General features: G+C 34.7%; 1 pseudogene; it reads right to left on the bottom strand.

Annotated features, from left to right (window-relative positions):
- Positions 1-35806: 35806 nt before the first annotated feature.
- LOC118008971 lies at positions 35807-115179 on the bottom strand (annotated as a pseudogene).
- Between the last annotated feature and the right edge of the window lie 29000 nt (positions 115180-144179).

Genomic DNA, 144179 nt, shown 5'->3' with positions numbered 1-144179 from the left:
AAATAAAATCTTGGGAAAAAAGGAAAAAAAGAAAATATTTTGATGTACAAAAATTTTTTTTGAAAATAGACTTAGCAAAATTAATTATTTTCTTAATTTAACAGTTGTCAATTGATCAATGAATCCTGATTCTCTAATGGTGGTTATAAGTGAAATGACCATATGCTGCAGATCTTCAATTGAGTAGTTCCATTTGTTGGAAAACATATAGACTCACATAGCTTATTTTTTTCTTCCAGATCCACAGCCCCAGCCCAGCCCACAGAAGATGAACATAAATGAGTGGTACATGACTTTACCCAGGTCCATAAAGGTAATATGGACTCTCAGGTATTTTCCAGAAAAAGAGAAATGCCAATTTATGCTACAAAAAAATCTTACAAAATCTTAGATTAATATAATTCTACAGAAAGGAAGGCAGATTTTATAGCTACAAAAACATTTTTTAACATTAATGATGACATCTGCTTTTCTCTTATAGACATATTTAGTAAAACTATGAATATTTTTGTAAAGCACTTTGAGTTTCTTGGAGAAAAAAAATCCGTCATGTTATCCATCTTTATTGCTTAGTCACAAAGCAGGAATTCCAGAATCTAGCTTGGGATTTGGGAAATCTTCCTGGAGATGAACAGGTAAAAAGTTGGGAATTGCTAACTAAAAAAGAGTAACCATCCTCTATGTGGAAAGAATAGTTTACCACCAAAGAAGAGAAAAAAAGTGGATATATTTTGAAAGCAAGAAAACACATGATGTTTCCTAAAAACAAAAGATTTCTTCCTACTAGAGTATGAAGGTGATAGGCAGGAAAACAGTATAGTCAGGAATCTGTCATGAAAGCTTTAAGAGAAATGTTAACGAATTTGGATCCAATTCTGTAGGCAAAGCGGAGTTTGTACCAAGGTGATGTAACAGATAATGAGGGCTTAAAGGACCACAATTGAAACAGGAAGAGAGAGAGAGCAAGAGAGTCAAGAAAAGAGTGAGATCGAATTGACATGATTTTATTTTTAAACATAGAAGTTGAGAGAAAGATAAAAATCAAGATTGCTGTTTAGATTTCTAGGTTTGGTGATTAAAAGGATGGTCCTGATATTTTCTGAGCGATTAAAAAAAATGAGGAGGGGGACACATTTGAAATGGGGTGAAATAGAAAAGAAGGGATAGGCCTAGTTTCATATTCTAAGAATGGGGAATTTGTTGCTGTCGCATATTTATAGTCAATAAGGTAGTGCATAATAAAACTATAAGAGTAATTACAGAGAGGAAAGAGCTAAAGTAAGGACTCCAGGAAATTTCAGAATTTAAGTAATAGAAAAAGAGGAACCAAGGAAAATGAGAGAATAGAAATGTCTAAATGGAAGAGAATGCAGGATGAGTGGTATCACATTATTCATGAGGCATATTTAAGGAGAGAAATATGGTTAACAATATTGAATGAAGTGAATCAGAATATGATATGTCTATTGTTCTTAGAAATATAGAATTTACCAGTGAATTGCTTTTCCAGAGAAATTTTAGTAGAGTCAGGAGGACATATATAGATGTTACGGGTTAAGACACTATACCAAAAGACTGAAGGAATTTAGTTGCAAAATGGAGAGTTGGGGGGGAAACAGCACATGTGTGAGAGAGTGAGCAAGCAAGCTGTAGCTAGAGAGGAAAGTCTAGGTGAGTATGCGTGTGTGTATTATCCCAAAAAAGACTTGAGCACATTTATATTCTAGGTAAAAAGAGCAAGTATCATGAATAAGGTTGCAGATGCAGAAGAGATGGCAGATCCCTGGCTAAAAGGGAGGGGCCTGAGGGACACTTCCCTTCCTGGGACTTTGGAAAATTGATTAGCTCTGTGTGTAGGTAGATAAGTGTGTTAGTTGAAGATGATATGGAGGGCTGACAGAGAACTGCAGAAACCATACTTTATAATTTTATTATCTTTGTTATAAATCTGAGGTGATATTGTCAGGTTAGACATTTAACTCTGCCAATTTCTAACAGTGTTTGTACTAAGGTAAATGTTTATCTACAATCTTTACAAAAGCTCATGATTCACAGGTGGTCTGTCATTCTGAAAACAAATTTTTAAAAATAACAAAAAATAAATAAACAAACTTGTGTCCTCTTGTGTAGTATACTGAAAATAAATCCTGTATTGTTTGAAACTTTATGAACCATTTGGATATTTACCTCAGGTAAAACTATGACCACATGTGAAATTCTTAGTGTGAAAAGATAGAAAATAAGATAGGCTTGCATATTTGCTTCCCTGTTTTTTTATCTGCTCCATTTTCCTTTCTGCATCTTTACTAGGCTCAGGTAAAGGGCAGCAGCTGCTCTGGAAGTGTCACACCAGCTTGTGCACAGGCACTTCTTACCCATTGTGAGTGAAATTGACTAGAATCACACAATCTTCATCAATTTCCCACTCAGTAGAAATCAGTTTTCTATGCAAGGGGGCTATACAACATTTGCTCTGCAGCTGGCGGTCCCATGGAGCTAAGCTAGAGGGAGAAAAAGAGATGACCTGCTGCTAGTGAATGATGTGCTCTGTATGGGTGTGCTCACCTGATTTTGCAACTGGAATCAGCCCTCTATATAAGGAGAGCAATAGAGGCTCTGGCTGAATTGAAGGAAATGAAGAGTGTCTGTTTCAATCCTCAAGTTCCATCTAACTCATAACTAATGAACTAGCATTCTGCACAGCGGTACCATCTTCCACAGGCAGCAATTACGTAAGAATAGCATTCCAAACTTGGTAGTTCTGTGACTGGCTGGCATACAAGCTGCTAGAGTGGGAAGGAGCTTTTCACACAGATGTTAGCTAGAAAATAGACGGATGGAAGTGACTACAGCTTACTGGGATCACAATAGGAAAGGACAAAGATTTAAATTTAAAATGTCTAATGCACAAGATGATTCATGCTAAAGACATATTTTTTTTCTTTGTGTGATTTATGAAACTTCTAAATGTGTAGATTTCAACTAAAAGTACAACTGGGGTGATATCAGTAACCAGTCTCTGTGATCTCCCAATAACTTGAATTGGAATTTCCTATGGAACTTATTACAAAGTGAATTCCTAGACAATGCCTTATGATTCTAATCAGTAATTATGAATGAAGCACAAGAATTAGTCATACATAACAACTCCCTAGGTAATTATTGTACACAGTAAAGCTTAGGAACTACCAGTATATACTGACGTTGGTAAGGGACAGAGACAACACAATTAGGAAAAGAGAATTCAAAGGCACCTTTAGTTTTAAATTTTACATTTTAAACTAGTTCCAGTTAAATAATCCTTAATGTGACAAAAAATAGGAAATGAAAATTATATGGATAAAGAACAATTATCTGAGTAGTTTCAGTTATCATTTGAATAGCATAAATTGATGTTTCTACAGAGAAAACAATTGGGCTAAGAATTTGCAGATATTTAGTAATTACTACTGACTTCTTCAAATGTCTTAGAGATAGATGGCAAACATATCTACTAGAAAAGAAGGCTCAAGTGTCTTGTTGAAACAATGAGATAACCCTACTTGTTATGGAACTCAACTTGTACAGCATCACTTCAGCACACAAATGCAAATATATGGCACAGTAAATGCCTCTCCTCTTTTTTGAATAAATGGTATTGTTCTTTAACTACAGCAATCCTACTCCTGTCTCTACTCCCAAGTTCTGACTGTGCCTCAAAATCCATGACAGCAAGGCTCACCATTTTCCTAATCTCCAAATTACAACTGATGAATAAATTATCTCATGGAAAACAATTTTCTTTTAGTTTAGGAACATGCATTAGATTTAAAAAAATATAAAACACTAGTTTAATCTTCCAAAGAATTTTATAAAACATGTATACATATATTAATTAATAAGCTTTTATTGGCTTAATTTTTAAAAGTCAGATATAGATAATATCTTACTCTACCTAACAATGGAAATTACCCTGTTTTTTTTATTATGGTCTTGGAAATAGAAATTCCCAGTTTCATAAGCAATTTACTTATATAAAAATATGCAATCAAGGAAGTAAAGATGCTATCCAAAATATCGCCACTGCTTCAATTAGTTCCTAGGGAATTAATTCACTGAAAAAATATTATTCAGCAAAACTGAGCATAAAATTTATAATCTAATCAGTTTAAGAAACAGTCTTTGAAATTCAATTAACATAGCTAGAACAAAGAATAGTATGCATTAGCAGAATCTACCTTTAAAACGTTCAGATGTCTGTTGCCTTAAAATCAAACATTTTTGGCGAGTGTACCCCCACCTCTGCTACACACACCACCAAAGGGAGTTTAGACATGGAAATAAACTTTGTACTGCTTATTCTGAACTTTCTGTATCAGTGAACAAGAAAAAAGTGTAGCTAACCAATTAGTAATCACCCTTTCTCTTTAGAGGGACATTTTATTGGTATCTGGCTTTCCAAATATTAGCATGTCATCTGCTAAAGGTAGTTTCACTGTGGAAACGAAATGGTAGGGAGTGATTTTTATGTACTGTTTTTGTGTCTTGTATAACTTCTAGCATAATCTGTGCATCTCTAAAGGCAGTAGAAACAGAACACATGAAGTCTAATGAAAAGGAGTGACAAAGAAAGAAATTATTTTAAATCTTTTTACCCTTAAACATGTAAACTCTCCAAAAACAAAAAAAACTGTACTTCATGATAATATGCCAAATCCCAGGTTCTATAATGATCCCCGGTGACATCTTTCCTTCAATCCCAACTATACCTAGGTCAACTTCATCACTTTTTTGCCCCTCCTCCATCTTGTGTTCATAATCTTTCAGCATTTACAAATTACTTTGTGATTACTCATTCTCTACTACTAGTCTCTTAATTCCTTGAGAATATGGACCAAAATTTGTCCATTTGATATCCCCAGAATCTAAAGTATATTTTGTATGTATCAAGCAGTTAATAAAATTTTGAAGGAATAATAAAAATCATTTGAAAAGAGTCCTGAATATTAACATGACACATGGTATCTTTTGAAAAACAGAGATTATCTCCTCACAAATCTTTCTTTCCTCTCCAAGCTTTATAAAACAGAACAATATTCAGGGATTAGGAGTACAGAGATAACTCATACTGCTTATGTTTCATACTGCTTATGTTTCAATCATAAGACAAGTAACCTTTATTCAAACTATACTCTGTGTGGATTATGTTGAATTTATTTACATCTGGAACAGCTACATTTACCATCAGACTTTCAATTGCTTGTCATTCACTGTAGAACTGGAAGGAATTAAAGAATGAATATTTTTAATTAAAAACAAATACTACCTAAGTAATTGTAGTTTATTAACTTCGTAGACATATTCCAAGGCTTAGTATTTATTTGTCAATTACTAAGAATAGGAGACAAGAATACACTAAAATAAAATAATAAATTTAGAAAAAAATCTTGGACGCATATTTTTACTATATGTGATATAGTCCACTGGTGTTATCTATGTCTCACAACAAAGTACTTGTTATAAGCTCCAAAGGTAACCTTGAGTTCTTTGAATTCAAGATACAAACAATAGAAAAGATAAAAATACATTTAAATTGATGGTAATTGACCTTAGCTTTGCAGTCTATTCCATATTAGCTTGTAAAATGCAGAGTGTTTTCTATTCTTGCACTATGTACCTTTTATTAATACTGAGAGCCAACAATTATACACCTAAAAATAAATACATCAAATTTTCTAATCTGTATTTCTTTTCACCCCAACTCATCTTTGTATCATTTGAAATGTTTATAATCCTTTTGTCTTTTTGAGATATCTAACCATTCTTCAGGCTTGTATTTCCACCTTTCCAATCTTACCTGTCACACATTAAAATTATAGAAAAGAATAGAAACTATAGTGATAAAAGAAATCAACCATGCATTTCCCAAGATAACCTAGAGCAGAAAAAAAAAAAAAAAAAAAGAATGTGGTGTGTCTTTGGGGAGAATATCCTAATTTAGAAAATTCACTTGTGATATACCACTTCCAAATACTCCAATTTTTTCCTCTCTCATAGATTACTATCAAAGACTGAGAAACAGAAATAAGTATATATACATGTATTCTACTGAAAGAATAATTCATAAAGGGACAATTTACCTTCAAAGAGAAAAATGTATCAAGGTCTAAAATGACCACTTCATCATGAAAGAATGAAAATAAATGATATGACAAACTTGTCAAGATGGGAGACACAAGTCTCTCATTTATTTATTTGGGGATATACATTTATTTGGGGGGAATTTTTAAAACAGAACTCACACAAACCTCTGCTTTATCTCTGTAATCGGTATAAAATGGCATGTCACAGGCAAGGTGGTTGTGGATTGGGACTGAAAAAAGATCCTATTAAAAAAAGGAGAAAATGTTTCTTAACCATACCATATTTTGAAGCAATGACTGTCACATATTACATAAATTCTAATTAAGTGCATCTCCTTAAATAGAGAAAAGCAGAGTCATATGAGGACTGAAATAAAAGTTATTATCTCTTATTAAGTAACATAAATCTATAAAAAAGCAGCAAAAATTGGTAACAGTTAATACAATACATAATATCTTAACTAATATTGCCTTAGAAATCCCTAGGGCTTGCAAAACACCAAAAATGTATTCCCTCTTTTTCGTTTTCATTTTCTCTCTGATTTTCAAAGAAATCTATAGTCAAGGAAGAATTCTAGAATTTGAAGCTATCAAGGCTAACTAAGGCAAGGAGTATCAAAGTTATGAGGTGAATAACAGATTTTTAGGAATGCCATGAGATTTGTACATTGTGATATTAACAAATTAGAATGTTGTTAGATCAAATTATCAGAGTCATATTTTCTGAATTGCATAAAACTGGGGCTCCTGGGTGGTTCAGTTGGTTAAGCATCCGATTCTTGGTTTTGGCTCGGATCATGATATAGGGGTCATGAGATCGAGCCCTGCTTTGGGCTCTGCGCTCAGCACAGAGTCTGCTTCAGATTCTCTCTCTCTCTTCCTCTCCTTCCTGCTCACACACTCTCTCTCTCTCAAATAAACAAATTTTTTTAAAAATTGCATAAAACTTTATTTAGAAGTATATATGTATATGTAGAAGTATATATGCATAAAATACACAATAAAGTATACACAGTGATAACAAAGTATATATACATTGTATATATAATGCAAGCATTATACTACATATATGTAAATACCAAATTAGTATATTAAAATAAGTTACACTTTCTATACATTAAATGAACATAACTCTGTTACATCATTCATTCATTTGATCAACTGTGTGTATTTGAAATTTTAAAGAGTGGCATATAAGCCATTTCAAAACTGTTTAGATATATATTCAATAGAAAGTTAACTAACCTGTGATATTGTTCTGTGAAACATCTGTTAAAAGATAATGTATTTTACCAAGATACATTTATATAGAAAATAATAATAGAAGTTAAGAGCTACATGCATTTATGCCTTCCTCTATTACACCTAACATAGTGTCTGGCACACAACCAATGTACATAATATATTTGGAAAACAAATGAAAAAATACTAATAATAATTCTACTAAGATTTTAAAAGAAGGATTTCTGATTTCTGATCTAGCATGTAAGGAGCTCGTAAGTCCTCACTACGTACTAACAAGTAAAAAACTGAAATATCAACAACTCTTCCTGGATCTGACAAAGAAGTGAATTCACTGGGCAAACAACTGCTCCCCAAATTGGAGAGACAGGCAAATACAGGGATAGAGCATAAACGTTTGCATGATCAGAAACCTCTCAGAACCCGCGCTGGGTTTAGGAAAACCTAAACTGTAACTGACAAATAGCTGAGGGTTCAGAGTGGACAAGTCTGAGAGTTTAAAACTCCAGGGGAAACTAGTCATAGAGTGGTTCCACAATTTCATGTTTTGCCTCCAAGAGCTGGACCAAGTTCTTACAATGAATGTCACACAAAAATGCCATCACCAGTCTGAGAGGGGAAGAGGAAAGTAACTATTTTTAAAAATACCAGAGTATTCTGTTCTTCTTAACAAGATCTGCCCTCAAGAGAAACTTTTCTTTTTAAGAGTAATTGACCTGGAGGAAGGGAACTATCCAATTCCAACCAGCTTTAGGACATGGGAAAGGCAAAGGCAAATACCCAACTCTGGCCATGTCTAGCCATCCTGTCCCACTCAAGTGGGGCACAGGAGAGGACAGAGAAGCAATTGTGAAGTTCATAGTCCAGCAGCACAGGCTCACTAAAAGACTGAGACCAAATCATAGGACTATAGAACAATTCCCTTCCTCCATACCTTCACATTACTAAAACCTGATTTCCTATAGTTCCTTTTACCCAGTCCTTCATGTCCAGCTATCAAGAAAAAAATTACAAGGCATACCATATAACAAAAATACAATTTGAAGAGACATAGCAAGTATAAGAACCAGATATGGCAAGGACATTGGAATTATCAAACCAGGAGTTTAAAACAACTATGACAAATATGCTAAAGGCCCTAGTGGGTAAAGTAAACAACATGCAAGAACAGATGGGCAATGTAAGAAGAGAGGAAATTCTAAGAAAAAAAATAAAACATAAATGCTAGAGATTAAAAAAAATAACTATAACAGAAATGAAGAATGCCTTTGATGGGCTCATTAGTAGACTGGATCCATTGAGGGAAAAACCTCTGAGATTGAGGATATGTCCATACAAACGTTCAAAACAAAACAAAACAAAGGAAAGGAAGAAGAAAGAGAAAGAGAGAAAGAAAGAAAGAGAGAGAGAGAGAGAGAGAGAGAGAAAGGGGTGCCTGGGTGGCTCAGTCAGTTAAACATCTGCCTTCAGCTCAGGTCATGATCCCAGGGTCCTGGGATCAAGTCCTAGACTCCCTGCTCAGTGGGGAACCTGCTTCTCCCACTCGCTCTACTGTCCCCCCTGCTTGTGCTCTCTGGCTCTTTCTCTCTCTCTGTCAAATAAATAAAATCTTAAAAAAAAAAAAAGGAAAAGAAGGAAAGAAGGAAGGAAGACTGACAAAAAAAAAAAAAAAAAGACAAAAAATCCAAGAACTCTGGCACAATTACAAAAGATGTAATATATGCGTAATGGCAATATTAGAAGAAAGAGAGAAAGGAATGGAAGAAATATTTGAAACAAGAATAGCTGAAAATTTCCTCAAATTAGTGCCACAAACCAAATCACAATTCTGAAAGCTCAGAAAACACCCACTAAAATAAATGCCAAAATAAAAACAGGCATTTTATATGCAAACTAGGCATATTATATTTAAACTGAAAAAATCAAAAATAAAGAAAAGATCTTGAAAGAAGCCAGAGAGAAAAAATAAAATAGAATTTTACCCATGGAGGAGCAAAGATAAGAATTACATCTGACCTTTCTCAGAAACCACACAAGCATGAAGAGAATGGATTGAAATATTTGAAATGTTGAGAGAAAAAGATCAAAATCTAGAATTCTGCACCTTACCAAAGTATCCTTCAAAAGTGAAGGAGAAATAGTTTCCCATACAAAAAATTGAGGGAATTTATGGCTAGTAAGCCTGCCTTTCAAGAAATGTTAAAAATTCTTCAGAAAGAAGAAAAAGGATATAGGTCAGAAACTCAAATCATTAAGACAGTTAAGACTGTATTTCAAAACACTTGAAAACTTTCTAAATATTAAATAGGTTCATCAAGGAATTATTATGAAAAGTGAAAACCATTTAGAACTCAAGTAGAAATTAAAATATTTGTAATAATGGTGTTTTAAAAGTAATTCTTATTTAAGAAAAACATCAAAGTTTGAATATAACTGAGCTAAGTGATCAACTCTAGAATCTCAAGAAAAAAGCAGATAATCAATTTGAATTGAAACATAAAAAAGGGGCACCTAAGTGGCTCAGTCAGTTAAGTGTCCCACTCTTGGTTTCAGCTTAAATCATGATCTCAGGGTCGTGAGATCATGCTCCACATCGGGATCTATGCTCAGTGTGGAGTCTGCTTCAGATTCTCTCTCTCTCTCCCTCTGCTACTCCCCCCCCACTCACATTCTCCTTCTCTCTCAAATAAATAAAAATCTTGAAAAAAAAAAAAAACACAGAAAAAAAAGCTACACGAAAAAGAGGCAAAAGACCTCAATGGAAGCCTAATGAAAAATAAAACTTACATTTCCAGTAACAAATGAAAAGATGTTTCATCTCATTCACTTCAGCTAAACACAAATGAAAATCTCAAGGAGATATCCTGACAAACCAAATAGATAAGCAAAAATTTTTTAAAAGCTTGATAACCCACAGATGATTTGGGTGTGGGTATGGACGACTTTCATTCTATATATGCTGGAACAGAGGCATTAAGGTCTTACCTCACAGTGACAAATGTCAGGGAATGGATGAAAATAGGCTGGTTCGCAAACTCAAACTCTTGACCTCAATACTTGACTGCCTCCCAAGAACAGACAAAAAAATTCTACAAAGGAAAACAGTGGGAGCCCCTCCCTCCAGACTTCCTGGAGCTCCTGTATCTTGTATATCATACTAGTTGGCTGTAAATTAATATTAAACTGCAAAAACAAAAGATTTTGCTCAACTGACTTTACCTATGATAAAGCCTCAAGGTCACCAAGGTTCTTGGTTTTACCCTGAATTAAAGAATTCTACTTAGCAAGTATTCCTGGGAATATTTATGCTATTGCCATTCAAAATTAAAAAAAAAAAAAAATACTACCACAGAAATGAGATTTAGTTTACCTGTCCTCAGAAGACCTACCATCCTATTTAACCAACTTCCCTTCCTCCCTTTCTCATTCCTTTTCCTTATGTCTTCTTTCCTTTCAGTATTTTGTCCACAAGTTATGCTGTGCTACACCAAATATTGTACTAAATGCTGGAAATACAAAAGTGAATTAAAAAAATCATCCCTTTTTGGATAAAGTTCACAGTCCAGTACAAAGATTTCTTGATGGAAAAATTATATATTTGTATTCTTTAATGCACTACCACTCCATAAATAAACAGCACCCTAGCTTTCTTCATAGAGGTGATTCTTGGTATCTGCTCTTGAGAGACTTTGATATCTTCAGCTGGTATTCCTAACTAACCATATATGTAAAAACCGTTAATTTGAAAAATAAGTAATTAATGAACTAATCATATTCTTACAGTTAACCATATTCTCCTTTCGGATGACAATAAAGATGATCAACCTATAGTTAGAATCAAATACAGAATTGTGGGAGGTTGTCAGATTTGATAAATTTTTTTGAAACGTGAAGTGATAATTGCAATGTTATTTGTAGGCTCATGGGATTCCCAGTTATACATGAATTACATCAATTATCTCTAATAGGGATGGCAGAGGAAGAAGCATGGAGTGGCTTAGAAGTAATTTATATTGCATGAATAAACTATTTCTTTGGCTCACGTCAACAGGTTTTATGATTATGTAACTAGTTACAAAATGAATTGAAAATAGGAAATGCCACTTACAGGAAGTTTTTCTATGCAAAACTTTTAAAATGTTCACAAGTTTAAAACTTATTTTTGCCTGAAAAACACTCTTGGATTACTTGGATTTTGACCATGTGTAAAAATAGTTATCTAAACTAAATGTGGTAATATAATTTATATTTTAAGTTAAACATTTACTCCTTATTATGTGCTTATGAAATAAGTAAATTAATTTCTTACTCCTTGTTGAATGTAAACTTACATTTTTTGCTCAAATATGCAGGTTAATCCTGTAATAGTACCTTATGTTACGCTAAGTGAACTTGTAGTCAGAGAAACTTCCCAATTTCCCTACTAACACTTCACATTTTCCCCCTTTCCCCTTTTTTGTCAAAATAGAATGATATGAATTTTAAATGAAGCACTACTCTCGTTTTGCTCCTACAATATTCTGGGATATGTCTAAACATCAGGACTACTGGTGGCAAGAAAAAGATAGGCCAGTGTCAAGCAAACCCCAGAAATAGACCTTTCTCCACCTTTCCATAATTCTGGCCAAGGTGCTTCTCACCTACACAGTGCCTTTACCATGCATTTTTAACTCGCCTTTTTTTTATTCCTCACTTCAGGGAAATCTCCTGGAAAAAATTAGATCTCTCCATTCCTTTTTGCCTAATTCTACAGGGTTGTGAGTTGGAACGCTGGCTTTATTTTGAGGTAACACTTTGTATTTAGTTTTAAACTCCTTGATATAATTTTAAACTGCCAAAAGGTACAAAAATAATACAAGGAACTCTCCTAAACTCTTTACTCAGAACTTCCAATTGTTTATATTTTTCCCCATTTGCTTTAATGGTGTATAAAGCATTTTATGTTGATATTTGTTTTTCTTTCAACACTGTATTTTACTATACTCTCTTCTAGCTTACGTGGTTTGACAAGTCCACTATTATTTTTATCTATTTTCCTCTATACTTAAGTTTCCTCTCATCTCTGGCTTCATTCAAGATTTTTCTCTGTCATTGGTTTTGTTTGTTTGAATAAGATAAGTCAAGATATTTTGGGTGGGTCGGAGGGAGAGTCAGTATTTGTCCTACTTGGTATTCTCTCAGAATCCTAGATCTGTGGTTTAGTGTTGGTCATTAATTTTGAAAAGTTCTTGACCATTATTACTTCAAATGATTTTTTTGATTTTTTCAAATGTTTTTTCTCTTTCCTTCCTTCCTGGTAATCCAATTTAGGTTGTTTCCAATGATCAATCTATAAGTTTACTGATCCTCTTCTCAGCCACATTAGGTTTACTGAAGAACATCACATCATAAGCATTTTTTATTGTTTTTGACTTCCAGTGTTTTATTTTCATCCTTCTTAAATTTGTCATCTGTTCTTACATATTTACTTTTCTATTAAAACTCTTAGCAAATTAATCACAGTTGTTTAAAATTCTCTACCTATGGGGCGCCTGAGTGGCTCAGTCGTTAAGCATCTGCCTTCGGCTCAGGTCATGATCCCAGGGTCCTGGGATTGAGCCCCGCATCGGGCTCCCTGCTCTGCAGAAAGCCTGCTTCTCCCTCTCCCACTCCCCCTGCTTGTGTTCCCTCTCTCGCTGTGTCTCTGTCAAATAAATAAATAAAATCTTTAAAAAAATAATAAAATTCTCTACCTAATAATTTCAAAATCTGTGCCGTATCTGATTTTGCTTCTGATAACTGTTTTGTTTCTTCAGATGGGGCTTTTTTTCTTGTGTCATGGCCTATCTACTTTGTCATTTTTTGTTGAAAGGCAATGTATCCATTGATAGGGAACTGAGGCAAACAGACCTGGTATATGAAGATGTATGTTAATCTCATTAGGAGTGGGCTCCATTAATATTTGTTCAACCTACAGATGCTAGAGGCTTCAAATTATTCTATTGTCCATGTTTATGTCTCTCCTCTTGATTTTGGGTTTCCCTAAATATCTTCATCAGAGAGAATAAATACCTTGCTACTTTTCTACTTATAATCCACTGTTACTATACTAAGGCCATATTGTGGTGGTAAGAAGAGAATAGAGAGCATTCTACATAGTCTTCTAATTAAATCTCCATCCTTGAGACAGTGGGCCTTGTTGTGGCGAAGACTCTGGGTTTATTTCAGTAATTATTCTCCCGCTCCCTCTGCCACGTTCAGAAGGGTATTTTTCCTGGATGTTGTGAGAATCTAGTGAGATTTCTGAAGGTAAAGCAAATGAATGCGATAGGTCCTCCTTAAAACTCCAGCCTCCAGGAATTTCTCACTCTCATGTTCATCCATACTAAGCCTCCAGCAATTTACCAAAAATACCATTTCTTCTGAGATCCTACCAGTTATTGGCTTCTGCTGCAATTAAGCAGATCTTAGCTGTGTCTGCTTGGATTTGACTGTCTCTCCAGATTTTGGGGTAGAAGTATGCCCTGCCATGTCAGTTTTCTGATACGTCCAAGAAAAAAAATGTTTATTTTCAGTTTTTCAGGTTTATCTTGTTGTAAAGATGAAAATGACAACTTTCAAACTTTCTACATGTCACAGATGAAACTAGAAGTATCATCAGCAAAATTTATCTATTATTTTTAGTACCTACTGATATTTTCTAACTCCTTTATTCCTTCTACATATTTCTTCTGTTATTGTTTTGGGAGGAAATCCCTTCTCTTCTTTGTATTTATTCATTTACATGTTCATTTATTTTTATGTCAGTTTGATAAGTATTTTCCTTTCATTTAATAAGACATAGTTCAGTAAATATTTATTTTCGTGCTCAAGTTGTTCCAGATTGGCCAGTGTGAACCCCATCATGCTGATTCCTGAAACCTCTGACAAGTCTCCATGATTCTTAATACTTCATTTCTTTCTGACACAACATGATGTCCCTGGCTCAACTTCTATTTCCCTGTCCTAGTGTAGGAATCATCCATTCCTCCAAGGAATCTTAGTTTCTTTTAGTGGAGACTGGTGTTTAAAAACTGAGATCTGGACTCAAATTGCTCAATTCTGCTCTTCTCCATTTCCATCTTTATAACAGATGTCTTTTGGTACTGAAAGTGTAGGTAGGATCTGAGGAAACATCCTGGGATTACGGAAATGTTCTTTATTTTAACAGCTATGTAGGTTACATGGGAGTATAAATTTATAAAAATTCACAGAACTATATCTTTATGTACATTTTACCATATGTAAATTTTACCTAAAAGAATAAAACCTGCAAACAAATACTGAACTCTAATTAGTGTATTTGTTATTGCAGACATATGGGTTAAAAAAAACTAAAAATGACTTATGTATATTCTATTATTGAACAAACTGAATATATTGAGGATATTTAGGGCCAGGTATTTCACTATTGAGGAATGGAACTATGGTTCCATTGTGGTGGTAGGACAACTGAATAACCATATGCAAAAGAATGAGGTTGAGCTTCAACCTCATACCACATAAAAAATGAACTTGAAATGTATTATAGACCTAATAGCTAAAACTATAAAATTCTTAGAAGAAAAAATAGGCATAAATCTCTGTACCTTTAGATTAGGCAATAGATTCCTAGCTATAATAACAAAAAGCACAAACAATAATAATTAAAAAGATAAATCAGACTCATCAAATTCAAAATGTCTCTCCTTCAAAAGATACCATCAAAAAATAAAATGACACTAAAAAAAAAATAAAAGACAATAAAAAGAAAATAAAAAAATGATAATAGGAAAAAACATTTACAAACTATATTATTGATATGAGACTTACATCCAGAGTATATAAAAACTTTCACAATTCAACAATAAAAAGGTAAATAGCCAACTTAAAATATTGAAAAGGACTTTATTATTTACTTTATATTTTAAAAGGATTTTATTTATTTATTTGAGAGAGAGCACGAGCAGTAGGAAGGGGAGAGGGAAAAGCAGACTCCCCGCTGAGCAGGGAGTCCAATGCGGGACTTGATCCCAGGACCCCGGGAACATGACCTGAGCTGAAGGCAGACGTTTAACCGAGTGAGCCACCCAGGGACACCGAAAAGGATTTTAATAGACATTTCTCTAAAGAGGGTGTGTGTGTGTGTGTGTGTGTGTGTATACACACACACACACACATACCTACATGAAAAGATTCTGAACATCATAAGTCATTAGGGAAATGCAAATTTTAACCACAAAGAGATACTATTTCACATGCATTACAATGCTAAAATAAAGGATAGTAATAATGTGTTCATGGGGAGGTGGAAAAATTTGAAACTTCCTTCCATGCTGGTAGGAATGTTAAATGGTGCGACCACAATGGAAAATAGACTGGCAGTTCCTCAAAATGGTAATTGTAGAGTTCCCATATGACCCAGCAATTTCAAACTCTAGATATATTTTGAAGAGAAATGAATATATATTTCCAAAAAAATGGTACATGAATGTTCACAGCACCATTATTATTTATAGTTAAAAAGCAGAAATCCGTAAATATTCATCACCTGATAAATGGAAAAACAAAATGTAGTATAACCATACATTTGGATATTTAGCAACGAAAAAGAATGGAGCACTTACACATACTACAACATGTGTGTACCTTTAAATATTTTGCAAATTGAAAGAGGATTTTTACAAAGGACCACATATTGTATGACCACACTTAATGTGAAATGTCCAGAAGAGGCAAATCCATAGAGACAGAGAGTAGATTATGTGTTGCCAGAGCCTGTGGGTGGGAAGATATGGCTGCTATTTGGTATAAGGTTTCCTTTCCAGGTGAAGATGTTCTAAAATTATGTTGTGTGAATAGCTGCCAACACTAAGACTATAGTAAGAACCCCAGAACTGCATACTCAGAGGAGGGATTTTATTGTATGTGAATTATATTTCAATAAAGCACAATGGAAAAAAAATTGCACTGAATCTATAAATTGATTTGCTGTGAATGGACATCTTTACAATATCAAATCTTCCCATTCCTGAACATGTATAGCACTTTATTTGGTCGTCATTAATTTCTCTCAACAGTTTCATTGTTTTTGATGTAGAGGATATGCAATGTGTTGTAGTTTCTTCCTAAACATTATTTTATTTTAGGTGTTTTCAAGTGGCTTTTTTTTTTTATTTCTAATTTTCTCATTTTTGGGCTAGTATATAGAATTACAATTGATTGTTGAATCACTTTCTATCACTTAACTATGCTAATTTGTATATAAGCTTTAGTAGTGGTTTTACAGATTTTGCAGAACTTTCCACAAAAACAATTATGTCCAAAATTAGGGACAATTTTGCTACTTATTTTCCAGTCTTTAAGGTTTTTTTCTTTCATCTTGCCTCAATGCACAGTCATATCGGTTACACAGGTAGACAGACATAGTAGACTTTAGATCAATAGGTAGATAGACAGATACAGAGTAGATGGGTAGACAGAAAGAGAGATAGATTTAATATATCCAAGTCATGTTATTTTCTCTGGAGGGAAGTTAATTAATTTTCCTCACCTTTCCTGCTATTAGACCAAATGCTAGCTCATGTCTTTCTGATATCTTGGTTTATGCTATCTTGATTTAACTTATCATCTACTAAATAATAATAAAGTTGAACCAGTAAAGTATGAAAAATGAAGAGATTAAATGTTATCAGTCCCAAAAAATGTATAATTGAGTTCCTCTTTCTTACTTCCCCAATTTAATATATTATCATTTACAAATAATTCAGCCAAAATTTTAGTAATTGAAATCCTATTTCACTTTGACTATGGAGGGGAAGATTTTAGTGTCTACAAAGCAGGCTGTGTAACTGTAAAACTTTATGGACTACCTTGCTTTAGAAATCTGAAATCTACTTTTTGGACAAATCCTTAAGTTACATGATTCAGTTTTTTAAAAAAACAGAAATATTCCAACTGGTGATGATACTGTCGTAACTAAAAACTCAGTTGCATACAGACCTAAAAAAAATAGGCTGTCATATCATACGACTGTCTGAATATTTCAAATAATCAAAAAATTGAACATAGAACCAACCTAGAACAGTATGTTTAAATACTGCAATGTTTGATACATGCACAGAAATTAATGAGATAATATTTTATATTATTAACTAAGATATTTTATCACATTAGAAGTACACACCTAAGAATTAGAAAAAATATGAAAATCTAAGTAAAATTATTTAAAATAAGCACATAACTTTGCTGTTTTCATACTGAATTTATCAATTTGTTTTGACATTGGGTTGACACAGCCTTAGGCTGTTTTCTTACTTTTTCTTATAAAAGAGACAATGCTGCAATAGCAAATACAGCTGGTATTTTAGTTTTACATACAAAGATAAAGTATTTTACATAGTTGGATGCATTTCCCTTCTACTATTTATACATGCCTACAATCTACCCCATGGTAATTATATTGTAAATCAAGAAGTTAAAATGTAATTGAGCTGGGTGATAGACACTGGGGAGGGTATGTGCTATGGTGAGAGCTGTGAATTGTGTAAGACTGTTGAATCATAGACCTGTACCTCTGAAACAAATAATACATTATATGTAAAAAAAAAAAAAAAAAGAAGAAGAAGAAGAAGAAGACAGCAGGAAGGGAGAAATGAAGGGAGGGAATCAGTGGGGGAGACGAACCATGAGAGACTATGGACTCTGAGAAACAAACAGGGTTCTGGGGGGGGGGCAGGGATGGGTTAGCCCGGTGATGGGTATTAAGGAGGGCACGTTCTGCATGGAGCACTGGGTGTTATACGCAAACAATGAATCATGGAACACTACATCAAAAACTAATGATGTAATGTATGGTGATTAACATAGCATAATAAAATTTAAAAAAAAATAAAATAAATACAAGAAAGAGAAAAAAAAATGTAATTGAGAGCTGGGTGTTCACAGGATATGCCCACAGCAACTTGATGAAAAATTCATTTGTTTAGAATGACTTACTTAGACACTTAGTAATCTAAGATGAAGATATTTTGAATCTATATCCTCTAGCATCATCCCATATTTCAGCAAATCCTTATTGCTAGGGAAAAATGCAATTAGCTATAAAATATAGGAACCTACTTAATCTTACAAATTTGCTCTATTTTCTTCATTTAGTCTTTCAGAATCCTTATCTAATTTTACATCATCATCATGCATTTCTCTAAAAATAACCCCAGATTTACAACCATAGCCTTTATCACTAACCTGTTACTTGTCTATATAGAAAGCTTTGATTGTCACCTCAAACTCACCAAATGAAAAATTTAACTCCTCCATATCATCCTCCAACATATATTTGCTTTCCAGCTAACCCAGTTCTGTCAATAGGCTTTTCCAGATGACTTTCTAGATTCCTCATCTAGAAAATTTGGTCAAATTTGATATATTCTTCTTTCAAAAAAAGCTTTTTATGTTCTTTATGTCACTGAATCCTCCTAATTCTTTCTTTAAAATAAGCTCAAGTATGCTCCTTCTCCATGACTATCAGAGGTTCCAAGAACATAGTCACCACTGCCTTCTATTAGATAACTGCAAACAACCTACAGTTTAACTCCTTTTTTCTATTAAACATATTAATATTAATAATATTAATATTATTTACTCTACCAAGCTCTTAGGAAAATAATTTTTTAAAAAGCTTTACAAAACTTTAATTATTAATTATTTAATTAATATTATTTAATTAATTATTAAATATTTATTCTCTTACAAAATTTAGGAAGACATTTAGTGTTTTTATTAAAACTTAAAATAATTGCAAATGATATATACTTCATTGTGATAGTCCTTACAGCACTATTAAATGTATCCACAAAATTCAAATATTACAATTTGATAAAACCACTATCTATTAATATATATAAATAACTTCTTCATTAATTGTAGGAAATTTTGCATCCTATATATCTAAAGGAAAACTCATGGAAACAAAAATCTTCCTGAGTTTTTCTATGATCCTAAAGTTACCTCTGACCGGTTTGAGTGAATTCAAGATATTGGCTTAATTTTCCTTGCTCGAATATTTTAAATACATTATTATTGTTCAAAAGTCATGATGAACAAACTGATTTTCTTTCTCCTATATATTGTATAACCAGTCTGCCTAAACACCCAAATAGATTTTTCTTTTTCTTTCTATTCAAAGCCAATACTTTGCTAGTATATGTCAATCTGTGGGTATTCCTATGTTGATTTTCTCATGTATAAACTGCAAATACTGTGCTTCTAAATTTTTTTTGATTTTTTTTAAAAATTTATTTCTGTTGAATTACTTGGGTTTTCAGTATGGGGATTCCTATTTTACTTATGTTGGTTTGCTCTGGCCTATCTTCTGTATCTAATGCTTTTGTTCAAATCCATTTGATTTTTCATTTATTTAAAAAAATGTATCAATTTTTCTGTATATCATATTTCAGATGGCATTATTCATAATTATTTCTGTGTTGTGTGTTTCTTCCAATTCAGACTATTTCTGAGATGACTTCTTAAACATTTTTTAATTAAATCCTGTTATATATTTTTCATACATTTTTTTCAACTTCATTTCTTGGTTTTTGTCTATTTCTTATTTAAGATGTTCTTTCAGAGCTTCAATTATTTTTGGATTAATTTTAGCTCAATTAGAAACATTAGGTTATATTTCTAACTTTTTTGTGTGTGAATAGATCTTTCTGTTACACCTTCACTTTTTCAGGGATGTAATTCTGCTATTTATTCTTTTATTTCTCTATACTAATTTCTATGGAATTCAACCACAATTCTTTATTGGTTGCTCATTTTTAAGGGAGGCTAGTGTTTTTGTATTTTTTAGAAGGTAATTATGGGCCTTTGTATTGTTGCTAACTCTATTACTCTAGAGCTATTTCTTATTTTGTTCATAAAATGATCAAGCATACATTCACTTGTATTCTTCGATATTGCTCCCTTTTTTTTCTACCCTTTGTTTCAGTCCTGCTACTTTTGATCATAATCCCACACTTTCTTCTCAATATAGGGTCTTCTCCTTGATGTGAGTGTTGGTTTCTTAGATGTCATAGAGCTCATACTACTTCTATCTTTTCTTTTTAGAGTCTCCTCTCATTCACCCATAAATTTAGGCCTGAAATTCCCTCTCGGTTTTAAATGCTCTGCTCAGTTTGAACTGGGATACTTGACAGTGAATATCCTTGGTGACAGTTAATATCTTTGGTGACCTGAATTTCTCAGGTCCTAGGGCGGTCAGAGGTAAGTTGCTTCCCCTCTACTTTCCTTCGGGCAGTTTTTGATTCCATGTGGGTCTTGCAGGTCTGACTACAGACTTATCTTTTATGCCATGAAACCATTATGTCACTTGATTTTATGTATTTTTTGTGGGACTTTTGGTTCTGCTATCTTATCTGCCAGTTTTAATTAGGAAATTGGAGTACATTCACAAACTATTGAACCATTGTGTCCATCTTTCCAGAAACCCAACCTGACCTATTTTTGATAGTATATTCTCAGAGACAGTGGACTATTTGTATGTTGCCATCTTTTTGTTGCTTTTGGAAACAATAACCTTCAAATTTTATTTATAGTGTAAATTATATTAATTAGGCTATTTCTATCACCTTATAATAACACAAATACAACAAGATTCTATGCATATAAAATTGCCAAAAATATTTAAAGGATGAATTCTTTATGTTTTTAATTTTTGTTTAACATTTGACTTCCTGTAAATCTAATTTAATTTCTAAAGCCCATAATGTATACATATACACAAAAATACTCAGTTTAAAATTAGCAGTGATTGTTATTATAAATATATCACTCAGGATGCATAAAGTAGGGGCTAAGACAAATGTTTCTGTTCAGAAATACCTTTGAGAGTAAAACGCATGCCTTCCTTCAAACGATATAATCTCTAAAAATCTTTTCATATATGATTATCTTAAGTTTGTGATTACTTTCAATGACAAGTCATATGTCCTATTCATTAGATGTTTTTAACTGTACACTCAACATTACAGAAACAGTTAAGATCTAATAATATGAGATTTCCATTTCTGGAAGTTTATACTAAATACAATGCCATCCCTTATGTCATCCCCTTTTTTTTTTTTTAAGATTTTTTTTTGTTTATTTATTTGAGACAGAGAGAATGAGAGACAGAGAGCATGAGAGGGAGGAGGGTCAGAGGGAGAAGCAGACTCCCTGCCAAGCAGGGAGCCCGATGCGGGACTCGATCCCGGGACTCCAGGATCATGACCTGAGCCGAAGACAGTCGCTCAACCGACTGAGCCACCCAGGCGCCCTGTCATCCCCTTTTCTATAACTAACTTCATTTTTATCTTTTACAATAAGTTTATATAAAATCAAATAGTTCTCTTTTAATTTGAACCAGTCTTCTTAATATACATTTATACCAGTACATATACATTCATTCACAATTAAGTTAAAACTATTAAATTCATTGCAAAGAAATATCTGTTTTCTTAAAGTATTATCATCCAACCCAAACAATTATTAGTTATTAATGCAACATTTCCCTGCTTCTACCCTTGCCAATCTATATTCTATTCTCAAAAAAGTAACATGAGATCTTTTTTTATAAATTGTAAGTCAAAACATGTCACTCTTTTCCTCAAAACCACTAAGTAGCTTCCCATTTTGCTCAGAGTAAAGCAAAAGCCACCTCTATGCCACAAACTGTAGTACAAGATCTGGTCTCTCTTCTTCTTTCTAATCCCTTTTATTCACTCACTCTGCCACCAACTTCATGGATGTGCAACATATGCCATCATCAAGGCTTTTTGCTCAAATGGACCCCCCATCTTGTTTAATTCTCCCTAGTCACCATCTTTTGATAATATTTTTAACTTTTTTACTTTATATAAATTACATAATTAGTCCTGCTGGCCATTTTGGTACTTCTTGAATATGCTGGTCATCCCTACATTAAAACCTCTGTTGGTTGTTCCTATTTCAGGGAATGTTATTCCCCCAGAAATAACTACCTTTCTCACCTCTTTACAATTTTTGCTCAAATGTCAGACCTAAACTGAAGACTCTGTTAAAAACTACAGCCATTCCACCAACATCAACCACACTGAATTTCAGATCCCTTATTACCATACTTCATACTTCCTTGTTTCTACAGTTTCTACTGACTAACAATTTTCTTATTTACTGTGGGTTTGTTTATATTTGTTTGTTTTTGTTTTTGCTTTGTTTTATCTTTCCATTAGCTAATCTGTAGACTGCACAAGGGAGGATCTTTTTTTCTAATGACATAGCCTAACCACTTAGGACAGTGCTTGGTGAGCACTACTCAGTAAATCTTTGTTAAACAAATGAATCAGTTCAGTCCTTTTAACTAGGATTTAGCCTTTTTAGTTTTACTCATACATAATGTACATCCACAAATACTTGCTCTACCACTGCAGAAATTTGTTCCTATTTGGGTCCTAATATCCCAAAAGGTATTTTCTTGGTCAAAAGAATGATACCCAGCAGAAATTAAACCATTTTTTTGGATCTGAAAAAAACACTGATCTGATTTTTACTAAGAACTTTGCAATATGCTCATTAAGCTTTGTAATCTCTCTCATAAATTAGAATCAGAAGGCTCTAGAACAGACTCATTATATTAATGCTTATGTAACAATGTGAAAAAAATCACCCTTTCATGAAGTCCTAATTTCCTTATTTGTGCTGTGAGAGTCAGCACAATATAAAGACTATAATGGACATCTACAGAGCCAGCTGCCTGGTTGTATTCTGGTTCTACCATTCTAGCTGTGGAATATTGAGATTTCCTCATTAATTGTAAAGGGGAATAATAATAGAATGTCCTCTTAGAGCTGAAGCTGTGAAGATAAAATGAATTTATCAACATAACATACTGTGAACAGGCACATACTAAACACATACTAAATAAGAACATGTCAAACACTGTATAAATTTGCTAATATTATATGTAAAATGGGAATATCAGTGTTTGTGTACTGTGTATTTCTTTGGTCTTTATGAGACTCAAAGATAATACAGTTAAAAAAGTCAAGTTGAAAATTAAAAATAACTGTGTAAAAATATATTACACTGATTGAGCTTAATGACTATCATGAGATTTCCATACCCAGGAGTCTACAATGAATACAATGTCATCCCGTCCAGCATATAATCTTCATTTGTAACTAACTTTATTTTTCTCTCTTACAATCGATTTAAATAAAGCCTAAAAGTTCTCCTGAGAAAAAATAATTTAGGGATAAAAGGAAGTCTTTATTATATTTTACCTTCTCTATGTCCACCATGCTTATCTCTAAGATGATAGGTGCATCTTGCAGATTATTGTCTGGACATTAGAAGGTTAAGAAATTATCAAGCCTATAAGATTCATGTGAAGTGCATGGTAGTGGATACAGTCTCTCTGAGAAACATGGGTGAGGGAAAGGAGAATACTGTTTGGGGACTGAGATTTGTAAATAAACGAACTGTACAGATAACCTTTGGCTCCATGTTCATAGAGCAATGCCATTTCCTAGAGTAAACATATAAAAGGGGCAGAGGAGTTTGTTAAGACTGTTAATGAAAAGAGTCATTTTAGTTTTTGTTATACAATGATGTTTATTAATACAATTTAATTTCAAAAAATATTGCACTTTGATCTCCCAGTTCTTTCTGTGCATTTCAAATACACATCATCCAGCATTTAATTGCAATTCAGTGACATGCTTTCTTTGGATCTAGAGACTAATGATTTTTTTTTTTTTTTTTACTAGATCAGAGTCCTTTGAGAACACTGACTAATAATTGAGCATAGAATTAAGAGAAAAACTATCCAATTTACTCTATTCAACAAAAACATCTTTTGTAATTCTGGAAGACTATGCACTGTTATGTTAAGTAACAGAGTAAAGAGCCAAAATGAAGTTTTATCAAGAACTAACATTTCCAAATCATTTTGATAACAGAGACATCCTTGCATTTCCTAGAAAACAAGAAATGTCCTAGTTTTCTAAACAACAATCCGGTAAGTATAAGAGTACTAGAGAAATCTGATTCCAACCCTAAGGCCAGCTCAATTCACAGCTAAGGAAGAGTTGATATCTGATTGGTCCTTAGCAGATACCTACTTGGAAACTAAGATATGAATGTGTTCAGATGCACTTGAATAGATCCACATTCACAAATGAAGAATAAACAGATTCGAAGTGTAAATAAAACCAGAACAAATGATACAGTTCTTTGATGGTATCAGGACTTGGCATCTCCTTGGAGATCAAAGAACATACATTTCCCTTAAATTTAACACCACTCAATGAACACTTAACATACAGCCTAGTGTTAACATATTTTGTCTTTGCCATAAACTAGATAAATACCACTGGAAAAGTTATTACATTTTTTTCAGATTTCTGTTAATCTATAAAATAATGGTGATTTTTTTCTCTATACGAAGTAGACTAGAGGTCTCATTCTAAATCTTTCATAAAGAATTCTATTTAGGGGCGCCTGGGTGGCTCAGTTGGTTAAGCGACTGCTTTCGGCTCAGGTCATGATCCTGGAGTCCCTGGATCGAGTCCCGCATCGGGCTCCCTGCTCGGCAGGGAGCCTGCTTCTCTCTCTGACCCTCCCCCCTCTCATGTGCTCTCTCTCTCATTCTCTCTGTCTCAAATAAATAAATAAAATCTTTAAAAAAAAAAAGAATTCTATTTAGGAAAAATTAATTTTTTGAGAAAAAAGAAAAATATTGAAATGATTTTGCAAAAAAAGTTAAGATTTATATACTCAGATTTTTGAAAATGTAATATATTTTGACAAGAAGAAAATGATGCAATAGCCTGACAGCAATCATCAATAAACCAATAAAACCTCCCATAAAAAAAAAAAAAAAAAGAAAGAGCCAAATGGTTAAAGAAACAAAACAAAGCAAAGCAAAAAACCAATATGCTAAAGGTCTGGGGGTAAGCAGGAAAAAATGTTAGAAGATACATAAGATAGGCATAAATAAAGAGTACAAGAAGTGATTTTCATTATTGTAGTCAAGGTTTTGGGCCACAAACACCAAAGGAATAATTCTACTCAAAAATCATCCTACCCAAGACACCATGACTATATGTTTACATTGGAGTTTGAGGCCAAAGCCTTGTACTAATTGTCTGGGGGAATAAAACAAAAAACACACACAAAAAACAAAAACTACTACATGAGCTTTGGTTAGGGCGGAAAACAAGTTAAGGATTCAGGATCCCAGTAAATCTCAGAACATACATATAAAATATAGCATAGCATGATTTAGCCTGACTTAACAATCATAGAAGTTTAGAGAGGAGAAGGTCATTACAGAATGCTGTGCTTTACTCTAAACGATTAACCTACTTATGGGAAATCGTTTCATACCAGAACAATCTCATTTATTATAAATACTGAATCTTGGAAATGCCACTTATTACTTCTATGATATAAATGAGTCGTATGTAATATCGGGCTGAATATTTAAATATATCATTTAAGGATGATTATCCATTATGACTTACTGGTGAACTTTCTTATTATGGAAGGAAGCTAACTAAAGACATAATCATTGAAGTATTAATCAAACATGATAATCATTCAATAGGTGGGACAGAAAGATGTTGATGAGAGAGAAGCCATTTACCACTAACTGTAGTGCAGTTTCATGGCATTTTTTAACCTCTTTTGTGATTTTTTAAAAGATTTTATATTTCACTTAAACTCAAGTACCTAAATGCTACTATGTGGATTATGACAGTTTAGAGGTTTATAAAATCCCTAAATAGTTTATATGGCTACCCAAAAGGGCTTTGGGGCCAAGATGTACTTCAGGTTGACATTCTATGTAGTCATTTATATTATAATGAAATGGGTGTACAAAGTCCAGGAAAAAAATGATTTTTTTTTAGAGTAACATCTTTTATTTCTTCTTATGCCCTTACCCTTTCAGGTTACCCAGCCTGTCACAGCAATAAATAGCTTCTACCTCCTGCTATGCCATGCCCAGTGGATGCTTAGTAAGGTCAGAAAGCTAAACAAACAAGAACAAAAGAATGAAAAGGGAACATTTTTATAAAAAGGCAGAAATATTAGGAAGAAATGGAAAGATAGATATGGTTAGTTTACGGTAGTATTTTGCAAGGCATGCTTCATGTAACATTAATTCTATAAAATTCTTTTATCTTGAGAATCCATGGGAAAAAGTACCATGTTCAAATACATGTGGAAAATCTGCATATGCTAACAGTTTCTAAGGCATATTTGCATACCTAACGCTCTAACTCAGAAAGAGAAGCAATGTATTTAACTTTGCTTAGCTATTTATTTCTCAGATGTGTTTGATCATAGAAGTCTTTCTATCATTCAATTCCTTTTAAGCAGCTGCTTTTGGGTTCTGCAAATCAAACTTTTGGAAAACATGGTGCAGGTTACACAGTCAAGTGTGGACTATTCCCTTTCAAAATGAAAATTAAAAGGTTATATATTCAAAAGATAAACATTTTATATTTGGTTTCTCATTTATATATTCTTTACTTAGAAAATCAAAAGGAAACAACTCCATGGGTTCATGTCAGTCAAATTGGGGCTCCTGCCACTCAGTGGGCTAGATAGTACTTGCATCCTTTCATCAAATTAAAAAATAATTGTAAGACACCAAAAGACCCTATTTCCTTTTTCTCTACCAAATATAATGCCAAGTATGGTACAGCTACTACTCATCGCTCCCATCTTCTTAAGTATCCCACTGGTCTTATGACCAAGAAAAGGAAGCATGGCTCACTTAGGTAAGAATGAGGCTGACAGGATTTTCTACTGCTAAAGCCAAATATCTGTGATTTTAATCAGTCATCCTTACTAAATGTGTGAGGAAGTGTTCTGACACTCCTATTAATTTTTCAGAGCACAAATTGTGAATAAGTGTGATCTCAAGTCTTAAATTTCAGATCTAATTTGGAATAAGAAAAGAATGGTTTCTCTCAATTCATTATATAAAAATAAAAGCAGGGGCGCCTGGGTGGCTCAGTTGGTTAGGCGACTGCCTTCGGCTCAGGTCATGATCCTGGAGTCCCGGGATCGAGTCCCGCATCGGGCTCCCTGCTCGGCAGGGAGTCTGCTTCTCCCTCTGACCCTCCTCCCTTTCATGCTCTCTGTCTCTCCTTCTCTCTCTCAAATAAATAAATAAAATCTTTAATAAATAAATAAATAAATAAAAATAAATAAATAAATAAATAAATAAAAATAAATAAATAAAAATAAAAATAAAAGCAACCTAGCAACCTGATTTCTAAACAAAAGAGGTCTTGAATTTTGTAGACATGTTCTCTCTTAATTCAGATATGTGGTCTGTTTTCAGAAGGGGCACACTGATTTTGGTGTGTGATGAATAGTACTAAAGAGTTTTTAATACCATCTTCTTCATATGAGAGGGCTCCATGTATGGGATAGTCTTGATGGGAAGAGTCTAGATGCATAGTCCATACAGTTATAGTCTAATAGAAAAAATAGGTAAATTAAATACATAGTTATAATATAATTAGCTAAATGGAAATAGGTGTAACATGCACAGAGTATAAGAAAGGGTATGAGGATGAGCTGCTTCTAAAAATTGATTTAAAGGGGCGCCTGGGTGGCTCAGTAAGTTAAGCGGCTGCCTTCGGCTCAGGTCATGATCCCAGGGTCCTGGGATTGAGTCCTGCATCAGGCTCCCTACTCAGTGGGGAGCCTGCTTCTCCCTCTGCCTGTCTCTCTGCCTACTAGTGCTTCTATCTCTCTGTCAAATAAATAAATAAAAAATCTTAAAAAAATAAAAATAAAAATTGATTTAAAAATAGTAATAATCAGAGAGAAAAGAAAACACAGTTTGCTGGGGCGCCTGGGTGGCTCAGTTGGTTAAGCGACTGCCTTCGGCTCAGGTCATGATCCTGGAGTCCCGGGATCGAGTCCCACATTGGGCTCCCTGCTCGGCGGGGGTTCTGCTTCTCCCTCTGACCCTCTTCCCTCTCGTGCTCTCTGTCTCTCATTCTCTCTCTCAAATAAATAAATAAAATCTGAAAAAAAAGAAAACACAGTTTGTTGTGTTTAGAGAACTATTAAGCATATAATCCAAGATATAAAGGGAATGGAAGTGGGCAATTATAAAATTCAAGAGATCAAATATGACATAATATCCTTAGCTGGGTGAGTGGGTTAACTGTGGCACTATAATATAATGCTGAGAATGCAAAATTAGGTTTAGAGAAAAGGATAATGAGCTTATCATAGGATATTTTGTTCTGGAAGTATCCATTAAATGTCCAAATAGTAAAGGGGGAGCAGAGGAGAAGGCTGCCTTAATACTGATAATTTTCAGCATATAGGAGATAACTAAAAATGTGAGAAGATTAGATAACCCATATGAGCAATGGGTTGGGAAAGACTCAGAGAGAACACCTTAATTTGAGGGGAATATTATATTTAGTTGCATCAGTATTAGATATTATTTTAATATCTTATTTCCCTATATATGATAGTTACCTTTTACAATATGTTTACACTAAAAATTTAGTCTTTTGGTGTTAACAAAGCAATTTATATATTTGTTGGAAAAAAAAGCCCTACTTTTTGAATAGTTTATTACTATTGAGTCCGCATCTATGAGGATAACAAAAGTCCTACTCTTTTACTTTCTATTCAATATGAGTAGAGAAATTACAATTTTTTTAATCATAAGTGGTCCTCCATTTAAAGTGATATTTTATGCGGAACATCTAGTGAATTACATTGAATTGTTGCCCCTATATTAGTATTCTTTCTTCAGTGTTCTTAATCAGAATAAATTCTCTTCCACATTCTAGGGCCACTGAGCTATAGAATTAGATCTAGATGGCACTATTTATTTTAGGAGGGCAATATGACATAATGGAGATTACCATGGACTCTGAAATTTGAAAACTTCAAGTTCAAATAATGAGCGACTTAACTTTCAGTTAGAAAACATACTTAAGCCAGTTAAACGCAACTGCACCTGTTCAAAAAACTTAAGTGTAGAACTTAAAGACTATTTACATATATAATGCCCAATATCAGATACCAGATCTATAAATTTCAATCATTCTCCTTTCTAATACCCTCAGAATTTCTTAATTATTCTGACTTTTATAATCATTGATAAGTGTTGCTGGTTCTTAAAATTCATATAAGTGCATTTATATATTTTCATTTGTGTCTGCTTTTTTTGCTCAATATAATATCCATATTATTCTGCATATCAGAGTTCCATCCTTTTTTCTACATGTATAGTATTCTGTTATTTGAATAGAACATCTCATCCATTTTCCTGTAGAAAGAGTTTGGAAATATTATGAATAAAGCTATTGCAAACATTCTTTTGTTTATGATTTTGAGAACATATAAATACATGCCTTTTGGGTGTATAGCAGAAGTGGATTTGCTGAGTCATAATGTAGGCATATGTTTAGCTTTAGTAAATACAGACAGTTTTCCAAAGTCTTATACTCAATTTAAACAACCACCAACAATGAATGAGAGTTCCAGATCCTTCATATCCTTATCAATAATTAATGTAAATCTATTTAATTTTAGCTATCTTGGTAGGTGCAACATAGTACATCACAGAGGAGTTAATTTGTATTTATCTGCTGATAGATGCTGTTAAATATGTTCCATATGCTTTTTGGAGATTCGGATATTTTCTTTTATCAATTCCTATTCATTGTAGTTTCTTTCTTCTAAGATGTCTTGATTTCCCCCTCATTCCTGAAGAATATTTTCCCTCGATATAGGATTCTGGGCTGACAGTTCTTTTCTTTCTGACCTTCATGGTTTCTATGGGAAACCTGTTGTCATGAGAATTATTTTTGCCTGACAGTTAAAATGTTGTTTCTCATTAGAACTTTCAAGATTTTTCTTTGCTATTAGTTTTTAGATGTTTGACGATGATGTTTCTTGGTGTTGATATCTTTGGGTTTATCTTGAAATTTGCTCAGCTTCTTAAAATTGTGGGTTTCTCTCTTTTGTCAAATTAGAGGATTTTTCAGCCATTGTTTCTTCAAGTACTCTTTTAGCCTTATTCCCTGCCCCCCATTTTTTAATTTCCTTCCTGGACTCCAATTACACCAATATGATCTTTTTCTTTCAACCCTGCCAGTGCCTATGCTTCTGTTCATTTCTTTTTTCAGTTTATGTTCTCTCTGTTTTCTCATTGGATAATTTTTATTGTTGAGTCTTTAAGTTCACTGATTGTTTCCTTTGTTCCATCCATTCTGCTATTGAGCCCATCTACTGAGTTGTTTCGGTTACCATATTTTTCAGTTCCATAATTTCCCTTTGGTTCTTCTTTATAGCTTCAATTTCTTTGCTGAGAATTTCTATATCCTTGCCATAACTTTCTATTTTTCATTTGTTTCAAATATGTTCATAATTGCTCATTTATTTTTTTTTAAGATTTTATTTATTTATTTGACAGAGAGAGACACAGCGAGAGAGGGAACACAAGCAGGGGGAGTGGGAGAGGGAGAAGCAGGCTCCCCGCAGAGCAGGGAGCCCGATGTGGGACTCGATCCCAGGACCCTGGGATCATGACCTGAGCTGAAGGCATTCGCTTAACCAACTGAGCCACCCAGGCGCCCAATAATTGCTCATTTAAACACCGTTGTGATGATTGCTTTAAAGTCTTTGTCAGATAATTCCAACCCCTGTTATTTTAGTGTTGGCGTCTATTGATTGTCTTTTTTATTCAGTTTGAGATCTTTCTGATTCTTGGTAGAATGAATAATTTGTTACTGAAACTTAGATATTTTGAGATTATGAAACTCTGGATCTCATTTAAACCTGTTTTAGCTGGCTTGTTCTGACACTGCTCTGGCAAGGAAAGGGCAAAGTGCCACGTCATTATTGCCAGAAAAGCAGAAGTCCAGCTTCTCCACTTGGCCTCTGTTGATACCCAAGATCAGGAGGTAGTCATTATTATTGTGAGATGGTAGTTCTGGGTCCCTGCTAGTCCTCTACTAATATCTCCCTGTCTAGGAGGCATAAGCTCTACCTTTTTTTAGCATCTTATATGTTTTCCATTTACACCAAGTTGGGGAGGATGTCCTTGTTACTGCTGGCAAGAGGGAAAGTCTTGACTCTCCCAAGAGCCCTCTTCTAATGCTTTCCCAGGAGGAGTGGAGGAGGAACACTGCCTCTTTACTTCAGGCTCACCATATGGTCTCCATCAACACCATGTTGGGTCCTTGTTACCACCTAGAAGAAATGAATTGCTTTGGCTCCCAAATCAGCCTTCTCTGACACCACTCCTATGTGGTATTGGAAGGAAGCTGCTGCACCTTGCTACAACCTGCAGACAGTGAAAATCTAGGCTCTCCACTCTGCTTTTGCTGGCTGGGTTGGGGCTGACGCCATGGTTTTCCCTATAGTGTTTTGTTTTTTTGTTTTGTTTTGTTTTACAATAGAGTACTTGTTATATAAAAGTTCTGTCTTGCTCTACAGCCAATTTCCTGTCTTTTGGTTGGAAACATCAGGGATTTTCAATGATGGTATATTAGTTCTAGCATATTAAGAGTTTTATATATTTTTAAATAAATGTATGCTTTAATCAGTTTATCAAAGATTTTTTAAAACTATGAAGATGATCACTGATAATATAAATCTAATGATATTAAATATGTATTGCCTTTTCAGGATTAAATGTTACTTTGGTCATGACTTTTTTCCCATTTAAACAGTGGTAAATTGTATTTGTGAATACTTTATTTAGGATTTTATTGTACTGGGATTTTAAAATTTGGATATGTCATGTGTTTATATAATTGATGACTTACAATAAGCTGAAAAGTTTTACAACTTTTCTTATGCTCTCAAATAATTCAAATAACATGGAAATTGAGATGTCTTATTGTTTACTGTATGTGTATAAATAGTTGCATTTCTCTTCTAAGTGCAATATAAAAGAATACTCATTTTACCACTCCTCTTTTTCAGCAAGTATTCAGTTTTAACCAAGGAGGCAGCCCCTGGTTCCTAACCTTGAAAAAGAATGGTTGTATTTGATGGGACAATAATTGAGTTCTCAGCTGATCATGTTTACTGAGACATATAAAATCAACTCCTCAATCTCTCCCAGGCATGTTTCTCTCTGTAATTGAGGCAACCTCTGAGATTCCAGATACCAATCCCCAATTCTCCTTCCTTCTTGATTTATTTAACTTTATGGTCACTTTCAGCCTGATTTCCTAATTTTTTTAGGTATATTTGTTGCATACATCAATATCACCATCAACTGCATGGCCAGAGCATACTGTGAATTAGCAGCACTCGGTTTTTGAAAAATTTGTGACACCGTGACTCAGAATAAAACTGATGGAACCCTAAGGTAAGAAAAAATCTGTAGGCCTGTTTATTCCATCTGTCTCTGATGTCCTTTCTTGGTGGCACTCCAGAAAATCAAAGTCAGACTTGGGATTTCAATTGAGGGATCAGAAGTCAGAGGTAACAGAAACAAGAAGAGAGTAGTGTATCCACTTAGTCAACCTCTCAGCAGAGAAAGGCTTGCCTGACATATAGGAAAACAAAACAAAAGCAAAAAACTTCTCAACAAAGTATATTTTTGGTGAAATGTTATAAATCTTCCTTAAGGAAAAAAAACAGCCAATTTGGACTGCTTGTTTTTGTTATTGTCATTATTTTGAAAATTCCAGCCTTTAGGTCTCATTAAAGACCTCTCATATTGACTCAGGCCAAGATCATCAACTCAATTACAGTCTGTCTTTCAATGTGAGCTAAAGTTCCCTAATCCTTGTTCAGTAATTCAGCTTCTGGTGACAGATTCTCCTGGGCTGGTCAAAAAGTTTCTACAGACTCTTTGAGGTAGAAGGCCACACTACTTTGCCTCCAAGGAACTTGGATGCTGACTTTGAAATCACATTATCAGAGAACCATCAATGACTGTCAGGAATCCATTCTGAAGGTTAATGCTACAGTTGGTGTGATACCTGCTCCCACACTGTTTTGCTTATTGAGTGGTGAAGGATCTTCCATCCCTGGAGTCTTTTAGAGTCAAATTCCCATCCATTGTTCTGCTTTCCATTACAGCATGAACATAACTTCCATGACCCCTGTTGTTTACCTGATGGAAAAACTGCTTCTAACAAAATTGCCTCACTCGTTCCTAATGTCAGGTTTGCCTGGTCAAGTCAGGTCGATCATTCTTCTCAGTAAATGCTAAAAATGTAGTTTGAGAATGTAGTTAACTTGACCCAAAGTCACATAAAGTAAGTATGCAGCTGATCCTTTACCTCTGTTACCCAAATTATGTTTAGAAGAAATTTCAATCTGTATCACTTCACTGATAGAATTAACTTCTAAAAACTCCTCATATTTAAACACCGTGATTGTGATTGTTTCTTTAAAACAAATTAACCAGAACACAGCAGTACTTTTTAGACAAATGGCAACAGTGATGTTTTTCTGTAGAATGTTAAACCTTAATTTTTAGTATGCACTGAATATCAAGAACCACACTGTGGTTATTCTGATTTAAAAATAGTAACCAAACCCTTTGACATCTATATAAATGAGACTTGCTGGACTTGTGACAGTTGTCTGAATCACCTTCCCCTTCTTTCAGAAATATGTTATAGAAGGACAGAGAAATTTCTGCAGTTTGGCCACTGGTTATCTGAATACACACACCACAGAAGCTAGTTTTCAACTACACTTTTTTTTTTTTTTTTCACTTCTCCCCTGAGAATTGTATCCTGAAGTTGTTTAGTTGAAAGCTTAAATGGTAAAGGGACTGGAAATGGTATTTAGGATTCTGTAAGGGAATAAGGAATTGAGGGCAGGCCCCTGAGAATAGTCTGTGGTGACATACGAACACAATTATGGTCTCAAACTGACCGCTAAGAATCCATGAGCCAAGGAGTAGGCTGCAAAAAGAGTTGGTGCCCTTTTGCTGAGAGAGCCTTGGTTCCTCTGCTACATTTCACAGACAGCTCAAATAGAACAAAGAAAGACAAACATGCACACTGAATGTGTAACCAGTTCAGAGGAAGAAAGGTTAATTAATAGCAGAGATGGTAAGGTTACACTGAAATCCAAGAATAAAACCTTCTTAAGGACACCACTGAAAAGCAGAGCATGAAAGGATCATAAAGGGCAACGGGGCACACATAGAGGAGAAAAAGTTAGATTTTGTTATGTTGTAGAGTCTAAATTTTTAAAGAGCTACTAAGATGTGACCACAAAAATGTACACATATATCTTGAACCCCAGAATTCATATCTTCCCTGTAGGAATGTATTAGGGAATTAGAAATGAAAATTTTCTGTTAAAATGTAATTTTATCAGCTGCTTCGTGTTCAGATGGGTTTTGAATATTTGTGGCAAATATCATAATTGTTTTTTCTGAATTGTCAATTCTAAGTGTACATTTATCTATCATCACATTAGTATTCCCTTATCTATTCGCCTGAAGCATTTAAACTGTAATGCTTTAAACGAAGTTTAATTTATTTTAATATTGTGATCCATAGCTATTTGTCTTTTAATTGTGGTTTTCTTATATTGAGGAGTTGTGGTATTTTGTGATTAAAATCTACTGACATTCTTCTTTGGGAGTTCTTCCATTACCTTTAAATTCAGAAAATTCCCCTGTCCTGAATATTTTATTTTATAGTATCTTTATAATATAAACATATATTAGATATATTATAAACATATATTAGATAAATACATACCTTTATAAGTTATTATTAATATAGTTAGAACCTTACTATAAAATCATTAGAAAATCATCTTCAATATGTTTGTTTCTTTCTTAATTTGAAAATAGATTCTATTTATAAAAGAGTTTATTCACATGCTCATTTTCTTATGAAACAAGTACAAAGGGATGGAGGAAAATGATAGAGGAAATGATATTGCCTATTTTAGTGAGGATGTTTGAAAAGTACCTATTGAGTAACATATTAATAATATAGCAGAATTCTTAAGGGCAATAATTTCTTCAAAGTAATTTTAAAGTACCATATCTTTTAAAATTATGCATGTGGCAAAAATAACAGAAGAAATGATGGCATCTGCACTGTTATGCAATAACCTGAGAATAGGAAATTGTTAAAATGATATTTTTTTCTATATAACATACATGGTAATACATGATCAGAACACAGAAAACCAAAGGAAATCTGTAAGTTTATTTGGCATTATTACCTACGTATTATGTAATTGAAAACTATAGTATGTGTTATATGAAATGTGTACAGTGAAATCCCCTAAAATAGCTATAATTTATAATATGTAAATATTATAAGTAGAAATGATATTAGACTAATAGGGGACTTTATTTCAATTTCTTTTTTGTTGTTATTGCTATGTTGTTTTCCAAGGTTACTGAAGGTATTATAGAATGGCAGAAGGATTCAAGTGGCTCCACATGGCGTTTTGAAATTCATCCCAACTGTAGGCTAAGTGACCTGCAGGTTGGACAAAGCCCAAGAGTTTCAACATTTCCTTAGTGTCAGGATCTACTTCAGTGATCTCCCGATCCAGGGCTGAGACCTCAGGAACAAAATTCTCTCTCCTTTCTCTCTCCTCCTGAAGCTTGATTGAGATACCTCTCACGGGGCCTCTCTGCATCGGCTTCATCAGATGTGTGACATAGCCTGCTATCTTGTTGCAGAGCTTCTTGCTGGGAATAATGGCAATCTCCTCACACACACACTTGGTGTGGAAGTTGTTGCCCGACATGCATAGTACTTCTCAGTGATGACCCGGACCGCTTTCTTCATAGTTTTGGTACAAACACAACCTATGTTGGCAAGTCCCTGGTAAAAGAGGATTCCAATTTCTTCATAGAAGGAAAGTACTAAGTGGGAGTTGGAATAGACTGTAAATTATTGAAATGTTTTAAAAGTCATGAAAGGGTCAGCACAAGCATGTTTCACTTTATAAAATACTAAAGTAGGATGTGGTATGTTTGGACAAGAATAGAGTCTGTTCTGATGTCACTGTTCTTGGTGCTCTGTTTATTTTGACTATCTATAGGAGCATGAGGGTACTGACTATTAAAATGATATAGAATTATGTGCTACATGCTTCTCTTCTTAATAATCATTGAAGAAACACTTTAAAAGAGTAACATGTATGGCAGCAAAAATTATTTAAGAACAAAATCAAGGCTCTGGATTGAACCATGTTGATTGACTAGTTATTAAATCATAAATAAGAATTATGCATATAATATTATTTGTGGGGCGCCTGGGTGGCTCAGTCGTTAAGCGACTGCCTTCAGCTCAGGTCATGATCCCAGGGTCCTGGGATCGAGCCCCACATCGGGCTCCCTGCTTGCCGGGAAGCCTGCTTCTCCCTCTCCCACTCCCCCTGCTTGTGTTCCCTCTCTCGCTGTGTCTCTCTCTGTCAAATAAATAAATAAAATCTTTAAAAAATATATATTATTCGGGCGCCTCGGTGGCTCAGTCGTTAAGCGTCTGCCTTCGGCTCAGGTCATGATCTCAGGGTCCTGGGATCGAGCCCCACATCGGGCTCCCTGCTCGGCAGGAGGCCTGCTTCTCCCTCTCCACTCCCCCTGCTTGTGTTCCCTCTCTCGCTGTATCTCTCTCTGTCAAATAAATAATCTTAAAAATATATATATATATATATATATATATTATTTGCAATCTTCTGCTTAAGTTGGGTGATAGTTTCATGGGTATTTTTTCTATACTTATTACCAAAATGTGAAAATTATTATTCATCTATATATATATAATTATATTATTTTATACATATAGCAAATAATAAATAATAAAACTATTTCCAAAGTTTCTACAAAATTTTCTTAATTTAAAAACCCATTTAGATAATATAAAGTCTGATTGGGCCCACCTAGAACTTTGTGTTCAAATTCTGTATTTATAGAGAGAGAGAGAGCAAATGAGATAAGTAATATTCTTTTCAGAAAGTTGGCTTAGTTAGGGTTATGTAAGACCTTATTGGAATATATTATGTCATGATGAACAAACCCAATAGAAAGTGTATGATTTAATTTTTATTCTCTTCATACACAATGCAAAAAAAGTCTTTGCCCATAACATCTTACTTTCTCCATGAGCACTTAGGTTTTTTTTTAAGATTTATTTATTTTAGAGAGCAAGAGAGAGCACAAGCACACAAGCTTGCGTGAGCAGGGTGAGGGTCAGAGGGAGAGAATCTTCAAGCAAACTCCCCGCTGAGCATGGAGCCTGACACAGGACCCGATCACATGAACCATGAGATCATGACCTGAGCCTAAACCAAGAGTCAGACACTTAACTGAGTCACCAGGTGCCCCATGAATGCTTAGTATTGAAATTGCCATTGAATTAACAGAAAACAATATTCCCCCTTCACTAGCCTTCAAATAGATTATTTTATAATGCAGACACACAGATACACACAAACACACACACACAAATGGCAGCACTGGACAGCAGCAGCAAACGACAAAAGGAGATACTGGTGCATAAGGGAAATGTAATTGATATTTTACATCATAGTGGATTTACTCCATAACTCTTGCTAACTAGTTCTGGAGACAAATATTTTAATATGTAGTGAAATACACAACACTGGCCTACAGGAAAACCCTTTCCCAAATGACATACTCACATGTATGATATGTATGATAAAATATTTAGTTCTTTATCTTCAATATCTTTTAGTGAACTTACAAAGTTCATGACTAAAAATTTTATTAAATTTTTTTATTAAATTATATTTAATATAAATGTACATTAGAGGATAACTTCTAGAAAACAAAAAAAAAGTCCTTACACATCACTATTAGCTAGACTCATCTCAGATATTTATGTCTATAATTTTAAACATAAAAAACACTGATTTTTTTTAGCAATCTTAAACTCATTGGTAATTACTTAAATGTGAAATGAAGCAAAAATTTATAAATATAACTTCACTAAAGAAGTTTAAATTCCCTACTACATAAATAAGAACTTCACAGGTTATTTTCTGTACACATCTTAGCATAATTATAAAATGTTACATGTATTCATATTAATATAATTTTTCAGAAAGTCTTCAAGAAAGCAGAATAATTTAACAGCTACACTGTGATTTTATGTTTACTTCCAATAATCCTTTGCTAAATTTATGATGTTGAAGGAAAATAAAACTGTAATCTCAATAAAAGTACTGAATTCTAATTATCAGCTTCAGATTTATGTGCTAATTGAAAAACAGAATCCCCCTTTCCATGACTTGTGCTTTCTACCTGACTTTGTTGTATAACAGATAGGGTTTTCAGACAACTCAAAGAGAGAACATACTGCCTTATATTTATGATTAAAATTTCACTTTTCATGTACTTGCATCTTGTGAATTTTCAGATTCTGGGATATAAGCCCCCTTATAATATCTATAAAAAGACTGATATTGTAAAATCATTAATCATAATCTTTTACTTTCCTTTATCCTGTTTGTATCAGTAAATTTTGTGGCCCATTGTTTCTAACTTTCTAAGTAATCAATATATATTTTGAGCTTTAACTGCCATTTTCCCACTTTTAATTTGTTCTTACAAATATAAAACAGAAGTTTCCACATGTCTGTAACTGCCATGAAAATGCGTATACTTTTTTTCTCTAAAATGTTTCTTCACATAACACTTCACAAAATAAAACTGACTTTTCCTATAGAATCCCACTCTCCGATGGTATCCACAAGCTATAGTAACTCCTTAAATTTCATTTTAAGTTAGGTAAAATTAAATGAAAGTTAAAATTTAGTTCCTCAGTGCACTAGGCACATTTTAAGTGCTCAAAAGCAACACACAGCTTGTGACTACCATATCGGAAAGCACAGAAACATTTTCACAGATTTGTTAAAACAAAAAAAAGGGAAAGATGTTAATAAATATATGCATACATACATATATGTATGTATTTCTTTTGGTTTCTTCTGAGGGAATTAGGATTCTGTGTATCTCTTGAAATTTTGAGACTATGCCAGAAGGAGTAAGTGATGTGAATGTCTAGAAAGGTTGGAATTGTCATAATCAACAAAGCCATCCATTGGGAGATTAAAGAAACAAGAGTCCTTGGAGAACCATAGACCTTTAAGTGACAAAATGAGAAGATGCTACAGTCACTGTTAGTCAAGTGAATTAAGTATATTCAAAAGACTGGAATGAGTGTAGGGAAACTAGGGAATTTAACTTTTTAATACATATTATGTTTATATTCTGCCCAACAACTTCTCTCCACTAACACACAAGAAAACCCTCTCTGCCCCTTTACCCAGGAAATAAAGAAATCCAGAATTCAAGGACACAAAAACATAGCTCCCTGCTACAAAAGGAGGGTGGAACAGAAAAACATTTTATCCATTTTGTTGTGCTATGGCAGAAAAAAAATAAAATCAAACTAGACAGTTAATTTCTCAGTAGGTTATTCTGCCACTTTAAATTCTTAATAATCTGCCATGTTATGTAATAATTTTTGTTTAACCCTCCATTGCATGCATATGAGGTATATGCTTGGTTGAGGGCAGGAAAAAAACTGTCTTGTTCAATGAAATACCTATTGATAGCCATCCCCACATGTATTATAAAATAAGTGAAGTGAAATATTTATAAAAGGTTACGGGAAGTGAGGTTTCACTCAGAGCCTATATAATGACCATCAAAGCTTAGTGTTTATTCATAGTCACACAAAATAGATCCTCAATTTTATATTTATATTAGCACACCCTTTTGTGACTATATGTTCACAGAATATAATTTTTATACACATTAAAGGATTTTTTTTTCCCTTTTGTGATTTTTGTAGTGTTTGTTCTTCACAACTCTCACCCCCTTTCATTCTTGTATTACAGGAAAGTTCTAGTTACATCAGTGGACTAGCTGAGATACATTACAATATGTAAAATCGGTCTTTTTTCAATTTTGAGGAAATAGACAAGTCCATTAATATTATAAAACAGTTATGAAGCTGCCAGAGTTTACCCTGAACCTACCCTGGACTCCACCTACTTGTTCAGAGGATTTCCAAACTAGTGTTTCAACCTTAATTCCCACCAATCCAGCCATATAGGCAGAAAATGGAGAACTTAGAGGGAGAAAATGAGTCTGTTAGTGCTGAGGTGTAGCTCACTAAAATAACTGAAGGGAGCTCATTCTCAGAGAGACTGGAGATTTTTATCAAAGGGAGAGCTGACATCAATTGTTTCTGGTTAGATGTTTCAAAAACTGTGAAAACTCTTGGGCCCACCCCAGAACTGCCACTGGAGGGGAATCACCTTGAGAAATTGACAGTGGTCCTCAGTAGTTTGGGAATATACATCTACGTGGAGCTTCGTGCCTGTTTCCTTTCTGAGGAATTTTGAAGACTGGTGGTTTACTGAATGAACCACAAGCAGTGTGGTGAGGAGAGAGGAAAATGAAATCAGCCCCGGTATTCAAGTTTCTACTTCTTAACCTAGTGGCACTGCCAAGTCACGATATGGACTGTGTACTATGTATATCTTAAGGAGGGCAGCTTCAAAATAGGCCACAATATGCCCCCATGAGAAAGCCAACATTCTGATGCTAACTGAAATAGAATGCTGATGGACAGGCATTAGCATTCTCCCTTTGCCTACCCCAGAAAAGATCTCATCAGAGGCTAGGCCCTCATGAAATCATTTTACAATACAGTGTAAATTCTGAGACACAATAAAACAGCAAGAATCTACAAACATCCCAAACACTTTCAGAAATCTAAAGAAACGATTTTCTAGATATATTTGGTACTGTTACAGGATTTTGTGACTCCTTAGTGCCTGCGGCTCTTGGTCACACCACTTCGAAGAATGAAGAGGTAGACCAGACGAAGAGTGGTGGGCAGCAAAGCAAGGTTTATTGAGCAAGAGTACAAAGCTCCTAGGGAGGGAGGGGGACCTGAGTGGGTTGCCCTCGTTATTTCTAAGTTTAAGGGTTTTTATGAGGTCTTTTGCAGGACTTTCTTAAGCAAGCAGGGTGTGCTGAGTCGTGCCAGTCAGGGCTTCGGTCACATATCTGCCTACCAATTAGGTTAATGTCCACTGCTGGTGGTCCTTTTTTTGCTGACATGTGGGGGCTTAGGTCTTAACTGCCCCTTGCCCATGATATTGACAGATGCTCTTGTGGTTAATTGTCTTATTTTAGGACGTTTTGCAGAAGTCATTTCTGCAAAGGCTGCAAAGCAGAATGTCAGTGTGGTCCTGTCTAAGCTGCAAAATAGGATGTCAGTGCTATTTTCTTTTAGATGTCCTGACTCCGTATTTTCTTGTTGGGGACCCTCACCCTGACTACCTAACTGTTTAACTAACTCCTAACAGTATAGAAGAGCTTGAACAATTTTTTTTCAAGTAAAAATTAGTTTCATATTAAAATAACATGTACATCATTATTATAAACACAAGTAAGCATTAAATCGGTTATTTTAATAAACTATTATTTCCTGAATATACAACTAGCTTTTTTGCCCCATTTTCTTATTGATTTTAAAGCTGTGCCTATATATAGTAGAGAATTTACAAAAAATTATCCCAACAATCAGGCAAAAATGTTTGCCATTAAAAATATTTAAGGGGCTTGGTTGAGTGTCTGCCTTGGGCTCAGGTAATGATCTCAGGGTCCTGGGATCAAGCCCCGCATCGGGCTCTCTGCACAGTGGGGAGCCTGCTTCTCCCTCTCCGTCTGCCTGCTTTTTCCCCCACTTGTGCGTGTGCACTCTCTCTGTCAAATAAATAAAATCTTTTTAAAAATGCTTAAAAATGGGGTGCCTGAGTGGCTCAGAATAAAGAGAATTCTTTATTTTAGATGCAAGGAAAATATAGTACCATATATAAAACAAGTAAAGAAGGGAACTTAAATTGTGGGGATATTTTGATATTTATCAAAGCATTCTCATTTTTATTATATTTACTACTGATTCCTATTAGAATTATTATATAGAACCCCATTCAGTAACCTGATCTCAGCTCAGGTTAATCAGGTGTTTCTGAAGACACTGCTGAACTTGAAAGACAGATTATTCTTAAATTAAACATTTCACTTAAGAAAGTGTCCAACTCTTGATCTCAGCTCAGGTCTTGATCTCAAGGTCATGAGTTCAAACCCCATGTAAGGCTCCACACTGGGTCCACGTGGAGCCTACTTAAAAAAAAAAAAATGCTTAAAAATTTGGAAATGATCATGGAAGTTTTTTGGTTTAATTTTAGTTATCTAGATTATTGCCTCTATTGTCCAATTCACACTTTAATGTTTAAAGCATAGTTCTAGTTTTCTTTTCATTTGAATTTTACATTTTTCCCTGATTAGCAATTCTGATAATGTGTAAATGAAAAGTTTCTTAACATTTATAATACTATTTCTGTAGTTTTATATAGTGAATTTTTTATTATCAAATTAAACACCTATTTTATAAAATAAATAATTTATTTTTGTTGTTGTTAGTGCTTAGGATCTGTGAATGTTTTAAACATCTTGAAAAACGTGAAAGTTGTTTTTTTTCCTCTAAGTTGTTCAATACCTAATTTCGTATGTAATCCATAAACTCCTTGAATCAAACACAATTTACAGCTATTTAAGAATATTAGCAAGAAATGATATGCATACAATACAGGAAGAAGCAAACAATAGACCCAGAGAACATTAGCTTCTTGAAAGCTAAGTTTTTAAGGAAGCAGAAATGTCAATCCAACTTAAAATACCTTTACAGGTCTCTGTAGATTCTATATAGAAATGGAAATTTGGTCTGTGACATTTCAGAGTATTTCCAGGTTCAGTAGTCATGTACTGTAACAAGGCTTCCTGATGTAACTAATAATACAATGGCTGTGGTGGGTCTCTGGCATCTGTAGGGAATCATTCCTACATTCAGATTTACTACAAAGCCTGTTGCGTTCTGAAGTATTATTTAGGAGTAACTCAATGTATATCTACTATTATTTGAAATTTTATTTTTAGAGTTCATTGAGCTAAACTACAGGAGGGGAATGGGATGAGGTTTCCTAGCAGAAAATCTTAGATTTGTCACTACTGCAGAATAAATTGTTTAAATTAAATGTTATTCTTGAAGATCAATAAATAGACCAAAGTTATTTGTCAAGCCAAAAGAGTTTGAAAATTATTTTCCTACACAAGGGTTTTTTGCTGTATTTATAAAAAAAAAAAAAATATGGTGATTCAATGTGTATACCTCAGGAGGAAAAAAAAATCTCTTTCTGATACATGGCATGAGAAAATATTTGCTGACAAAATTAAAATAAATTAGACATATGTGGAATGTTTGTCAAAGGAACTTAATAACCTTATCTGTTGACATAGCTCCCAAACAAGATGGGTATGATTCAATTTGTTTTGGAGGTATTACTTTAAGAATGCTCTAAATTAGAAAAAAAAAAAAAAAATGCTCTAAATTAGAATAAAAGTGGGAATCTATATATTTATTTTCTATAGAAATTGGCTAAATCAAATCACTTTTCGATTTTGTACCTACGCTTTTATTTTATTAAACTTCCATAGCTTTAGAACCTTTTATTCTTTTGGTCAATCGTGTCTTTTATGTTCTTCCTTCCTGTCTTATTCCACTTTGTTGATTAGGAATTGCTGTTTTTGGGGCGCCTGGGTGGCTCAGTTGGTTAAGCGACTGCCTTCGGCTCAGGTCATGATCCTGGAGTCCCTGGATCGAGTCCCGCATCGGGCTCCCTGCTCAGCAGGGAGTCTGCTTCTCCCTCTCCCACTCCCCGTTTGTGTTCCCTCTCTCGCTGTGTCTTTCTCTGTCAGATAAATAAATAAAATCTTAAAAAAAAAAAAAATCTAAGTTAGATAAAAAAAAAAAAAGGAATTGCTGTTTTTATAAGTCAGTCTTTCTGTGTACTTGGTATGTTAGCATATAATCCTAATTCTACAAGTGAAGACACTAAATCCTAGAACTGACTTAGCCCCAGAATCTACTGTACACTGTGCATCACCTAGAATCCCTTGAAACATTTTTATTTAATTATCCACATACATTTAACAACAACAACAAAAAAGAATGGAAAAGTACTTTTTAGATTAAATGAATAGCTCATAACAATCTGCTGGATGTTAATCAGGAGTTTCTGAAGACACTGTTGAACTTGAAAGACAGGTTATTCTTAAATTAAACATTTCACTTATGAACAACTGTATATGAATTATTAGTGTTACATTTAAACAAACCACAGTGTATTTGGGAAGACCACTGCAGGGGGGATTTATTTTATAACAGAAAAAACAAATATGAACTGGGCATATACCTCAGGGGGCAAGGAGAAAAAAAAGATTAAAATATTTTTTATTGTATGAATAAAGAGAATTCTTTATTTTAGATGCAATGAAAAAATAGTATCATATATAAAACAAGTAAAGAAGGGAACTTAAATTGTGGGGATATTTTGATATTTATCAAAGCATTCTCACTTTTATTATGTTTACTACTGATTCCTATTAGAATTATTATATAGAACCCCATTCAGTAATAATGCAAGTACAAATTCAGGTTTTCAAATTATAGACTTTCTAAAGCTTTCCAAAACAATATTAAAAAACGGGCAGTCATGTGGTTTTTAAAGAAACATGACTAATTTAAAATTTCTCTAAACATTTATGATAAAATAGTAAATGCTCTATACATATTTAAGTGGTCTTTTAAAATTTGACAATGCACATCACCTAATCTTTAGGTAAACTAATTAGCATTTTTTTTGTTGGGTGCTACACATAGAAACACAAACATTAACTCCATATCTGAAAGTTCACAGCCTCAATTGGAAAGTTGATATGTGTTAAGTACTGAATATGTCCCTCCAAAATTCATATGTTGAATCCCTGGCCCTCCCTTCCCCCCAAAAGGGCTGATTTGGGAATGGGAACTCTAAGAAAGTAATTATGGTTACATGAGGTCCTAGAAGTTGAACCTCTTATTAGGTTAGTGCCCTAACAAGAAGAAGCATCAGAGAACTTGTCTCTGTCTCTCTTCATATGCATGCATTAAGTAAAGGCCTTTGAGGGCATAGTGAGAAGGTGGCTGTCAACAAGCAAGGAGGAGTCATCACCAGAAACAGAACTGGAACCTTGATCTTGGACTTCTAGCCTTCAACACTGTAAGAAAATAAATTTCTATTAAGCCAACCTGCCTATGTTTTTGTTGTTGTTGTTGTTGTTGTTGTTGTTAATGGCAGCCCAAGCAGACTAACACAATATCCAAAGAAAGGATTCAATTCAACCCAATTAAATTAATCAAATATTTACTGCAGGTCTATTATTCACCAGCTATTGTTCTAGGTTATTAGGTTTTAGGTTTATCACTGAACTATTGGGGAGGGAGAGAAGTAATCACTCCCACAGTGATTACTTTCTCATGATGTAAGACAAAGTACCCGTAAAGTCAATTATGTATGCTATTGGGAAAACTAAAGCAAGGAAAGAAGATAAGGAGTGCTGCAAGTTAAAATAGGGCAGCCATGAGGAACCTCTTTATTTAGAAAGTTGTATTTGAGTGAAGGTCTAAAGTTGATGAGGGAGCTAGCCTGTGGATATGTGAATGAGGAACATCATGGGCAGACAGAAGAGCAAGTGCAAGGATCCTGGGGTAAAAGCCTAACTGGCAAGCTCAACATTCAAAAAGGAAGCCATTGGCTTTGGTGGACATCAAAGAAGTAAGGAAAAGATTTGTGGAAATTTTTAGGACATTCTAAATACACTTGGGTTTTTTTGTGCTAAATGATATGGAGAGGCATTGCAAATTTTTTGAGAAAAGGAGGAACATGATCTAAGTATGTTCTATGAAGGATCATTCAGGCATCTGTATTAAAAAGCTACTCCAGAGGAACAGATAATGGAATCAAGGAGCTTTTTATTATAATCCAGACTTGGAACAGAAATAGAGTACACGACAGGTAAGAAAATGTCTAATTCTATATACTATATATTTTAAAGTTTAGCCAATGAATGGATTTGATGTGGTATGTGAGAAAAAGAGAGAAACAAAGAAGACACCTGAGTTTGGGACTATGCAAATAGGATAGAGCTGCCATCATCGGAGATGTGTGGAAGAATAAGACTAGAGCAGGTTGGGATGGGGGAACTGGTGCAAAGGAGCTCAAGTTTGAAATGTTTCTTAGATATCTAAATGGATACATTAAGTAGACCATTGTATAGACAAATACTGCATTCATAGTAGATGCAAATATAAGAGCCTTCAGCACATGGGCTGCATGAGATTATCATGGGAGTGGGTATGGAGCAGAAAGGCTCATGGGCCTTGGGTCTCTCCATCTTTAAGAGACTGAGGATATGAGGAATCAGCAAATGGGACTGAGAAGGAGTGGCCAGTGATTGAAGAGGAAAAAAACAGTGATGGGGAGTGGCCCTGGAAGCCAAATATTAAAATATTCTCCTGGGGAGGTAGTGATCAATTGATTTAGTCCAACAGTGCTGCAATTTGATGAGAATTAAGAAATAACATCAGATTTACTGCCATGGGTGTTGGTCATTGATTTTCAGTGTTTTGGATGCAGAATAATTACATCAGAGTGAATTTAGGGAAAAATCAGAGAATAAGGGCCAGAGAGCAGAAGCATTTATAGTACAACATGAAAATATTATACAACATGTAAAAATTCTAAGCTCTTTACATATACAAGTTCATTAAATCCTCATAGAAATTCCTGAGGCAGGGACACTTATCTCTCTCTGTCCCCTTAGGATAGAATAGTAACTTTAAATTTGCAAAGTAAGGAGTGCAAAGGTTAGACACAAATTAGGTTTATCTGATGACAGATTTCAAGTATATAACCTGACTCTTATCTCACATTCTGGGAGAAAAGAAAAGAAAGATTATTGAGAAAATGCCATCTGAGTTCAGTTCTAATGAACAAAAGTGGAAGAAGAATATGCCAAGTATAGATAGTGATGAGACAGGAAAGAGTAATGAAAACAGTTTTTTATAGGCATCATTTTTGCTGCAATCCTTATTTTTTTTTTGTTTTGCTTGATTTTCTTTAGTTCTGTTAAATGTTCTATAGATTTCTGACTATGTGCTTACAATAATTTATACAGTCTGTGCTACCATTCTAAGACATGTAAAAAAGGGGGGAAAAAGGTCAGAGAGGAAGTATTTCATTACACTAAGAAACAGAAGACTCATGGAAAATAAGGCTATTTTTTAAATTACGATGAATTAAAAAACAGAAAATTTTAACTCTCCTATTTTTAAGTATTTACTGAATTACTTGTTTTGTTTATTCAGGAATTTAATATTAACATCGGTGCAAGAATGAGCCTGAAATAAGTAAAAGACTTATAAAATTGTATGTACTCTAAGAGTCTCACATTCATATACACCATACATCATACTGCAAATATGTGGAACAACTTTCTGTCTAGTAATTTACTCATCAAATTTTCTTTTGAAGAATAATACTTTTTAAAGCTAATCTGTTTGCTAAAACCACATTCTATTGACCAAACTAAAACTCCTCTGGTAATTTTCATACGTTCTAAGTACAGGAGCATTTTAAGAATTCTCTTTAATTATAGTTCTTTTATAGTCAATTAGCATTGACTTGCAATCCATGCCTTATAATTATATCTTTAAGTGCCTTATAAGCATATCTTTAAATCACATCTTTAAATCATATCTTTAATACTGAAAAAAGTTAAATTGAAAAGTTTTGTTTCCTTCTTGTTTTGTTAATTTCCCTACTTGTCTGTATCTTTCCTTATAGGATATCGCATAAACATCAGATCTAATGCTTAAGAAATCGTACCTTAAAATGAACAATTTATTTTAAATGTCAGACAGTTACAACTGAATTCCTTAAGAGAAGTCTTAAAGCAAGATTTTATTTATTTCTATTTCTATTAGGATAATTAAAAATTATTGGGTTGGACCTATAAATAATGATTGTCCATTTGATGAAAGACAGTGAAATGACATATAAATTGAAAGGTACACTCAGTTTGGTCTAAACTAGCTGTCCTGCTGAGTCACCCAGCGCTCCACTTGCTATGCCTGCTCCTCTCACAGGGAGGGGCCTATGTATTTTGTCCAGCCTCTCGGACCTCCTCTTGCTGGTTTTTGAAGCACCTAATCATTTCTCTCCTATGCCTCCTTGTTCAAATCCTAATTACCCGAAACGCCCAGTTCTGTAGTCACCTCCTGTCTCAGATATCCCTAATCTTTTGCTATGGAAAAAATTTTCAATTTCCTATACCAAATTGAACTTTATTTGTATATCATTTCTCAGGGGACATACTACTTTCTACATTTTATTTTAGTTATTTATGTGCATGCCTTACTGCTCTTAACTTCATGTTTTACTGGTGTCATTCTTCACTGTCAGTTCTATTACACCATGGCTTCCAAATCTGGATTTATTTCAACCTGTCTCCTGGTCACTTAAATTACATCTTTATTAAATTTTCACCGAAGGGTCATGGATGTGATTTTTTCAAAGCCCTTGAATATCTGAGAATATCCTTTTTGTTGACATCAATACGACAGGAGAACCACAGAAAAGCTAATGAAACCTAGCTCTTAACATATTTTTAGTGAAAAATTCCTAATTAATCCTTGTATGCTAAATAGCCACCAATACAGCAATCATGTCTTTTACTTTGTATAGTCAGCTTTTAAAAATGACCATTCCATGGGGTGCCTGGGTGGCTCAGATGGTTAAGCGTCTGCCTTCGGCTCAGGTCATGATCTCAGGGTCCTGGGATCGAGTCCCGCATCGGGCTCCCTGCTCCTTGGGAGCCTGCTTCTTCCTCTGCCTCTCTCTCTCTCTCTCTTTCTGACTCTCATGAATAAATAAATAAAATTTAAAAAAAAAATGACCATTCCATAAATGAATGGCATGATTCATATAGCTCATTCTAGGATATATTTCTGAGCTCCTAACTTATATGTCCAAATGCCCACTTAACAGTTTTCCATGTAATTTAAGAAATTCACCAACAATATTCCTTCATGATCTTACCGTCCTGGGTAGTGGCACCATCCATACACAGTTTCTCTATAAACATGGAAGTCAGTTTTGACATTTCCTTACCTCTATCATAGGTCAAAAATTTATTTTAAATATAAGAATTCTGTCATGACCATGGTCAAAAATTGCATTTATCCTTTGTGTTTTTACTGTAATAATCTTTTTTTTTAAAGATTTTATTTATTTATTTGAGAGAGAGAATGAGATAGAGAGAGCATGAGAGGGGGGAGGGTCAGAGTGAGAAGCAGACCCCCCGCTGAGCAGGGAGCCCGCCACAGGACTCGATCCAGGGACTCCAGGATCATGACCTGAGCCGAAGGCAGTTGCTCAACCAACTGAGCCACCCAGGCGCCCTGTAATAATCTTTTAACCAGCCTCTTTAATTACCTTATCTAATTCTTTTTCTATGAAGATTTAAATATTCTTAAGTAGTCTTTTAAAAATACCTTTATGTGATGTAACTCATCTGCATAAACTCTTAATAGCTTTTCATTGCATTTTAAAGTCATGTTTTAAGTTCCCTTAATGTAACGTATGAATATTACTGTACTACTTTAGTGTTTAAGAAATATCCCATTATTTATAAAAATAAAATAGAAATAAATCTGACCATTACCACCACCACTAAAAGCACACTTTTTCCTCTTCTCTCAGTAAGCTCAGGCCTTTGTAAAGCTAATGCTAGGAGGAGAGGTGTCGTGAAGGCAAAGTTTGCTTTAGGCCCTAAAATTTAAACATTAAAAATTTGAACATAAAAAAAATTGCAACTAAGGAGATTACAGGCCTAAATATCTTTGTACAAAGATGGGGAAATTACAAAAGTGGGGAAATGCTAATACTAAAAGTAATCCTAGTCCTTTCTGATTATATTATAGCAATTAAAATATATGCACACCTACAAACTTTAACATATCAAAAAATATGTATATAAATAGTATGTGAAACTCTGTGTGGACTACGAATGTATTTTCATTACCTATTATTCTCCTCTTGCTTTCTATGCTGCAAGCACACTGACCTTCTTTTATTTCTTAGAGTACGTCAAAGTGTTTAATATAGGTGGGACCTAGGTTCCTCTATCTGTCACCATTAATGAAAGAGATCTCAGTGAAAGGCAGTGTTTTCAAATTTATATTTGAAAATGTATATCTAAATGACAAATATCCTTATTAAGGAAATAGATTCATTTCACTAGCTTAAGTATAAACTACTCCACAATTATTTTTATTAAATATAGGAAATACATCAAATACAAGGAAATCTTTCCCTACATTTATACTGTATTCATTGGAAAAAGCTGGATAATTTAAATTTTAGTCCAAAGATAATAGGAAATTTCAAAAAAGGGATATTTTCAAATGTTGATAAAATATGTTAATCTATAAATCAGTGCATGGCTACATAAAAGAAAATAGAACTTTTTGAAAATAATTCAGTTATAAAATGAGGCCCTAATCTAAAATCAGATATATCCATTTTTGATTGCTAATCTTTAAAAAAATCAGATTTAGTAATTAGTATCTACCTTTTCAGACATAAAGTTGTTTAAAACTTCTACAGAGTACTGAAGAATGAGTTTACTCTACAGTGGCACCATTAGTAAATGAACGATATCCTTAACATATACTATTTATTATCATCTTTGAACAAAGAACTGAAGGAAGAAAGGGAGTGAGTCATGTCAAAAGCTGTAGTAGGGATGTTAGGTGGGTGAAAAAAGTATTCTGGTTTGGATATGTAAAATTTGTGATGCTTTTTATGTTCAAAGTTTTTACGACTATACACCAGAGTAAAAGATGGTTTGTATTTATTATATCATTTAATTTTCATAACAGTCCCATAAGTTTAGTATTATTACTGTTCTCAATTTTTAGAGGAGGAAGCTGGGGTACATACAGAAGTATTTCTTCAAAGTCACGCACCTAGCATATAGCAAAATCACAGTGAGGACTTGGGTCTATAGTCCTCAAATCCCATGTGTTATTCTGTGTAGTATATTCGCTTAACCGCATTTTGTTCAAATAATCAAATCTAAAAGACGATGCATTTTTAGGCATGTGTAAAAACTGAGGAAACTCTTTGTTATTCTAATCAGAATTTCCTAGAAACCTTACCTAATGCACACAGAAGTAGTTTTGTACTCCTGAAATTTTTTAAACTGTTTAACAGTTGAAACTTTCAAAGCAGAGGATTAAGAGTAGAACACTTTTTGCCACCACTTTACAAATGAGCTAACTTTTCCTAGTATAGTTGCTCCAACTAATTGTCATAAAAATGTAGCTTATACAAAGTTATATATGATTTAGTCTTCTTATGCAATAGCCCAGTGGTAAATAAATGTAACCACAGAGTCTAATATACTATGACTTTATAAGCATTGGAATAAATTTTTGCAAAATACACCATATGTTTATATTCCCAAAGGCAAAGTTCTCTGATAGAAGTAGTGAAGCCAGAGGGGATGGATGGCAGGGATAATTGCAGACTGATTTCTCAAATAACATTTAGTAATTTTAAAAAATAATTGATACAAAACTGCATTAAATAAAACAGATTTGACTATTTTAACTAATTTTGTTACTGAAGAGAAATCTCAGGCTTTGGCTCTTCAAATGAAGTTAAACAGACCAATACTGAATAACTGTCAGTCTCGTTTATTGTAATTTGTCTACAGTGCAGATTTTTGTGGAAAGAGCCAAAGGATACTTGCCCGATGTTAACACAATTTCTGGTGCACTGTGTTCGGCTCTGGTTTACGCTTTTACTTTAATTTAATTGGTTGGCATAGGTGCTGCCAAAATTTGTTCTATTTTACACACAAAATGCAGTTATTAGACTCCTAATCCCTTAAAATAGGAATACTGAAAGGAAAGGGAAGTTATTTTTATTTAAGGACATATTCCTCCATCACAAAAAAATTGGTTTCAATATAAGAACAAGGGATTCTGGGAAAATGAGTAGCATAATATTTAATCTCCTCAAACATCCTTATAACAGCAGACAGACCAATTAAACAGTAAACCAAAACTGATGGACCACATTTACAACAAAATTATGTTTTATTTCCCTAAACCCAAAATACAGTGAGTGGGGAGGAAACATGATAGCTACATGCCCTGTGTTGCCTGTCTTTGGAACAATGGGAGCGTAGGAAACAATCGTGTCTTAAGATTCGAGGACAGTGTAGTCACCATGGGCCAATTTGAAAACAGCTAAAGTAGGAGGGGTTTTGTCTAATCCACAGCTGGTCAATGCAAAGGTCTATAGGAAGGTCTGAAGGGGCTGGAGCAGTCCAACCCCTCTTAATTCTTGAAACTGATTAAGCATGGCTCCCTTCCAGAACAGAGTTCCATACTAAGAGAGGAAAAAAAAAAACTAAGAACTGAATTACTGAATTAAAACTTATTAGGATAAGGGCAATAGAAATGAAGAAAAGAAAAGGTCTAGATAAAAGTGGGGGTGGAGAACTGAGCCAGAAGAGTGGCATGTTTTTAAATACTAATTGAAAAAAAAATCAGAAGTGAGAGCTCTGTGAAGGTTAGAGAACCTATTCTGAAACAAGCTTACTTTCAAAAATTCAGAAAACTTATAAAAATTCAGATTTTCATATGATAATAAGCCTTGGATATATAGCTATCTATACAGAACTAAGATTAAATGAAGAGAGAATACAGAATATAATTGCTACATCCTAGGACAAAGTAGATATAGTCAAGTTAGAACTAACCGAGGACAAAAAATAATGCATTTGAAAATCTTTTAAGTGTGTTTGGTAATCATTGCAGGTTTTGAGGTATTTGCATTGTTATGTGGACAACAATCTGGGTGTGATGTGGGATAAGGCAAATAAGTAATTACTGTACACTAATTTTGTCACCCCTCCCTGTACCTGAAAACAGAATTCTGAAGGTAAAAGAAAAGAAGTATATATATATATATATATATCTAAAGTGAAGAGGTTGAATAGTTTTGCAGGCCTGAAGTTAAACTGGAAATCAGGATGAACTCATTAGGCATTTGATTCATCTATTGAACAATTAATTGTTCTATCAATATTTACTTTCTTCTAAGTTGCAGCCACAAAGCTATATAGAAAAAATCAGGTAAAAATGAATACTGCTGGAATCCAGGTTGTAGACTAAAAAGATCTTTTCCTGCTAAAGATCATGAGGCTTTTCTTGGAGAAATGACTGATTCCAGGTCTGAGGCTGAAAATGCACAAAATGAACCTGGAGTAACTTGTCACTGCAAAGACTAAGGATCACATCAAAAGGAGATGGGATTCAATGTGAGGAGGGGCTATAACTGAAGATTTGAGCTTCAAAATGGATTGAATTTATATTAAGAGACTGAAATCCATCAAATATGCTTAAATACATGAGTTTCTTTTTTTTTTTTTTTAAGATTTTATTTATTTATTTGACAGAGAGACACAGCGAGAGAGGGAACATAAGCAGGGGGAGTGGGAGAGGGAGAAGCAGGCTTCCCGCGGAGCAGGGAGCCCGATGTGGGGCTCCATCCCAGGACTCTGGGATCATGACCTGAGCCGAAGGCAGACGCTTAACAACTGAGCCACCCAGGCACCCCAATACATGAGTTTCTAATGATATTTTGACAACAATCTAATTAGTTACCTTCAGGAGATGAGAGGGAACAAATTAATTATCTGGAAATCTATAAAATAAAGAGAAAAACTGAGCATCTATCTTCTTTTTCCATATAAAGTACTGATTTTATTAATACTTTGAGTGATAAGAGTATTAACGTTTTATCACTACAACAAATAAAAACACTATTAATACTCAACAGATGATGTAAAACTTTACATAAGTACCCCTGGCAATAATTAAACAAGCAATGATAAGATTCAATTATCAATGAATTAATGGATACAGGCATTAAGCATAAAAAGAGAAGACAAACTAGAAATAAACAAAATCATGTGTGATCTTGCCAAAAAAATCTGACCTAAGTCTTCTTCCTTCCAAGTTACAGAAAATACAGAGGGCAGTGGAACATTATGAATTGCAAAATGAGCATATTCAGCAAAATCTAAACACGGGAAATTTGCAATTTAAATGGCTTGTGTTTTTCTTTTTTTTTTTTGCATTTTTTAAATTTTATTTTATTATGTTATGTTAATCATTATACATGACATCATTAGTTTTTGATGTAGTGTTCCATGGCTTGTGTTTTTCAACTTGGTATTTTGCAAGGGAAAGAGGAAGATAGAGTTCGCCCTTGCAATTTAAGAGGCTTACGCAACATACCAAATTTTAAGAAATAGGGTAATATTAAACTATGTTGTCTAGAGTGCATTTTTTTTTTTTTTTTTTTTTTTTAGAGACAGAGTGTGTGCTCAAGGATTGGGAGGGTGGGGAGAAGGGGCAGAGGGAGAGAAAGAGAGAGAGAATCTTAAGCAGACTCTACACCCAGTGTGGAGCCCAACATTGGCTCGATATCACGACACTGAGATTATGACCTGAACAGAAATCAAGAGTCGAACACTTAACCAACTGAGCCACCAAGGTGCCCCAAGATGCATATTTAGATAATGAAAAAAATAAAAATATACAGGGAAAAAATTGCCTAAAAAGCAGAATTGTGTTTATTTTTTGAGGATCATGATTAAGATCTGGCAATGGGAAGGGTTTCTGGGCTTTCAATCTACAGAATATTTATACGTTATAAAACACAGTACATATAAAATATCTGCATATCTATAATTTTATAAAACAAAATGGCCTTTTATATTTAGTTTTTACATCAATAAATATGTATTTAAAAGATTTAAAATGTATGTTGCAATCTATTAAATGGCTATAATAATTATTTTACTATAATTAAATTCATTATTTTTGGACAGACTATTTCTTTTTTAAATATTATAAACTGTGCTATAATGACCATAGCTAAAACTCGCAAAACATTCTATTTCTCTTTCTTTCCTTCTTTCTTTTTGCTTTCTTTGTGATTTTTGGGCTAAATGATGTGAAAAAAAATAAAAGACCTGGTATGTATTAATACATTGCTCCTCTAGAAATTTTGCGCTGATTTATACTTTACGTTCTCTCCTATTTTCTGCAATATGCCAACTGCTTATAAACTTAAATCTCTCATAAATCTTTTAAATTTTTCATAATTCTTTTTCTATTTACATATTTAATACAGTCTCATTGCTAAAAAATGGAAAACAAAGAAAACCTTTAAATTTTAAAACCAGATTATTTGGGATGGGTTACTGAGACACTTCCCTGAACCCTTATCATATAACATTATGACTCATGTCTGTCACATTCTTTGGTCATCTGATGTCCTAAATGGTATCTTCCTGTTGTTTGATTATTAAGGTAAAGCTTGAATTTATTTAAATTTTATTGTCAAAAGAACACTTAACACAAATCTATCTTCTTAAGGGTACTAAATACTGCTGTTGACTATAGATATAAGGTTGTACATAGATCTCTAGAGTTTATTCATCTTGCTTGACTGAAACATTATACTGGTTGATTAGTTTCCTATTTCCCCAGACCTGGCAAACACCACTCCACTCCTCAATTCTATGAATTTGACTAATTTAGATACTTCATGTAAGTGGAATCATGCAATATGTCTTATTTCACTAAGCATAATGTCTTCAAGGTTCCTCTTTGTGTCCCACAGTGCAGAATCCCCATCTTTTTAAATGCTCAATAAACTTCCATTGTATGTATATACTACATTTTCTTTACCTATTCATCTGACAATGGTCATGAGGATTGTTTCCACATTAAAGCTTGATTTTTTTATAGACATATTCTATTCCGTTAATTTTTTTTCATATTTTGCCCACTTATACACTAAGTATTTCATCTTTATCTTATTAATTTCAAGAATCCCTTATACATTTAGTGTATCCTTTATCTGCTTTGTAGAACTTCCGAAGTTCTACAGTGTGAATTGGACAATAGAGGCAATAATCTAGATAACTAAAATTAAACCAAAAAATGAAATATGTACAGTCAGTCCATGTCCATGTAACCAGTCTTACATTGTTTTTGTTATTTATTCTGCTTTTCTTATGTTTGCTAATGTTTTTTAATTTTTATATTCAAAATTAAAGCCTTTGTATATTTTTATGTATGGTGTGACATGGGAAAAAATCATCCAAGCAAAACTAAAATTCTTCCAAATTTTACATCATTTACAAAATAAACTTTGAGTAGATATAGGAATATTTAGACATTAACAGGAAATAAAAAATCACATGATAGATATAAACATATCAGTTGTAGGATAAGTCAAGATTTCAGCAAAGAAGTTTTTGAGGACATACAGCATTTTTACACTATGACAATAATAACTTGGTCTCTTGTCAGTTAACTGATGGTATGGTAATTCGAGTAACTTCTTTTCCATTAATTGTAGAACAATTTTGTAATTTTGCAAGTATGTCCTTAATATGTGTGTAAACAACTTGACCATATTAATTCTATCAGGTCTCCCAGTAACCTGGCTAATATATTTTCCATTGATTATTATCTGACTAGCTGGTTAAACTGACACAAATCTTTTTTTGGAAAAGACATGAACTGTGAATATGCTGGTAACAAGCACCTGAGATTTGTTTATTATAGAAAGCATAATGTTTAAATTCATCAACAAAATTCTATAGAATGCGATGCATAACATATAGATTAGACATCATTATAAGTAGTTTCCCCTTATATATATTAAATGTTTATAAAAATAGCTATGAAAATTAAATATTATTTTTAAAGTTGAACAACAGATTGACATTGCATTGACTGTGCTATTTTATGGAGGTCTTAAGTATGACAATATTTTTTCTAGCACCCCACACATGTTCTTTAATTGTGTTTTTTCCCTTTCACAGTTCACACAGAAACAATCAGATTAAGTCTAAGGATCATAGAACTGAAACTAGAGTTGCTTCATTCAGCATCCTTAATGAATTCCATCTTTGTCACAATTGCATTATGTTTATGACACATCTTTTTATATCTAGTATCAGCACCTTCATTTTTCCATTTTCTAGTAATTTATATTAAATAAGGGAAGATTCAATAAAATATCCAACTAACTGCACAAATCACAAACACTTATACAGAGAAAGATGATGACACTGCAATAATGAAAATTTTAGCTCTCTGACAGCATGAAGAAAGTACAGAAGTCCAAACTTGCACACAAAACATGGCATAGGAGTGACAATATAGAACACATAAACGCATGAATTGTAAAAAGTCAAACATATGAAAGGGAAGAGTTAGAAATAAAAATTCTATTCCAAGTGTGATGTCATATTAATTTTGAGTATATCAGAAAAGTAAAATGTCTTTGAACACTATAAAATTATCTATGAATTATTAAACTGTACTTGAGAAAAACAAAACCCATGCATCCTTTCTATCTTAACTTGCCTCACTATTCTTTTCGAGCTCAATAAATTACATCATCATTCTTTCAGTTGTTCAGGCCCAAAACTTAAAGTTATTTTTAACTCCTCACATCCCCCATCCAATAGAACAGTACACCTTATTGCTTTTACATTGAAAATGTACCCAGGATCTGGTCATGTTTCGCCATTGCCGCTGTTACCCTCCTTGTCCCAACAACTGTTTTCTTTTGCATCCATTGCATCTACTGGCCACCAACCAGATGGTTCCCTGCCCTTGTTTTTCCTTCCATACCACAAAGGTCCAGCGCTAACATAGCAGCTAGAGCCGTCCTTCTAAAACAAAAATCACATCTCTGCCTAAAACTTACCAGTGGATTTCTACTTCATTCGGAGTAAAATCCAAATTATTTACAACGGCCTATAATGCTGTATCCAGCCCTCTTTCCAACGTCTCTGACTGGATCCCTCACTCATTCCCTTGCCGACTGGTGTAGAAACACGAGTCTCACATGGAGCAGTTTATTCAGGCTGGAAATACCTTTCCTCAGAAACAGAAATGGCTTGCTTTCTCCCTATTTTTAGGTTTTTATTAAAAATATTTACCTTTTCCTTTATTTTTTTAAATTTTATTTATTTATTTGAGAGAGCGCCAGAGCGAGCCAGAGCGAGCACAAGCGAGGAGGAGGGACAGAGCGAAAGGGAGAAGCAGGCTCCCCACCGAGGATCCTGGGATCATGACCCGAGGCGAAGGCAGACGCTTAACAAACTGAGCCACCCAGGCGCCCCGATGTTTATTTTTTTAGTTACGCCTCCCAAATCAACCTAAATGAAATAGCAGCACCAATTATCTTGACCCTCCTTCTCACATAGCATTTCTACCATCCGATGTACTTATTTTACTTATTTGTTTGGGTTTGGCTTATTTCCGTACAAGAATCTAAGCTCCGCAGAAAGCAGGTATTTTCCTAGGTCACGTTCTAGTGTCTAGACATAGGGAGAATATATTCTCCATAAACATTTATGGGATTAATCGAGGACTGTCCATTTGTTACTACACTTGATTTGGCAACTATTCACTGAGTGAGCACTGTCACACGCACACTCTTACCTTGTGACGCAGAAGCACCTGTGGTCCAGGAAAGCCAGCAAGCTTCTCTCCCACCGCCGGGGCTGCAGCACACCTTTCCCTGGGACGCGTGCAATTTCTAGGCCCAAGACGCCGCCGGCGTGTGGTGTGGGCTTCCCACGTGCCCCCTCAACAAACCGGAACTTCGTTATGCAAATGTGCCGCTGGACCCCGAGGCAGAATATCCAGTCAGCCAATCGGCAAACGCCAAGCCAATCCGCAAACGCCAAGCCAACTCCGGGCCTTCTCACCCCAAACAAGGGACTGTGGGGCCCTAGTCCATCATGAAGTATTTTCTATTTTCTCGTCTTTGTTCGTTACTGTGGTAGCAAAGCTTCTTGCCTTCCGCCCCGTATTGCGAGTCTCTGAAAGGAGACTGTCCGCTTCCAAAAGTGTTAGATAAGATTTGTTTTTATCACCAAAATTGTCTTTTTTAGTCATGTTTTTAAAGTTTTTGACCACGAGGAATGGCATCCGAGGCGGCCAACGGGAGGAGGAGACAAACGGGCGAGGCGCCCGCGGCTGAACCGTTTTGAGTTCCTAGTTCTGCTCATTGCCGAGGACCCTGGGTGAGTGAGCGGGTCGGGTTTGAGCGCTGCTCCCTTGCGTGCCGCTGTCCGACCCAAACAAACTTTATTTAAAATTACCTGTCCGTCTTGCTCCCAGAGGGTTCTGGAGGCCTGGGAAGGTCCCGGGGTTAATTAATATTCTTAGAAAGGTTCTGGGTCCATAAGGTTCCAGAGTTTGTTAAAGCATCAAAATATGAAATATGAATGATTAAATATGTGTGTAAAATACCCGTACAGAGAAAAAAAAAGATTGATGAGAAAAACCAAGAGTAAATGCTCTTTATCAGGGTAAATATTCTTCTCTTCCTAGTTTGAGAGTTTTTGTCAAGAATGTTTCTTGGATATTGTCAAAAAGTTTTTCTGTTTGTTAAGCTGATTTTTTTTTCATTTTTAATTTGTGAATTATATCAATTGACTTATGAATGTTAAATAAACCTTATATTTCTGAGGTAAAACTTATTTGATAATAATTTATTATTTTGGGGCGCCTGGGTGGCTCAGTTGGTTAAGCCACTGCCTTCGGCTCGGTTCCTGATCCTGGAGTCCCTGGATCGAGTCCCGCATCGGGCTCCCTGCTCGGCAGGGAGTCTGCTTCTCCCTCTGACCCTCTCCCCTCTCATTGTCTCTCTCAAATAAATAAATAAAATCTTAAAAAAAAAAAATAGGGTGCTTGGGTGGCTCAGTTGGTTAAGCAACTGCCTTCAGCTCAGATCATGATCCTGGAGTCCTGGGATCGAGTCCCGCATCAGGCTCCCCGCTCAGCGGGGGGTCTGCTTCTCCCTCTGACCCTACCCCCTCTTGTGCTCTTTGTCTCTCATTCTCTCTCTCTCAAATAAATAAAAAATCTTAAAAAAAAAAAAAATTAAAAAAATAATAAAAAATAATAATTTATTATTTTTATTGTTGGAATCCATTGGCTAAAAGTTTGTATATAATTTTGAATCTACGTTCATGAAGGAGATTGGTCTGTAGTTTAATTGTAGTATATTTGACTGGTTTTGGTGTCAGGGTAATTCTGGCCTCATAAATTAGGAAGTACTCCCTCTTCCTAAATTATCTGTAAGAGTTTCTGTAGAATCGCTGTTAATTCTTATGCAAATATTTGATAGTATTTAATAGTTAAGAAACTAGTCAGGGAGTTTTCTTTGAGGGTTAATAGTTTAACTACAAATTCAATTTCCTTAAAAGACATAGGGCTATTCAGATTTTCTGTAACTTCTATAGTGAGCTGTGGTAGTTGTGTCTTTAAAGAAATTTGTTCATTTCCTCTAAGTTATCAAATTTACTGGCTGAAATAATTATTAATATCCCCTTAAATAATTATTAATATCCCTTTAACATCCTTTTAATATCTGTAGAATCTAGAGTGATGGAACCCCTCTCATTCCAGATGTTGTTAATTTATGTCTGTCTTTTTTTTCTGGATCACCCTGGCTAGAATTTTATCAATTTTATTGATCATCTCTAAGAGCCACCTTTTGATTTCATTGTTTCTATTATTTTCATTTTCTGTGTCATTGATTTTCACTATAGTCTTTATTATTTAACTTATTCTAATTCTGTGACTTTAATCTGATCTTTTCCTTGTTTTTTAAGGTGAAAGCTGAAGTCATTTGTTTTGAGACCTTTCTTCATTTCTTATACAGGCATTTAGTGCTATAAAATACCAAGTACTGCTTTAGCTATGTTAAAAGATTTTCTGAGGCACATTAAAATTTTCAAGAGTTTATTTGATGGAACTCCTGTTCCAGTGGGGCTAACCACCAAAAGTGGTTAGCAGCACTCCTTAGGAGCTGGGCAAAGACTTTTACGGACCAAATGCAGAACTAAATCAAGGAAATTATTCAATTGTCTATAGCTTACGTGGTTGGCTTAATTAGGAAAGAACAGTTGGCCATTGTGATTTGTTCTTAAGTTTTGTTTTTTGGGATACAAGTGCATTTAAAGGACTTTACTCTGGCTTACTTCTGTTTAGGCTACCAAAACATTAAAGCCAACTCAGCCTCCTTGTATAATTACTTTAACAGCTACCATAGTTTTTGACATGTGTTTTCATTTTAACTTCAGTTCAAAATACTTTCTAAGGTTTTGATTTTTTCTTTGACCTGTGGATTTAGAATTGACTTATTTAGGGTTTAAATGCTTGGGGAATTTCCAGACATCCGTGTATTTGGATACGTTGTTTTTAATTTCATGAAGTTTGAAATATCTTCTGTGTTTCTAGTGATTTTTCTTCTCCACTTATGTATTATTTAGAAGGTATTTCAGTCTTTTGAAACGTGTTGAGACTTACATGGCTTAGCATACGGTCTATCTTGGTTAATACATTGTGTGGATTTGACAGTTTTCATGCTGCAATTGTAGTACCTAGTGTTGTAGAAATATCAACTAAGTCAATATGTTGACAGTGTTTTTCAGATAATTTATGTTGTTACCAATTTTTAAAATTAAATCCTGAAAGATGGATTTAAATTCCTATGATTGTAAAATTGTTTATTTTTCCTTTAATTCTCTCAAATTCTGCTTCATATACATACTTAAACATTCATTTACATTTACTACTTGGTGTGTTGACCCTTTAATAAGCATTAACATTTTTGATGCCTTTTTTTTTCTTTCCTGGTGATCTAGGTCATTTCTGTTATCATCTCCCTTCAGCCTTGAGAACCTCCTTCATTATCTCTTGTGGTGCAGGTGTGCTAATGACCACTTCTGTTATCTTTATTTTGTCTGAAAATGTCTTTATTTTGCCTTTACCCTTGAAGAGTGTTTTCACAGGATATAGAATAGTTGATTATTTTTTCCTAGTGTTTTAGAGTATTCTGGCCTCCATATTTTTTGATAAGAGATCAGCAGTCATTCAAGTGATTGTTCCTCGTATGCAGTCTGTCATTTTTGGCTGCTTTTAAGATAGTCTTCTTATATTTAGCTTTTGTCACTTTGATTACTTTGTGCATACCGAGGTTTTCTTCATATGTATCATGTTCAGGGCTTACTGAACTTCTTGAACCAATACATTTATATATGTATCTTTAAAAAAATTTTGGCTTTTATATTTTAACATATTGAAATATAGTTTCTATTCATTTTCTCTCTCTCCACTTTCCACTACTCCTGTTAAACATATGTTATACATTGTCTTATATTCCCTCAAATTCCTTAGGTTTCAAACACATGGTTGAAAGCATGGAAGTGAGTTCAGTCTACCCTCCTGCTAAAAGATGTTAAAAAGGAAAGTCACCCTACACCTTCCATGTTTTGACTCTCCTTTCAGAATCTTCTTATTTTGATTTACTCGCTAGTGCCTCCAGGTCCTTCAATTTTCTCCAAAGATTGTGTTGTTATCTGTGGGAAGGCATGAAATAGTAGGTGTTTACTGTGGAAAGGCATGAAATATTAGGTGTTTATTCAGTTTTACTGAAAATAGAAATCTTATCAAATAATTTTTGAAACGTGTGCTGGTGTAATTCATATGGGGAAATTATAATATTTTCTTAGAACCATTAAAAATCCCTGTGGAATAAGTACTTTAATCACACCATACAAAAAAATTAGCTTGAAATGGATATGCATCCTAAACAGAGATCCTAAAAACCTAAAATTTATGTGAAGAAACAAAGGGGATAATCCTTATGATGTTAGGATAGATAAAGTTCACTACTAAAAAGAAATATCATTAAAGAAAATATAATAATTTTATAAATATGCAGTAGCTAGTCTCCAAGAGGGTCCTGGTCATCCTCTGGTACTCCTGGTATTCACACCCTTAAGTAAGACCTCTCACATTGTGCTGATGTTGGTATATTGGACCAATAGACTGTGACAAAATTGATCAAACACCATTTTCTGAGATTAAGTTATAGCAGATACTATAATTTCCATCTTGGTCTCTTGGTTTCCTGCTCTTGCTTTCTTGGTTTTCTGTTCTTGCTCTCTCTGTATCTCCCTCCCTACTTTCAGGAAATTGAGCTGCCTTGCTATAAGCAACCCTATGGAAGAGTCCATGTAGGAGGAACTGGAAACAAGATCCAGCCAAACCCAAGAGCTTTACTGCAATCTCATGAGAGATCCTGAGCCTGAAACATCTATCTAGCTGCTCATAGATTACTGATCCTTGCAACTATGTAAGATGATAAGTGTTATTGATGTAAGCTGCTAAATTAAGAGAAGTCTAGAAGTTATACAGCAAAAGATAACTAACAAATGTGGTTTCATAAACAATAAAAAATTATGTTCTTTTAAAGACGCTGCTAAGCAAATGAAAAGGCAGGTCACAAATTTTGAAAAATGACTCATGATAAGTGTATGTGACAAAAGTCTTATAACTAGTATATAAAACAGTCTCTTATGACAAAAACACAATTTTAAAAATGGACAAAAATGTTGAACACTTCACCAAAAAGATATTCAAATGGTCAGTAAGGACATGAAGAGATACCCACCATCATTAATCTTCAGGAAAGGAAAATAAAATCACAATGAGATATCACTCATCACCCACTAAAATAGCTAAGTTTAAAAGGCTGACAAAACCATATGTTGAATAGTACATGGAACAACTGGAACTGCCTTTTACGGCCAAGCGGAGTTTAAATGGGCAAACACTTTCGAAAATTCTTTAGTAACTTCTTAAAAAGTTAAATATACACTTCCACATGGCCCAGCAATTTCTCTACTAGGTATTTACGTGAAGTAATTGAAAACACATGTCTAAAAAGAGCTATATATGGGGCACCTGGGTGGCTATGATCTCTGGGTCCTGGGATCCAGCCCCACTTTGGGCTCCTTGCTCAGCAGGAAGTCTGCTTCTCCCTCTCCTTCTGCCCCTCCCTCTGCTCATTCTCCTTCTCTTGCTCACTCTCTCAAATAAAATCTTTAAAAAATAATAATAAATAAATAAATAAAATTGAGTTTCAAATACCCAAAATAAACACCAAATGCATACCTAAACATTTTTTTCTAAGGCTATGTTCTTATTATTAAAGTCATGTTATAAAGGTCTAAGACCTTTTTGTAAGTTTTTAATTTATATCTACAAAATATTTTCCACATTTAAATAAGCCATAAAGACAAATAAACCATGCTTTGTTTTTGTAAAAAAATTGTGTGGGGGGGCAGGGAGTGATAGAAGAGGTAAAAACTGAAGACTAATAGCATAAGAAGAAAAAAAATAAAATAAGTCGATTGCTCTATGCTAAATTAGAGGTAAAGTTTATCTACTTTTATTTCAATCCATAATTATTCAAAACTCAAATTATTGAACATCTAAAGAAATACATAAATTATTTCTACATAGTGGTGTGGATCCAAACTATAAAGTTAAATAGCACAATAATGCTAACTAAACTATTTATATGCTTTGAATTTTATTTTTATCTTGTCAACTTTCTTTAGCATTTTGCTCTAACATTATTAACTTCATGTTTGGGGGAAGAAATGCTAAGCTTGGATACTGGAGAACAAGATCTCTGCCACTTCTTACTAGGTATAAAATGACTCTGGACAAGTACTTAGAGTTTGGGAGTCTCAGTTTAATCATCTGTGAAATGGGGAGAAAGAAAGAGTGCATGTTTGAGGCTTCAATTAGGATAGTGATTAAGAGATCACAGTGCACCTGGATGGCTCAGTTAATCATCTGACTCTTGGTTTCCGCTCAGGTCGTGGGATCAAGCCCCATGTTGGGCTCCGCCCTCAGGGCGGAGTCTGCTTCAGATTCTCTCTCCCTCTCCCTCTGCTTCTCCCCCGCACTTGTGCTCTCTTTCTCTCTAAAATAAATAAATAAAGTCTAAAAAAAAAGAGAGAGAGATCACAAACATTACTTCTAAAGTTTCAGATTTTCTGATTGAATTTCAAGTTAGATATACTTTATATGTACATACACACATATATATGGAGAGATCATTTATATTGAATTTGATTTTGATTTGCATTTTATATATATAAATATGAAATAATTGTTCTTGGGGCACCTGGGTGGCTCAGTCAGTTAAGCATCTGACTCTTGATTTTGGTTCAGGTCATGATCTCAGGGTCCTGGGATAGAGCCCCATAGTCAAGCTTTGCGCTCAGCGGGGCATCTGCTTGGGATTCTCTCTCTCTCTCTCTCCCCCGCCCCACTCCCTCTGCCCCTCCTCCATCACACACACACTCTAAAATAAATAAATAAATCTTTAAAAAAAATAAAATAAAACTGAAATAATTGTTCTTGATTTTGACCGTTTACATAGCTAATTCAATGCTGTGCTTATTCCTCTAAACTCCAAGTTGCATTTTAAATGTTCTGAGTGATTAATTTTTTTCCCTCCATGAATCTTCCGGTATAAGTAAGTTATAACATATAAAGGGAAAAAACAATCTTCTAATAACCTTTCAACAGTTATACAGATTCTCAAAAAATAGTTTATTAAATCCTTGTTATTAGTGTTATCATTGTTATATTTATATGTACTATGTAAATCCCTCATATTTTATTAAAAAATGGCATTAAATAGAGGTTAGAATAACAAGTGCTGGCTAATTATTTGATATCAAGCATACCAGATGTATTCCCTATACATTTTTAATGAAGTGTTCTTTAGCTTCCTATTCTCAAGTCACTGGCAAATAAAGGTGACATTTGGCAAAGACAGCTGTCAAAACATACATCTTTTTTTTTTCTTTTTCCCCTTTTCCTTATTTTAGTGTTAAGTGGAATTTTGTGAACTCATCACGTTTTTGTGAATTATTTTTCTATTCTAAGAGCAAGAAAGCAAATATGGAATTGAAGTTTCCAAAAGTCTCCAAAATCACAATTGCCATTCAAGAAAATTAAGAGAAGCTGAGCTGTTTGGTGTTTATAAAAGCATTACTTAGCAGAGCTTGAAAATCAATATTTCAAAATTTCTATTCAAAGTCAAAGTGAATGATTTTATGTCATATTAATCAGCATAGTTTTAAGCCCTCAAAATACATAGGACCATAAAGGATGTCAAATGAGTTACAGGGAAAAAACATGTAGTCTGAAAAAGAAAAAGATTTTAAAAGATACAGACCCTACACAGAGCTTCACATTAATATATATCATACCTTTCCTCTATCTAGGATTTGTTTCCTTTTTTTCTTCTTTTTGGCCATTATCTAGTGGTAGTTCAGGTAGCCACTTTTGTAAATTAAAACTCACATCTTTCAGCATTGATGTGAAAGATGAGAGTGACTCATGATAAATAGCCATTAATATACCATGTTTCCCAGATGATTTACTAATATAGTTCTTGCCAACTGCTGATAGGAATAGTCATGCATTTTAGATGTAGATCTTCCTTTGAAATTTACATGTTGCACAAATGTCATCTAAGAGAGGTCTGATGAATTTCAAAAAACAAAACAAATTCCACAACAATATTGGACAGTATTTTTAATATAGAATACTACTTTGTACGTAACAATTTTTTTGGTCTTAATAGTTATGAATTGAGCCTTAACATCAGAATTCTTGACTTTAAATTCCAACTTCAACACCTTGACCTTGGGCAAGACACATATACACTGTAAGCCTCAGTTTCCTTATCTTTAGAACAAGCTATTATTAGGATATTAATATTTGCTAGGAGGTAGGAAGTAAATAATACCTACAGTGCCAGATGTAATACCTGGAATAAATCAAAGATTAAAAATGTTAACCTGTCTTAGTCTAGTTCAGGCTGTTATAACAAAAATACCATGGACTGGCTAGCTTGTAAACGGCAAACATTTATTTCTCATAGTTCTGGAGGCTGGAAGTCCAAGATCAGGGTGCCAGCATGGTCAAGTGAGAGCCCTCTTCCCAGTCATAGACTTCTCTTTGTATCCTCACTTCCTGGAAAGGAAAAAGGAGCTCTCGGAATCTCTTTTATAAATGTGATAATCTTATTGAAGAGGGCCCTAACCCCATGGAGCTATTTGCCTCTCAAAGGCCCCACCTCTTAGAACAATCATATTCCGTGTTAAAATTCCAGTATGTGAATTAACAGGGAAACACACTCAGATATAGCACTTAACATTACTGTTTTTATACTTATTGTTATGTTGTTGTAATGTGTAATATATTATTTAGCAAATCACTAGTTACAGAATCAATTTAAGTAAACAATGCCTGTAGTATTCAATGGATGATGTATTTCCAAAATGTTCAAGATTAAGTTAATTAGCATAATTTCCGGATAAGTTTATCATACAATGCTCAAGAAAACATTCTTAAGCCAATATATCTATAAAATGTAAATAATGTTACAGATTCTACAAAGGGGTATTTTAAAGGTTATAATAGAAGCACTTTTACTTATTTCAGTAGAAATTTCTGAATTCAGTGAAGTCTCAAGTATCTTTATTAATGGGATACAGTAGTTTCTAAAAATGGGAGAATTATGGTTCTAATTTTAATACAAAAAAGTGAAAAAAAGGTAGATGAAGACAAACTAGGATGTTGTCATGGAAGCAAGCCAGAATAAAAGATACCTAAGGGCCGCTTAGTCACAATGTCACCAGGCTACTGATGGTGAGGTAAGCAAAGTTCAGGAAATACTTTTGAAATCAGTTGGGATCGAAATCAGGACAAAGTCATTCTGTGTTTGGTTCTTTTTTTAAAGTTTTTTAAATTCCAGTTACTTAACATACAGTGTAATATTAGTTTCAGGTGTACGATACAGTGATTCAACACTTCCATATATCACCTGGTGCCATCACACCAAGTGCAGTCCGTAATCCCCATCACCTATTTTACCCACCCCCCTACCTATCTCCCCTCTGGTAACCATCAATTCTCTATAGTTAAGAATCTGTTTCTTGGTTAGCCTCCTAGTTTTGTTTTTCCTTTGTGTGCTTGTTTTCTTTTTTTCTTAAATTCCACATATGAGTGAAATTGTATGGTATTTGTCTTTCTCTGACTGACTTATTTTGCTTAGCATAATACTTTCTGGCTCCATCCATATCCTTGCAAATGGCAAGATTTCATTCTTTTTTATAATGAGTAATATTGCATTGTATATACACATATATACCACATATACCTTTTCTAAAACACATATACCATATCTTCCTTATCCGTCCATCAGTCCATGGACGCTTGGGCCATTTCCATAATTTGGCTATTATAGATAATGCTGCTATAAACATCAAGGTACATGTATCCCTTTGAATTAGTATTTTTGTATTCCTTGGGTAAATATCTAGTAGTGCAATTGCTGGATCATATGGTAGTTCTATTTTTAACTTTTTGAGGAACCTCCAAACTGTCTTCCAGAGTGGCTGCACCACTTTGCATTCTCACCAGCCGTGCAAGAGGGTTCCCTTTTTTCCACATCCTCACCAGCACCTATTATTTCTTATATTGTTGACTTTAACCATTCTGACAGGTGTAGTTTTGATGTGTATTTCCTTGATGATCAGTGATGTTGAGCATCTTTTCATGTGTCTGTTGGCCATCGGCTATCTTCTTTGGAAAAATGTCTCTTCATGTTTTCTGCCAATTTTTTAATTGGGTTATTCAGTTTTGGGGTGTTGAGATTTAGAAGTTCTTTACATATTTTGTATACTAACCCTTTATCAGATATGTCATTTGCAAATATCTTCTCTCATTCCATAGGTTGCCTTTTAGTTTTGTTGATTGTTTCCTTTGCTGTGCAGAAGCTTTTTATTTTAATGAAGTTCCAATTGTTTGTTTAATTTTGCTTTTGTTTCCCTTGCCTCAGGAGACATATGTAGATAAAAGGTGCTACACCCTCTGTCAAAGAGGCTACAGCCTGTGTTCGTTCTCCTCTAGAATTTTTATGGTGTCAAGTCTCACATTTAGGTCTTCCATCCATTTTGAATTTATTTTTGTGTATAGTGTGAGAGAGGAGTCCAGTTTCGTTCTTTTGCATGTTGCTGTACAGTTTTCCCAACACCATTTGTTGAAGAGACTGTCTTTCTTCTATGGGATATTCCTTCCTGCTTTGTCCAAGATTAATTGACCATATAATTGTGGATTCATTTCTAGGTTTTCTATGCTGTTCTATTGACCTAAATGTCTATTTTTGTGCCCATACCGTACTGTTTTGATCACTACAGCTTTGCAATATAACTTTAAGTCCTGAATTGTGATGCCTCCAGCTTGCTATTCTTTTTCAAGATTGCTTTGGCTATTCGGAGTCCTTTGTGGTTCCATACACATTTTAGGATTGTTGGTTCTAGCTCTGTGAAAAATGTTGTTGTTATTTTGATAGGGATTACATTAAATGTGTAGATTGCTTTTAGTATACACATTTTAACAATATCTGTTCTTCCAATCCATGAGCATGGAATGTTTTTCCATTTCTTTGTGTTACCTTCAATTTCTCTCAACAGTGTTTTATAGTTATCAGAGTACAGGTCCTTCACCTCTTTGATTAACTTTATCCCTAGGTATCTCATTGTTTCTGTAGCATTTGCAAATGAGATTGATTCTTTAATTTCTCTTTCTGCTCCTTCATTATTGTACAGAAATGCAACAAATTTCTGTAGGTTGATTTTGTATCCTATGACTTTACTGAATTTGTGTAATTTCTAGCAGTTTTTTGATGGAGTCTTTCAGGTTTTCTATACAGAGTATCATGTCACCTGCAAATAGTGAAGCTTGACATTTTCCTTGCTGATTTGGATGCCATTTTTTTTTTCTTTTTGTTGTCTGATTGCTGTGGCTAGGACTTTCAGCCCTATGTTAAATAACAGTGGTGAGAGTGGACATCCCTGTCTTGTTCCTGACTGTAGAGGAAAAACTTAGTTTTTCCCCCATTTAGGATGATGTTGTATGTGAGTTTTTCATATATGGCCTTTATCATTTTGAGGTTGGTTCCCTCTAAACCTACTTTCTTGAGGGTTTTTATCATGAATGGATGTTGGACTTCGTCAAGTGCTTTTTCTGCATCTATTGAAATGATCAAATGGTTCTTATCCTTTCTTTCATTAATGTGGTGTATCACGTTGATTTGTGAATATTGAATCACCCTTGCAACCCAGGAATAAATCCCACTCGATTGTGGTGAATGATTTTCTTAATGTATTGTTGGATTTGGTTTGCTAGTATTTTATAAAGAATTTTTGCATCCATGTTCATTAGGGTTAATGGCCTGTAGTTTTCTTTTTAAGTGGTGTCTTTATCTGGTTTTGATATCAGGGTAATGCTGGTCTCCTGGAGTGAATTTGGAAGTTTTTCTTCCTTTTCTCTCTTTTTGGAATAGTTTGAGAAGAATAGATACTAATCTTCTTTAAATCTTTGTTAGAATTCACCTGTGAAGCCATCTGATCCTGAACCTTTGTTTGTTATTTTTTTGATCCCTAATTCAATTTCTTTGCTGGTTATGGGTCTGTCTCTTGTAGGCAACGCATATGTGAGCCTTGTGTTTTTTATCCATTCTGACACCCTATGTCTTTTGATTGGAGCATGTAGTCCATTTACATTCAAAATATCAATAGATATGTATTTATTGCCATTTTATTACTTCTTTTGACATTGTTTCTGGAGATTTTCTCTGATCCTTTCTTGTCTTTGTCACTTTTGGTCTCTTTTCTATACTTAAAGTGTCCCCTTTACTATTTCTTGCAGGTCTGGTTTAGTGGTCCTGAACTCCTTTAGTTTTTGTTTGTCTGGGAAACTCTTTATCTCTTCTTCTATTCTGATAGAAGAGTACTGGAATACTCTATCCAGTAGAGTAATCTGCATGGCTGCAGATTTTTCCTATTTACCACTTTGAATATATCATACCACTCCCTTCTGGCTTGCCATGTTTGTGTTGAGATATCTCCAGCTAGCCTAATGTGTTTTCATATGTAAGTTAAGGCCTTCTTTTGTTTTGTTGCTTTTAAGATTTTTTCTTTATCACTGTTTTTTTTGCAAATTTAATTACAATATGTTTTGTTGTTGGCCTGCTTTTGTTGATTTTGATGGGAGTTCTCAGTGCCTCCTGTATCGTTTTATCTGTTTCCTTCCCCAGATTAGGGAAGTTTTTTGCTATTATTGCTTAAAATAAATTTTCTGTTCCCTTTCCTCTCTTCTTCTTCTGGGATTCCTATAATACAAATGTTACTACATTTGATGGAGTCACTGAGTTCCTTAAGTCTATTCTCATGTTCCATAATTCTTTCTCTCTTGTTCAGCTTCATTATTTTTCTTTTATTTCACTGATTCGTTCCTCTGCTTCTTCCAGCCTGCTGTTCATTGCATCAAGCCTGTTTCCAATCTCATTTATTGTATTCTTCATTTCTGATTGATTGATTTTTAACTGTTTTATCTGTGGTTCTTTAAATGTATATACAGGTGAAAAAATAAAAATTTGGCTTCCTAATTTTGTATGAAAATTTCAATGTAAGTAGCACAGAACCCAAAGATTAACCTATATACATAATTACCAAATTTACCAAAAATGTTATTATCCTATGTTTATGTATTTATTGGGACAGTTTTATGTATTCACTCTAAATCCAATAGTTGCAGTGAAATGAATGCCACCTTTCTTTCAAAGTTTCTCTTGATAGTCTAGTTAAATCGAAAATCCTTTAAAACATCCTAAGGAAGAGATGCCATGATGAATCATAAGATATGAACTTCAAAGGGAGGTAGAAAACTGATCCTCACAACTATTTTCTTCTTCTAAGATCACAAATGAAACCTATGGCGGAAAAATAAGCTTCATAATACCTAAAGGCAGGATTTTTGTGTACCATATGATCCATTCCCTTGATGAAACAAGTTATTTAATAAATACCCCTTTACTTTGATATCTCAACATGCGAGGTAGAGGAGGGATGTTAGACACTGATTGCAGTAGATGCTTGATTGAATCTATCAGAGCATAGATTGCTATTTTAGAGTACTGAAATTATCCGGGAGAATTATCTTCTGGTTTTGACATTGCAATGGAAAATCTGAGGCAAACCTAATTTTTCTTTTTTTATAGATACAATTTTTTTCAGCTAAAATGTCTTTGAACATTATGTTTCCCTTCATAGATTTTAATGTTTCTCTTTTATTTTTCTCTTTTTTGATATCTTATATTGGATATCTCTGGAATGTTATAAGTCTTTTCACTGTACTTAGGTAATATTTTAGTTTGGGAAGTATTTCTGATTTTTGTTTTTGTTCTAGTCACTGTAGTTTCTTACTCTGGAGTGCCACATGTACAGAAGTTGGCCATTGTTTTCTGTCTCCCATATCTAAAATTTTTGCAAATAATTTTATATGTGTTGTTTTTCCATTAAAATAGGATGGTGGGATTATGTGCACAACTACTATCTTTTTCACTCTGCATCAACATCTCTCACATCCTCCGTTCACACTTTATCCACTACATTATTAGATCCAATTAGATCATTAGAGCCAATTAAAGTTTATAGTTAATAAGTATACTATTCCTTATTCTCTCCACTCCCTTCCCTCCTCTGCCTTAATTGTACTCTCCAAATCATCACCTACTCCAACAAGGCACTCAGCTATTCTGACACTTCTTTTTTTTTTTTTTTTTTTTTTTAAAGATTTATTTATTTATTTGACAGAGAGAGACACAGTGAGAGAGGGAACACAAGCGGGGGAGTGGGAGAGGGAGAAGCAGGCTTCCCGCAGAGCAGGGAGCCCGATGCGGGGCTCGATCCCAGGACCCTGGGATCATGACCTGAGCCAAAGGCAGACGCTTAACGACTGAGCCACCCAGGCACCCCTCAGCTATTCTGACACTTCTTATTTTAAATTCATATCAGATAACCTTAAGTGAAACCTTAATACTCCCTGACAGTGTTGTCTTTTAGCTCACGTCATTCTCCGAAAAGACTATTTTATGACTTTTTTTAAAAGATGTATTTATTTATTTGACAGAGAGTGCACATAGGAATGGAGGGAGGGGCAGACGGACAGGAGAGAGAGAATCCCAAGCAAACTCCCCGCTGAGCATAGAGCCCAGTGCAGGGTCCAAAGACCCTGAGATCATGACCAGAGCCAAAACCAAGAGTCAAACGCTCAACTGACTGAGCCACCCAGGCATCCCCTATTTTATACTTTTTTAACGTTTCTCAGTAAATCAACATTTTCTCTGCTCCCCTCACTCTCTGCTTATGATCTTATAATCTACTCATTTCATTTGAAGATTAGAAGAAATTAGAAGAGAATTACCATATTAGTGCGCCATGACTTCCACCAATCATCCAGCATCTATTCTCGTGTTGTTATGAATGAATTACCAGTATACTTCTCAACGGCCAATTCTTCTACCTCTGCACTTGTTCTCATTATCTCTGGACTATTAAAATTTTGCTTTTATAACGGTTCTCTCTCTTCTGAATTATAATTATTCCCTCTATACCAAATCAAACATAATTAACATTTTCCACCTTACAGAAAAGTAACACACACACAATGGCAAAACTCCCTAGACTCTACATATGGTTTCAAAACAACTTTAAGGAATGTACCAGCCCACTATCTACTTCCTTTCCACAGTCTAACTTGAACTCATTCTAATCTTGAATCAGTCCTTTCACTCTGAAAAAAACAGAACATATTACGGTCAGCAATGATTTACACATTACCAAATCCAATAATCAATTCCAGATCCTCATTCTCTTCAAACTATGGGTTAAAACCTTAATGCAGTTGAACACTATCTTTCTTAAAACACACTCTTTACTTGAAATTCAGAATACACATTTCTCTTATTTTTCTACCTTACTATCTATTTTCAGACTAATATTCCTACTGTTTCCTAATTTCACCAATCTTTCAATATCGATATATCTTAGGAATCAGTCCTTGGGCCTTTTGTGTCTGCATTAAATCCCAGGCTGCTCATTTAGTCCCCTGACTTCAAATATCATTTACATGTTACCTAATCCCAACAACATTTTTTTTTACTATCTTTCCTTATACTGTAATGGAAGTTCTATGAGCACATTAACTTTATTTTGGTTTTTACCATTATCTCTACTGCCTAGAACAATGTCTGCATATAGTTGTTGAATAATTATATGAATGAATAAACAAGTTAGCTCAAAGAAACATTCTAAGCACTTGGAAAGAATTAATCTAATATTGTATTTTTACTCAGAAGACTTTTTCTTGGTGTCACGGTGACTGTCTCTCTGTTCCTCTTGACAGAATACAGACAAGTGCAGAGTAACATTTATTAACAAACTATCTTTCTCTCTATGACTCTTAATATAACAATGTATTTGTGTATTACCAATTTTTTCCTCCAACTGTTCAATGCATTTTCAAGGACCCATGGGGTCCTAGGTAGGAAGATAGGCCATAATGATACAGTTGTGGTAGCAAACAATTATAGATCAGATGCCAGTGATTTTTGTTCTTTCCCGTACTGTCTGTTCAAGCATTTTCTAAATAGCAGAGACTGTATAAATAATTAAGGGAGGGGAGAGATGAGAATGGAATATAGGATACTAGATGCCTCAAAAGGAGTGTCTCTACACTAACCTATGAAATGAGAAAGATAAAGAATTAAGTGGTATACAACTATAAAAGAGAAGGCTATTTTTCTTCCATAAGTATAATTATATATAGAAAATAAAGGGTGGAAATAGATGTGAAAAAATTAATAGGTAATAAATAAAGTCAATAATATGCTTGATAATAATCTAGATAAACAAACGTGTAGAAATGCATTTTATACTAGTAATAAGTAATGAGGAAAGAAATTAATTAAAATTAGTAATTGACAATGTATTGACAATGTAAATATATGAAATGCCCAATAATGAACTTTTCCAGAATATGAAAAATACAAAAAATCTTTGAGAGATGACTCTTAGAATAAATAGAAATGCATAATATGTCCTTGGATATGAGAATTAAATATTTTTAATTGCCATTTCCCTAAATTAATTTTTCAAATAATATAGCTTTATTTTTTGAACAAAGGAAACTGCTTCTAAAGTTGATAATGAAAAGAGAAATATCCAAGAATAATTGGAAAATTTATGTAAAAAATGAGGATTAGGAGGTGGCAATGGAAATATTTCAGTTGGATATCAAGTAAAGCTCTAATTAATAAAATAAGCTATGGATGAATGATTAGACTGAAAGATCATTAGAATATAATAGTAAATCCAGAAATAATCCTCCAAACATAAGTTGATCTAATCTATCAAAATCAGTGGCATAAACATGGATTAGTAAAAAGATGATGGTAGGCAAATTGACTAGCTATTTTAGCTAATCTTGATTCTATTATATACCCTACTATAAAATTAATCCTGTAAGGATCCCATTTAAAAATACAAAAGTAAATTCAAAAAAGTACTGAAAGAAATGTAATTTTACTTTCATGACTTCAACTGGAATAGGCTTTTCTAAGGATGACACAGAATCTGTAAGCCATAAAAACAAAGATCAAAAAGGTTTACTTATATAAAAATGGGAAATGCAGGGGGAAAAAAGTCAAAAAATCTATAAAACAAAAACAGGTTGAAAGAATATTTGCAATGCATACAGACAAATAGACAATTTACTTTATGTATAAATAGTTACTCAATAAGAAATAGAAAGATACTTATTGAGGAAAAGACAAAGGTATAATTTGCCCACTTTGGGAAAAAATTAAAGTAGTCATTCATGTATGAAAATATCCTTACTATTACTTAATTTAAAAATGCAAACGAAAACAAAAAGGTGAGACAAACTCTGGGTTGGTGAAGATGAGGGAAAAGTCTGTATCCTTCTACAACAGGAGCTCAGTAACACTAAAATTATTGCATATCTAAAATACTTTGGAATTTAGGAACTCCTGGGTAGCTCAGTCAGTTAAGCATCCAACTCTTGATTTTGTTCAGGTCATGATCTCAGGGTCCTGGGATCAAGCCCCACTGTCAGGCTGTGCACTCAGCAGGGAGTCTCCCTGAGACTCTCTCTCTCCCACTGCCCCTCCCCCTGCTTGCATGTGGACTCACACTCTCTCAAAATAAATAATTAATTAATTTAGAAAATAAAATATTTAGGAATTTTAGTAAAACTAAAAACATTGCATATTTTGAAGGTTTTGGAATGTGATAGAAGGGACCAGGTAGAAGGGGGTCAAAAGTAATAAAAGCAATAATTAAAATGAATAAACAAAAAATTTTAAGATAATTATTTAAGCAGTACATTTATTATTTAAGCACTTTTATCTGCTTATGCCATATTTTAATAAATTAAGGTAACAACCAAAAAAATTTTCACAGAGTATGAGAAATTTAAGCCTGGTTTTGAAAGACAAAAAAAAATTTTTTTTTCAGGTTAACAGGCCATTAAAAACATAGAAGACAGAGTAAGCTTAAGCTAAAAAAAAAAACAACAAAATAAAACAGAAGGAATTCTGTTTGTTAAGAGAATATCTATTACAGGGAAAGGAATGAATAATGAGGTTAGAAATATTGGCATAATATTGATTATGATTAATTTCTGGGCTAGTTAGAGAATTTAAAATTTATCTTGAATATAATGGGATTGTAGTGAAGTATTTTTAAAATATCACTTTGAGATCACCTGAAGGATGGATTTGAGATGGAAGAAAGATGAATTATTCTGTTACAGAGAAAATGAAGGAGGGAAATGGTATGTTATTGGCAGTGAGGATACAGAATGAAGATGAATTCACATTTATAGGAATTGGGATAACTAGACCTTAGTTAATTGATTGAAATGTGGAATGGGAAAGAGATTTCTTAAAGACTTTTTTTTTATATATTTTTAAAGATTTTATTTATTTATTTGAAAGAGAGAGACAGTGAGACAGATAGCAAGAGAGCACAAGTGGGGAGGAGAGGGAGAAGCAGGCTCCCACTGAGCAGGGAGCCAGACGTGGGGCTCCATCCCAGGACCCTGGGATCATGACCCTAGCTGAAGGCAGACGCTTAACCGACTGAGCCACCCTCGTGCCCCTGTTCTTAAAGACTCTTAAGGATCTCATGAATTCTTAAGGGGACTTCTTAAGAATCTCATGACTATTTGAGGAATCACAGAGAGAGAAAATTCAAGAAAAAGACCAATTGTCAGAGAAGGAATGAAGCCAGGGAAATTATGTAATCAATTATAGATATATGAGACTGAGTTTCTTGTGGAACACCCTGGTACCAGGTGTCCACCAGGCAGATAAATCTAAGAATCTTTAGCTCAGAAGTAGATTCTAGGCTTGTGAACAAAATATGGAAGCCCCCAACCTACAGTAGAATCTAAAATCATGGGAAAAAAGTCACTGAAGGAAAAACGTAAAGTGTAAAGTGAGAAGAATGTTTGACAGTAAACAGAAACTTAGGTCCTACTGCCACTTGAGGGATTGTATGGATGAAAAAGAGCTGGTGATGCAGGGGTGGGGGCAGCGCTCTGATAATGGTTGAACACTTGAGTCAGTCACACCTTCTGGATTTAGTCTGCTTCTTTGTTTCTTACTTTCCTTACTAACATTATTATTTTGTGGCAAATTGGTTTCCTCACTGCAATAAAATACCCGATAGTGTTATTCAGAAAGTAAAGGAGAAAGTACATTTGGAGTACCCACAAGTGTATTCTAAAATTTTAAACACCTAATTGGTAGTAACTATGATGATATAAGGGGAAAAGGAAGAAAAGATTAGAAGGTATAAGGAGAGTGAAATGTCAAGGAAACCATGAGAGTGCACTATTTAGAAAATGTACTTCTCCAGTTTCTTATGAATGTTAACACCAAGTTGATGGTGGAAAGCAAAAATGGGATGCATTTTATTTAGCCTCTCTCTCTCTGGAACAGCCTGTCTTTGCACTCCAAAGACAGATGATTACAGAGAAAATGAGGTAGCTCCTAATAAAAGTGATGATGGCATTATTAGTGAGCACTCTTACATAGGGCAAAATCCTTTCTTCCCTTGCGTAAGCATATATTCTTCTACTTTATTCACAATATAATCTTTTCAACCACCAAGAGAGCATTTGCAAATTGTGGGCAGAAAATATTTAAGGACATTTGTCATAAATGTACATTATAAAATCATGATTGTAAAATCATGAAATAAAGACATAGTTATGGTCGTTAACAAATAAACTAACAGTAGGTGAACCACATTGGAGGAGATCAACTTTGGTCAAATTAGTAATGCAGAGAAGACTTAGATTTCTAGAGACAGGTGGGAATATTATCATAGCAGTTTCACCACTATTTATTAAAATAGCAAATACAATTGCAGTACAAAGGAATTATCCATATGTTTTAATTGTGAAGTGTAACAAATGATACTATCAAAATGTTAATTGACAATCAGTGAAGTGCAGGAGCTATATTATTTTACTGTGGTGCATTTTTAAGTTTCATGATAAAAATCTATAATTGTAAACATCAGGTACAAAAGAAGAGCAAATAGTAAGAGAATATGAAAAAGCTATTGTAATTACTATAATTTAAATGTCTACAGAAGGCATTTTTTCTATGGAAAATTCAGTGTTCATTTTTTTTTTTTTAAGATTTTTATTTATTTATTTGTCAGAGAGAGAAAGAGCACAAGCAGGGAGAGCGGCAGGCAAAGCAGGCAGAGGGAGAAGCAGACTCCCCGCTGAGCAAGGAGCCAAATGTGGGACTTGATCCCAGGACCCTGGGATCATGACCTGAGCTGAGGGCAGACGCTTAACTGACTGAGCTGCCCAGGCGTCCCTCAGTGTTCATTTCAACAGATATGCAGCTAGTTTTCTAGTATTTGATAGAGTTTAGCATGGATTTTGAAGTAAGTGATAGATACATATTGCTAAAAAATTTAATTTTAATAAATTTTTAATATTCTCTGCCATTTAATCATTTAATGAACTTTCTGAAATTTTATCAATTCTTTTTTTAAAGATTTACTTTTTTATTTTAGAAAGTGCACTCAAGTGGGGGGAGAGGCCAAGGGATTGGGAAAGAATCCTCAAGCAGACCCCCGCTGAGCATGGAGCCAGCTATGGGACTCAGTCCCAGGACCTGAGATCATCACCTGATCCAAAATCAAGAGTCAGACGCTCAACCCACTGAGCCACCCAGGTGCCCCTGAAATTTTATTAATTCTTAAGATAATATTTTAAAAGAACAAAGTTAAAATTAATTTTTAAACTTATTTTTCTTTATTATTCAAAAGAAGAACATCAAGAATGCTGGGAATCACTGACTCATTGATTCCATTTCTAGTAGTTTATTCTACAAAAATAATCTAAATGGATATATACTTAGGTTCAAAGATGTTCACCACAGCATTATGTAAAGCAAAGAAAAAGTGTTTTTGAAATTAGAAGCATTCTAAATATACAATTGGTTATCCTGAATGTCTATTATGGAAAAATAAAAAGTTATGTACATTTTATTACATTCTATATGCTAGAATACTACGAGATAATCAACAATATTTGTAAAGAGATTTAAATAATAGAAATCTTAACTTTAGAATGTTAACCAAAAAGATTTTTTCAAATTATATTCTTTAGGCATTCAAATATTTAAATAATAACACAGCACTAAGTACCCATGAAGTTCTCCATGAATTCCAAATATTAACTTACTGAATCTTTACAATGACCTATGAGTGAATACCATTATTATTTTGTACCCCAGTGACCCTATAAGTTGCTACCATTAGTATTACCATTTTAAAAAGAAGAATCTGAAGGAAAGAAATTCTTGCTTTTGTCACACAACTATTAAGTAATGGTCAAGATTTAAAACCAGACAGTCTGTCCCAGAGTCTGTGCTATGAACCACTAAATCCCATTAGAAATACATAGCAAAAAGAAAGGCTGAGAAGAAATATCCTAGACCTAGAGTGTTAACAGTAATTATTTATCTCACCTTCTCAAGGTCTTTATTACTTTTGTCCTCATTCTCTCTCCCTCCAGCATTAGTCTCTCCATTTCTGCTGAATCATTTTCCATTACCTACCATTTTACTCCATTATCAACCATTTTGTAAAACAAAAATTAGAAAATCAAAAAACAAAATCTGTGCAAAAACATTTACATTTTAATTCTGTTTCAGCAAAACCCTTGAAAGAACTGTAAATGTTTACTCACCTCCTATTTACTCTTCAGCCCTCAGAAGAATTTGTACTTTGTCAAGTTAGCTAACCTGGAACTAGTTTCCTTGAATTCCCTTCCCTGCCTAATTCCAGTTTGCATGAGTTACATGAGACAGTATGAATGAGACTTAGACAATGGAAGTGAAGTCATGTTTTTTTTCACTCTAGGGAGGACAGAGGAAGGGATGAGGTACTGCTGCAGCTCAAGCAGGTTGTATTTTATCTGGTGGCTCCTTGGTTGGGATCGGCCAGCTGGGCTCACAGCAACTCTAGCTACTGCTTCATCTCCTCCTTAAGGGTCTTGGACTTCTTGGCCTTTTGCACTCTTAACTCATTGACCAAACCACCAGCTGTTCCTGCAAGAATTCTGTATCATTGAAACTGGAGGCTTGGAGGAGATGGGAGACTGATACCAGTTCCATTCTTTGCTCCATCCATCCATTCATTCTTGGATATTCTAATTTTTCTGTGTTTCCCCTTTTCCCATCAGTGTCAATCTTCCCTTAACAACTGACCACTCTGCTGACTTCCTGCAACAGCTCCACACAGGGATAGCATAACGAATTCCCACAATTGTTTACAATCAAATTCTTAAAATAAATTATTTACTTATTGGTTCTGTTTTTCTTATCAAACTCAGACTGGTAGAAATCCCTCCAAAAATTAGTTTTGTTTCTACCAAACCAATGAAAGTTTTAAGTACCACTTATGTCGTGCCTTTTTTTTTTTTAAAGAATTCAGCATATTTGAAACATTCTCTTCTCTTGTTTATAGTCACTTTCTAAGGATTTTTATCTTACCATCCAGTTTTGCCTTTTTCTCCTTTGCTGGCTTCTCTTCCTCCCACCCCCACCCCCCGCAGTTTCTAAATGTTGGAGTGTTTCAAGAACCAAACTCTAATTTCTATCCTAACTGTGTCTAAGTGGATTCATGCATCCACTTCTGTAAGATGATGACACAACCATTTATAATTTCTATTAGATCCCTTGAGCTCCAAACTTGTGTGACCAAACTGTCTCCTTGATGTTTGAACTTTCCTGTTGAGTCACACCCTCAAATACAATGTATGAAAAAATAGAACTCTTGATTCTCTCCCCTCTCCTCCCCCAAATGTTACATTGATCACATCTTTTCTATCTCAGCAAATAGCACAGACCACCCAGTTGCTTAAGCCACTTACCTGGAAGTTTTCTCAATCATTTTGTGTCTTTATAACTTTAGGTGTGATTTCATTAGCTGTGGAATACCTTTGGATGAAAACAAAGTAGATGTCCAAAGCTATTCTTTGAAGTCATTAAGCCTGCATAAAAATGCCACTAACGTTGGGTGCCTGGGTGGCTCAGATGGTTAAGTGTCTGCCTTCGGCTCAGGTCATGATCCCGGAGTCCTGGGATCGAGTCCCGCATCGGGCTCCCCGCTCTGCGGGAAGTCTGCTTCTCCCTCTGCCTCTCTCTCTCTCTCATGAATAAGTAAATAAAATATTTAAAAAAAAAAATGCCACTAATGTTGATTTTTCTAAGAGAGAAATTTGGTATATATTTATAATAAAAGATGAGTTGCTAGAACTTTACTTATAAATGTTTGTTTTATTAATGAATATTTAAGATGAAATATATAAATATCAAGAAATTTTGTTTAGAGGGAAAAGATACTACTCCCTGCCTCAAATCTATTGCTTACATATTTATGAGATCCGATAAGCCACTTAACCTGTCAAAATTAGTTTTCTCATCTGCAAAATGGAGAAAATAATGTTTTCTTTATGTAGGTCACTATGGTTATGAAGGCTATGTAAAAATATTTTTATGACAGTAGTTTTTTTTTTTATTATGACAGTAGTTTTTAAATGATAAAACCCACTTTATGTTTTGTCACATGCTGCTGAATGAAAACTATAGTCTCGTGTCCATTGTTAATTCTGTGTCCTAAAACTGTGTTTTTATTATTACTTCTAGTTTCCCTTGTTAAAAACCTGGTATCAATTTCTGCATATTTCCACATAGCCCAAGACAATTTTCTAGCACCTCTAGTCCTCTTTTCCCCATATTTAGATCAATGGAAGTACAAGAGTTAAAGATTTCAAGAGAATGACCACTACTACACACATAGTAGATATAAATTTGCATTATATTATTCCCAAGAAAAAAAATGCAACTGAGATCACGGAGCATGACTTTTGAATCTATAATTATATATAATGTAATGACTGCCAGTTGAGGCAGGGGAATAATCTAGGTACTTATTGGAGACATTTCTCCTCAGGAGACTAAAGGAGCCAGTTTTTTCACATTTACCTTCATAAGCCCTTTACTTAGCCTGGGCACACTTTCTAATCTCAGTGCAGCCTTTCTCTCCTCTAAATGTGGATGTATTTGCTGTCATAAAACCCAGCTCTAGATTTGATGCTCTGATAAAATGCTAATAGCCACAACAGTAATAATATCAGTGAACACATTTCCTCAGCACTTGCTCTGTGTTGAGCACTTTATATACTTTACTTAACTTCATCTTTATAAAACCCTATGGAGCAGATCCCATCATCATTCTCATTATACAGGGACAAAATTGAGGCAGACCATTTTGTATGAGGAAGTAATGATAGGCATAAAAGTTGAAGTCCTACTTTTTTTTTTCATCTTGCATTACTATGTGTGTGTATATATATATATAGTCACATGTATATTTTTAGCATTTCCTATGCAAGTTATTTTTCAATCATTAGAATCACTGAGCTTAAACAAATCATATTGTTTTATATGGTTTCTCTAATAAAGAGAGAGGAAGAACAGAACAAGGACATCATGGTAGATTTATAAAGAAATAATGTCAAAATGGTTAATGTAATTCACCAGTTCAATAAACTGGATTACATTTTAGTAGGACAAAAGATCAACAAAAGCCTATTTATATTCATTGGCTGAAGGCTGAAACAGCAACCAGGTAATGCTTTTCCTATCTTTAGGCTCATTAGCCGTGGCTGTTACATTTGTTGGATGCCATAACATCCAGATGTTTCTGGACAGCTCAGCTGATTTTTTCCCCATGTATAGATTAAATAGTAATAGATAGCAGGTGAAAAAATTCAATCACTAGTCAAAGTTTGAGACTTATTTTTTCTTGCTATGTTTTGTCTTTGTATTTTTCAAAATGTTGATATCTTCATAAGACAAACCTTGAGGACACAAGCCACTTCTTTCAAGGATGAGTATGGTACAGAGATTAGGAATGCCATTTTTTCCTATTTACATAATGTCTTTATCCATTCACTCTACAGACTTGGGTGATATGGTATTATGCTCCCTCTCTCTGATTATTCCTTAAGGATATCCAATAGTAAGTACTCTAATATTATTTTCTCATTAACCTGTTCTTTCTTGGTTCTACAATAGACAGTATCACTTCCCTGAAGAGAACATTATAGGTACACTATAGAGAACGTAAATAATACTTCTCTGGCAGAATATTGACTTCTAATATTTCATCTTATCTGTCATCTAACTGAATAATAGCATACATTATTATGTTTTATTTTTTCTAATAAAAATCACACAGATTTGTATATATACATATATATTAATAATACTGGAAAGTCAAAATAGCATACAGAAGAAATAAAACTAAAGTATATTTCCAAAATACAATTATACTACTGTACCACTATAATAGGTAATCAACAGCATTACATTCCTTTTTGTTGGTGGTACTAATTTATCTTATTACATTCTCTTTTTTTAATTATTCAAAGCATAATTATGATCTTGATAGGTTTTAGAGATAAGGAAGGTCTTTAATAACATATTTTACTTTATTGGGGGGGTGTATGTATGTGTACATTTGAAACAGATGCTATTAACTCTGTCTTCTCTCTGTATATTTATACTTCAATCAAAATACAGACTTATCATAATCATCCTCATCGTGACATTAAGCACTGATGAACTGTTTGATTGCAAATGCCACTCTGGTGGTTACAGAACAATGAGAATTGATTGTAAGTAGCTTACCCCATAGGAGTTTGCAGACGATGGCAGACACCTCTCTCTGGAAACATATGTCAAAGAAACATGGGGAGTTAGAATAAAAACATTAAATCATGAATAGCTTGTGAAGTATCTCCAGAATAGAGCAGTCAAAGACACATGCATGTCAGTACATTTTATAGTCAGGGATCAAGACAGGTACATAATTAAGGTGAAGATCAAGGAGAGTAGCTGTGGGAACTTGATGTCCTGACTAGGTGATGATTTACTAACTTAATTATTTCAGAATCTTCCCACGAAAACGGGGGTATCTGCTCTTTAATAGCTGTTGCTCTCAGATGTACCACTGGGTATTTGCTGACATACACAAATAATTATATCCTATCCAGTTTAAAAATATGTCAGGATATTCAATGGTAGGTTCAAGTAAATGCCTTTGGATTCCCTTTGCTTAATTAGAAAATTTGCATAAATTGCCTTTTTTTATTTGGTTGGTTTTTGGTTTTTTTTTTTGGTCTTTCTCAGCTCTGGCAGTCAGAGAACCAAGTTTACTGGACTGATGAACACTGTTTTCTCTAAGATGTTTAATGTCAGAAACATGCAAAAATAAAGAGTTGGGAAAACTTTGGTACTTTTCATAGGCTTCAACCTGGATTTTAAAAGCAAATAATATCATGAGCTAAATAAAAATGATTAAATATTTTACCTTTAATTAGATAAGACAACATAATGGTAAGCTTTTATAAGTATATATGCATAGGTATAAATATCTGTATTTTTGCAAACTTTAACACAATGAAGATAGCTGTTTTTCATCTTAAAATTAGTAAGAATATTTAGGTACTTTACCCTTTGTATCTTTCTTATGCAAATGAATTGACAAGAAAAGCAAAAGATCAAAGATTTCTTACTAAAAAATGGCAGTTTCCTCTAAAGAAGATTAATAATTTACTACCATCTTCATTTCACTCTCTAATTCTACTTTACTTCCTTTTACAGCCTGTGATGCTGTAATTTCCTTATCTCTTTCTTTCTCTAGCAAACATCTTGTCAAAATGGGGAGGTTTTATTTCAGACCAGTCATTATAAAAGCAAAACAAGAATAACAAGAAAGATTAGGCTCATATTCAGTTAAATAAACTTAACAATTGTGTGCAGAACATGCTATTTCCCATGGATTGTTATTTTCAATATTAGTTGACTATTTCAGTGAATACTTCAGTAACATTTGAGGGAACGTTTCTTTCAAAATGCCATCTCCTCTAAAATAATAGACTTCTTTCTTTTCCCAAATTATTTTGTCTTTTACAAATTTTATCAGGAATCTAGAGCTGCAGCAATAAATGGATTACAGTAGACCAAAAATTAATTAACTTGTTTATTCATGTAAAATATTTCATTTATTGCTCTGTTCCTAGTAAAGAACACAATCTTAACATCACAATAACTGAGAAATACTGATGGGCAGAGTGACTTCATCAGACTCACTGGCAATTGCAGCTTAGTTTCTCACTCCCTTTTATGGTCTTGAACTATCTCCATAAATGCACCCCTCCTGGTAACCATAGGAACAACATCCACTGTGATTTCTTGAAGTGGAAGAACAGCTAGTGCCTAAAGACATCTATGAGGAAATATATGAACATAATTACATCCTAATTATTATATATGATATCTCACATTGTATATTAGATGTTAATGTCTTCTGTGCCTGAATGAAGAATTAGATCTGTGACCTTTCCTCTACAGATGATTCTGATGGATGATATTGAAAGTAAATTCTCGAGATTTGGGGTGAAGAAAACTAATGAAGGCAATAAAGCCTTTTAATTTTATTCATGATGAAGCGTGTGAGTTTAAAGCTTTATTTTAAAATCCTGTCTTCAGCTACTTCAAGTACATCTATTGGTGGATGAAAACTCACCTAGTGATTTTTGCTTCTGCAAGCCAGGACTCCATTTCAGAAACCCTTTTCAATATCCCCTGTACCATTATAAGGAACAGAATATCTTGAAAATAATGTGCTAGACAAACTGGTTCACAAATATTTGTCTGTTATTACGTAATTTGCTAATACTTAAATTATATTTTAATGATTCACTATATTTTTCTCTTCTGTGTACTTATTCCATACATTAAAATATCATGCTTTCTTCAAAAAAGAAGATATTAGAAATTAACTGATAATTAACTTTATATTTTTATAGCTTTAAAGAAATTTATATTTAAGAGAGTTTTATAGTAGCAAATTCTTAATTACTTCATTATTTAGTTAAGTTATGAGTTAATATGGACCATTAAGACATCTACCTTCAGGATCTGGAAGTAATTTTTCTTCTTTATTATATAACTTTCATAGCATTACTTAATGGATTAGTAAGTATTAATAATTCACAAATAAAAAGTGTATAAGAATTTGATGAGCATTAAATGAGAAATTTCTTGTGGTATAAGCTTTATAGATTAGTCCAACAATATAAGAATCACAGTCTTTACAAACTGTCAAACATTGTTTTAACTAACAAATATAAAAAAAAAATATTTCCTTTAAAAATAGGAAGTTTTTGGGACGCCTGGTGGCTCAGTCGGTTGGGCATCTGCCTTCGGTCATGATCCCAAGGTCCTGGGATCGAGCCCGTGTTGGGCTCCCTGCTCAGCGGGGAAGCCTGCTTCTTCCTCTCCCTCTGCCTGCTTGTGCTCTCTCCCTTTCTGTCAAATAAATAAATAAAAAAATAAAAATAGGAAGTTTTCAAGTGAATTATTATATTTAACTAATTAGAAATGGATAAAGTATATGAAACAGGGCTTCCTATTTGGACAAAATGATAAAGTCCTATTCTTAGTATTCCAACTCTAGTCCTCCACAGGATTGGATGATCAGAAAGTACATTAGCTTTGTATCATTGGTATCTCTCCTGGTATATCCTTGCCTTTGCACTGTTATTTATTGTTAAAAGAGTAAATGGGCACCTAGGTGGCTCAGTCAGTTAAGCGTCTGCCTTCGGCTCAGGTCATGATCCCAGGGTCCTGGGATCCAGCCCCATATGGGGCTCCCTGCTTCTGCCTCTCCCTCTGCCCTTCTCTCCACTCATGCTCCCCACCCCTGTGCGCTCTCTCTCAAATAAATAAAATCTTTTTTTAAAAAAAAGTAAATATATGTATCTCTTTAAATATAGAGACTTAGATGTCACTCAAAGAGCCTATAACACTGCACAGTTATCTCCAGAATCTCCTTGCTCCAGAAAAAGCAACCTCACTTAATACCACCAAAGTCAGGAATAAATGAAATATGAGACTCTGCTCTCCAGATTACTGACCAGTCACTGGAGCTTGGGGTCAGGCTGCTGACTAAACTCCTGTTACTCTGCAGGATCTCTGCTTCTCACAGATTTTGATGAAAGTGTCAAGATTAAGATGTCAGCAACAGTGAAGCTGTCTCTGGCATTTAATTCTAAGCTCAAGCAAGATGGTTATTGGCTAAAGTTGAACTTTAATATCAATATTAAGGTTTTTTGTTTTGTTTTGTTTTCACACCTGTGCAGACCTGCCTGGTCAAGTGCACACTCTCCATCTCAAAAGGTATTCATCTTGAAGCTAGCAAGAATTTTTAGGTATAATAACTGAGAAACACCTAGAAACAGTGTAAACCAACTTATTTCTACCCACTTCTTCCTACCTACAGGTTGCCCCTATTCCTTCTTTTCCTCTAAGCCTTGATTAGAATCTTCTTGGTTACAAAAACTCTGAACCTCTTTTAGAAATGATTGAGATACAGTTCTCTTGGGGAAATAGGAAATCATGCCCCTCCCCCCAAAGACAAAACAAAAAATTTGTATCAATAAAGAAGAGGAAGATAATTATTTTGTATGCATATCATTACATGTATGCAGACAGTCCAGGAGAGATTGCAAAGTGATAATATCCTAAGGTATGGAGGGGGAGAAGCTGCCACCTCCCTTCCTTTAATTAAATAAAAGGAAATTTCACTGTCTTACAATTCCCCCAGCAGAATACCTTGGACCCCATATGCAGCAATCTTCAGTTTACTGCATATCAACTATGATAAATATATAATATAGTAAATAAGCTTCAATTCACTAGATTCCCTATTAAAGTAATATTTTAAAAAGTCATACTGATAAGCTTAGAATATGGGTTTTGGTGATGAAGGCTAGATTCTTACAAGTATAAGAAATTAGGACATTTTATGCCAGGTAAATGTAGTATCCTGGTTTTACATCTTTTCTTGAGAAATGGGGAAAGACTAAACTGTCATGTCTCTATGGGAAACAGAAACAGAACATCTTTAACAAGAAAGGTGCTGACTGCTGCAGAATTGATTATTTTTTTAAATTTAGATGTGGAAAACAGTTGAGATGGATGATTATTAAAGTATGCTCTGTCTGCTCAAAATTCCTCATACCAATTCCTAAGTAAATTACCTCAGAGATTAGCACTTTTTTGTCCATTTAGACATAATTTTTGTTACAATAACCAATTTTCTAGCATTTTATGGTTCCAGTACTATTTCCCATGTAGTATTTCATTTTATTCTTATAACCCTATGAATTCATTATTAGAATATCTTATTCGTAATAAAAAATAGTTTTAGAAATATCAGTTGACTTGCTCAAGATCATGCAGCTAGTAAGTGACAAAGTCAAGTTTCTGACACTAAAGTCACAGCTCAAAAAATAAGACCTGTCATATTTACAGTTATTTTAGTACTCAGGTACATAAAAGTCAAGTGTGGGGGCGCCTGGGTGGCTGAGTCCATGGAGCTTCCGACTCTTGATTTCGGCTCAGGTCATGATCTCAGGGTCATGAAATTGAGCCCCATGTCAGACTTCCTGCTGGGCGTGGAGCCTGCTTAAGATTCTCTCTCTCCCTCTCCCTCGCCCCCGCCCCCAATCACGCACTCTCTCAAAAAAAGTGAAGTGTGAATCAGTCTTTGAGCTATAATAACATAGAATACTTTGAGGGATTAGGGAAGGGTAATATAAATACATAGTCTTCAAACATTGCTTAACTATTATGAAGTAGTAATTAATAACAAATTGTGTAATGCAAGAAATAGATGCCTTATGGATTTGGAGAAATAGATCATAAATGTTGAAATGTTTAGGTAAATATTCATGATGGAAGTGGCGCTTACACTGAACTCTGAAGGTCAGTTAAGATTTTGAGAGATGTGGGAAACAGGAGGAATCAAGTCACCATTTTAATTGTGTTTCATTCTAATTCTTAGAGAATCCCAGGTATTCTGGGGACTTATACCAAGTAAAATCTGAAACCACATAAAAAGTAATTTGTACTCTTAGTCCCTGCTGAGCTGACACAAAGTTTATGGGATTTGGTAGCCAATAGATATATTGTATAAAATGAAATAATCTGATATTAAGGCTATTTTAAGTAATTATAATGAAGTGGTAAATTAAAAATCTATTATTCTCAAGATCATTTTCTGGCTGCTTTTTGTTGTTGTTTGTTGTTGTTGTTTTAACTTTTATTTTTTATACTTAACAGAGCTGTTTTTCCAGAGCCATATAAGACTTTAACTCTTTCTTTTGTAGAACTCAGGCCCCTAACTACTTGCACTTGCCTTCATTCACTTGTCCTCCACTTACAAAACAAGACCAAACAACTTCTCAAATAGATTGCTCATGAGAAATGGCACTCTCAAGACAGCAATCGAAGTGTCTTTCATAGATCACAGATCAAAATGTTGAGCATAGAGGGGAGCAATACAAGTAGTCTATGGTCATAATGGCAGTGCTTAGATTATTTTTCCCCCTTTTTTATTGGAAGTTTTAGCTCTTTGAATTATAATATCTTTAAGTAGCATAAATTCTGAGTACTTTGGCTTAAATAAATTTGCATCAGTGGATTAATCCATGGAGCTTAAGTATTTTTCTGATTTTAATCCAAACATCAGAGTACAATAATTATGTAAAAATATCTGCTTTACAAATGTAAACAATTTAAAATGACATATCTTTTCTTATCTGAAAACAATTTTAGCTGAAATGACTGGCTAACATCAACATTACAAATGACATAATGAAACGGTCAATTTTATTTAGTCTAAAAACTAAATGCACATTTAATGTAAATTTCAACTAGTAAACTAATATATAATGAGCTATATTTATAGCATAGTGTTGTATTTTTACCTTTAGGGCATCTGAATAATAGAGCAACATAAGTGGGGCAAGCAAAGCAACATGAACTGTTCCAAACCATGAAAGAATGTATGAATGTGGGGCACCTGGGTGGCTCAGTCGTTAAGCGTCTGCCTTCGGCTCAGGTCATGATCCCAGGGTCCTGGGATCGAACCCCGCATCGGAATCCCTGCTCGGCAGGAAACCTGCTTCTCCCTCTCTCACTCCCCCTGCTTGTGTTCCTTCTCTAGCTGTGTCTCTCTCTGTCAAATAAATAAATAAAATCTTAAAAAAAAAAAAAAAGAATGTATGAATGCTTAAACTATACATTAAATACATAGGGCTAGGATGAATCATAGAAAAGTAATAATCCAAATAAGATTATTCAGTTAGAGAAGGACTTAGAAAACCTGCGGTATAAGCATGATTTTGAACATGAGGTAAAGAGCATGTCTAATTGAAGAGAGGGTCTAAAAAGTTAAAGCAAAACAGCAGAAATAGAATGAAAGTCATATTCATTGAGCATTACAAATGTAGCAGGGATTCTGTTAAATTCAGTATTCCTGATTGAACTAATCAAATTTACCCAAGGTACAGAGAGACCCCAAGTTTTGTCTTGCCAGTGCTATTAAACATATAAAAAAATCATGATATATTTAAATTTCTGACTTTGAGTAAGTCATTGCTTTGCAGTGTTAAAAGTCATGAAATGCGGGGCACCTGGGTGGCTCAGTTGGTTAAGCTACTGCCTTCGGCTTAGGTCATGATCCTGGAGTCCCTGGATCGAGTCCCGCATCGGGCTCCCTGCTCAGCGGGGAGTCTGCTTCTCCCTCTGACCCTCCTCCCTCTCATGCTCTCTGTCTCTCATTCTCTCTCTCTCAAATAAATAAAATCTTAAAAAAAAAAAAAATTAAGAGTCATGAAATGCAACACGTTCTTCATGAACTAGAAAGATACACTAACAAAACATAGCTATTAGAAGATTTATATTAATTTAGTAATATTTTTGTGTTAATCCAGCTCAGCCATATATATAGGGAACTATTAAAAGTATATGAGGAGCGCCTCAGTGGCTTAGTCGGTTAAGTGAGGGACTCTTTTTTTTTTTTTTTTAAGATTTTATTTATTTATTTGAGACAGAGAGAGAGACAGCGAGAGAGGGAACATAGTAGGGGGAGTGGGAGAGGGAGAAGCAGGCTTCTCGCCGAGCAGGGAGCCTGATGCAGGGCTCGATCCCAGGACCCTGATCTCACCTCAGGTCTTTATCTCAGGGTCACGAATTCAAGTCCTGAGTTGGGCTCCATGCCGCTTAAAAAAAAGTATATGAGAAATGTGAAAAGATTTAAAAAGCAGCAAGATATTTTTCTTGTGGCTTTGTTTTGTTTTGTTTTGTTTTACTTTATAGGGCCATCAGAAAAATGCTACATGTTGCACCATAATTTTAAGATTTAATAAATAATTATAGAAAAACAAAGCACTATGCAAGAGTATTATTGATAATAATATTATTATCAGATTAATGAAGTAATGAGCAAGTAATGGTCAGAATACTATCAATTGGACCCATAACAATTTTCTTCCATTTTAATTTTTTTTAAGAGAGCACATGCATGTGCCTTAACAGGGGGTTGGGAGGTGCAAAGGGACACAGAGAGAGAGAATCCCAAGCAGACTCCATGCCCAGCACAGAGCCCAAGGCGAGGTTGGATCTCATGACCCTGAGATCATGACCTGAGCCAAAATCAAGAGTTGGATGCTTAACCAAGTGAGCCACCCAGGTGCCCCTTCCTACATTTTAATCTTAGGAGTAATTCACAAATAGCAAAAATAAACTAATAGCAGAAATTTATTTTAAAAATCCTGAGAATAGGGGCACCTGGGTGGCTCAGTCGCTTAAGCAACTGCCTTCGGCTCGGGTCGTGATTTCAGGGTCCTGGGATCGAGCCCCGCATCGGGCTCCCTGCTCCGCGGGAAGCCTGCTTCTCCCTCTCCCACTCCCCTGCTTGTGTTCCCTCTCTCTCTGTCAAATAAATGAATAAAATCTTTAAAAAAAAAAAAATCCTGAGAATAATCTGGGCTTAATGCAAATTTAATTGACATAATTTAATTAAGTATGTTCATTCATTTCTACTGCATTTCATGTGAATAGTTGATATTCAAACTGATAAACATGCAGTATGCAAATATTGATTAATTCACAAAAGAAAGGAAATGCTTGATTTGTTAAACTCTGGTTTGAACATGCCATTTATTAAGTTTGACTTGTTCTCAGTAAGTCTAACATTAAGATATTCACTCTAATAAACTCCAAGTTTTTCAAAATGAAAGGGGGATATTCTATCAAATTATAAGACTTACATTGGGGGATCAGTAATGCCAAATTATAAATAACTGTGGTAATGACTTTTAGGATATATATATATATTTTTTTTAAGATTTTATTTATTTATTTGACAGAGAGAGACACAGTGAGAGAGGGAACACAAGCAGGGGGAGTGGGAGAGGGAGAAGCAGGCTTCCCGCGGAGCAGGGAGCCCGATGCAGGGCTCGATCCCAGGACTCTGGGATCATGACCTGAGCTGAAGGCAGACGCTTAACGAGTGAGCCACCGAGGCACCCCGACTTTTAAGATATATTTGATGTCGGACATCATCATCATCATCATATGGTTACTTGGTATCAATTTTACACCTTCAATATACTAAATATTTTGCCTATTTTCACATTTTATTTTGAGGGCCAATGTGTTTGAGAAACTTGTTTGAGATCGCATTCTTTTAAAATGGTGACATTGTGGTTTGTTTGTCCAAACCAAGTGTCTAGTCTCTGTGCTTTTCTTTTTTTTTTTTTTTTTTAAGATTTTATTTATTTATTTGACAGAGAGAGAGACAGTGAGAGAGGGAACACAAGCACGGGGAGGGGAGAGAGAGAAGCAGGCTTCCTGCGGAGCAGGGAGCCCAATGCAAGGCTCGATCCCAGGACCCTGAGATCATGACCTGAGCCAAAGGCAGACGCTTAACGAGTGACACCCAGGTGCCCCTCTCTTTGCTTTTCTAGGAACATCCTATGTAACTATGAGGATCATCTAATTCTTCACTCTGAGTTTAATTGTTTAGTAGTCAGGAATTCACTGAATTTTTAAATTGTTCTTCATCTTCTCTATCTCCTCACACTTGCATGCTGGCTCCTTTTTCCTCTGTTGAAGTTGGAAGGGGGTGGGGAAAGAAAAGAGTGTATCCATATTTGCAAGTTAGTGGCAGCAACATCAATTACTGAGTCAAAGTCACATTCCACAGTCCTGAGAAATGAAAGGTATGCTGAGGTAGTAGAAGGGGGTAGGGGGAAGGTTAATTGAGAATGTCTTCCTGTTTTTTTGCTACTTGGTGTGTATTGAAGGCTAGCAATCACCCTTGAGCAAAATCTAATTTTTTTTTTGAGACTGAAGTGTGACACAGGCTTAATTTACTTTTGTGTGATTGCTTCAGCCTTTTTTCCATCATTTCTCATAATTACCTATAATTGCCCTATTTCGTTTTTACATGTCCAAAAAAGACATTCTTATTAATGATAACTATTATATTAATAAAAAACCAGTGGATTTTTTTCAAAGTGCTTTATAATGTTACAGCATTTGCACTTGAATTGTTTTTAAATTATTCAATTTTCAGAACAATTCTTTGAAATAGAGATAAATTATTATCTCTATTTTTGCATGGGGGAAACTGGGAAAGGCCACATCATCAGGGGAAGGAAGATAGCTTTCTTTCTTATTTTTGTTTCAATAGATTTGTTGTCATTGGTGAAACTTAACACACTTTACAAATAATACATGGGCATAAAGTAAATTAAACTGTACTGAACATTAATGTATAAATAACCCACACAAAACCAGTGAAATCAGGGATAAATGAATCATAATTCTTGCAAAGTTTATTTTTTAAAACACTTTAACTGTGTATCAATTATTCCAATGTCACAATTTTAATAAATAATGTGATATCATTAGAGAAAAGGAACACCTATAAAAATCAGTGCAAAGCTGTAGTTAAGCCCCAAGGATTTAACAGCAAGCTTTGTTTTTCTCCTCTCAGTAAGATCTTTCTGAAACATAGATTTTTCAGAAGCAATAAGAACAAAGCTTTGCATGTATCATTATATTGTCATTTCTCCCCTTTTGACTATCTTTGTTAAGAAACTTCAAATATTATTGAATTTGTTTATTTTACTATGTGGTTGAATTACTTGTAACTAGGAACTGAGGATTTCTAATCCTCTTAAGCCAAATTATTTTCCTTCTCAACTATGCACTAATGAACTCATGATTTCTTGTTGATAATACATGTTCTTTAATTGGCATTTTCCCTAATACGGTAGGGTTTATCTGGTTTCAAATGTCTTCTGCCTTGCTTGTACTTTCCTTCAGGTGTGAATTATGAGGGCCATCAATACGTGGCACAGAGTGGAAAATTAGACCAGCTTAATCACTTTATTTCATATTCTTATTTTTTTCCCTGCTGAGAAAAAATGTCACCTTACATATATTATAGAATTTACCAATGGCATATTTGCATCAGGATTAGAGAGGCGTATAGCATTAGATCTACTCAGTCCATTTCGAACCCATGTTCATTCACTATTTATATCAGACATTAGCCTAAATTTTGCTTTTACACAGAGTAGAGGGAAAGATCAAGATGACTAACACATTTTTGGCTAGATTCACAAAACAAGGATTTTTAAAAAATAAATGCCTTTTTAAAATATTTGAGCTAGGGTAACCTAAATCTTTTTTATATCTTATGTACACAAATTTCTATGTTTCCATGAACTTGGTTTTATTATATAATGGCCTAAAGGTATTTTATCATGTATTAAGTTATACCATACTTTATTGCATTCATATACACATTATATACATATGAATATAATAATGAAATATATATACTTTTATGTGTACATAAAAATTGAAGCAACATAGCTCTACCCTATATATATAAGTATGACTATTTTTATTGAGGAATATTTTTATATCCAGAATAATCTAATTGACTTTGGCCAAAAAAAGAGAGAATGTTCATCCTTGAGCAGAGTAACTTCCTGGGGAACCAGTTAAAATCATTTGTTCTAATTATGCATGGTAATCAGATGAGTTAACTTGTTTTGATGGATTGCTGTTTACAGTACAAATTATAAAAATAAATGACTTTAGTTTCAGAGTGGGTAATTACTGGCCTTCTGACTTAAACCTGAGTCAGTAATCACAAATCAAATAGTGTATAAATATAAGATTCCAAATTAATAGCTCCGAATCAAATTCTGCCCAATATAATATAAGCTCTATAAGGATGGTCTGCTATATCCCAGAGTATAGCTAATATCTTGTCATATGGGAAATGCTCAATGAGTATTTGCTGAAGGAGGTGAGGAAAGGATGGTTTTCAGTAACAATTCAGAAGACATGTGCCGGAGACTTCTTTCTTACCATCTGAGAAGCCTTTCCTCTCAAGGTTATTCTTATTTTGGTTGACAGTCAAAGATAAAAGGGCAGATCTGGCATAAATGCCTCTATCTCTTTTCTCTTTTATTATTAATTCCTCTCCTGCTATCTGCCTTCTCTTCTTCCACATCTGTCAAGTCCAGGTCATGGTCTCAATTCTACCATTCATTTCATCAGTGTTATAGTATTTAGTGTATCATACTAAAATTATTCTAATTTCACAGAGAGCATTCTTTTCCCCCAAGGTAGGATTGGTAGTATAAGGTCTAGGATGTTAATTCATTTATGGGGCTGTGACCCCTACATTATTTTGAAATTCAGTGCCCTCTTTCCACCTGGTCACACCTATGTGACAATTCTAGTCATTCATTACTACTCTTACTATGATCTTTACATTTTCTGCAACTATCTATTTTCACTCCCCTCTACCTACAACACAGAAAGAAATGATAGGATTCATAGAAATACTAAATAGACTTCATAAGAGAAACAGGGCACCCCTATTAAACTACTAATCTGTCTACTCAGACTAGATAATCTAGCACAAGGCTCAGTGTCTAGTGCATTGTAGGCCATCACTGAATATTTGTTGAATGATTGAATAATTGTATAGCAATTTTTCCATATATGTATGCCATGTTATCTTAGAGCTAAAAAAAGCCATACCGTCTGCATTGATTTTTTTTTTCTGTTTTCTAAAGCATTCTAGCTTATAACCAGTTGATCTAGAGTAGTATCAGATGATTAACAAAGGAGTGTTTTTAAAAGGAAGAAATATATTCCTGTTTTGACTTCAAAAACGTTTAATTGCTTCATCAAGAAACTATCTCTCATAATGTTAATTCTCTCTGTAGTTTTATGTCATGGATTCTTTAGAACAAGTATATGATGCATTAAGGGAGGTCATGCCATTTAGGTCAAAACTGACTCCTATCAAGACTCAAAGGCCAAGAAAAGGAAAAATGTAAGCTGAGTATCTTCTAGACTAACTCTCCTGTACCTAGCAATAGTGCCTAGCACTGATAGAATCCGTAACATTAATGAGCAGAACATTGTATCTAAAGACAATTTCAAAACAAGCATTCCATCACTTTTGTCATCAGTGGAAGCATCTTCAGAATAAATATTTCCATGATATACCAAAATAAAATGAGATCTGTAAAAATAAACATTCCAGTGTATTTGTTAAAAAAAAACAAAGAGCGGGCACCTGGGTGGCTCAGATGGTTAAGCGTCTGCCTTCAGCTCAGGTCATGATCCCAGGGTCCCGGGATCGAGTCCCGCATCGGGCTCTCTGCTCCTTGGGAGCCTGCTTCTCCCTCTGCCTCTCTCTCTCTCTCTCTGTCTCTCATGAATAAAAAAAAAAAAAACAAAGAGCCACCTCACTCAGTAATCCTTGAAGCTCATTGATCACTACAGCATTGCCCACAATGATTGGAGTCCAATATCCTTTATTCATTTCAAAAATAGCTCTTGGTTACATGACTGTCTGTATTAGTCATGAGAAACATCTCAGTTTATAGAAAATATACTTTTTCATTTATTAAGATAGAAGGAAAAAGAATAACTTCTAGTTGAAAGTTCTGCACTATTAAAACATCAGCAGAAATTTAGAGACATTTTGGCATCCAGTTAGGTATAGAGTAGCTCATTTTCTAATTAGAGAATTGGAAAAACAAAGCTAAATTAACAGGAGATAGATATAGACATGGATATATATGTATGTATGTGAATATAGATATGGATATATATGTATGTATGCATATGAATATAGTTTGAGATAACATTGATGAAATTTCAGGGCATAGAAACAATGGAACAAGGATATTGAAATGTTGCATATAATACCCTTTTTTTTTTTTTAATTTATACAACAGAAATTTATTTTCTCATAGTCCTGGAGGCTAGAAATTCAAGATCAAGGTTCTGGCCAATTCAGTTTCTGGTAAGAACTCTCTTCCTGCCTTGTAGAGGGCTGCCTTGTCACTGTGTCCTCACTTGACCTCTTCACCCTATATTTTAATATTTTATCCCAAAGAAGTTTGCACTGTTTGCTTCTTTAACAAATTAAGAAAGCATAAACTGGGGTAAAATATTTCTGGTAACAAACTGGAATTGCATTGAATTTATGATATACATTCTTTGACTCTCTAGAAGTATGCTTTTTACTTATCCACTCTTTAGAAAACCATAGAATTTTACTGTTATCAGTGATTTGAAAATACATGGAAAATCAATTGTTATTTCTCTAGGATTTTCCCCCATGTCTCTAGAATAAATTAGTTGGGAAAATATATTCTCAGCTAATAAGCACTTGAATTTTACACCAGGTTTCATTTTGGAAATCTCTCTTCATGAGGAGCAAGAGAACAAAGAAAAATATAATTATGAAACAGTTTAAGAGTATCTACACATAGTTGAGTACCTGCAGAACAACATTCCCCTGAAATAGATAGATGGGGTTGTAGAAAACCCAGAGATTGGTTTCTAGCTGCTCAGCATGCTGAGTTTTGGTGACTGCATTATTATAATGAATATTCTTATAAAACCAGCTGAAACTAGGTCACAGCATGCCAATTGTGAATCATCATGTTTGTAAGGTTATTTGAGAAGAAAAATTCTAATTGTTATTGTTAAGAAAAGGCACACTCTACTTTTAGCCCTTACTTTCAAACAGATGCCCAGAGCAATTCAGCTATTTTTTTTAGGCCACACAGCAATAAGTATAGGAAAAGAAGGAAAGGCCTTTCAGGGGGAAAAAAAAAAAAAAAATCATCTGTGTGCCCATAATGAAAGTTAGCTGCTATTACAATGGTCTTCTTTGTCATTTACTGGTTCGTAATCCTTTTTTAGGTTGGCAAGAATAGAAGCAGAGACACAAAATGAGAGTCTGGGTCAGTCACTATAGTATTCATGCCAGGCATTCATCCTGTTATCTGATTCTAAGAATACATGGAGCATCCTGCAAATATTCCAGATATGGTCAGATTACCTATTTCACAGTCCCTTTGCATCTCCTCATCATAGTGTAAAGCCTAGGTAGAAATTGCAAGAAATATCCATTTCTTAGTATTTATATAATCAAATATTTAGAACCCATTAACTCTTTAAAAATAATAGAACCCTAATCAAGACATTTATATGCATCCCCCTTGCTTAAGTTTTCATATGTTTATGTAAAGGGGCAAACAATAATAAAATAAATTTATGCTAGTTACTTTAATGATCATATTTTCCTGAACACTGTGCCACTATCCTCCAACTGACATTCACATGGATGTAGCACTTGGAAAGTTCTAGTTTCACTTCAAAAATGTAAAGAGCTTGGAAGTCATTCCCATCTTTATAACAAGAAAAAGGAAAAAATAAAATAAAAACAGAAAATCAAAAAAGATTTTCATGCACCTATCAGTATATTATGGTTATAGGGCAAATCACTATACTCAAGTTTGGAAAGATAGACAAATAGGCAATATAGACAATCATTGTAGACACTCGTTTACCTGGAGCAGAAGCCATTGGAACCCATAATTTAGTAGTAACACTATACTGGTTAATTTTGACAAATGACTGGAGGCTGAGTATGGCTTAGCATGAAAGTGAGAATTCCCTGGGAGGTACAGTTTTGGGAGGTTCCCTAAACTTTTGTGGCTTCACCTCCAGGAACCCCAAAAGTTTCTCACCGTGAGGAGACAATAAATATCCCCTGTGGCTTTGGCAGAAGGGGGTAAGGGTAACCATTTTGAAATGTGCTTGGATCATTATCTGAAACAAAGGCCTACTCTCCAAGGGGGAAAGACTTTACCAGATCATTGTTTGACCTGGGGGGAGAAGAAATTATCCAATTTAGCCCCCTCTAACCTTCCTGTCTTACCCAAATGGAGAAAAGAAGTGGTAAGAAACATTTGTGGAGGTCAAAGTCTAGGGACTCAGGCCCACTAAAAGATTGATAATTAATAATACAATACCCAACACCTTACCACCACATCAACAGTGAATTATAGCTGGAATTGCTGAAAGACAAATACTGACTTTAAGGAGCTCTTAGACCCAAAGAAAACAGGGGAGATTAAAAACAATGACACTAAATCAATTGTAAGCCTCTGGCAACTACAGCTGCAGTAAACAGTGAAATATCACCGCTCCTAGCAAATTTAACATAAAAATTAATGCTATGAACTAGTATAGTTGGAGACTTCAACATACCTCTTTCAGTAATTGATAGATTCTACAGGTAGAAAATTAGTAAGGATATAATTGAACTGAGCAGGAGCACCATTAATCAATTGTATCTAATTGAAATTTATAGAATACTTCGTTCAACATAGCAAAATACACATTCTTCTCAAGCTCATATGGAATAATCACCAAGATAAATACACTTGAACAAATACAGAGAATAAACATCGTGCAAAATATGTTCTTAGACTACAGTGGAATTAAACTAAAAATGAGTAACTGGCTGGAAATAGCTGGAAAATTCAGAAATACTTGGAGATTAAACAACACACTTCTAAATAACACATGGGTCAAGAAGATATCTCTAGAGAAATTTTAAAATATATTGAAATAAATGAAAACAAAAATACATCAAAATTTTTGAGGTGCAGTAATAACAGTGCCTAGAGGCAAATTTATAACATGAAATACATATATTTAAAAATAAGGAAGATCTGAAATCTTTCTAACTTAATAACCTAAGCTTCCATCTTATGAAACTAGAGAAAGAAAATCATTTAATCCAAAAGGAAACATAAGAAATAACAATCAGGGCAGAAATCAATGACATAGAAAACAGGAAATCAAGAGAAAATCAACAAAACCAAAGGCCAGTTTTTTGAAAAGATCAATAAAATACGTAAGCCTCTAGGCAGGTTTGAAAATGTTCTAATTTAGAGATTTTAACACAATACAAAGCCTCCAAGGTCTGTAACTGTTATCTGTACTATATACATGGCCATCCCAAACAGTAGTGTAAAACAACAACTTATTATTGTCTCTCACAATTCTGGAAGTTGACTGGGCTTGGTTATGTTGTTCTTGATCAGTTTCTCATATGGTTGTGGTCAGTGAGTGGTGGGTCTAGAATCTTCTCAAAGCCTTTCTCTCTTAAATGCCTGGCAGACGATGATGTCAGTCACCTGTTTTGGGGGTGGAACACAACTACGTTACCTGGATTTCATCACAGCAACATGGTTGGTTTTTAAGGCAAGTATCTGAAAGGAGAGCCAGGCAGAAGCTGTATCACTTTTTGGGACATAGCCTTGAGAATCATGTACAGTCACTTCTACCACATAGTGTATTAGTCAGGGTTCAACCAGAGAATAAGATGAATAGGAGATACCTATTGAAAGATTTATTGAAAGGAATTGCCTTACATAATTTTAGGGACTGGATAGGCAAGTTTGGAAACTATAAGGCAGGCCATCAGGAAAAGCAAGCCGAAACTCTTGGACATTACCGAAACGGTTATCTACAGGCAGAATTTCGAGAAGCCTCAGCTGTGCTCTAACAACTTCCTAACAGATTGAATCAGGTTTACCCAGTTCTTCTAGGATAATCTTCTTTTCTTAAAGACCACTGCGTTTGGATTCTAACCTAATTTACAAAATAACTAGATTATTGTTTGAACGGGTAACCTGCCCAAGTTAACAGATGAAATTGGTCATAATGAGGTATTAAGACCAGCCAATATTCAAGTCAAAGACAGCAATGTCAGAGAATTTGTAGTTATTTAAAAATCACCCCACACTGCGTTTCAATAAATTTTTATTTTAATCTGAAAGGACAATGGGTTATTTCTCTTACATTAAAATGTATATGTTTACATACACACTCACACATATATATACCTTATAATTTGTTTAGCATACTGTCCCTATATTTATATATAGCAAAAAGACTGTAAGAGTTAGGTCTTAGAATTATGTTTCAGTTTTTTTTTTAATTTTTATTTATGGGTCTTTCTATAGTTTCTATTATTATTGGAGTGAGTGAGTGTGAGTATGTGTGTGTTCAGTGATACCATGTAGATTATTAGCATTTTTTTTTCCTGGAGTCCAAACAGTTGTCCATTGAAATATACAATACTTCAAATACCATATTTATATAATAGTATATAAACTTTTGTCCATTGAACCCAAACTGGAGATATTTTCTCAAGCCAACATAGATTAAGAATGTGTCCCTTACACTATTACTCCCTGCCCCGTCCCATGAGTTCTCACTCTTCTCCCCATCTCACACACATTATAGTGCAGATAGGCCAGCCTATAGTCTCTGTTGTGAAGAGGTAGATGACTAAAGTACAATTGAGGTCATCAAATTCCAGAATCCCAAATTACAGAACTGCCGCTGTATGAAAATGATAGCTACTGCTTCAGTCACATCCATTTTGAAATCTAAATTCATGCTGGGAACCTTTAGCCAACTTATTGATACCTGGGTACTACTATTCAAAACAAGCTAATGAACCACTTAAGATGAGAAGAGGAGGGCAGAGGTGACACTTGCAAATGAGTTTAATCTGCTTGTCCTATAGATAAGAGCCTTGATGTGGGGGCTCTAGCCTGCATCACACTAATTTAGAAGGCTTAGAACACCCCATGCTTATTTTTAGAACACCAGCGAAATAGCTTGGTGAGAAAGACCTGTGGCATTGATAGAATGAGATCCTTTCCCGTTTTTCTGTTTTTTTTGTTTTTGTATTTGTTGAGGTTTTGCCTTAACATTTATCTGTCATATATAATTGTCTTCTTTCGTTCTCTCACAATTATATTTTTAAAATAATACTTATAAAGAGGAATCTACTTAAAAGAGATGAAATAGATTAAAGCTAAGTAAACTCAGCAAAATGCTGACTTTATATGTAATAAGTTAGATGGAGCTCAGGTAGAGACTTACTGATATGTTTAAGCTTTCTTTCACTGCTTATCATCAGCCTTGGAGACTGTTTTCAGACTTTACATCACAACTGGTGAGCTTTAGCCAATGACTGTGTGTAAAAACAAGCACAGAGCAGTTTCAACCTTCAGCACTCTTAGAGTTCCTTCCAGAGAATGCTTATCCTAGCAAAAGTACATGAAATATAAATCTAAATGCACAGTGCCTTGTCCTGTTCTTGACATTACTGTTAAACCTTCAAAAAGAACATTTGTTTTTGAACTTTCTTTTCCAGGGACTTTAATACTCATAAAATAATTTTTCTTTATTGAAGAGTGGTTCACTGATATAGGAAATTAAGCCCAAAGACCTCCAACCATGTAGCATTATCAGTGACAGTATATGGAGGTTAAATCATAAAACTTAGAATTCCACATTATAGTATGAATTCAAGGATCTGTTGAATGCACAACTGACCAGGAAATAAGATGAAATAGTTTATGCAGGAATTTGTTGAAATATAACTGAGTTATTTCTGATTTTAACATACTGAAATCTACTTAAAGGGTAAGGAATTTATGCAAACTACCAGCAGATTGAGCCAAAGGAATGTATCTTTAATGCAATCAATCTGTTTTAAGAGAATTTCAGCTTACAAATCATGGAAGACAAGAAGCTCACTGTATCCTGTGCTGGTCAGACCACTTGCCACTGTGAAAACCATTATTTTTTTTAAGAATGACATACATACATGCAAGTTGTTAGATGTGTTCTTGGTATTGTATGGATAAATAAGGGCAGTTGTGCTGTTTAATCTGAAAAAATATTCTTAGAGGATACATGACAACATTTCTCAAACATATGAGTATTTGTCTTGTGAACGTGAGATAAGACTCTGTGAAAGTAAAATCTGTAGAGCAAAAGCAAGTGAGTAAATATTACAGCAAGGATGGTCTTACTCAATATGAGAAATCACAATTATACCTGTCCAACCACAGACATCTCTCCATAGGAGGTAATGAAGCTTCTCATTTTACTTTCTACTCAAAATTTTTATTAATAAGAACAAAGACTCTCACCAGATCACCATTTCATCAACTCTGCATATATTAGCAAAGAATTTAAGTGTGTCATTTTGGTTTAATAGGAAATGGACTCACAAAGGTCCTTTTAGAAACTAAGTTATTTTTAAATAGAAGCATGTCAGTAGTGATCTCCCTGTGATTGGAAATATTGAAAATGGATTTAATTGCTAATGAACTGATAGAGGGACTTTTTGTACTTGATGGGATGTTGAGTTATTTCCTCTTAGGAATTCTTATGTAATGCTAAGATTTTTACAGCCTTAATAAAGATCACTAAAGTAGGATTTAAAAGAGCTGGGCTTTACTATTGCTTTTTCCTCATTTGATCATGGAAAATTACTTAGCCTCTCTGGCTTTTATGTTTCCCAAATGAGAGGATCATACCATATGATTGGGTTCCTTTTAATTCCCCCCCCAAGATTTATTAGATATTATTTACATGTAACATATATGAGTTTAAGGTGTACAGTATGGTTATTAGAAACATGTATATGTTGCAAAATGATTATGACAGTAAGATTAGTTAACACCTCAATCCCCTCACATAATTAAGATTTTTGTGTATGTGTGGTGATGATCTGCTCTCTTAACAGCTTTCAAGTATATAATATAGTGCTGTTAATTATAGTCACCATGCTGTCCATTAGATCCTCAGATCTTATTTATCTTATAGCTGAGAGTTTATATCCTTTGACCAACATCTTCCCATTTCCCCCACCCCTCAGCCTCTGGCAACAACCATTTTACTATTTCTATGAGTTTTGCTTTTTTAGATTCCACATATAAGTGAGAACATTCAGGATTTGCCTTTCTCTATCTGACTTATTTCACTTTGCATAATGCCCTTTAGGTTCATCCATGTTGTCACAAAAAGAAAATTTCCTTCTTTATTATGGCTGAATAATATTTCATTATATATATATACCACATCTTTATCCATCATCTGTTGATGGACACTTAGGTTGTTTCCACCTCTTGGCTATTGTGATTAATGCTGCAATGAACATGAGAGTGCAGATATCTCTCTGAGATAGCGATTTCATTTCCTCTGGATATACACACAGAAATGGGATTACTGGATTGTATGGTAGTTCTTTTTTTTGAGGACCTTCCATACTGTTTTCCATAATGGCTACACCAATTTACATTTCTGTCAACAGTGCACAAGGGTTTTCTTTTCTCCAAAGCCTCACCAACAATTGTTGTTTATCCTTTTGATAAGAGCCATTCTAACTAGTGTGAGGTGATATCTCATTGTGGTTTTGATCTGCATTTCCCTGATTATTATTGATACTGAGCATCTTTTCTTGTACCTGTTGGCCATTTGTATGTCTTTGGAAAAATGTCTATTCACTTCCTTTGCCCATTTTTAAAATTCAGATTCTTTGTTTTTTCTTTAATTCTTAAAGAAAGGATTCTATGTGCAAAAATAATAACACTATTATAAGTCACCAAGAGAAGGGATTGCCTAATGAATGGAATGGTTAATGATATTCTAAAATACACATAATATCATGCTTACTGGAGATCTTTGATGAGGTGGATTTGAGATAAGATTTGAAGAATGGCTGGGATATAACTATGAAGAGAATTTCATACCAAAAGGAGAGGAAGGACAAAGGCAAATTATTGGCAGTCATCAAATTTGGAAATAGTGAAAAAAATTTTCAGTGGGGTACTCTGGCCGAGTGGAAGGTATGATGAAGCTATTCTACATGACAGACGTCAGCAAACTAGAATCAATAGGTAAATTCTGTCCTGTTTTTGTAAATAAAATTTTACTGGATTCCAGCCACACCATTTGTTTAGTTATTGTTTGTAGCTGCATTCCAGCTACAATGGTAGGGTTTCATAGTTGTGACAGAGCCCCTATGGCTGGCAAAATCCTAAAATATTCACTACCTAGCCATTTAAGGAAAAGTTCGCTGGCTTGTGCTATGAGGAATCATTATGTGGCCTTAGAAAGGAAAAATAGAAATACTTTGCCTGTGAGAAATCCCCAAAGGATTTTCTCTGCAGTAGTGATTCCCTGTTATTATTTTGAAGAGGAGTCACATGATAATTGTTAGAATATAAAAGACAATAATGGTTCCGTGGAAAAGCAGGAAGATCCTAGTGATTTACAGCAGCTAAGTCTCTGTCTGAGGAAAAAGAAGGCTGATTTACAATTTATTTAAATGACAGTAATTTGATACCTGTGATATATGATATTTTGCGTAACGTCAAGTATTATTTCATCTTCAGTATTCAACAATAAATCTTGCCATGGCTTTAAGGATTCAGAGAATAGTTAACTACGTAAGTAACTATGCTGTACCTGGTAGGTGGAAGATAATATGAGAAAGTTTTCATTTATTTCCTGTGCCTCATTTTTCCTTTATTCCTCAACTCATTTATTTCTTCTTGGCCAGAGAGGAAATTCACTTCAAAAAGCTATATTGCTGAGAAGTATGGTGAAGGTGTAACTCAACTATATTAGACAATTCAAAGATAAGTCTGTTACTAAGTCATCCCCAATTTTCCCTTGATTTGTGCCTTTTTCCTTTTTTACATGGCAGATGTCTGGATGAGTTTTCAGGTAAACTTAACAACTGATGATTAGTTTCATGTGATTGGTGAAAAGTATTGCTATCCATAAAAATATCTAGTTTCAGACCCTATCAGCCTGTAAACATAATGATGCCATTACTATATCAATGTGACTCCAAAATTACTTTTTAGGACTTTTGTTACTTAGCGCTGAGATAAAAATTTTTGAACCAGTTGGGCTTTCATTGAAATTGCTTGAGAATCATGAGTAAATCTTTTACTAAAATACCAGGACCAAGTTGAGAAGTCATTGATTTTACTACCCAGAAATGTGAACACGACGCTTTTTTTGTTGTTGTTCTCTCTTCCCACGGTTTATTTAAGAGACTTTACATCTTCCCATTACCTTTGAGTTCCACCTAGAATCAGACCAATGGGAGCACGTAACTATTGGCTTGTCTTTGTGATTTTCTCAACCTCTCAACTTCAGTTTTCACATCTGTAAAATGAGTCTAATAATTTCTCTCAAACAACTGCTAAGAATTTTAAATGGGAGCCTACGGAAACAATCATAGGCCCACTTGCTCATACATTCAAACATTTCCTATGTTGATGTTATAGAACCTGACTAGTATTCCTTACCGCACAACAGTCTACTTGTAATAAAGTCCTGTCACCTTACTAAGTATCACATGTTCCAGAACTATTAAAGGAATGGTGACAGTGGCCAGTTCATGGAAGGTAACTATGAATGATTAAACAGCTGCTCTGGTTTTAGACAGGTCACTGGACAGACTGAAATGTCATAATACATTGTCTAGACAAGGCAAGCAGCTGATTGAAGAAGGCATCCCCCAATATTGATATTGTACCCATTCATCTAAATTTGTTTTAAAGATAAGCATATCAAGTCAATATTTTGCAAATGAATGAAAATATCAACCCCAAACTGACCCTCAACATAGGAGGCAGAAATGTTATTTAAAACCAATGAAGTGGGAGAGCGAGGTTCTTGTCTCACGGAGTCAAAGAATGAATCTTGTGGACAAAGGAGAGTGTGTAAAGCGCTAGAGTTTTATTAAATGAGGATACAGAAAAAGCTCTCAGGAGTGAGAGGGGTCCAGACAGAGTTGCCACTGAGGGCTTTTAAGTTTCCTGGTTAGCCACTGAAAGCTAACCAGGGAATTTAAATCCTTTTAACATCTCTAGTGATAGCCCCATTGAGTAAGGATTAGTGATAACACCTTTAATGGCTTAGTTCCTTTTTAATTTTTGTTGGTCACAAGCATCTGTTATAACAGGAATCCACCTCTGACACCTAGGGCAGGGTAGTCTGGTTTGTTCCCTTATCTCAGTTTCTTTACAACTCCACTTTTTTGTGATTTTTGTGAGCCTGATCCTGTAGCCCCCTACCTATCTCTCTCTACTTAGCCCCGCCTGTTCCTTACTCAGCAATATATATTATCACGAGAAATTCAGTCAAAATAAATGCACTTTAGTGGGAAAAATTGACAAAAACCTCAAAAGAGACAGAGTTTAAGGTCTACAGTTCATTAAGAATGCAGTAATATGGGGTGCCTGGGTGGCTCAGTCAGTTTAGCATCTTCCTTGGTCTCAGGTCATGATCTCAGGGGTCCTGGGATGAAGACTGCTTTTCCCGGTCCCTTCTCTCGCTCTATCTCCCTCCCCCCACATCATGCTTGCTCTCTCTCACTCACTCTTTCTCTCAAATAAATAAATAAAATCTTAAAAAAAAAAAGAATGCAGTAATATTAAAGAATAAAAAGAAATATTTTATAGATATAAAAAATCATCGAGGTTTTAATGACAGTTTGGAAGAATATACATCTAAGAATTTTAAAGTAAAACTATTATAGCAGTTTCAGTTAATAATTTTTTATTATTATTTTTATACAGTTTGGAAGAAATATAAAATATTTGTATGTAAATGGTAGTTTGTCATAAAATATGCATGGTCAGTTCATTAATTTTTAGGATTAAAATATAAGGCAAACTACTAATTTTTATGGTTTTTATTAGAACTATTTCCAAAAAATGAGCCATGTTGAAATAGCCTGTTGTCACTGCAACAGGAAGGGGAGAACAGAATACCCTCTTCAGCACACTCTTGGATATCCCAAAAATCAAGACTTTAATCATATCTTGGCAACTATTCCAAATGTAAACACTTATGGATTAGTCAGTGTGAAGCAGGTAAGTTTTGTTTGGACAATTTTATATATTTGTATATTCTCTCTCATTTGCACACTGCTTCTTTTCCATTTTTAACAAAAAAACACCTATCTTTGGGGGGGAGTGCATCTTTTCTGGGGCTTAGATTCCTGCAGTAATAATCTCAGACTAAAACTCTATATTCTTTGATATTATTGGTATAATAAGGATATTGCATTTTCATCATTAGGGTATTTTTAATTATAATACTTTGTTGCTAGATCTCATCCTCATATGCTTATTTGTTAAAATTATATAGATCTGGATGATGAGACAATTATATATAAACAGGATTATTATTTTAAAGATAAAGTTTTTGAAGTATTACAAATGCTTAGCCATGTTCTTTACTTTAGATCTGTTGATTTAGCCTTCCTATTCTATTTGTTTGTTGTAACTTCACATAAACATTATGACTATGTACATGGTTCTCACTGGTTGAATTTTTAAGGTTTGTGTTTTGAGGGTTTAGCTTATACTGGTAAGTGCTCTGACATGACCTTTGGTATATCAGTTACCTGATCTCTTTCTGGGTAAACGTGTCTTCTATTTTGACTTCTGTGAATTGGTACAAAGGAGAAAACTGGAAAAAATAATTTACCATTTCTTTTTTTTTTTTTTAATTTTATTATGTTATGTTAGTCACCATACAATACATCATTAGTTTTTGATGTAGTGATCCACGATCCATTGTTTTCGTATAACACCCAGTGCTCCATGCAGTATGTGCCCTCCTTAATACCCATCACTGGGCTAACCAATCCCCCCTCCCCCCTCCCCTCTAAAACCCTGTTTGTTTCTCAGGTCCATAGTCTCTCATGGTTCATCTCTCCCTCCAGTTCCCCCCGCCATTTTTCCCTTCCTTCTCCTAATGTCCTCCATGTTATTCCTTATGTTCCACAAATAAGTGAAACCATATGATAATTGACTTTCTCTGCTTGACTTATTTCACTTAGCATAATCTCCTCCAGTCCCATCCATGTTGATGTAAAAGTTGGGTATTCATCTTTTCTGATGGCTGAGTAATATTCCATTGTATATATGGACCACATCTTCTTTATCCATTCATCTGTTGAAGGGCATCTCGGCTCTTTCCATAATTTGGCTATTGCGGACATTGCTGCTATGAACATTGGGGTGCATATGGCCCTTCTTTTCACTACATTTGTGTCTTTGGGGTAAATACCCAGGAGTGCAATTGCTGGGTCATAGGGTAGCTCTATTTTTAAATTTTTGAGGCACCTCCACACTGTTATGCAAAGTGGCTGTACCAACTTGCATTCCCACCAACAGTGTAAGAGGGTTCCCCTTTCTCCACAACCTCTCCAACATTTGCTGTTTCTTTCCCTGTCCATTTTTGCCATTCTAACTGATGTAAGGTGGTATCTCAGTGTGGTTTTGATTTGGATTTCCCTGATGGCTAATGATGATGAACATTTTTTCATGTGTCTGTTAGCCATTTGTATGTCTTCTCCAGAGAAGTGTCTGTTCATCTCTTCTGCCCACTTTTTGACTTGATTATTTGTTTTTTGGGTGTTGAGTTTGAGAAGTTCTTTATAGATTTTGGATACCAGCCCTTTATCTGTAGTGTCCTTTGCAAATATCTTCTCCCATTCTGTGGGTTGCCTCTTTGTTTTGTTGACGGTTTCCTTTGCTGTGCAGAAGCTTTTTATCTTGATGAAGTCCCAAAAGTTCATTTTTGCTTTTGTTTCACTAGCTTTTGGAGATGTATCTCGAAAGAAGTTGCTGTGGCCGATGTCAAAGAGGTTACTGCCTATGTTCTCCTCTAGGATTTTGATGGATTCCTGTCTCACATTGAGGTCTTTCATCCACTTTGAGTTTGTCTTTATGAATGGTGTTAGAGAATGGTCGAATTTCATTCTTCTGCATGTGGCTGTCCAATTTTCCCAGCACCATTTATTGAAGAGACTATCTTTTTTCCATTGCATGTTTTTTCCTGCTTTGTCAAAGATTATTTGACCATAGAGTTGAGGGTCCATATCTGGGTTCTCTATTCTGTTCCATTGGTCTGTATGTCTGTTTTTGTGCCAGTACCATGCTGTCTTGGTGATCACTGATTTGTAATATAGCTTGAAATTGGGCAACGTGATGCCCCCAGCTTTGTTTTTCTTTTTCAACATCTCCTTGGCGATTCGGGGTCTTTTCTGATTCTATGCAAATTTTAGGATTGTTTGTTCCAGCACTTTGAAAAATCTCATTGGAATTTTGATCGGGATGGCATTGAAGGTATAGATTGCTCTGGGTAGCATAGACATTTTAACAATGTTTATTCTTCTGATCCATGAGCATAGAATATTTTTCCATCTTTTTGTGTCTTCTTCAATTTCTTTCATGAGTGTTTTGTAGTTCCTAGAGTATAGATCCTTTACCTCTTTGGTTAGGTTTATTCCGAGGTATCTTATGGTTTTTGGTGCTGTTGTAAATGGAATCGTTTCTCTAATTTCTCTTTCTACAGTTGCGTTTTTAGTGTATAAGAAAGCAACTGATTTCTGTGCATTGATTTTGTATCCTGCCACATTACTGAATTGCTGGATGAGTTCTACTAATTTGGGGGTGGAGTCTTTTGGGTTTTCCACGTAAAGTATGTCGTCTGTGAAAAGAGAGAGTTTGACTTCTTCTTTGCCAATTTGAATACCTTTTATTTCTTTTTGTTGTCTGATTGCTGTTGCTAGGACTTCTAGTACTATGTTGAACAACAGTGGTGAGAGTGGGCACCCTTGACGTGTTCCTGATCTTAAGGGAAAGGCTCTCAGCTTTTCCCCATTGAGGATGATATTCGCTGTGGGATTTTCATAGATGGATTTTATGAGCTTGAGGAATGTTCCCTCTATCCCTATACTCTGGAGAGTTTTAATCAGGAAAGGATGTTGTATTTCGTCAGTGCTTTTTCTGCATCAATTGAGAGGACCATATGGTTCTTCTCCCTCCTCTTATTAATGTGTTCTGTCACATTGATTGATTTGCAAATGTTGAACCACCCTTGCATCCCAGGGATAAATCCCACTTGGTCGTGGTGAATGATCCTTTTAATGTATTGTTGGATCCTATTAGCTAGGATTTTGTTGAGGATTTTGAAATCCATATTCATGAGGGATATCAGTCTGAAATTCTCCTTTTTGATGGGGTCTTTGCCTGGTTTGGGGATTAAGGTAATGCTGGCCTCATAGAATGAGTTTGGAAGTTTTCCTTCTGTTTCTATTTTTTGAAACAGCTTCAGGAGAATAGGTATTATTTCTTCTTGGAATGTTTGGTAAAATTCCCCAGGGAATCCATCAGGCCCTGGACTCTTGTTTTTTGGGAGGTTTTTGATCACTGCTTCAATCTCATTACTGGTTATGGGCCTATTCAGATTGTCAATTTCTTCCTGTTTCAGTCTTGGCAGCTTATAGGTTTCCAGGAAGGCCTCCATTTCATCCAGATTGCTCAATTTATTGGCATATAGTTGTTGATAATAATTTCTAATAATTGTTTCTATTTCCTTGGTGTTAGTCGTGATCTCTCCCCTTTCATTCATAATTTTATTAATTTGGGTCCTTTCTCTCTTCTTTTGGATAGGTCTGGCCAGTGGTTTATCAATCTTATTAATTCTTTCAAAGAACCAACTTCGAGTTTTGTTGATCTGATCTACTGTGTTTCTGGTTTCTAATTCATTGATTTCTGCTCTAATTTTAATTATTTCTCTTCTAATGCATGACTTAGGCATCGTTTGTTGCTTTTTCTCTAGTTCTTTAAGGTGTAGAGTTAGTTGGTGAATTCGGGATTTCTCTATTTATTTGAGTGAGGCTTGGATGGCTATGTATTTCCCCTTAGGACCGCCTTTGCAGTATCCCATAGGTTTTGGACCGATGTGTTTTTGTTCTCATTGATTTCCATGAATTGTTTAAGTTCTTCTTTGATTTCTTGGTTGACCCAAACATTCTTGAGCAGAGTGGTCTTTAGCTTCCAAGTGTTTGAATTTCTGCCACATTTTTTCTTGTGATTGAGTTCCAGTTTTAGAGCATTATGGTCTGAGAATATGCAGGGAATAATCTCAATCTTTTGGTATCGGTTGAGACCTGATTTGTGACCTAGTATATGGTCTACTCTGGAGAAAGTTCCATGTGCACTCGAGAAGAATGAGTATTCTGTTGTTTTAGGGTGGAATGTTCTGTAAATACCTATGAGGTCCATCTGGTCCAATGTATCATTCAAAGCTCTTGTTTCCTTGTTGATTTTCTGCTTAGATGATCTGTCCATTGCTGAGAGTGGAGTATTGAGGTCTCCTACAATTAACGTATTGTTATCAGTATGACTCTTTATTTTGGTTAACAGTTGGCTTATGTAGATGGCTGCTCCCATGTTGGGGGCACAGATATTTACAATTGTTAGATCTTCTTGTTGCATAGACCCTTTAAGAATGATATAGTGTCCTTCTGTGTCTCTTATTACAGACTTTAGTTTAAAATCTAATTTGTCTGATATAAGAATTGCTACCCCAGCTTTCTTTTGAGGTCCTTTGGCATGGAAGATGGATCTCCATCCCTTCACTTTCAGTCTGGATGTATCTTTAGGTTCAAAATGAGTCTCTTGTAGACAGCATATGGATGCAGCCTGTCTTTTTATCCAATCTGCAACCCTGTGCCGTTTCATGGGAGCGTTTAGGCCATTCACGTTGAGAGTGATTATTGAAAGATATGAATTAATTGTCATCATGTTGCCTGTGAAGACGTTGTTTTTATAGATTGTCCCTGTAAATTTCTGTTGTAGATCACTCTTGGGGTCTTTCTCCTTTTATAGAACCCCCCTTAATATTTCTTGCAGGGCTGGCTTAGTGGTCACATATTCTTTCAGCTTCTGCTGGATGTGGAAGCTCTGTATCTCTCCATCCATTCTAAATGAAAACCTTGCCGGATAAAGTATTCTTGGCTGCATGTTCTTCTCATTTAGTACCCTGAATATGTCTTGCCAGGCCTTTCTGGCTTGCCAGGTCTCTGTGGATAGGTCTGACGTTATTCTGATGTTCCTCCCTCTGTACATAAGGAATCTCTTCCCCCTAAGTGCCCTTAAGATGGTTTCCTTGGTTCTAAGATTTGCAAGTTTTACTATTACATGCCGGGGTGTTGGCCTGTTTTCCTTGATCTTAGGAGGGGTCCTCTCTGCCTCTAGGACTCGAATGTTTGTTTCATTCCCCAGATTAGGGAAGTTCTCAGCTACGATTTGCTCAAATACATCTTCTAGTCCTCTCTCTCTCCACTCCCTCCGGGATTCCAATTATTCTGACATTGGAACGCTTCATGGTGTCACTTATTTCTGATTCTATTTTCATGGATTCTATTATATATTCTATTAATATTATCTATTATATTGTCTTCCAGATCGCTTATTCATTCTTCTGCCTCAGTTGCCCTCGCTGTTAGATTATCTAGATTGGATTGGATCTCATTGATAGCATTTTTAAGTTCTGCCAATTCAGCTTTCATTTCTGCCCTTAGAGACTCTATGTTGCCATTAATTGATTTCTCCATTCTAGCCATTGTCTTCACAATTGCTAGCCTGAATTCCATCTCCGACATCTTGGTTATATCTGCATCCATTTGTAAATCTGCAGCATAAGTCATAATCTCTGAGTCTTTTCTGTTTTGGGGGCTCCTCCTCCTAGTCATTCTGTTGATGGGTGTTTGAGGGAATGTATAGAGTCCAAATTATTGACCAGAACCCAAGCAAGATGCACCTGTTTTCTTGGGACCTTAGGGTTGCTGGCCTCTTGTTTTCCCAGCCTGTCTTCTGCGGGAGGGGCCTCTCATGCTGTTACTCAGGCAACCCTGTTTGGGCGGAGTTGCCCTGCGCCCCTGTGGCGGGGGATGGGCTCAGCGGGAATCAGTTTTGGGGGCTTTTGTTCTCTGGCAACTTTCCCTGGCGGCTTTCCGCATCTCTTCCGCGAGTCAGAGCAGAAGAGACCGTTTCCAACCCTCTGCCTCAGAGCAGAGAGACCTCAGTCTGTTCTTCAGTGAGCTCTCCAGGCCACACTGTCTCCGTTTCTTTCTGTGCTGCTATAAACTGCAGTGTCCTGGGTTGTGCACCCCTCCGCAGCGCCCCCAGTCCTGCCTCCAGGTCGGGGCACGTCTCTGCCCTTTGTGCTTCTAAAACCACCAGCTGCTCACAATTCGCTTGCACGCTACTCCGCCACTTGGGGTTTCCACTCCCGGGGGTTGCAGTTCACTGGTGCGACCTGGCGCACTGGATTTCCGGCTCGGAGGCTGCAGTTGCCTGCGTGCGACCATCGCTCCGTTTGGTTTCTGTCCGGGGGGGCCTGCGGTTCGTGTGCACGCGACCCCACCGGTCTGGTTTTCCACCCTGGGGGTTGCCCTAAAGTCCTTTCCCGAGGCTTCGGGTCTGCGAGTCTGTGCCCCGTCCGCACCGCGCGAGGCTGTCACTCACCGGCAGTGTAGGATCCCCACGTCCAGGCACCCTCCCACTGCCCTTCATCCTCTGATATCTGCCCACAGAATCACAGCTCTCTGCTTCGTACCTCAAAACCAACTGCCTGTGATATTCTGTTTGTAGAGATCCAGATCTTCTTACATCTCAGACTGGTTTTGTGGGTGCTCAGAGTGGTCTGGTAGATGTCCAGCTCAATTCTGGGAACCAGTTGAAATAGGGTCCCCTACTCCTCCACCATCTTTCCCCTAATTTACCATTTCTTAAAACACAAAATATTTAAAGGAAAAAAAAGCTTTCAGTTAGCTAATTACCAACTGTGTTGTTAGTAAAAATAACAAAAGTAAAATTATAGAAACTTTTTAAACTGTAGATTAGACATCTGTGAAGTGAAAACCAGGTATATCTTTATATAGGATTTTTTCTATCCTTAATTTTAAAGTAAAGCTATTTTAGCAGTTTCAGTTAATAATTTTTTAACAAAATATATAGACATATTGAGACAAAAAGTTACTAGTCCATGTTTGGATAGCCAATATGTAAAATGTTCTAGCTTATTCTAGTTGCACCTGAATCCTATAGTCTGCTGTTTATCTATTCCTTATGTTAAATTCCTGCTTTCCTATTTTCCCCATTAAAATATATTAACAGTATTCTTAAAATGAGACCCAGATAAATAAGAGTTAAATCCAATTTATGGCAAATGTGATAGGTAATCCAATACACAACAATTAGTTTTACATTTTTTAAAAAAATTAGACAGCATATTACCATGAAGGTATTAAGAAATCCAAAACTTTTCAAATTTGCACTGAAATTCTACAAATAACTGACAGTGGGAGTAAAAGAGAGAAAGACAGAATCTTTGGAAGTCTGTAATCTGTGCTGAAATAACCAACTACATAAAGACCAGATCAAGTTAGGAATAAAGTGACCCTGTATAAAATATTAGAACAGTTTGATGGGACATTATGTGACTTTTAAAGGTTACACATCTAGAAACTGAAACAAATAAACCTAAATCTCCTGAAATTATGTCAAGTTCTATTACTACCACCCTAATATACCCCTCAGATGTGTAGCTATGTCAAATTCTAGTACTTGAGTCTTCATAAAAGACAACATTTGGGGGGCTTAAAAGCACTCTGTAAATGAAAAGAATGGTGTAGATGTTCTGAAACATCAAATAATAGTAACTTACCCGCGGTTTTGTTACACACTGCAATTCTGTATTTTTCTCTAAAGTAGCTTTATGTTATTAAACTTAATTTAACTACTGTTAGGATGAGTTTAGATTATATAAGCAAGATGTCAAATATCTGCAAAATTAAAATCAAGAGTAAATGGTAAATTTCAGCCTTCTCCATGGCAGCAACTCTTCACAGAAAATGAACAAAGAAAAGCCAAACAGTTTTGCAAGGCTTCTTCTGGGAAGGGAATTTGAAAATAAAAGTATTTAAGATGCCAGTACATATTAAACAGCCCACCTCTCTTCTTCTTCCTGAACTCTGAGTACATTCCTGAATTCTGAGTACATGTCCATCATGTGGACATCAGGTTAGCTGTGTACAAATGTTGCTGTTGCTTTAAGATGGTATGCTATCCTTATCATCCATGTTGTCCTGGGTACCTCTGTGAATAGTCTAATAGAAGGATCACAGAGAAGAAGGGATTTTTGACAAGCATTCTCATTTAGTTTCCATATGAATGGGTTTCCCATTGAATAATACTCCAGGCCTATCTCAATCTTCATGTTCCTCCCTTTCCTTTCAAAAAGAAATGAATGATCAGATTATAGAGTTAGGGAAAGGGTGCAAGGCATACATAGCTCAACTCTTTCCTCCCTGCCTTCATTTTGTGTATTTTTCTGACTGCAAAAGCTATGTCCTTGTGATAAGTTTGATAATGAAGTCTGTAGTCTGGCATCAGGAGTCCTGGGGATTTCCAGGACTTCCTGTGACTTGTGCAAGTGTACATTAGGATTTGTAGCAAATCCCATAAAACTCACCACAGTGAGCTTAAAATTATTTCCTGATACTTTCCAGCACTCTTTCAGTTAGGAGGAAGCCTGTGCCAACTTAGACAATGACATATAAGGTGAAATAGCGTGTGACACTTGTAGGTACACCAGTGATTAGCTCTTTTTTGCTGACCCAGCAGCTAACAACTGTTGTAGTTGGTAAGGCTACAGGGTGGTGAAGCCTGAAAATACCTGCTTCCAGAATGGACCGTCTGCCCACATCAACCCAAATGGTTTTTTAATATTCCAGTTGGGATTGATTTCATGGGGGTGTGGACTGTGCAGATGCACAGGGTTATGGGCTTAGATGCTCCCACTGTTTTAGTGCTCTGTGGCTGACATCTTGAAATTCTTAATATTTTTTGAATAAGGGTCTCACATTTGTATTTTGCACTGGGCCCTACAAAATATGTACCCAGTAATGACTCCAGAAAAACCTAGTTAGTGCTAAGTAGGAAAGGATTTTTAATGACTGACAATACCATCTACTCCTAACTAAAATAAAATAAAAGAAAAGAATATATTTAAAGATTATTGTTTAGACACTAAATTTATATGCTGAACTTCTGGAAGCAACGTAAGTAGAACTATCCAACCACACAACAGAAATATTCCATTTGAAATCCTGCACAGGCTGGAGACCACAGATCCTTATATAGTTGCTATTAAAAGAGAAGACTAAGGTAAAGACAGAGAAGAGGAGGAGAAGATGAAATCAGAGAGGAAGACAAACCATAATAGACTCTTAATCATAGGAAACAAACTGAGGGTTGCCAGAGGCGAGGAGGGTGTGAGGATGGGGTAACTAACTGGGTAATGGACATTAAGGAAGGCACTGGGTGTTATATAAGACTGATGAATCACTGACCTCTACCTCTGAAACGAATACATTTTATGTTAATTAATTGAATTTAAATTTTAAAATTAAAAAATAAATAAAATTAGGAAGTGTGAGCCCTCCTGGCCCCCGATCCCAAGAAAAAGAAGAGGAGAAGGTGGAGGTGGAGAAGTGGAGGAGGAGGTTAGGGGAGGGGAGAGGAGAAGGGAAAATTGAAAAGAGAGAAAGAAAAGGGATATTTTTTTTCTGATTTTGCTTGCCAGAGAAGCCACATGGCCTCTGCCCTGTAATTTTAGTTCTGCCTCCCAAGTCTTACATGGGAACCTGCTTGGTGGAAGATTGTCACTTTTAAAAACTTAGCTTCAGGAGTGTGAGAAATGAAATTTTATCTTTCCATCCTCTAGGTTAGAGGAAGAGAAGCTCATTGAACCAGTCTGCAATATTTGCCATAGATAGGATTGATCTAATTCTGGGATTCAGAATTAAGAAGCTGTCACAAAGCTGCATTTTGCAGAGGAGAGGCTGTGAACACTATCTCTTTAATAGTTATTTTTCTCTGTATTTTAACTCCATACCAGATTTTTCTCCTCAATTCCAGATCCCATATATTTAAATATTCACTAGAAATTTCCACTTGATGTCTGATAGACACCTCAAACTGCACATGAATGAAGCTTATTATGCTTTCTCCTAATTATCTCTTCTGTAATTGTTCCCTTACTCTGTAATCAGTACTATAATATCTTTGGTTACTACAGTCAAAAACTCTGAAATCATCCTTTCCAACCCATACCAAATCAATTAGGCTGACTTGCAGACAATGACTTAAGGATATCTCCTAATTATTTTGTTTTCTCCAATACCGCTAAAACCATTGATATCTCTATGTCCATTATTTCTTTTTTCCTAAAATTTTATCCATACAAAATCTCTGTAAAAGGATCTTTAAAACATACAAACAAAAATGCAACAACGTTCATGATGCTCCCTTGCTGAACCATTTCTCAATTACAAAACAAACTATTCCTTTGAGGATACATCCAACTTCTTAATTTGCTGCATGAGAATCTTCTAGTTCTTCCTTTCCTCTCCATCGTCATAGCTTTTCACACTCCATCTTGTACTTTTATATTCCATCCATATTGAATTTCTTTGTCTAGCCTACAGGCTTCCCCTCTGCATGCTGTTCTTTTTCATGCAGTGTTCTACCTATACTCCAAATTTTGGCTATATCCCATTCCTTGGTAAGGACTGGACTTAAAATTACTTCTGAGAAGTTTTTCTCACCCTCTTCCTCCCCCAACCCTAGATTATTATGCCCTACTTTCTGATCTCCTTGCATTCCTTATTTCCTACCTTAACTATGGTAATTACTTGTGTAATTTTCTATATTCCATGAAAAACTATACACTCTATGGGGTCTAAGGACATGATTACTTTGTGTATTGATGCATCTCCAAGAATGACAGACTTCCTCATGCATGATATGCTATCAACAATTTTATGGTAAATAGAATGAATGGATAAGTACATAAATGATTAAATAAAGGACATTGATTTATAGTGTCCATCCCAGAGTTCTAAGGTACAACACTTTTATACTTCTCTTACAATTTGTAACCTTGTGAAATATCCATTCTCTAGCTCAGATTTTGGACAGCTTCTTAACAGCTGTATTTCTCTTACATCAGTATTTTATAAACACACATACATAAACATACACACATACATATATAAGCTGTACTACTATATTTGTGCACACTCCCTCAAAAATGATAGTTCAATCCAGCTTAGAAATGAAACATTTCTTTTTTTCCTATTCTCTAAATACAAGGAAAAGTAGGAATGATCAGGAAGAGGAAGACTGTATGTGTGAACATCTGTCATGCTAAACTCTAGTGCTCCCACTCCTGCTTTGTTTTGTCTCTCTCCCAAATTTAGATCTTGGAGATGTCATTGTGAATTAAATTTATCTGATTGCCCTCAAAATGTCCATTATTGGCACAATTTGCCAATTTTAAGGAATATTTTCATTGTTATAAAATTGCAAACACATTTTTGAACATTACTCATGACTTCAACCCTATGTAGAGAACCCTACTATTCTTTCCACATAACCTGATAAAGACCTCTGTATGTTTTTTGGGTCTTTAAGATTTCATTCATATCATCAGTTTAATACCAAACATATTCTCTTGATTTCATATATAGTGCTTCTTTTTGCCAAAAATGCCTTTCTCATGTTGTTGTTTTTGTTGTTGTTGCCTGCATGTTCTTCACTTGCCTTTTGCTTAGGTATTTTCTCTTCCTCCTTCAGTTTACTAAATATTTTCCTGACTTTCTTTCTGCACCCTTTCATGTTACAAGGAATATCCTTTATTCATGATGATTATCACATTTGTAATGTGACTTTATTTTTTATGTACATCTGATTAATGTCTGTCTCATTCGGTAGATTATATGAAACAAGAGTCCTTGTCTCTTCATGCTCACAACTGCAATTCCAGCACCTAGCATATTAATTTGTACATAAGAGGCTATTGATACATGGTTTAGAATGAATAAATGATTTGCAATTATTCAGGGTATGAAGTAGGTAAATTTATAAGTCAAAATGAAGCATACTTAGTCAAGTTAAATACATAAAAGTTATCATTATTATATACAAAATACAGGGACAGAAATGATAAAGTGAAAAGAAGGGTGAGAATGGAAACTACCATTCATGATGCTTCTACTTTACAGCATTCTACTATAATTCTTACTATAAACCCACATTCTTTCTATTCTATTATTTTCATTTTATGAATGAGAGACACGTGATGCAGAGTTTAAGTAATTGTTTCAACTCCCTAAGCCTAGGAAGTGCTGATGCCGGAATGAGGAACCAGATCTAATTATCTCCAAAGCCCACACTCCCTCCATCACTCCATGACTGAACTACTTGAGCTTGTGACCTCATGTTCCCTGTGAGATCCTGTACAGCCTTGCTTCTGGTCTTTCGTCTGAAGAATGAGTTCTGTGGAAATTGTGAGTTTAAACCTATCTTAGACTCACATCTTCCTAATTGCCTTTTCTCTCTTTCCCATAAGTGCAGCCACAATTTAAATGCTTCTGCAATTGTTGATTACTGCATTTACACTATGCCAGATGTTATCTTGTTTGAATTGTGCCCACACACTGCAGGTGCAAAATGGAGGCCACAATTGAGAAAATTTGGACTTAAGTATCTCTGTATTTTCATTTAATCTATATGCTTGGCCATATAAATCATTTTCTTCTGATTTTTTTCAGCTTTGTCTTTGCCTGGCAGCCTTATTTTATATTACTTTAAAAGTTTTAAAAGTGAGATTACTACATTGTATTTTTTTAAATAAAAATATCCTCATCTTTGAGGTAACTTTGCATTTCCCCAGACCACAAAAAGAGTACCCTTGCACATTTTTATTTGTACAAATAGGCCTAAACCTGTCATGCTTTCCACAGAGTAGACCACTGTATGGGATATGGCAATAAAATATCAAAAGTACATAAGAAAATGGATTTGGATAATCCCACAATTACTCTTCTATGAGTAATCTAAGTAATCTAAGTCCCAATGTAAAGAGATGAATCCCTTTACATTTCCTCCTAATTTTTTTTAATGTGATCTCTGTTCTTTCGCCTAGCTATCATGTCAAAAAATGTAAAACTTGTAACTTTGTTGCATTCACAGTGGTGTTTCTATTGACTGCTATACCTAAACTAGTGAGGAATCACTCTGATGTTTCCTATATAAATATATTCATTTTAGGATACATTTTAGGCCACTATTTTGTAACATCTGAGCAGCCAGTATATATCATTAAATCTAAGACATAGTCAATTGTATGATACACTATTATGTTAATTACCATCAAAAAAGAACAATAAAAGAACACTGCCAATTAAAACTTTTAAAATTTTGTCCTTATAGAAAAATATATTTTTTAAAAGATTTTATTTATTTATTTGAGAGAGAGAGCGTGGGTGGGGAGGAGCAGAGGGGGAGGGGAAAGAATCTCAAGCAGACTCTGCACTGAGTGTGGAGCCCACACAAGGCTCGATCCCAGGACCCTGAAATCATGAACTGAGCTGGAACCAAGAGTTGGATGCCTAACGGACTGAGCCAACCCAGGGCCCCTGGAAAAATATCTTTTTCACTCGATTTGGATTTCTTTTTTTTTTTTTTTTTTTTTTTAAGATTTTATTTATTTGACAGAAAGAGACACAGCGAGAGAGGGAACACAAGCAAGGGGGAGTGTGAGAGGGAGAAGCAGGCTTCCCACAGGGCAGGGAGCCTGATGCGGGGCTTGATCCCTGGATCCTGGGATCATGACCTGAGCCGAAGGCAGACGCTTAATGACTGAGCCACCCAGGCACCCCTCGATTTAGATTTCTATTTTATATATCACTTGTATATATATTAAAAAAGAAAATGTAAGAGAGAAGTTTTTTGAGAAATAATTTGAAAAAGATATTACTAAAAATCTTTCCATTCAGAGTCTGGCTCTTTTGAGTTTCAGAGTTGTCAGTCTCTGTATTCTGCCTCAGAATAACATCCCCTATGATATCAAAAGTATTGGTGATACAATGATGTATAATTCCTCTAAAAAGTTCTTTGCTTTTGTCTCCAAGATATTTTTCCATACTACTTATTTATGGTCTGCAGACTTGATTTTTTTCTCTCTCTTTAACTTTCCAAAGAATTCACAGAATATTTGTAGGTAACAATGAGAAACCGTATTTTCTTCTCAAGAGGTTCAGAAATACCCTGTTGATTTGAAAATGGAGTGGCTATGGTTGTCCAGTCACGGCACTAGAAATAACAGTCAGGGTTCCCCAAGCCCAAGCAACCTTCCACTGCTTGGCCTAGGACAATTTTAAGAGACCTCAACATTTCAAAGAACTTAAAATATAAATAAATAAACAAACAAATAAATAAATAAATAAATAAATAAATAAAGCTGTTTCTTAAATAAACTAAAAGTAAGGTAACCCCATAACAACCTATATTGGCCAGTGTTATACCATGCCTGGCAAAAATTATTTTGTTAGATATCTGTTACCATGTTTCTACTATACTAATACAAGGTTCAGTGAATTAGCATACTATAAATTTTCTCTCTGGTGATTTTAGACTTAACCATCGTATTTCTAGTTCTTTGGAATCTGTCACTCTGTTCACTCATCATGCTTTCCTCATATCATGCTTTAATTTAATTAAATATTTGGAGAAATAGCCCCTAAGGATTGCCCTGCAACAGGAAGGAGTATGTAGCTAAAATTTATGGGCAACTTATCTATTATGAACAAGCCACTTTGATAGTGGCTTTATATCTACTTTTGCATTTAAACCCTAGGAACAATTCAAGATTTATAATTGCCATTTTTTAAATGATGTAACAGGGAACTGATTCTGTTATATGATTTAACCAAGATAATCCATAGTAGAGCTGGTATGCTATAATTGAAATTTTAGGTATCTTTTTAACATCTCCTGCTTTTTTATTCTAACTTTTAATTCCATATAAGTTGGCCAACATGTATTCATTTCCTTTTATTTTTCATGCTGTTTTCTCCATTTAGGAAATCATCATCATTACCACCTCATGTATATGCTTATTACAATGAAAATCACCCTTGGTGTTTCATTTTGGGTTTTAGATATCTGTCTGTCTTACCCTGGACTTACTCTATGATCATTTCCAACAAGTCCTGCTTGCTAAAGTTCCTTGAGAATCTGATTGACCAAGTTCTCAATCATAGCTAGGATCTAAAGCTTGTATGGGAATAGGCAGTAGAGATGAAGGCCCAAGATCAGAGACTACAAAGTAGAGGCACTACCTTGATGTTTACTTAGGGAGGTAAAGTGGTACATAGGGAGCAGTGGTACATAGTGGTACATAGGAAGCAGCAACCACTATACCAAAGGAAGAAGGGAAGACGCCAGTGTAATACTGAGCCTGATCATCACAATGTCAGAAGACTCATTTTTAGCTAGGTCCTTTATTCTGAAGAAAAGATAGCTTTAGAATTATACACAGCCGTACTCTCATGGAGTTGATTGAGGTAGAACTTTTTAAAATGTAAGATGAAAGGGACTGTATGCCCGGGTGTATTATGATATACCAGCAGAAATGTGTAACAAAAATTTATTTGAAAACTGAAATTTATGAATCAGAGATTAGTCAGCTTGTTTTAAGTTAAGCAAGAAAACTCACCTTATCTGATCATAAAGAGTGGGGGACCTGGGTCTCCATAATTTTTTTGTTTGTCTGAAAGATTTATTGATTATTCTCTCTGGGTATATTTGTGTATATACTTGGAGGTGGGGGATGGGATGTTATCTGAAATAGCATCTTCCACATGAAGTCAGCAGCTCCAATTCTCTTCAGTTTACTGTAGGGTCTGTGGCATATTTTCTTAATAAATTGCCTGAGGATATTGCTGTACCCAAGTCTTAATTATTTAAAATATTCTCACTGTAGCTGTGGAAGATAGAAGAAACTGAACTAAAGCAAAATCGAGCTAGGACTCTGCAAAGTCGTGATTTTGTAAAAATACCGGCTAGTTACTGTTTTGCCACTAATTTCTTCTTTATTCTAAAAGTTAAATTGAAAAAAATCTAGTTAATTGAGGGTTTCATTACTTAAGGTTTTATTGCATGCAAATAACGGTACAATAAGAATATACAAATTAGCTCAACAAATAGAAAACTTCACTTATTTTATGCCTCGTTGAAGGATAGAAGTATCAAGGAAGGTCCCCAGGGATCAGAATGTGCATTGGTATTATTCAACATATTCATTAAGCAGTCAGTGGAAAATGTAAACGAGCGTACATCCAAATCTGTAATAATAAAATGCTAGAAGCTAGAGATAATAAATCATCTTGATCAAAAATACAGATGGATCTGGACAGCTGGGGAAATTATTCAGATGAGAAAGAGATGAGTTTGAATGGAAAGAATAGTACAATAATGCATTTGAAGAAGAATACATAGCAGTAAAAAATTAATAAGAAGTTAAGATACATATGAAATAATTATGGAGAACACTATTTTAGTGTATTTGTTGATAAACTGAAGAGTGTCACAACAGTGAAGGATAATTGTATTCTAAGTTCCCTAAGTTGAACAATTAGAAAAGAAGAGAAACATTATACTACCACTCAGCTAGACAATAAAATTCTATGAATAAGCTTAATGGAGATTTTTTTTAAGTTAGCCACTTTCAGGACAAAGTAGCAATTTTAGTACATAAAAACTGGCAATTATAACTAGTGTGGAGGTAGCTATTAGTTTTAAAATATGGAATTCCCTGCATATCCCCAATCTTGTAGACTAATTTCAACTATCCATCTCAAAGTTTTCTATCTGATCACACTCTTGCAACTTTTCTTCTAAGTCTCAGTCTCAAAGTAACATGGCAATTCTTGCTTTGCACTCAAGATGCAGTGAAACTTATCAAACCAAGGATCCATAGCTGACTGTTTTGACTAAACGAAACAGCATTCTAATATCCCAGGTATATCACACACTCTTACCATAAATTAAGCCATACTATTTCTAATTTTATAAATTTTTGCATTGCTAAGTAAGAATAATAAGAAAGTATTCTTAGAACACTTTCGGCATCAGTTTATCCCTAAGGAGACAAATAATAACCAACATAATTACTAGTTGGTTTTCATGGAATATACCCTGAATTTAGGAAATTGATAGAACTACATGTAACAATAAGGCCTACTGAGATGGAAGTCTCTATACTAAATGTTTATGAAATTGGTAAAAACCTATTTGAGCAGATGTAATATAATAGGAGAAGCTTTGATTGAGCATTTAGAAAATATAAATTCTTGTCCCAGTTCTAACCCATTTGCTTTGCGGTCTTGACAAGCCTCTTGTTCTCTCTTAGACTGACTAATATCATGGCATTAAGAGTTTATTTAAAAAAAAAAACAGAACCTGTATATAAAGGTAATATATCATTAATAGCATTATTATTAGTTTAATGTTACTTATTTATAAACAAAATTATGTTCCAAATAGATAGAAATGTTTGTTCTAGTGAGAGTACTTAAATATGTTTTTATTAAAGTTGACTGGTCTTCCAAACTCCTGAATACTAAAATTTTAATCTTTTATCTCACCTAGGTCTCATTAATTTTTCTCCTTCCAGTTTTTCTGTAAGAAAAGAATTCTATTGTCTTGTATCTCTTTCTTTTATGTTCTTTTAGAATTTTTGTTTTGTTAAACTATTCCTCCTGCTCAGACAACTCTGTTTATTATCATCACCAACAATAACGATTTTAAACACCTCCCATAAGTCATAATTACTATCACTTCCCATTTTCTGTGGTAGCCTATTCTGTCATTTGCCCAGAAAGGAGAAAAAAAAAATTAGTATTCACTGTAGCTTCTTCACTTTTATAAATGGTGTTTCCTCCTGCACTGCTTTCAGCTGCAGTCCCAGAAGCACTTACTAATTCTGAAACTCTCCCTTGGGTGATTCTCTGAATTGGAAATTGTGACCTTGAGGCTGTACTGATAGATTACTTCTTGTATGCTCTGATTCCATGACTATGTTGAGTTCCAGAGAAGAGCATCTTTCCTTTGCTCTAGGAGATTCATTCATCTCAAGGGTCTTTATTTTTCTTCCCTCATGGGAACCATTTTATGTATGTGCACACTCTGGGCACTGAGTACAAGTAGAAACATATGGCCAGTAATTTGCTTGTGATGTATTCACATAGGAAAAAGAGGGAAGAGGTCAGATAGAACATATAAATCAAGTGGTAACCTCAGGCAAATAACTTCATGATATAACATGTATGAGTCAGAAAATATTTTTTTAATGAATCACACATCTTTGAAATTATAACTAAAAAAAATTTTGCCAAAGAATTGGACTCATTTTTTATGATTATTTTTACATTGGACTATAATGCTCACACTAATACCAATAAATCACATTTTGCAGACTAATCCGCATTGTCTAATTTAATGACTACCACCCAATCAAATATGTTGTATATAAGTATATTAAGATTATTCTAGTTTACATGAGAGGAACCTAAATCCCAAGGACTCCCAAATAGTAAGCCCAGGAGCCAGAGTTAGAATTATATTTATCATAATTCAGAGGACTCTCAGATCTTAAAAACTCTCTCTACATATTGGGGAAATATTATAGTCAGCAAAAGTATTAGTTTCTGAGTGCATTAATGAAGTCCAAGTTATTAATATAAAAATAACTCTTTCCAGTCCTCATCTTCCACACTGATGAGTTATGAAACAAAAGCCTGGGATCTGGAATTTGGACACGAAAGGAAACTCTTCTCTTGGGATTCACAAGCATACATAGAAGACCTTGATAAAGTTGTTTGGGAAAGTCTCCACATTGCTTGCTCTGCCCTGGAAGCACACATTTGAGAAGACATGTAATAAATTATGGATTGTTTAAAGGTTCAGTGTAATACAGTGAAATGACAATCATCCTGAAAACAAAGGAGTTGCTGGACAAATCCTTCACTGGCAGCAACTCTCTCCTGACCTACAGGCCTCAGAGCTGTCCCTGTAATCTGTTCCCTCCATAGCTCATCATCATTCTCCACTACAGTGTCTTATATACCACCTCCCTATTAAAGAGGTTGGCTTAATTAAAGAGGAAATATTACTATATATTGTAAAGCCAAAGCAGCCTTGCGATACTTGGATATCAAATGAAGGAGAGAACCAAAAATGAAAAGAAAGTAGGAAAGAAAAAACAACTCTCATATTTGAGTACACATGCATATGCCATCAAATGGCTTCTTGGTAGCCCTACAGATGAAATGTTGGGTGTTAATGCTAATAAAGCAGAGTGTTTACTAATTTATCATAAGATAAATCATTGGCTTTGTCCTAAATTTTGTGATTCTATAATGTTTTTGTTATTGATGCCAGTGTTCAGAATTAGGGATACTCTTAATCAATGAGCTTTATAATATGGTTTAGTTCTGGTTGGTAGAACCCAATTCAGGTTGATGCAAGCAAAAAATAGAGTGTTTGGCTGGCGTAAAGAGGAGTCTAAGAGTAGAAACGGCTTTAGATATGGGTTGATATAGATGTTCAAATGAGGTATTCAAAAAGCGTTCAGTAAAGGTAATGCTTCATCACTGCTTTGCTTTTATCTTTGTTGACTTTGAGCAGCTGCACTCAGCCACAAGTAGTGCCAAGTGATAACCAGTGACAACAAGATGATATTTTATCAGTTTAGACACCTTCTTAAAAATAAACAAAATACTTCCTTTTTCTATTGACAGTAAAATCCACACGCAGTGGCCTCCCTGTTCCAGCCAAGGTAATGAGTTTAGTGAGGAAACTGAAGTGCCTTAAATGATCACAGCTGGGTGGTATGTATTGCTAATGTTCAAGGTTGAATCAGCCTCTGTCAAATCGCATGGATTAAGATTGAGGAAAGACTTATCTTCCAAAAGAAAGGTAAGGTGCTTTTACCAAATGAAAGGGAAGTGTTTTTTGGGCAAGCAAAATAATAGCTCTCCAGTATAATGGTACCCATGGGAGGCAATGAAGATTAACATGGAGTCTAAGAATAATAATGCATGCACAGGGCACCTGGGTGACTCAGTCGTTAAGCGTCTGCCTTCGGCTCGGGTCATGATCCCAGGGTCCTGGGATCGAGTCCCGCATCGGGCTCCCTGCTCCGAGGGAAGCCTGCTTCTCCCTCTCTCACTCCCCCTGCTTGTGTTTCCTCTCTCGCTGTGTCTCTCTGTGTCAAATAAATAAATATAATCTTTAAAAAAATAAAAAAATAAAAAAAAATGCATGCACAGAGCTTAGTGTCCTTGAACACTGTCACTCCCTTTATTCAGTACTCAGACACGATTTATTGGCAAGCACTGTGTTAATGTTGTCTTCAATTAGCAAAATGGAGTTGAAATTATCAAAATCCTGGACCAGAATGCATCAATTGGTATTACAACCATACTTGCTAGACCTGCTGTCAAATGAAGCTAGGATATTTTCCAGCCAAAAGAAAGACTGGACGACAGAAACTCAGCCAGTAGCAATGTAAAAGAGTTGTTGATTGCTTGAAATAAACAGAAATAGGAACAAACAGCTGGCAGGGAGGAATCCGAGATAGGCCGATATCATTTTGGGGGGAAAAAAATCTCTATAGATCTGTATTACAGAGGCTAATAGAGATAGAGCTCCAAATACAAAGGCGTCCTCTGAAAGTAGCAACCTCACCTGCTAAGCCAAGGACAGCTTTCATAATGTCTTCCTCAGAAAATATATTGGCCTTTTTAGCTTCATATTCCACTACCATAGTCAGTTTCAAATATTAAAGTATGTTAACTGTGTTCATATACCATATAAGTGTAAATGCCATACTAAAACCCAGGGCCATTGTAGATCGAGGGACATACCCATGTAGGAAGCACACACCATGGATTTATGATATAGTGAGTCTGTCTGCAAAACAACCAATCAAACAAACACATACACACAACTAACACCCCAAATTTCATGCCTAATCCAAACAATCGAAATAGAGACCTTATAATTAAATCACAGTTAATTCGAGGGTACTCAAAAAGGATGATTAAAAATTTAGAACAAGTGTATCCATCCTCTAGTCAGCTTAAAGCTAGAAAAATTGAAAGTGAATGATACATTGTTTTATTCACATTACATTATCCAGCTCTTGTGTATAAGTGCTATATCTGGTTTTGTCTCATCACAGTTTACCAAAGTATGTGGGTGTTTACATATGTATATTTGTGTATGTATATATGTATGTATGCATTTACAATTCATACTCTCCTTAGTGACCAAAGTGTTCATTTCAACTCTTAGGGATATGCTTTTAAAAAAGCAATTCTTATGGTCTAATTTAAATGCACTAAGAGAAAAAGGATTAAGTGCATGCACTTTCATTTAGCAGGTTCAGCTAGCTTACTTGTGCATCCAACGTAATCTCTTAAAAATTACCATAAGCAAAATATAACAGATTGTAAACGGTTGCTCATATTAACTTAGCTAAGTACTTGTAATCTGCATAAGCATTATTTAACAGAACATAATTGTGTAACAGTATGATACCTCCAGAGTTTGGAAGGCTGTTATGTGACTCAATCATATTTAGCAATCAGAAGGCTAAAACAGAGAATACTTAAACAGTAGATACTTTTGAAATATATGCAGATGCATTATTTTTTCCAAACTGAAAAGTACATTTGAAATTAGAAAAAAAATCTGGTCTTCCTCCTGGTATTTCATTTCATTAATCTTAGTTTGAAATAGATACAAAATATAGTAAGGAAAAAAAAAGAGAAAACCATTGTCCTGAAAGACAAAGTACTTTGGATTTGTAAGAACTGAATGTCGGTGAGAGAGAAAAGGTTTTTCTAGAATTCCAAAAGTTCAGCTTTAAATGTTGAGGGTAAACTTTGAAAGACTGAGAAATACAGTTTATATTATGAAACATAAAGAATGGAAAATTTAACATGATGATATTCCAGCCCAAAAGGAAGTAAGGATTCAGATATCTGGGTCAGTAGTTTCCCAAGTACAGTCCTGGAACAGCAACATCAACATCACCTGGAAACTTATTAGAAATGCAAGTCGTCAGGCTCTATTGGGACCTCCTGAATCAGAAACTCCAGGGGTAGAACTCTGCAATCTACGGTTAAATAAGCTCTCCAGGTGATTCTAATGCATGCTTGAGAACCACTGGTCTAAGCTGAAAGTGATTTTAGGATAGGAATGATTTAGAGATAGTTGTTTGGGAAAGAGTCATCACACCTGCCCCACCTAGAGGCCAAAACCCTGCATAGGGCCAGAAGTACTCAATATTAAAAGCCTGAGAGTACAGGAGAATCCCTGGGTATGGATGTGGTCTCTCTTTTGCACATGTAATACAGAAAAGAATGTAAACCTTTTATACGTGTTCTGTCCAACATGAGGTCAGGAGCTGATAGTGGCTTCAGAGTCCTAGGTAGTGCAAGGAAAGCAGATGAAGGCTTCTATCTAGCCAAAGATGGGGTCAAAAGTGTCAAGAGGATCTAACGTTGAGACAAGAAGGACTATTTGAAGACCTTGGTGACCAAAAACTGGCAGAATGCATAGATATTTCTCTTTCCTTATAGCAGGGTGATCTATAACATTCTGCCTTGATCTTAAACATAGATCACCTGGAGAAAAAGGAATATAGAGAGAATTCTGAAAGCAATTGAGTTACTTTGAACTAACATATTGAAAATGGGCCTTATAATTAACTTTCCATTTGTAAAAAAGTAATGGCTGCTATAATTTTTTTATATCATACTTTATAACTATTCATTTTTAAAATGTTACCATTAAAATAAGCAGAAGGCTTTAATAAAATAAGAGCTCCTGTGGTTATATAATCGATATTTTATTTTTAACTTGAAAGATCTGGCTGTATGATTTTAACAATTTTAATAACTAATATTCAATAATTATAAGTTGTGTTTTAAGAATTATGCTAGGTGCCTCTCATTTGTTTCTCCAATTACCCATATAACAAGTCGCTGGGATAGATATTACTTTACACATGAGAAAACTGAGACTTAGAGAAATTAATTTCCCATTACTCATCATACTACAGTAAGATGCAAACATAGGTATACGATATCAAGACCTAAGATTTTAATCTCTATGCTATGCCAGAGTGGCAACAACTAATGCATGAAGAATGTACATAGTATAGCTTAAATACTAAATAAAACACTTGTTTTGCATTATTCTAGGCAGTTGATAAATATTTGTTGAATGTGTTGAATGAATGGATAAATACCATTCGATTTATACAAACTCACTTCTATATTTAATTCAGATGGGCCTTACTTAATCACCTTGCCTAAATAGCACCACCCTCTTCTTGAATGTCTCCTTAACCTGATTTATATTCCTTCTTTACACTTAAAATTATATGACATATATATCTATTATAAATTCACTCAGTTTTTGTCTTTCCCACTCACCTGTTAGTTCCGTGAGAATAGGGCTTTGTCTCTGGTTCACTACTGGATCCTTAGTGCTTGGTATCTAGTGGAGATTCAATAAAAATCTCCACAATAAAATATTTATAAGTGAAATAACAGTATTCTTACAATTTTTAATGACATATTTGCAAATGAATAGTAACCTTCGGCTAACCCCTTTTTATTCTATTTCATAGATCTTGAATGCTAATAAAACATTCCATAGCCTTATCTATGGGATTTAAGGAGATATTTTCTGAATGTTTGCCAGAGGGTCAATAAAGACTTTAACTTCTGTTGAATACCCCTGCCTAAGATGGTTGCATTGATTGTTTTTGACATGTTTGAAGCTGATAAAGTGCCACCACAGTGTAAGCTTACAGAATGACATTTGGATGTATATGTAGAGAAAGGTGAGAAGTGAAAGGCTGAGAAGACAGAGACCAGTTTCACAGAGGAGCAAGGTGTGGGGGAGGGAGCGAGGGGATAAAATATCACCTTGCCTTCCAAATATTTATACCACCCTCTTGTGGTAAAGGTAATCCCAAACTCCACTGGGCTACTGTCAGATCAACTGGTGGTTCCTCATACCGCCTGCCCATCATGGTTAACCCAGCAGGGCACAGCAAGTTCCTAGGCAGGGAGCCAATTACAACAAAAACACAACTCAGAAAAAGAGCACAAAATGAAGGGTTTTAGGACAGCAATGTAACACTCAGCAATTCCCAGGAACCTTTTATCTCTGCAGGCTGGAAAAAAATTTGGTTCTTATTTGTTTTCACCTAGCAAAGACATCTTGTTGGCACCAGGAGCCCCAGAAAGTATCTGCCAAGTGCATGTCAGTCTTGGCCAGTTTACAACGATGTGCTATACAGGGCATTAAACTTTATAGTATAAGAAAGCAACCTGTGAGTACCTAGATCACTGAGTTAAAGATCCAGCTAAAATGTAAGGATTTCCTGATTGTCTGACATTTGGGGTTAGAATGATTTAATGCTTCAGTCCCAGAGTGAATTCAATAGCTGTTAAAAAGCTATCCTTTTGCACACTTAGCTTATAGAAAACACGTTTTAGATACACTTTTTTCTTTCTTTTTTTCCTTTTTTCTTTTTTTTGGTCGTTGGGTTTTTTTGTTGGCTGTTGCTAAACAGGCAGACCATTGTTTTCATTTGTTAATTTTTCTCTTTAAGTTAATCATGACTCCTCTGAAGCTTTTTATCAGCTTAATCTTATTTTCTGGGAGCTCCACACAAGCCAGACAATGGAGAGAATATGAAACAATGCACAGCAGTTTTGTGTGTTTTGGTTTGTTTTGTTTTTCAAGTATGCTTCTATCAGAATTAGAAATACTTAAAAATAATTTTTAAATCTCATAAACATAGATTTGAAGGCAAGGCTTATGCTCACCTTAAGACGTAGTCATTTCCTTGCATTTCTGATACTGGGTACACACAGGAAACCCTCAAGCTTTCATTTGTTTGCTCATGAATATAGAGAACTATGGAAAGAAGTGAAATTGAGAGAGGGAAAGAAATGGGAAAGCGATGGCTATTTCCACAGCAGTGTAAGAAATAGGCCAGAGCTTCAGAGAAAAATAGCCAAAGGTGAAGATTTGCCATTTTCTAACTAGCTTGTTTGTCATACTGGGGAAAAAATAAAACATTTTCATAATGAGAATGTTGCCCTTTGGTGCTAAATAAATATGCTATTAGTCTAAATGAATTTCATAGGCCATTCCTCTCCCTTTTTGAATTGAATATTCCTTTCAGAATGCAGAAAGGGGATTTGTATGATTATGAAGTATCAGGACTGAATTCTGGAACACAGGACATGAGATAAGTAGAAAGAGAGATGGAATGTCTAAAAATTAAGACAATAGAATTCTTAAAATGTGGTTCCAAGTTATAGAAAACATATTTCCTCTAACAAAATAAAGCCAAGCTATCCCAGCTAGTACATCATCACTTCCCTGTGACCATTTTTTTTAATTTTTAAATTTTGCTTTATATAGTAAAGAAAAAAAATAACATATCTTTCAGAGGCATTATGTAATAAAAATAATAGTAGCAAGTAGACACAATTTACATTATATGCAAAGTGCCTCAGCTTTAACGAATGATTTTATATGAATGAATAGGCAGACAGCCTATTATTTCATGTAATGCAATCAATGGATTGGAGTGTTGGTTTGTTAAAACCTGGCCAGGATATTCTAGTGTAAGGAAATCTTTCATGATGGCCAAAGGTAGAAAACTCATCATTCCTGGATCTAAAGAATGATTAAATTCCCCAATTACTGTATCTGAGGATTGTCAGAAAGAGAAAAAGCTCATTAGTTCAGCATAACTACCTGATTATCCTCACATAGTAAAATCTTACTTTTTATGCAAAAATGGGCTGCATTTTGGAAAAGCACTGTTGCATGGAAAATGTATTAAAAGAGCTCCATGATACGTGCCTAATGTTTTTGTATTGTTGAGGAGTTTGGAAGACAGTATTATGCATACAGATATGTTACAGATCATTAAAGATCAAGAGCTTTCAGATTGCAAAGTCAACAGGCTCATACAAAAACTGAAAGAGACAAGCAGCATCTTATTTGGAATAGGAGCTTTGAGGAATAGAAATAAAATGATATTCTAGTCACTACCCCCACCCTATCCAACACTCTGCTTTGCATTCTAGATTATTAAAAAAAAAAAACAGTGCAGACTTTAAAATTAGTATTTATGAAATAATCTACCAAAATTTTTCAGAAGGTAGAGTTGTGTAAGAAAGGGTTGACATCAACATCTGTATCAATTTGGGAATAGACAATAAAATAAGTAAAAATACACTTTGGCAGACTGATTTAATAATAATAAGGTCTCTGTAAAAGTGAAAAATACGACATTTCTTGAAAATATTTAACAAATTTTGACAGGTTTTTTTTCCCTTAAAAGGAGCATTTTAAATATGAAGTTTGAGTAACAGCAATATTTCAAGGTTAAAGATAATTTGTGTTTCTGGATTTGGAAGCTATGACCCCCAATTTGAAATGACTGGGATAAACATTTTAGTAGTTAATTTCATGTGAGGTAGACATTGTAAGCTTTGAAAAATCAAGATTGCCTTAGGTTTAATTTATTGTTAATAATGCTTGGTAAAGAACAAAGAGTATTTTACATATAATATGTTCCTCTTAATAACAAGAGAAGATCTATTACTGGAAAGTTCTAATGTCCCTAATTTAAAACATAGTTAAAAACAAGTGAAAGAAATGTATATGAAAGGGGCCAGGGGTCCACGGTATCAAGATCTGGCTTACCTCCCTTTTGCCAGACTTCCTGGCATTAAGCTCAACCCTGCCCTTGCTTCTAGACCCAAAACTCTTCCTTGCCAGCAAGGATTTAATTCACTGCCAGATGGTCAGCAACAAGTTGTCATTGCTACCAATCTGGCTCTGACCATACAGGCCAAATCAAGAAATTAGGCTTCTGCTTTGTTTCTGGGTATGGCTCTGTAACAGGAGATTGTCCCTGATCTCCTGTGCCAATGTTCCTCCTTAAATAGCCTGTCTTAGAACGTCTCCAGTCCCTCAAGCCTGAACCCTGCTTTTCTCTCTTGTCAATCCCCATACTCCTAGCTTCTGGAGACTGCAGTTAATCCCCTAATATTTGTCACCCTGCTACTTCCTGCTGTTTTGTTTGTTTGTTTTGTTTTAGCTTATTTATCTGGATCTCTGAATAGTGACAGCTCCTAAATTGTTCATTGCCATGCTCCACCAGCCTGACTATTGGTGATGTGCGGCTATCCCTCTTGTAAAGTCCCTGATACCAACCACTTACCTGTACCTGTCTTTTGTCACATATTCTATGGATACTATATTCTGCTCCTCAATCCAAATTATCTTTGTGGGCAAAAAAGTGCTTAGGCTTTGTTCTAAAGTGGCATTTGGAAAACAGTTAAAAGGCAGATTCATCCAACTTCGGAAAAATGAAACAAACAAAACAGTGAAAATCCCTCTATGACAATATACAATAAAATAGAAGTCCGGAGGACAATTGAGGACAAAAATCTTGAAGAAATTTCATCTAACTACAAAATATGGAACTTGACTAAGATAAGCCTACCCCAAATTTAGCACATTGAGTCTTTGAGTCTTAAAAGAGACATTTATCCTGATCCCTCCTGTCTGCTTTGTGACTGAGAAATTTAAGATTAAGGGTATTAAAATTGTCAGAAGGTGGTTCTCTGACAATTGGTAAACATCTGGTGAAGCTGATCAAGAAGAAAGATATAAAGCACAGGCACTCAATATCATATATGAATGCTACATATAGGCATTATTCTTTATAAGCATTAAAAAAGGAATGAGAGGATATTATACCAACTTTATTTCAATAAATTTGAAGATTGAGATGAAATGGGCAAATTCATAGAAAACTTCAACATTTCAAAACACTTCAGAACACTTATATTATTAAAGAATCTGAATCAATAATTAAGAATATTCCCACAAAACTAATTTCATGACCAGATGACATCACTGGCAAATTTTACCAAAATTTGAACAAAAAATGCCACCCTTATACAAACTATTCCAACATACAGGAAAAAAGTGGGAGATCATTTATGAAACTCACATAAACTTTCAACAGACAACTTATAAATCTAATAAATGATTATATGAGTTACTGCATAGATGATAAAACCTAATTAAAAATAGTACCTATATAACACAGATAAAACTCCGATGACTTCTCAGGGGAAAAAAAATAGTGCTTAAGTCTCTTTCAGCACTATCAATCAAAACTCTTTCGATGCCCCTTTCTATCAGAAAATAAAATATATTATTTGTTTTTTATAGGTACACTAGAATATACATATTCTTAAGATTTTTATAGTACATTGTGAATAAGAATAAAATTGACAATCTCCTCAGCTCAGAATGTTTTACCGAAGGGTGGCCTGCTGTTTTCTTTTGTTTTGTTCTTTTTAAAAATGTTTTGTATGCTTATTTTAGCATGCATACAATGGCAAACAAGGAAATAGTTTTCCTCTATATTTTGTCTTCCATGTGTATCCTCAAGTTTCTGATCTGAAGTAGCTGTCAAACCTAAATAAATAACTGAGCAGAGGGTAGATGTTGCCCGGGGTAACAAAATGTACATCCTCTGTTTAATATACTTTATGTTTGAAATGTAAAATAACTTATCTGTTTATTTAATTTATAATGGTAAAAATATTATTATGAATGCATACTGGTGGAACCCTTGCCAAAGTGACTTGTTTAAAACAAAACATAGCAATCAGAAGTGAAAAATTACTCTATCAAAGTATACTAGACTGATTTGCTAATAACTGTTTTCTATGTATGACTAATATTTCAACTCTTTCTCAAAGGTAAAATATGGAAACAGTTTCAAAAAAAGTTTTGATAAAGATAGTCATTAGTATGAGGTTTGCATTTTTTGTATACTGTAACAGTATACAAAACTCTTGCCTTTACTCTTTTGTTGCTTTCTTCTATCTCCCTTCATTTAAGCACTGTTCCTCCTTGTAAATGATAAAATTTAGCCCAAAATGTCAGGAGACACTTGTAGCAGTTTTCAAATATGGGCCAAAATTCTTTGACATTTCTTTCATCCAGGTGAGTGATCTGTGCTCTTTCCTTTTGAATCTTGTCTCTGTGATCACTTGACCAACAGAATACAGTGGAAATGATTTCTGTGCCAGTTTCCTGACCCAGGTGGTAGGAAACTGGGATATAATTTAAAAGTCTCCTAATATTCTCTCAGTAATTGATTTTGCTTTACGTAATCTGTACGGATTGAATTTCATTTTTCCATATTAATAAACAATTTTTCTAATATCATTCGTTCAACAACCTCTCCTTTTCCCCACTGAATTATAATCTCTCATTTTCATCATCTGTTGGCTGGAAGTTCCCCCCACCAGGACCTTAGAAGAAGCTACCAGGAGGCCCCAGGAGGACCTGGGTTCTTTAATGACTGCTTGTACAGAATACCACCCCACCTTCTATCCCTACCACTACCTTTATCTGAGTAAAAAATAAATAAATAAATAAAACTCCATGTGTTAAACAACTGAAATTTGGGGTTTTATCTATTACAGAAGCTAGTGTTACATTGATTTTTATACTATTGAAATATAGGTGGAAATCTTTTGTTTTAGATATTGAATCCAAAGATATCTTAGTTTATAATTATCTTTTTTTTACACCCTTTTTATTTGATTATAGTATCAAGTTTAAATTGGCACTCTAAATAAGCCGGATATATTTCCTTCATTTTAATTTTCTGAAACAATTTGCATAATATATAGATGATCTAGTTTTTAAAAGTTTGGCAAGACTCATATGAACCTACTATCTTTGGAGGGAGAGGGGAATTTTTGTTACTTTTGGTCATGGATCCACTTGGCTTTAAAAATGCTATGAAAAGAAGTAGTAGGCACTTTTACCGCATGAAAAAAATGCACAAATATATATTTACTCAAAGTTTTACACTTAACTTTAGGTCTGCTTTAAGGATTCATTAAATCAAGATTATAAACCACTGACTCCAGCACACTTTTAGTCATGGGTCAGAATGCCATCATGCCTTATTGAAAATTTCCTTTTATTCTTTTGTTGTTTAGTGTTATGTTGCTTATAAATATAGTAAAGGCTCATTTAAAGATTCTAGTACTTTGTTCTGTCAAGCTTGTTTTAATATGAGAAAAAATACCATCGAGATGTTTTTAAAAATTGAAAAGTCATCACCATTAGAAGGAATACTAGGTCACATCTAAAGCTACTGACACTGTAAATTTAAAATAAAGTATAATAACTAAACCAAAGAACATTTTTAAAAATTAGCCAAGCAGAAGTCAACAAACCAAGTTGTTTTTTAATAGGACTTTATTTTATTTTTACAAATAAAGAGTAGATAATTTAGCGGCTTGAAATAGCTGTTAATTATTTCTTATCTGCATTTAGACAAGATAAATCACCCTTATGTTTACCTAGAAATGGCCAAGTACAAAGGGCATTTGTGTCCATTTCCTACATTTAACTTTACCCCTTCTTGCTTTATGCATATATATGCACTGTAAGAGAACATCTTATCATGAATAGCTAATCAGAGGGCCCATCAACATGCAGATCATTTCTTGGCTAGCAGAATTGTTGATGAGAAACATGTCATACTTCCTGGCCTTCAGCTTTTTTTTTTTGTCAGGCAACCCCTACTACATGATGTGTGCCAAATAGCCTGAAGAAGTAGCTACTGACACTGGGAACCGAACCCACCTCTCTTCTGGCATTAAAAAATGTTACTAATGAGCTACTCTTGGCTTCTAAACAAGAATTGAATTCATAAGATTCCCCAAATACCTGTATTAGAATTCCTCACGTGCCTAGACCATCCATCACCCACTTGATACATCCCTGCCACATATGCCCTTTCTGAAAATGTTCCCTAGATGTGTGTCCACTTCTTTATGCAAACAGAAGTGATAAGAAAACTTGCTCCTGAGCCTCCCTTCCTAATGGAACTCAAGATGAAAGATTCTTCTCTTATTTTATCTCCTTTTGGAAATGATCCCTGTAATATTACCTTTTAGCTCAAGTGTGTGAATGTGCCATGGGGACTGCTATGGTGCAAGTCACTTGAAACAGGACATTTTTACATGATTCTTGCAGTTTTTTCATATTCAATAGAGAAATAAAATTGAGAACCAAACTCATTTGTACATAGCTTTGAATTCCCTATACTCGTTTTCTTTTTTATAGTGAAAATGCAGACCTATCTAATAAGAAGCATTAAAGACAATGCAATTTACTGCTAAATCAACTATTTGTGGGATGTGTGTGATAGTGACTACAGGGGACAGATGCCTGGTTTTTATTTCCCTCTTTACTGCTGACTTACTGTACAACCTTTATCCATGCAATTAACTTCTTTATTCTTGATTCACCTAATTTAACTGTAATGGCCATTATGAAAATCACCAAAACATGTATTTATTTTCTTCTCATTTAGCCTTTTGTGTTTCCAACATATGTAAAGAAATTCTTTAGGGAACTTTATATTATTAGATATTATATCATCTCTCCAATATTTTTTTCTCATTTTTTCCTTCTGTCTTTGGTAATATTCAGTCAAATGCTCCCCAAAGCTATGAAGGAAAAAAAGAAGAGAAAGAAGGCCCTATTTGATTTCCTCAGTCTATTAAAACTGCAAGTCATGGTATACTAGTGGATTGTAAAATGAATTTAATGGATTATAATTTAAAAAATAGACTGTATGACTTTTTTTTTAGTTTTGTGTGTATGTTTCCTGAGGCACAATGTAAAGTATATGTATTATGGATTGAGGTTTCAAAGAGTTTGAAAATCTGCTCTTTGGACTATATATTTTGATACTAGATATTTATTATATAATCCATATTAATATATATAATTTTCCATTCCTTTCTCTACAAATTTATATTTCTTTCCTAGATTATAATAATTTTGGGGTGATAATTTTAAAATTTTCTTTCTATATAATATTCAAGTACATATTACCCTAGTCTCACCATGAGAAAAACATCAGACAAATCCAAAGTAAGGGACATTCTAGGAATACCTGTAATCTTTAAAACTACCAAGGTCATCAAAAACAAAGAACATCTAAGAAACTGTGACAAGCCACGTGGAGCCTAAGTAGACATGATGACTCAATGTAATGTAGTATTTCAGATGGGATCCTGGAAAAGAAAAAGGAGATTAGGTCAACACTATAGAAATAAAGTATAGACTCCAGTTAATAGTAATGTATCGACATCAGTTTATTAATTGTGACAAATATAACATATGAGTATATAATAGTAATAATAAGAGAAACAGTATAGAATATATAGTAACTTGTTACTATCTCTGCAACTTTTCTGTAAATTGAAATCTATTCTAAAATAAAAATATTCAAGTACATTTATTCCTAATTTTAAATACAGCATAAGCTACCTAATTCTCTATTTCAATACTGACAGAAACTGCCAACATTTAGGTCCAAGTGCTTTGGGATATTTTAAAGTAAGGCCATTTTAACAAAAATGAAAAATTGTATATTCTCATATTAGGAACTGATGAAATTCTGTATTATAAGGACATTCATCTCTGGTTAAAATTATAAAATCAAAATCAGTCATTAAGGAATAAATTTTATTAATTTAAATTTCAAGGAAACCAACAAGTTGTCTGACATGAAAAAGATAAAATAGACAAAGTATTGTTTTTCTACTTCAGCAATAGTTAGCAAACAAAGGTACCCAGAAAAACAAGAAAAAGTCTTTGAGGTAGAATTGCAAAAATAAGTTTTTATCTTTTACCTTGACTCTCTGTTCCTCAAAGCCATCAACTCATTTCATTCTTCAATAACTAGGACATTGTATTTCATTTTGCCAATTTTCAAGGCTCTAAGATCCTTCCTTTACCTCTGACACCATCTTCCTATCTGCCCCATCTCTTATTGTCTATCTGAATATCATTCTCATCCCTCACAGCCTGGTGATAATTGCTCTTTTTCTCAACCTCATTTTCTCATGTTCTTCATGTAATATTGCAGTAACATTAAAATGTTAAACATCTTTAACATTAAAGATGAGTACTACATTTATGGACACTGTTAGGTCTCTACTGTATTGTGGTTTCCTGTTTCTCAAGTGATGATACATTTATAAGATTCACAATCCTTTAACTTTGATTACAGTTAGATACAATTATTTCTGAAGATTGTGAAATAGAAAAAAAAGATATCCACTAGGAAAATAATACTTGGTATGTAAAAATTGGTGACAAACTTATTTTTAAACAAAATTCTAAAGAAATAAACTATTAAATTATTCTTAAATATTTAAAATCACAATAAGGAACACCTTATTGCACACATTTCTCATGCATTTCCCAAAAGCCAGTTTCTTCCAAATGATAAGAACTAATTGGTATAATAGTTATAGCCAAACACTTCGTAAACAGGATCTTGTCTCTCTGGAAAGAACTTTTCCATTGGAAAAAAAAAATCTTTTTTTTTTTTTTAATTCCATAGTCATTTATAATTACTTACATTAATGGTTATTAGGTGACTTTTCTAATGGAGAGTGGCTTTAATGTGTGGATACTTAACTAATCTTCTAATAAGAGTAGACGGCCTCGGGCACCTGGGTGGCTCAGTCGTTAAGCATCTGCCTTCCGCTCAGGTCATGATCCCAGGGTCCTGGGATCAAGCCCCACGTCGGGCTCCCTTCTCGACAGGAGGCCTGCTTCTCCCTCTCCCACTCCCCCTGCTTGTGTTCCCTCTCTCGCTGTGTCTCTCTCTGTCAAATAAATAAATAAAAATCTTAAAAAAAAAAAAAAAAGAGTAGAGGACCTCAAAAATGAACAGAAGGATAAGAGATTTATTACTCATGTGGAAGCTGATCAGGTAGACCAACTTTCCGAGTGCCAGAGAGATGTTCTATTATTAAGCCTGCCATATGCTTTAACTACTATCGATTGCTTTACTAATTATGGCTGTGGGCCAAAAAGGGTCAATATGTTCTAAAGATCTTGGAAAAGCATTTCCACTTAGTTTATTGGCAAGATCTTTGAGTTCTGTGTGTGTTGGGGGTGGGGCAGAGATTGTGGGTATGGTGTATCTCAGGGATAAGTTTACATTATTAGGTTTTTTTGAGAAAAGCAGTAGTCCCCTGGAAATGAAAATCTTTGAGCGATCACTTACATGAATCTGAGGCTTCTATGTCTGTGGTAAATCATCATTAGTCGCCTTGGAACTGCCATGACTACCTTCTAAGATAAGACAAACTTTCAAGGCAATCCCCTTCACTGTATTTGCATAAGTCGGTGTTTCTCGTTAAAAGGAAGTTGAGTGAAATTAGGAAAGTAGAAGTGGAGTGATCATCACTAAGATAGTACAGGTCAGACATAATGGCTTGGCACTTTTCTGATTTGCAGTTCTGGGGAAAGCAGAAGAAAGCTTGTCAGAAGTCCCTATGGTCCGTGGCGTCTTTCCCATCCTCCTCAGCCTATATTTCAGCCAGCATCATTAATAACTTTTTCCAGTGCTCCTGCTCTAGATTTACCAATTTTTACTCCCCCAGTTTCTGTCAGAAATATTTAAGCTTAAATCCCCATATTAAAACTCCTTTCTTAGTAGTACTCTTTTCATAACCAAACTCATATTAAAATAGTCCCTGAAATTAGCAAAGAGGAAAACAATATTAGGGCAAAGTAATGACTATACATTCTATATAGCAGGGAAGTCTAAATCCAGGGAAGTTAAGATCTCAGAAACATTACAAATTAAGGATAAAATTAACTTCTATTACTGATTGCATTAATCACCTTTTCTGATATGAAGAAACTCTCAATATTTTGATTATACTAGGTCCATCTGAAAATACTATTTTTGTAAATCAAAATGGTTGAATGTTAATAATTTCATGTAGTTCAATCTAATAATTTGTATCAATCAGGGAGAAATAAATTTTTTAAAGTAGAGATAGATTAACATTTCCTTCTAGGCGGCACTCAAGTGGGAAATAAGCACATGGAGAATGGTGCACAAAAACTCTGAGGAGTGTACTTGAGTGGAACATTACTGACCTCAGAATGTAAAAGGGGAATAAGAACCAGAGGAAGAGTTTGAAAACTAAAGGCTTTTCCAATTTAAAAGTGTTTTCTTGCTGTCAAGCCTGAATGATTTCCTAGAATGAAAGAGCATCATATGATTTTGGAAGAAATGGCATTTAATGCTGATTTTTTTTTTTCTTTTTTTAGCTTGGTAAAACTGTGCTGAGTGAGACTTCACCTTTCCATTCTCTAAGGGAATAACACTATGATGGGTTCTGAATTTAATTAATGTGTTTCTAGACCATGCACATATTTAGGGAAGGATGAAAGATTTGGCTCACAAAGATTTGACATG

The sequence above is a fragment of the Mirounga leonina genome, unplaced genomic scaffold (genome assembly GCF_011800145.1).
Source record: "Mirounga leonina isolate KUSES-001 unplaced genomic scaffold, KU_Mleo_1.0 Mir_126, whole genome shotgun sequence".
Classification (NCBI taxonomy): domain Eukaryota; kingdom Metazoa; phylum Chordata; class Mammalia; order Carnivora; family Phocidae; genus Mirounga; species Mirounga leonina.
The sequence above is the reverse complement of the archived record's forward strand: the minus strand, read 5'-3'. Positions and strand labels throughout refer to the sequence as shown.